Source organism: Pimephales promelas, chromosome 4, assembly GCF_988280905.1.
Source record: "Pimephales promelas chromosome 4, fPimPro1.hap1.1, whole genome shotgun sequence".
Taxonomy (NCBI): domain Eukaryota; kingdom Metazoa; phylum Chordata; class Actinopteri; order Cypriniformes; family Leuciscidae; genus Pimephales; species Pimephales promelas.
The window spans coordinates 4657649-4797897 of NC_142772.1; the positions used below are offsets into that span (position 1 = coordinate 4657649).

The 140249-nt window shown below is 37.3% G+C and overlaps 1 protein-coding gene across 2 annotated transcripts; it reads left to right on the forward strand.

The window, feature by feature from the left end:
- Window positions 1-43413: 43413 nt before the first annotated feature.
- On the forward strand, window positions 43414-112529 carry flrt1a (fibronectin leucine rich transmembrane protein 1a). 2 transcript variants are annotated; one of them, XM_089129866.1, is made up of 2 exons: window positions 43414-43966; window positions 107425-112529. In XM_089129866.1, exon 2 carries the CDS (start codon window positions 107553-107555, stop codon window positions 109626-109628), a length of 2076 nt encoding a protein of 691 aa, XP_088985992.1. In that variant the 5' UTR covers window positions 43414-43966; window positions 107425-107552; the 3' UTR covers window positions 109629-112529. The 2 variants fall into 2 exon arrangements, with proteins under 2 accessions (XP_088985992.1, XP_088985991.1); XM_089129865.1 differs by lacking the exon at window positions 43414-43966 and adding an exon at window positions 87716-88323.
- The last annotated feature ends 27720 nt before the right edge of the window (window positions 112530-140249 follow it).

Below are 140249 nucleotides of genomic sequence, written 5' to 3' on the forward strand. Positions count from 1 at the left end.
CCAAGTGATCTTGGATCTTGGAGCGCGGGAGCTTCTCTCTGCGCAAGCGCTGGAAAATGTCGGAAGTGATCTCTCGCCACTTGTTTACACAGAGCTTTGGTAAGTCTTACCCTTCACTGTGAAGATCTAAACATATTTAGAAATTGCAATGGATGACGATATTTTGATATATCAACAGACAACGTTAATTTTTTTCCGCAACCGCGTGAGAGATCACTTCCGCCGCTTGTACAGACCGAAGATCACTTGGACGTGGCTAAAAGAGGTAAAAACGCACACGGTTTTCTCACACAAACCGCTCGTTTGTGTCTCAGGCCATCAATGTACATTTACGAGTCATTAAATCATAATTTAATTTGGACTTCTCTGTGCATGCTCTTTGGGGTGGTGACCATAGACCTCCATTATATGACAAGAAACAAGAATCAAGAACAGTTTGACCTAAAAATATCAAAATTGAAACTACTGCGGAAACAAAGACGCCTACATCTTGGATGCCCTTGAGGTAAGCTAAAACATACCAAAAATGAATTTCAAAGTGAACTATCCCTTTAAGTGTGTCAAAATTCTAAGAATGTCGTAATTTGACTCTTATTGCTAGAGGTGCTAAGTGTTAAAACTAGGTCTCAGTTAAATTGGTAATGCGTCTCTAAACCTAAATTATTCAATAGTGCTGGAGAGGTATCAAAACCTAGGACTAAGAAGATGGCAGCAGAGAGAAGGAGAACATGAATTGGAGTATATGTATGTTATGTTATGATGACAGGGAGTTAAATAAATGATACAGGCTTGATCGTAAAGGTATTCTGTGTGAAACTGCTGTGGTAAAAAATGTTATAACTTCTCCCACTCTACAAATCAATGCTCTGACTGCAGTAATGAAAAGTAATAATGACATTTCTTGGCATCTGAAAAAATTCAGCAGTGAACCGGTGATGAATTGAGCCCTTCAGTCCATCAGAATGTGAGAGAAATATTTTTTTCCCCAAAAAATACTAAGGAAGAACAAAACGCTAACCTTGGTGAAGGTATTTATCTGACAAAAAATATTTGGCTAAAAAAGGCAAACTAAGATGTCCATGTCTTTCTTTCTTCAGTCGAAAAGAAATTAAGGTTTTTGATTAAAACATTGCAGGATTTTCTCCATATAATGGACTTCATTGGGAACCAAACGGTTCAAGGACCAAATGAGAGTTTCAGAGCAGCTTCAAAGGGCTTTAAACGACACTAGATGATGAATAAGGGTCTTCTCTAGCGAAACGATCGCTCATCATGTCTTATAAGCACAAATGTTCGCCTTGCTCTGTTCTGTGATGAGCGTTCGTGACTCTCCTGTTCAAACTCGTTCATCAAAATGAACAAATCTTTTTTCGAGTCATGACTCGAAGGGTCCTATAAGATCCTTATTCATTGTCTGGTGTCGTTTAAAGCCCTTTGAAGCTGCACTGAAACTCTCATTTGGACCTTGATCCGTTTGGTTCCCATTGAAGTCCATTATATGGAGAAAAATCCTGGACTGTTTTCATCAAAAACCTTAATTTCTTTTCGACTGAAGAAAGTTCAGTCTTTCAGTTCAGTCTTAAACTTTACTAAAAGTTGCTTTTAGCTTCTTTATAAAAGTCTCCTACTAGAAAATTCCTTATTTTTACGAAGAATGTTTTGACGCTTAGGATAAACCTTAGGACTGTTTTTGTGAAGTTTTATACATACGGGACAGTTTTATGTGTAATATGCATTAGATGAAGAGTGAACAGACTATATGAGAGGCCCAGAAATTACACATGGCAGCTTTAATGTGCTTTATTATGTAAATATATTATGTTTTCAATAAGTGTTTGAAAACGTCTAGTCGCATTTGTGTGTCCCACACAACCATACACCAGACAATGATACATCTCTGTCTGCTAGAGATATTTACGAATCATGACCCTCTTACTATACCAGAACAGCGGGAATTTACTTTTGTCAGCATAAGCTGAATTCTACCCCCGCTTTAGCAGCCACACTCCCATTCCTGCTTACTGAGGCAAACATGCTCTCCACATCCCCCGGCCCTGGGGAAAAGAGCCTCCAGCTCATCTCTGTTTTCCACTCTGCTCATCCTTTTCCACTCCCAAGTATTCAGCATCTATCTTGGAAGACAGTGTGAGTGGTGCTTGCCCAGGGTTGCCATAGGAGGGTGTTGCTATGCTCTTGCTAAGGTGTTCTGACTGGTTTCTTGCATGTTGCTATAAATGCTCAGGGTAGCTGCTAGGGCATTGCTAGATGGTCTCGGGAGAGTAGTACTGTAACAATTAAAGGATTAGTTCACTTTTGAAAAAACTTTTGCTGATAATTTACTCACCCCCATGTCATCCAAGATGTCCATGTCTTTCTTTCCTCAGTCGAAAAGAAATTTAGGTTTTTGATGAAAACATTCCAGGATTTTTCTCCATATAATGGACTTCAATGGGAACCGGATGGTTCGAGGTCCAAAAGACAGTGTTAATAACAGTTTCAGATGCAGCTTCAAATGTCTTTAAACGATATCAGACGATGAATAAGGGTCTTATCATGCGAAACGATCGGTTATTTCCAAAATTATTCCAAAAATGTAACTTTTCTAAGGACAAATGCTAGCCTTGCTAAGTTGCTATATTCTCTGAGGGGCGTTTGTAACGTCACGTATTACGTAATTACATTCAAAAGGTCACGGGCGACGTAGCCACGGGCATCCCTCCTTAAAGGGATTTTTTTTTTTTGGAAATAGGCTCATTTTACAACTCCCTCAGAGTTAAACAGTTGAGTTTTACCGGTTTCGAAACAATTCAGCCGATTTTTTGCTATTTAGAAGAATATCAGTAACCAGACCGTTTCTGGTCTTATTGACTTCCATAGTAGGAAAAAATATATATGGAAGTCAATGAGACCAGAAACGGTCTGGTTACTGATATTCTTCTGAATGTCAGAAAATCGGCTGAATGGATTCGAAAACGGTAAAACTCAACTGTTTAACTTTGAGGGAGTTGTAAAATGAGCCTATTTCCAAAAAAAGTGGTGTGTCCCTTTAACAAGCCACTCTATTTGAGGTACTATAGCACAAACGGAGCAGGACGAGTTATATGGCAACGTTTAATTTTCAAGGTTGGGGAGTTTGTTCAAGTCCTTAATTCTAAGTATTAAGTAAGACCAATAACAATAGTAATGCTTGCCTTTGCAAGTACCATTAATACAATAAAGTATCTTTGGGCCTTTTGCTTGGTTGTCTAAAAATCCAAATGCTTGACCGTCTTTTATTTTCTTTCCCCGACTGAATGAATAGATAGCCAGACTCTTTTGTGTGAGAGTGCACTTGCATTTGGGTCTTAGCTCAGAGGCATCAGGGCCGACAAAGGCTGCATTACAATGTACAAAACTCAATATCCCAGTGCATCTTGAGTCAAAGAGGTAATATTTCTGCTTCAAAACATGCTAAGAGCAAGATAAAAAGTATCTATTGTTGCCTGCCTTTATTGTCATATATTCAATAAGCAAAGGTTTGGCAGGGAGAGGGCAAACTCAACCTCAAAGATAACATTGGTCTGAAGACTGCAAAAGACAAATAACCATGACTAAAACCCCCCACCGCCAGGGGGTTGTCGCTAATAGACTCAGTTGTTCATTTCTTCAGCAACACAAGCATGCCAGTACGTTATAATGTTCAGAACAGCCCTCAAAGCGTGTATGTCTCACTGTCATATGGCTGTATTGTTGTCTGGTCATGCAGAGCCAGACTTCTGACCATCGGCATAATGTCTGGTCCACTTCGCTGCACATTATGGCCAAGAATCAATATCGCCATCTCAACAACATAACAACATATCCTAACCAGATACATGGTAGTAGGACATATAGTAAAACGTATCTTTTAAATCATTAATCAGAGATTTTGTCCAAAACGGGTGCAATAGGCATTAATGAGTGACGGGATTCTGTTTTACATGACACCATTTTCAACTAAAGACCAGACCATGATACTGGGTATTAGGTTTCATTCAAGCAAACTGACTTTTTGAGTAAGATTGAATTCACGCCAATTAACACATTTGACGCCAAAACTGAAAAGACATGCAGTGCTTAAAGGTTCTGTGACTGTATAAAGAATTTGAATATTTAATAAGGTAGTTTTTGTTGGTTGTTTGTTTTTTGTAATGACCTAGAACAAGGAGTTTGAAGGCATACGCTCTTTCTAGGCTATTAACCTAGCTTCTATGAATCATAATTAAGCTTTTTTTTGTTTGTTGCGTATACAGCTATTTTCTGTAAAAGAAAGCTTTCAACTTTTGTTTTTTTTCTCTAGAGTAGCTGGCAGTGTTGCTTGCTACATTTGTTGACTTCATTGTCCAACACTGCTTGACACCTTGTAAACACGCCATCGTTTCCCAACAGACCAACACACTCTCATAAGGAACCGTCACTAGCTACTTTTATCCTGCAACATCAAAACATCACTCTGGTGCCAGCCCATACACAAAAGAAATATATTGAAATATGTTGGCATATATTCCAAATACATTGAAATGTATTTGCATTGTTGTTCTACGGAGGCGTATTGCATTCACTTGAAGAAAAAAAAATCTACTCTGTTTTTCTGAATTAACGAGTTAATTTTTCATGAGAAAAAAAAATTTGCTCTGTTTTTCTGAATTAATGAGTTAATTTTTTATGAGAAAAAAAGTTTTTCTCTGTTTTTCTGAATTAATAAGTTAATTTTTCATGGAATTTTTTTTTTGCTCTGTTTTTCTGAATTAACAAGTTAATTCAGAAAAAACAGAGCAAAAACTTTTTTTCTCATGAAACATTAACTCATTAATTCAGAAAAACAGAGAAAAAATTTTTTTCTCATGAAAAATTAACTCATTAATTCAGAAAAACAGAGCAATTTTTTTTCTCATGAAAAATTAACTCATTAATTCAGAAAAACAGAGTAGATTTTTTTTCTTCAAGTGAATGCAATACGCCTCCGTATTGTTCACTATATTCTCAAATATAACAAAAATATATGATGTTAAGTGTGCAAGTTATTTACTGTACGTAATGTAATGTAAAATATATGACAAAATATATGGTCAAAAAATGTTTAGCTTGCTAAAGAAGGGTTGAAAATGTATTTTGATCATAGTAATTCCTCACAACAGCAGGCTACCATATTTCAGTACTGTATTATAACACACAGCTATGATACATGCTGTACTTAAATCGAATTGACTGCAATGTAAAATGACAGATAGTTGCTTTCCTAGGACTATTAGGCCATAACACTACAATTATTAGATTTATTGTTGTTTAGTTGACATCTTTCCGGATGTCATTTAAGTATTGAAAATATGCACAATATTTATGATGCAAGTGACATGCCAACAGTGAAGTACACTTAAACAATAGATAGAATTCAGTCTCTAACACTGCACAGTGCACACACTCTATTAAATAACTGCATTCAATTCTGAAAATATAAGTTAAAACATATGAACACACGCTCCAGTTGCTAAATATTTTGACACAAATATATTCACATATTTAACTAAAATATATTAAAAATAAAATAAAAATATATTTACATAATATTAACTAAAATATATTTATTTAAAATCTTTTTATATATTTATATAAAAATTTGTGCATGGGACAATGAACTCTTTTTAGATGATTCCATTTCTTTACTTTACCCTAGCTAAACTTTTAGGGTTGAAATGAAAATTCTGTCATAATTTATTCAGCCATATGTAAGTTAAAACCGTTTTTATTTCTACCTTCCATTAAAGGTGCCATATGTAATAATTGAGGTAAAAATATCCAAAAAATGAGCTACACGCATCAAAAGAATGAGAAGAAATAAGTGCAATGATGTCAACAAGTTATAGTGCTGCCGAGATATAAACCTAAATTAGCATGCTAAATTACTAGCCCCGGCCCGTCAGGTGTCGTAATACCAGTTTCGGCCATGGGAGGCGGTATGCGGGCGGGCAACGTTACCACCAGCCAAACTGCAATACACGAGTAACCTGATGTCAGTCTTGTGGAAATACAGCCCACTACTACATTTCAGTTCAGGGAAGAGTTCAAAAAATGATTGGTCGACATTATGCATGAGGAATACATTTTGGTACGTTGTAGCATACTGTATCTTTCAACAGTGTTCATGTTCTTTTTCCATTAGCTAGTAGAGATGATCGGTTCACGTGCGCTAGGGATGTCGTGTAACATGTACAAGCGCCAAAACGGTATTTATTGTTTGAATTGCGTAATATAATTGACAGAATCTGTGTCTCACGGTGAATTCATGAGAGTTGGCAGCTCTGAATGGCGCTAGCTTGATCAACATCAGCGAATGCTGTCTGTCAGATTAAATCAAACTAACAATAAAAGTGTAATATGAACAAAACAAATATCGTAAACTTAAAATAATAGCCCAGGCTTTTATTTTCCCATATCGTCGAAATGCACCAGCTTGTTTTTGAGACAGGCGTCTATGAGACGCTCCACGTGAAACTGCGTTCTTGCGACCTTTTACTATCGTGTCAAATGATTTGAATAATATGCGCGAGAAAGAGAGCAAAACAGCGCTCGCTTGTGTTGTTTGAAGACGTGAGAGTGCGCGTGGCCGCAGCACAACTCGCTTTCTGGAGATATACTGCCCCCATCTGGTATGGAATATGAAATATGATTTGATTTTATGTGCCAGATGGCACCTTTAAACACAAAAAGCACTTTTTAAAATGTTCTGAACTGCCTTTTTTCCCCATACAGTGAAACCAGACACTTATTTGAATTGCCAACCTCCAAAAGTGACAAAAGTCAAACACTGAGGACCTATTATGCCAAATTCACATTTATATTGTTTTTTTTTTTCAAGCACTTTCTTTCCCTGCTGTTTACGTTCACAGACATAACCGACTGTGTTTATGTAAACTTTATGTGTTTTTGACATGACCATGTGTGTATTTGACAGTTTAAGAGCAATAAGACGCAAAATAGGACTTAGTTTACTACTCACGAGAAGCGCCGTCTGACAGCCAGCTTTCTGTGCGCGAGCTTCGGATGTGTGCTCACTGAAAACCATAAGAATATTAAACTGATATGGCAAAGAATCATTTCATGATGACAGAGAGTAAGACGTACCGTATTGCGGTGCGTTTCCCGAAAGCATCGTTAGCCAACTATGGTCGCAAGTTCCGTCGTTATCAGCATAGTTCAACGAGTCGGTGTTTCCCAAAACAATCGTTCCAACGAACATTCGCAAACAGCATCGCAAAGTTGTGTGGTTTGAACGACAGCTCTCGACCTGTGGTTAGAGGCATCGTTTCTATATTACATCACATTTGGACGTAATAAATCCTTATCTTGAGCAAAATAAGCAAGCTGACATTCAGTACAACCGGTGCCTTTTATTTAGAATAAATACAAATGGAATTTACGTCTTTTAGTTCGTCAAAAGATTTTAAGATTCTATGTAAGAACGAGCCAAATATTGAGTCTGGTAATAAAGAAAAATAACTGAGAGAAATAGTCCTTAGATTACATGTTTGTATTTTATATTAAAAAATCTAGCGCTAATTGGATCTCAAACAGTTTCATTAAAAGTAGTTATTACTCCACCACGTGCGAAACCAACGTGGTTGAACGATACTTTGCGATTATGGGTTTCGGGAAACAGTCGTGACTAGCTAGTTGCAAACTACGTCGTTGTACGGGAAACGCACCTCTGATTGGGATTCTGCTTAGGGAGCCTGTTGTCTTTGAGGCCCTGTTTACACGAGAACGCTCGCGGGTGAAAACGTAAAAATATTTTATCGGATGTGCCTTTCGTTTACATGGCGACGGCGTTTTTGGGGCTTAAAAACGCAAAGAAGTGAAACCACCCTCCAAAGTGGAAATCTTTAAAACGCTCCACCGCCGCGTTCCCGTGTAAACGGTAAAAACGCAAAGCTCTGCTTGACAGTGAAGGTTGTACGCAGGCGCGCGGGCTTGGTGTTGTTGTAGTATGCACTCTTAGCCGCCTGGAGGACATACTACAGTGAATTTCACAGACTTTTGCGTCACCATATGCACGCGAATTTCACACCCAAAACGCTTGTCTAAACGCAGAATAAAAAGTGATAACGCAACGCCACTTTTGCGTTTTCTCTTCAGAATCGTTTCCGTGTAAACATAGCATGAGTGTTGTTAAAAACAAGCCAACAGAGTTTAGAGAAAGCTTGTTACGACTTTTACTATCTCTAGATGGTCAAGTTTGATCGTTTTCTCAGCGCTCTGCCAGAACCCAACGAGGACCTCCGGCGGGGTCGATCCAATTCATTCATCCAATTACGTGTCGTAATTCATCTTTGACGTCAGTCTGTTTTTCCGATATTTTTTGTTTAAAAAATGTATAAATTCTACTCATTTTTAAATGGTTAACATTTAAGTAATTCATGTGGTTAGTTCTTACTCAATTCTAATTTGATAAATTTAATTAATAATATCGATTGTAATCTGTTGCCACAATTTTATTGATTAGATTTAACATCTTCAGTCATATTCATTTTTCACAGGGTGGACAAACATTCATGAAGAAATCTGAAAAGTGATGCACATTCTCTGTTCAACTTTCTTATTATCATGAAAATATGAAAATTAAAATGACAGGTTATAATAGATTATGACAGAATTTTTAACGACCCTGTCTGTCAAAATGAAGGGAAGTCAACCTCTGCCTGAGACTATAGTCTACATCTTGTAAAAAGGGGCATAATAGTTCCCCTTGTCTCTTTCGCCTGGAAATTTTGCTTTAAAATACGGTGGAAACTAGAGATACCAATATGAGATAGTAAGCAGTGTATAAATCTTTGCTATAACTATACAGTCTGTTTGGTGACCTGCAGCATTTTCAGTGTTTATACAGTTTCCCAATAGTGTGCGATATAATAGAGAGGAATAAAAATGGGGAAAATAGCATAAGTGTGAGACAGACAAAGAGAATACTAAAACTGATAGAGACACATACTGTAGGAGAGATCACTGTAGGGGTCTGCTGTTGTGTTGGGTTGGTTGCGCAAACTACACTCCTCTTAATTAGGCTCTCAGGGGAGTGTGTATGTGCGATATAGCGCCCGGCGGAGGGGGGCTCAACTAATCTCTCCTACTGTTCCTGTTTACTGACTGTCTCTCTGTTTGCCTGGCAAGCGCCTCTGTCTATAGAGGTTAAGCTGCTCTGCATTTCCTCTGCAGTGAATTAGAAGAAACGTCGTTGGGAATTGTGCTGGTATATAGTTTGGCCAAGGGATTGTACCACGTCTCCTCCAGCGTTTCCTGGCCTTGTCACAACTGCATTACGAGCAGTTTTGTGGTGTTGCTATTTTTGGTTCTCAGATCTGTCCGAAAACCTACAATTTATTCTGAAATAATGTTATCAATGTGTCAGGCCAGAGTGATTTTGAGCACATTTCTATTCAGTTTATTGCATTTTCTGGTTTAGCCCACCCCTATCATCTCTCTGATATTCTTATTCTCCCTAGATATGATTGGTTCATTGGTTGAAAGACTATGGGATTTTTTTATTGTTTTTTTTTTTTTTGTGAGGCAATTTCATAATCTGCATGGCTCTCGTCAGTTAGACGTCATATAACTTACGTCTTGGGACGTCTTTTGACCATACGCCAACATCCGCCTTTTTAGGGTACACTTGAACGTCGGTTAGATGACGTTATCAGATAAACCTACCTACCTACCCCTAAACCTACCTCGTCACCTAACTGACGTCAAAGGTAAAGCGTCAGTTGTATGGCGGCCCAGGATCGTCAACTACCCTACCTACCCTAAAATGGCGGATGTTGACGTATGGTCAAAAGACGTCCCAAGACGTCAGTTATATGACGACTTGGGATGAGACTGTGTTACTCTCGTTTACTTCCATTCATTTCCATTGGATAAAATGTGCTTTTTTGAAGGGTACATATCATGCTAAATCAATTTTTTTAGCCCCATTTTGTTGTATATTTGGAGTGCTTACAAGTACAGAAAAGTTGAAATTATTCTATTCAGGCGCTTTGTTCATATCTTTATATTCTGTTTTGGTCATATTTGGCAACCTGTTCAGATTTTTCTGTTCTCTATGACGTATTTTGAACAATTACATCACAGTATTTACAGCGGAACTGACAAATAAGGACATCGACTACCGGCCCAACACTTCAAGCAATCTGATATTTTTTTTATTTCTCGCTTTGATGCGTGTAGGATGCAGAAGTTACGAGATGGCAAGTCAAAATGTTCGGTTGTTGGATGTAGTCACCCGAAGCACTTCAAGGATTCCCACTTCAACGACCTCCGCCAGTATAAAGAAGGGTTTGCCGATCGGCTTCGTCTGAATGAGAGGTAAATTCCTTCTATCTTTGGAGACGACGAACAGAGCATTTCGATAAGCTGTAAATATCGCTAATAAAAATAAAGTACTTTATTTTCTTAAAACACATGGTGGTCATGGTTTAGCAGTACCTTTGTCTGTCTGTTTTTGTTTTGAAGTAACGTTACACGTCTGCAGTATTATTGTTCTTGAGTTTCATCAATGGTCTGCTGTGTTTTCTGATGCTTTTCTAAACGTGTCATAATTTATCAATACAGATTTTTAGTGGTAAGATTGGACCGTAGTCATTTATCTTGTTAGTGTGCTTGTTTTATCAAGAGAAATACTCGACTTTCACTTACAACACAAGACAGTTACATTGCAATTCATCCATATAAAGAGGTTGTTCTGCAGGTTCGTCGTCGTCTTTATCAACTCGCTCGCTCTGGATCGAATATGTAAGGCTTGATGGACAAGTCTTCCGTTGTTGACATTTTGTTAACGTGTGAATAAAAATGTTCTGTGACACTGTATAATCTCTAATCAAACTACAAAAATGGCCGAATGGGGTGGAGCTGAACCCAGCAACGTGGAGAGCGGGCGGGGTATCTCCTTTTTATATAAAGGGGCCGTTCCAAAACCACTTGCTCACAGACGCACATCAGAAAAGGGGCCTGTGGAGCTATAATAATGAGGAATTCAGACCCAATGCAGTTTCGCTTTATATAGACCACAAATGTATGACTTATATGTAAAAAGGAATGATTTAAAAGCATGATATGTACCCTTTAAATTGTATTTTTTATAATTACTATAAGCAAAATATATTTTCTGTGCATATTTATCTTGGACTACTTGCAAAGTGTAGATGATCAAAGTGACTCATTTGCAGCCTTCTGGGGTTTCTTTAGTCTTTCCAGAAGGTTGTTCTCTGACTCGTCCCTTGTCCTCATAAATTCACATACGTCACGCAGGCTTCACCCAGACACACTTGCAGGCAGCGCTCACAGGTCTACGAACCAACCAAGGTTATTATTGGTTTGCATTTTCAATTTCATCTAAATTAGACTCTGATTTGTGTTTTTTATTGTTTATTGCACAGGAGTAACCTTGTGAAAAAGAAGTGCACTTAATTGTAGCCTATTGAATGTGTACTTTTACCTGCAGATCAATTTCATGAAATTAAAGGTCACTTTCACAACTTTCTTAACACACTCAAGTACACGCTTTAAAGCAGGAGTTCACTTTTAAAAAACCTTTTGCTGATAATTTACTCACCCCCATGTCATCCAAGATGTCCATGTCTTTCTTTCTTCAGTCGAAAAGAAATGAAGGTTTTTGATGAAAACATTACAGCATTTTTCTCCATATAATGGACTTCAATGGAAACCAAACAGTTCAAGGTCCAAAAAGACATTTCAGTGTTTCAGTGCAAACTATTCAAAGGGCTTTAAACGATTTCAGACGACGAATAAGGGTCTTATCAAGAGAAACGATTGCTCATTTAAAAAGAAAAACAAAGTTTAAGATTTATAAGCTCAAATGGTTGCCTTCTGTTCTGTGATGCGTGTTTGTGACCCTCCTATTCGAACTCGTTCATCAAAATGAACGAAATTATTGCAAAGAAGTGCACTTATAATTCTGATGTGCAGCAAAAGATTGAGCTTCACAAAATAGAAAGTGGCTGTAAGAAAATAGCTAAAGCATTGAAAAGGTAAAGTTCCAATCAGCTAAAGATGTTCTGAATCTGCCTGGAAGAGGACGTGTGTCTGTATTATCTTAATGCACGGCGAGGAGAGTGGCCAAAGACTCTCCAAGGATCACAGATGGAGAATTGAAGAGATTAGTTGAGTCTTGGGTCAGAAAGCTTAAAAAAAAACAAAAAACCAAACAACCCTTACATCCACATGTTGTTTTGGAGGTTTTCAAGAAAATCCTCCTCGCTCATCCAATAACTAACACACCAGATGGGTTTAGTGCAAACAGGGATGAAAAATACCCCACACACACGGTTAAATATTGCTGGATCTGTAATGTTATGGGCCTATTTTTTGGTCCTGGACATCGTGTTCAGATACGTGGTATTATTGATTCTATAAAATGGCAAAAGATAAAAAATCAAAACCCGACGGCCTCTGCTAAAAATCTTATAATAAGCCGTGGTTGGATCTTCATCAGAACAACGAACCAAAATAAACACAAAAATGTGTCACTTAGCACAAAATGAAGCTTCTGCCATGACCGTCCCAGTCCCTGACCTGAACCCTATAGAAGATGAGTGTTACACTGAAAAGAAGAAGCGCCAACATGGATCTGGGAATCTGCAGGATCTGGAGAGGATCTGTATGGAGGAATGATCTCTGATCTCAGGTCAGAAGTTCTCCAAACTCATCAGGCATTAGGAGAAGACTCAGAGCTGTTATCTTGGCAAAAGGAGGTTTCAAACACAGCCCGTTCTCATCCCAAGGCGTCATCTAACTGACGCTTTTGACCATGCGTCAACATCTAACTGACGTTAAAGGTTGCCATGTGCGTCGGATTTAGACGGATGGTCAAAAATGTCAGTTAGATGGCGCCTTAATACGCTCCGTAATACGCAATACGTCCCCAACGTTTGTTCTACGTGGGTAGAACAAAAATGGCAGAGAGATTAAAAAGGTTTATTCTGTCAGTTCTGTATGATCTCTCTGATGAGGTTTATAGAGATATTAATAGGAAGGCTTCTGCGTGAGGAAAGTTGCTGAGGACGTTGACATGTCAGGTTGATTAAAAATGTGATATGGTGGTCAATATTTCAATGTCTGCCTACAATTTAATTGTACTAACTGCCCTAACAACGTTAGAAAGTCATGAAAATAAAAAAAAATGACACGACAACTTATCGTTATAAAATCACTATTTATTTTATTTTATTTTACCATAGCAACGCTCATCTTCCGCTGGAATAGTCGGATAGGAACCGTCCGAAGCTTTTCGCAGGAGTTCAATTTTTTGAACGCATCAGGATGACCAACGGACATGATTTTCTTCGCAACGCACTCGGTCGGACCCGTTTCGGACCCATTCGCATGCGGTCTGCGAATCTCCATTGGAAATGAATGACTTCCGTTTGTTTCAGAGTCGTATCGGAGAGGATTTCAACTGTAAAGGCGGCGTTAGGATGAGAATGTGTTGAATAAAAGGGGGCCAATAATTGTGTCCAAAGTCTTTTAGAAAAAAATAAAAACATTTTCAATTCTTTTATTTCAATGAAAGGTTAGATTTTTTTTTACTTTTCCAAAAGGACAAACAGTGGAAATGTATTTTTACAGCCATTTTTAATCATATTTACCAGGGGTGCCAATAATTCTGACCAGCACTGGTCATGTATACAGTATATGTGAAGTATACTTTCTTTGGGATATACCTTTTTTCTGAGCCTTTTAGATCAGGCATAGTGTTTTCTTGATCTGAGACTGTTAACAAACCTGACATAACAAAGAAACCTTTATGATGGAGGTGTGATGGCCATATCAGTGTTACTGTAAGTAGGGTGTCCAGGACATAACCCTGGGGGAATATTCCCTGACAGTGACAATTTTTTAAGAAAGATTGGTGCACAAAAGAGAAACATTTAGGTGTAGGTTTAGAAATTTCATGACAAGGTTCACCATTCTGAAAGACCTATTTTCTTTTCAGTAATAAATTCTTCAGATTATCTTTCCTTTCTATTCAGTACTAACCTTTAATACATCCTTGGCACTTACCGTGTGTGTTTTGTTTGGTGTCTGACTGGTCTGTTCTTACAGTATTTGGTGAGAATATCTACTTCTAAAACCCATCCAAACTATTTCATGATTTACAGAGAAAAACCTTGCTCTAAGAATCAGATTTCAAACTAAATGTAAATGTAAACTGCCAGTTCAAAAATTAGTCCGCTTGAAGGTTGGTAGAATATCAAAGTTTTATTGGTCCGATGTAAGGGAGGATTGGCTCATTGCTGGTTTTATGTAAGATTTGAATAGATTATATTTATACGTTTTTGAAAGGCAGTCAGATCAAGTAGAGAAGAAGAGAGAGCACTAAGGTTGCATCTGGCAAACTAGTATTAAGTTGGATGTATGTAAACATATACAGATATAACTTCATGTTTGAGCTGACTTTAAAAAAGTACCATAAAACGACAACGATAGAACGAAAAGGCAAACGACAGGTTGACATTGCACCCAACTATAATTTGGAAAGTTTGCCTTTTCTCCCGGTGTCAGTGTGGGCTTCCTCCGGGTTCTCCGGTTTCCCCCACAGTCCAAAGACATTCGGGTTAGGTGGATTGGATTTACCAAATTGTTGCAGGAGTGTGTTTGTGTGAATGTGTTCCAGTCCCCTGGGTTTTGTCAGGAAGGGTATCTGGCGTAAAACCTCTGCCAAATGAAATGTGTGCACTGTAAAAAAATATTGACGGTTTAACTTAAAAAAGTAAGTAACCTGGTTGCCTTAAAATTTTAAGTTCATTGAACTGGAAAAAGTGAGTTAATACAATCAAGGAGAATGATTTAATCATCAGAAACTCAAAATGATATGTTATCTGAACTAAATAAATTATTTAAGTTGATTTGACAAAAGAAAAAATTTTGTGATTACTACACTGTAAAAAAATATTGTTGGTTTAACTTAAAAAAGTAAGTAACCTGGGTTGCCTTAAAATTTCAAGTTGATTGAACTGGAAAAAGTGAGTTAATACAATGAAGGAGATTAATTTAATCATCAGAAACTCAAAATAATAAGTTATCTCAACTAAAAAAAATTAAAAATAAAGTTGATTTGACAAAAGAAAATATGTTGTGATAACAAATCTTGAAAATATTTTTTTACAGTGTGTGTGTGAAGAGGACACTTCAAATGAGCGGGAATAATCGATTGATGGACGTCAGCACACAAGGAATTCATTTTGGGGACTGAAGAAGGTAAAAAAATATCATATATATATATATAGATAGATAGATAGATAGATAGATAGATAGATAGATAGATAGATAGATAGATAGATAGATAGATAGATAGATAGATAGATAGATAGATAGATAGATAGATAGATAGACTCACCCCCATAAATCTTTAAAAATTGTACTGGCAAACAATATAATATTCATGATATAAAAGGCCACTTAAGTGTACAAAGAGTACGCTTTCATGACTATGTATAAGTAAACTTTTAAAAAGTGCACTCGGTATTAAAGTCAAATTATATAAGTACAATTTAAATCATTATGTTTAAAAACCTTTTGTCTTGCTTTCAGTGTTCACAGCTTTGTCCAGTCGTTCGCTTACACTCATGTGTGCTGAGAGCATTATGGATTATTTAGGGGTCGAATTGATTCACAACATCATGTCGATAGACCACTGAGTCTTCATCAGGCCTGTGTGCTGCCATAGGGCTATATCTATTGTTCTAATGTCTATCAAACATCTAGAAGTGAGTTCTTTGCTTTTTTTTTTTTTAGTGCAAATGACTGATTTCCCCCCAGTGTACAGTAAATTACTATGGCTTACTCTGTTTAATTGCATGCTATTATTGATCCTGTCATGTCTAGGTATGATTTTGAGGTCAGACATGAAATGTTTTGAGATTTCACGACCCTGAGGCCAATCGATCCTCACAGAAACTGTATGTGCTAGTCTGTTTAAAGGGATACTCCACCGTTTTTTCATGTGTCATTCCCTTAACTAAGATGAGTTGATGCATACCTCTCTCGTCTCAGTGCGTGCACTCAATCGCTCTGGTGCGCGAGACACTTTGATCGCACTTAACTAGCCCAGTTCATTCAATATGGCCAAGCAAAGAAGCGACCAAACACATACACGTTTTCCCTATTTACACGAGTAGTGTAACTCGACCAAGAATGGTGACACAAAGTAATAAAACGTTGCACTTTTCTACCACAGCAATACCACAGCTAGTGCTTGGGAGCACTTCGACTCGACACAATAATATCATCACTCGTGAAAATTCCTCTCCCTCTCCAGAGTTATGGTATTACTCCGCCGAGTCCATAGATACAGTGATACACCCTGCTATTTTGCAAGTTCTCCAACTTAGAAATCTTGGAGGGGTCTGAAATTGTCATCGTAGTTGCATGTACACTGTGAGAGACATAATCTAAAAAAAAAAAATCCAGAAATCACAATATGATTTTTTAGCTATTCATTTGTATGATAATAACTATTTGAACCTAGAATTCTGACCCTCAAAGACCTGTTAGTCTGCCTTTAAAATGTCCACCTCCACTCCATTTATTATCCTAAATTAGATGCACCTGTTTTGTTGTTAGCTGCATAAAGACACCTGTCAATCCTATACAATCGGTAAGAATCCAACTACTAACATGGCCAAGACCAAAGAGCTGTCCAAAGACACTAGAGACGAAATTGTACACCTTCACAAGGCTTGAAATTGCCAAGCAGCTTGGTGTAAAAAGGTCCACTGTTGGAGCAGTCATTAGAAAATGGAAGAAGCTAAACATGACTGTCAATCTCCCTCAGACTGGGGCTCCATGCAAGATCTCGCCTCGTGGGGTCTCGATCCTAAGAAAGGTGAGAAATAAGCCCAGAACTACATGGGAGGAGATGGTCAATGACCTGAAAAGAGCTGGGACCACCGTTTCCAAGGTTACTGTTGGTAATACACTTCACACCGGACGCGAATAGCCAACCCGATCTCACGGGAATTCATACGAATTTTACGAGGTGGCTAATTCGTAACAATTCGTACGTCCTCACTCGTACGATTTTGCTAAATCGTACATATTTTACAAATTAGCCAATTCGTATGAATTCTTACGAATGACCTACCCCTGACCCCGCCCCTAAACATAACCATCAAGTGGGTTTAGACAAATCGTAAATACGTACGAGTGAGGTCGTATAAATTAGCCACTTTTGAATCACTCGTACGAATTGGTCGTGAGATGGCGTAGGAATAGCGCGCCAGGCGCGAATGATTTCAATGTTAAGTTAATGCAAAGACGCATTACTCGTGTAAAAATTCCTGCAGCCTGAATGAGGCCTAGAGTGTGGCGCAGTAGACGTGAATATGCCTCATTCACGCATCAAGTCCGTGCGAATGGCGCGAATGGAGCGTCTGGCGCGTTACGCGCAAATGGTTTAGTTAGTGCTATTTGTGCATTCATGCATTTGACGCAAATTCACGTCTGCCGCTCGAGTTGAAAAATCTGAACTTTGGCGTCAATTCGTGCCGCGTTAACCAATCAGGAGCCTGCTGCTTGCTCACATGGTGAAGGATCTGGATGCTTCAATAAATTATATATATATATATATATGCGCAGACCGCCGAGTCGAAGTTTTCCCAAGCACTTGCTGTGGTATTTAACCATACATTATACTGTTGTTATAAAAGCGCAACGTTTTATTTTGTGTCACCATTCTTGGTTGAGTTACAATACTTCTGTAACTCTATTTAAATAGGGAAAATGTGTATGTGTTTGGTCGCTTCTCTGCTTGGATCCTATTGAATGAACTGGGCTAGTTAAGTGTGATTAAAGTGTCTAGCGCACCAGAGAGATTAAGTGCACACACTGAGACGAGATATCAACTCGTCTTAGTAAAGGGAATAACATAGTTTAATATGAAAAAAATGGTGGAGTTTCCCATTAACATTATCCTTTCTTTGGATTTCCATCGAAATCAGTGCAAAAAAAAAAAAAAAAATCTAAAGAAATTATGCCGATTATGTTTGGGTCCAGTAATAGTAATGCTTTCCTTAGCCAGCCAGCACTAATACAATTTTTTTTAAAAAGGGTCCTTGTGTGTAATCCTTTACACTTATGGCAGAACTTTAGCTTGGTCTCATACAAAAGGTCATTTTTCAGCAGCCTTATTTTGATTGAGAAGGCCATATTTCCACCAATTTGGAGCGTGAGGTAGAGCGCAGGAGATCGATAGCTGACGTGCAAGTGAAGAAAAATAAAAGCCGAAGCCTTGGGAGTGTGCAAGCTGTGGGTGTTTTTACAACTCTCGGTCAATAACATAGGTCTGTCTGCTTCCCTCGTCTCCATCTCTCTTTCCTTCTGCCTCTCCATTTTTCATTCCTCTCCTGACTCTCTCCTCGTGGTGGAGGGGAGCTATAAATTTAAGTGGGGAATTACCACTAACTGTTGGAATAAATTAGAGTGCTTTTGCATCTGTAAACACAGTCTGACTGCCTAATTACTCCACACTCCCAGAGAGAGAGAGAGAACCAGAACAACATAGGCTATTATTGGCACCCCTGGTAAATATGATATATTTGTAAAATAAATCTGCATTGTAAATAATTCCTTTAATCATCCACCACCATAAGTGAAACCTACCATAATTCCGATGTGCAGCAAAAGATACGTCTGACCACGATTTTTAGGCTCATCTGGCTGTCAAATGCATAAATGTAATGTGATGGATTATCCATGGTGATTCCTTGCTTTCGGCCCTAGATGCTGGAATAGGTGTATATAAGTCAGTATAAGTATATACGTAAGTCAGTGTAGCACCACATTTAATTCCTGACAAGAATAAAAAGTCTGTGAAGGTACAGTGTCGTCAATGGATTTTACTGTTGTTTAACCCTAAAACCGTATTCTGGACAAATGTGGGCAAAATAGTTTTGATTTAATTTTAAAATTTTTTTCCCTTGATCTGAGCGGTACAAGACTTGGCTACTTTTCTTAAGTTTGCCTCCTGAACACACACATTTTTTTTGACTCAATTCTACAATGTTAAGTAGGTGAAAAAAAATCCTTAATCTTGTGTTTGGGTCAGAAATGGGCACCCATAGAAATTAATGGGAAAAACTGCAATTTAGAGCATTCTAAAATAAGCCAAAATAAGACACCAGGTGAAAGCAAAGTCACTTCATCTTTAGGTTTTAGCTCTATTGGAATGATATTTTAATGTAGTTAAAAAAAAAAAACAACAACATAAAAATAAGCATAATTTACATAGAAAATATGGTACTTTTTGAAGCAAATAAATTCAAAAATACCCCCAAAATAAAAAGAGACACCATAAATGGATAGAGAAAACTTTATCGAAGACAGTGATATAACGTTTATAATAAATAAAAATTAGGATCACACCTGAGTCCTCTGTGCCCACATTTGTCCACAATTACAGGATTAAGGGCTATAAAGTGAATACGCTTTGAGGGCTACCAGCATGCCAATTGTTCAGTTGACAAAACACCTTTCAGTAAACAAAAACGCCACACGGCAGTTTTGAAAATGTTGTGATCAATGCCTCATATTTCTCACAGCCTTGTTTTAATCCACTTGAATTTCAATATGGCGTCCACCTTGACTAAGGCCTATAGGCTCCAGCAATAAGCTGGATAAGCAACATAGATGGATGGATAAATGGATGGATTTATTAACGTATGCATACATCAGTTGTGTACTTAGTATCTAAATGAGCAATTGGAAGAGAGAGGGAAGGACAATGATCATACATTAGGCGTTGAAAAGGTTATGTTTGCATTGACAATAATGGTAATGCAAAAGTAAAATGGGAATCCATTGATTGGTGGGATGGTTCTTAGATAATTCTGTTGATTAAACATAAGGGCGCAAAAGTAAAATGGGAATCCATTGATTAGTGGGTATGTTCTCAGATAGATTTGTTGATTGAGCATTTATGCAAAAAGGACGTTAGTGACAAAGAAGACTTGAGGCGCAGCATCAGTAAGCGACTGTCATGGCCTTTACTCTCTCTCCAACTCCACACGCGCTGCTCATTAGCAAGTGTAAAAAGGCCCAGGGTTAAAGGGATAGTTCACCTGAACATGAAAATGATCCCATAATTTACTCACCCTCAAGCCAACCTAGGTGATATTGTCAACATATCACATTGTGATATGTTGTCCCATTTTGAGCACTGGTAATCTGTATTTGGTAATCTTGAAAACTGTGTATCTGGATCAGGGTGATCCAGTCCAATGTTGCTTTGAAAAACCGGCATAAAAGTAAGACGGATTACCTGATCCTGGATAGGAAAAAAATGGGATTTTCAAATCCGGCTCATTTTGATCCAGATTAAATGTTTTGAACAACTGGCGCTTGAAGATATCAGGACAAAAGTGGTTGAAAGTGGACAAAAGAGACAGATTACAGGTCTACTTGGGATCTTAATACCAGGTGTAAACAGGGCCTATGAATAGACCCAGGAATCGGAGTGAGACCCTGTCCACTGTAAAGAAATTAGGAGCCTCTCCTGGAGGGCCGGGCCCTGACCCAACCCAAATAAACAATATGGGGCCATCTCTTTGTGGGTTGACTATAGACGAATCCGGCGAAACTACCGGAAGTAAGCGGGGCGCCATTACTGAGCTGTTGCTGGGTAGGGTTGCGCCATTGCCTCCTATTGTTTTAGTTGCAACTTGCGTCCACTGGAATAAACAGCCCGCGATTTACGACTGTCACTAACGTTACAACGTTATCCCTTGTATAATGTCGAGTGGGTAAACAGTTTCCGTTATAAATTGTTTTAATGGTGGCAGTAAAATTTCAATTTTGAAGAGAAAACACTGTGAATACCCCGGGTCGACTGCCCCTGTCTGGTGCCGTACGGTTTACAGATTTCCTGGGCGAGTACAAGACGCGGACATTCGCGTATAATAACAATTATTTAATGACATAAGTAAAAAATATATAATAAATATGTGATATAGTGATCAGCAAAATCTCCTCTCTTGCTATTTTTTCTATTAAATTAACATGCTATGGTCATTAAATGGCTTTCCTGAGCTAAATGTAACGTTATGTGACATAATTGTTCTCCCGCTGTTATATTGACCTCTTTCCATGGTTTAAAAACACTAATTGGTCGATATTATGTATACTTTCTAGCTGTAACGTTACCTTACCCTTGCCCGTTGCAATGTGAAAATAAGATAAATAATGGACACAAATGAAAAACATGAATTTGTTTATTTGATTTCATTCATTTATTTATTTATTGTTGCCAAATGGACAGATCTTTTTCTAGTTTCCTCGTTAGCAAACGTTAGCCTAGCTAGCTTGCCAAGCTATTTTCATAAATAACGTTAATCTGTAAGATCGTTTGTACCTTCATCTGTGATTGGAGGCCACTGCAGTCACAGATCAAACCAACAAGTCATTCTGCCTGGCTGTAGCTGTCATCGAGGGTGAGTTCGCGTTATCACCGAGGTTTGTTTACATACCGGTGCATATGTCTATATGCCTGTGTAACAGCTCAGTAATGGCGTCGCCACAAGATGGCAGCCTACACAGAACGCTCGTCGGATTCGTCTATATTGAGATGTATAAGGGATCGGTGTGATGTACAACAGGCGATTGGCTGATGGAACCACAATAACACACAGTCTCAAGCCCTTCACTATAGCGAACCATGCGAATCAATCGGGTAAAGGTCACGTATGGCTCTGCATACAAACCCAACACAGTTACTTCTGTTCTGCTGGCTTATTCGATTTGCACTTGTCTGACTGTGTAACCGTAAAATGTCACAAAATAAACAAAGGAAACAAAAGTATGAAGTTACAGGTTCATGTCTACCAAGCATGCAGGACTTCTGGTGTGAGGAAGAGGCTTTTATACACTGAAAAAAAAAAATGATTTAATTAAAATGAGCTTAAGCAACACAATTGATGCACATAAACTTAATTAGATTGTGTTCAATCTGCTTAAATATATGTAAAATTTAAGTTTACTTAATCTGTTTGTGTTGCATTAACTGAAACTGGGCAGTGCTTGTTAGTTCCCAGCATGCTTTGCATATGTTGAAATATAAATATAAATGTTGAAATTAAGTGTTATTTTATGCGTTTTTGAGAAAAGGGGAAGACTTGATAGTTGATAGTGCGTAGTTGTGTTTAATGTTCAATGACATTGAAATTATTAGAACCATTTAAATTATTTATTGTTATTATTATTATTAATAAATTATTATTATTATATCATTATCACTTTACATGCTAAAAAGTTCTACTGGTAATAAATAGATGGCTATAGTCTAAAAATTGATTAGTGTGACAACAAAATAAACTATATTGCATTGGATGAATGGATATATGAATTAGAATAACTCAGTTGATCTAAAACATTACAAACTAGTTGCGCTGACACTATTAAATAAGTTGAATCTACCTCATAGCTGTCAACCCTCCCGTTTTTTCCGGGTTTCTCACGTATTTTTACTCTTTTCCCGCTGTCTTCCCGTTTTAGTATTTTCCCGTAAAATATCCCGTATTTTTACTCTGATTGTGTGAGACGTACGAGCTCGGACTGACTCGGCTTAAAGTCGTTAACTCTCAGATGCGCTGGCCGGAGTGTGGCGTGTCCGTTTTTATTTCGGCTCCCATGTTTACAGATTAGAGCTTGCACACTCCAGAAAACGCGTGCATGCTAGAAATAGAACTGACGCCTATTTTTTCACGCGACACGCAAGCGTGTTGAAAGCGTTTCCAGGCAAAAAATAAAAAATAAAAAATAGGAAACGATGTTTATATGTCATTTTGTACTCGAATAGCCTACATTTTACATTTTCATGTTTGAAAGTCAAGGTTTTTATATAAATTCAGATATCAATCTAATTTAAACAAATAATAATTATAATAATCGATTTATATTGCCATTAGTTTTGCCTATATATAATTTAATGTCATGTAACATATGAATAAAATATATTTTCTTTTTTTTTTCTTCATTTGTTTCTTATGCTCTTAACAATGATTACACAAAGAAGAAGAAAAAACTTTTGAAAAAAATAGTTCTGGGCCTCAGGAGGATATAAAGATGGGATAGGCTACAATAACAACAGAGTGTGTCTGCTGGGTCCACCACCAGGCTAAATATAGGCTCTTTAAAACTACATAAAATGTGTAAATGTAATTGAAATAAACAGATAGCCCCCTTCCCTATTTTGTGGGTTTTGGAAGATGTGATAACAGTTGAAATTGTTGTCGTAAAGGCAAGAGCAACACACCGCTAATCCAAATGTAGATTTTTTTTTCTTTAAATGACACTAGTTTCTAGGCTAGTTATTAGCTCTTTAGACTTTTAAGGATTAGTGCTTTATTTTTAAAGTTTGTGGGTAAGAATTGTGTAAAAAAAAATCCCTTATTTTGGGGAAGGATTCCGGGAAAACTCCCTTATTTTCAATGTCCAATGTTGACAGCTATGATCTACCTTAATAAATTAAGTTGACCCAACGCAAGTACATTAAAATGGAATAACAGAGTTGCATAATGCTGAAATAAAGCAAGTTAATCATGTGGAATTTATGTTCATTCAAGGAGTTATTTTTTTGACTAAACCTTGTAAATAAGAAATGAAAGAAACCCTCAAGTACTGCAGACCAAGTTTCTCATTGACCTTTTAGAATACACAGGTGAATATTTTGTTTTGACATCACTACGTAACTGACGTATTAAACTCAGGTTTACTTTTTTAGATGTAAATGCTTTAGGATTTGTATAATAAACTGATTTTTTTTATAGTGCATTTGCACGTTCCAGTCTAGCTGTTTTATTAAGCTTACTAACAGCGATAAAATGGAAGTGTTTTATTCTCCAAGTAGAAGTTTGACCCTGAAACACACCACGCCTCATTTCCTGCTGACTCTTCATCTGTGTGTTTGTGCTTGATTAGTCCCTCAATAATTAACAGCAGCTTCTTCGCACATCTACTCTCAGCAATCCTCATGAGAACCCTTCAAAAATATGCACATAAAAAAGAAGGTGGGAGCAATAGATAGAAAACAGGAGGGGGCATCGAAGAGGTGTATAATTGAGGTTTGAGCACTCGTGGCTCCTTGCAAATGGACAGATAATACTTTCCACATTGTTATAAAAATCTCATTATGCTTTTGTGCTAATGGAGTCATACTTCAATAGATGGATGTGTCTAAATTGAAAGAATTTCACTCAAGCTGTTTTATCTTTCCTTTTTTTTATTTAATATTGAAGTCAAGGCTAACTCACGAATATAGTTTTGCTTATATTCACCTGCAATACCTCTATTTTAGTAAGATCATGTGATTCTGTTGATCAAACTTTTCAAAATACGAAAAGATTTAACCTTGGTTAAACTATAAAAGCAAGTGTGAGCCATAGCAAGAAAATATAACAACACGCTGTAGAGTTTTATAGTTAAATAAGCACACACACAGTTGCTTTTCTAGCATGGTAGAGTCTTTACAATGACTTTTGTTCTTTTAAGCTAAGTAAGTTAATGATATTTTCTATTCCCATACCTACAAAACTGAAGCCCTTTTGATGTTTACATGTTCATGAAGTCAATATTTAGTATTTTTATAAAGCCGTTGTCCAATGGGGACTGTTGACTGGTTCTCACAATGTTAGTGATCTCAGGTTTCAGTCAGAAAATGTTGGAATAGCCCGGGTAAATATTGCAGAAAAGAATAAGTAAGTAGAATAAGTTGACATGCTCTTGTGAAGTTACTTAAAGTCATTAGAATGTGTGTTAGTGGAGCATCAAAGTAAAGACTTGGCAGATATTAAGCAGACAGTCTATTAATACTCTAATGACAGCTAGTTGACATGTAGTTGCAGTTACTTAGTCGGCGTTCGGCGTTCGTAGATCGACTGGTAGAGACTATTTTTCAAAGATGGCTTCTTCCTGTATTCTCGAAGTTGACTGTGTGTATAAAATATCTTCTTATTAAACTGTCTGGACACTGACAAAGTTCTCAATGCTTCGGTTTGAATGTAGGGACCCTTATTATGCTGTCGTGTTAGTGTGGGGCTATTTTGAGCCTTGTTAGTGGTAATAACAAGCGATTTTTATTTGTCATTACTCTATGCCCTATATACTAGCATTATACTAGTGTTATGGGCTAAACTGTTTTTAGAGATAAAACTATTTACATTCGGCAATCATGAAAACAAATCTCAGATAACGGTTGACTAGGTAACAATGTGTAATTAGACTTAAGGTTCATTTTGCGCCGGAGTTGCCCTTTAAGTGACGCAGTAATACATTTTCCTTGCTGAACTTATGTTAAAGCTTTCATTTCTAGTTCTTTACAAACCTACCCAACTGCCCCCCTGAGAGACAGCGGCTGCTGGCACTGTTCTGCTGATGTGTTGCCAGCCCTTGTGTTCACTGTCCCCAGCCGGCCCCGGGGCCCTGCTCCTCAAACGCAAGCAAAAATCCCCGCAATAATTGAGACAACATACAGTAAATCCAACAAACGCACATTAGACACAATCTTTACATTGGCTCAGCAAACGAAGACAAATGAATAAATAGGCATGCTGTAGGAAATTGAGACAAAGATTGTGCACAATAGAAAATTCATGGGACCTATTACTTCAACTTAAATGTATGGTTGCAAGTTACAAATTTAAATTGATTGATTCAATCAAAACGTTTTCTGTTGACATAATAATGTTGATCATAGCATCAATTTAATAATGTGTGTAATTTAAAGTCAAATTTCCGTGTTAATAGATTTTTTGAAAAGGTAGTCTCGGACATATGCTTGATAACTTTGAAAAATAGGCAGTGGGTTTCTAGTTCCCAGCATGCTTTGCAGGACTAGATAAGGAGAGTAACACTGCATCCAAAAAAATATTTTCAAGATTTATTATCACAACATTTCTCCTTTTGTCAAATCAACTTAAATAATTTATTTAGTTGAGATAACGTATTATTTTGAGTTTCTGGTGATTAAATCAATCTCCTTCATTGTATTAACTCACTTTTTCCTGTTCAATCAACTTAAAATTTTAAGGCAACCAGGTTACTTACCTTTTTAAGTTAAACCAACAATATTTTTTTACATTTGAATTTACTTCACAACCTTTAAGAGCTTCATGAATGAAATTCAGACATACTACATCCGTGTTGTTAATGTCACATGACCTACCAGCATCAGTTTCAAAGCAATCATTGAATGCGCACTTCAGAATGTCGACGGAAGTTTCCAGGTAAAATTACAATTCATTACATTTTTAAAGTTTCATTTAGCATATGCTGTGCCGACTGATATACGTAAGATAAATTGGTTGCAGGGCCTCAACTCAATTTAGTTGGAACAACTTAATATTTTGGAGTAATCAATCAAAATGTGTGTTTCTGCTATGGAAGTAATGAAAATGTGTAATTTTTTTAACAAAATTGATGCAAACTATTTTTTTATTGTTGTGGTAAACCATTTTTTTCAGTGTTGGATATTGTTTTTGGCCCAGTAGATCATAAGATAGTTATCATGGCCTAAAAAAGGACATCATAAACACTTTCCACTTGGTTTGATTGCTTGACAAGGATGCTATTACAAAGATTCCCAGATTTGAGTGATTACATTATCTATTCCACCAGAAGCTAAAAACAAGACCGCACAAGCATTTCATTTCCGATGGGACCGTCAGGATCCACACACGCACACAACAGGCATGCGTTCCCTGCACAAACTATCAGGGAGATGTCGCTTTCTGACAGCATCCATTACAGAGTGGCCATGTATGGCCACATTAGCCTTGTGTGATGCTGAACCCTGATTATTGTGCTCCGTCTGTGTCCCATCCAAACTGCTCCGAGAGCCCCGCGGGAGTCACCTGTCTAAGCTCAGGCTAAGCCCTCTTCGTTACACATGTGCCTGTCGGGAAGCAAACCAGATCCCAGGAGAGAGGAAGAGTAGGACACAGTGCTTATAGTGTTTCAATGGTTTGTGTACAGTAGTGAGCACAGATATTAAAAGCGTAAAAAACTTGCTCTAAAGAAAATGTGACTGGTTCTTGCCACTCACTGCCATGGTGAGTGCCACTGTTTCCATTTTTGGCGAGCTATCAACACACGAAATCGTGTTTATTCAGCGTGTTTATGAACGCCGTTGAGTTAACGTTACATTACTGTATATATAAATATATGACCTACCCCAACCCCGTCCCTGAACCTACCCGTCACTGGGGTTAATAGTAGTTATGAGTCTTCCCCTACCTAAATATCGCTCCCCAAATGCAGATGAACATTTTGCTTCGTTTCGCTATGACATTTAACGGCGTGTACATACACGCATACATGCGGATAGCTCAAAATGCGTATAGATAACACGCCACTTGACTTGATAGTGGAGTGTAGGTTTACAATGCCATGTAGATACAAGGGTGTTTGCCAGGATTATACTATGCTGTTGCTAAGGTGTTCTGAATGTTTTTTAGTGTATTGCTGTGTGGTTTCTGTGTTCTGGGAGGCCCCGATACTTCAAGCGAAATTGAAGAACTAAAAAAAATGTGTGATGTTATTTCCATCAAGAGGTCCACCAATTTTTGGTCAAGAATTTTAGTTTTTTTGTATTGACAATGCAAGAGTCCAGCACTCTGTAAAGTCTCCTCCTGCACATCCCGAAGACATTCAATGAATTTAAGGTCAGGACTCAAAGGAGTAGATTTATGTGTGAAAATGATTCTTCAGGCTACTCACAGCCCTTCTTACACTGTTTAAGCCTGATGAATTTTGACATTGTCATCGTGGAATATGGCCATGATGTGTCTTCCTACATGGTTGTTCAAAGAGATAGTTCACCCAAAAATGAAAATTGGGTCAGTATTTACTAGGGTTGGGGGAAAAAATCGATACAGCATAGTATCGCGATATTTTCTGTGGCAATACTGTATCGATACACGGGTGCCAAGTGTCGATCTTTTTTTGCAAAGTTTAATTATAAAATGATCTTTTACTTTCCGGTTTTCTTCATTGCTTTCTTTATTTTTCACTGTTTGAGAACATAGGTTGAATCCGATATGACCCCCTAAACCCTCATTTCCTAAGTTAGTCCACTAATACTTGAAGGAGTGAATGAAAACGAGTGAATGAATTCGGACAGCCGTTGAGCGTAAGCTGTAGGCTACACGTTAATGCAGTGCAATATGGGACAGAGACGTGATCTGACACACATCCGATTTTCTCACATATGTTCATTTAAGACTTTATTTAAATCATTTTAGACAGCTCTTATAAGGACATTTGACAAAACGGACATTTTGACAATTTGTGTGTGTAATGATTTGTTCAAGCCCGAAAGAGAACTCGATACTGACGCACGTCTTTTCTGTGGGTTGTGTGTGTGTGTGATACAGGCAGGATTGAATGGATACTGCGTAATTGCGTTAAAAAAATTTGTTCTGTTCTGAGAGTTGTGCGCGTGTGTGTGTGTGTAATACAGGCAGGATTGAACGGATACTGCGTAACTGAATTGAAAAAAAAAGTTTGTTCTTGCATTGTCACGGTGGGCAAGTGATGAAACCGGTGTTGCGACTGAACACGTAACACACTGGATGTGAGAGGTCTCCTATTCAGAGAATAATTACGTCCTGTCCTGTGTCCTGAATGTTCAAGAACAAGTTTTCAAGTTTTTGCACTTAATGTGTAGAAGATAATGTTTACAGAATTAAATGTGACATTTAATTAAAGTGAGTTGAGCAGTCTTATTTTCCTAATTTTTTTGTAATGTCTTTGAATAATATCGAGAACATGAATCGCAATATAATCACAGAATCGAATCGCAATACTTGCTTGTATCGCAATATAGTGAGAATTGCAATAATATTGAATCGTGGCCAAAATATCGCAATACTAGCGAATGGTCACATTTTTGCCAATTCCCACCCCTAGTATTTACTCGCCTTCATGTTGTTCCAACCCCGTAAGACCTTCGTTCATCTTCGGAACACAAATTACGATATTTTTGATGAAATCTGATAGCAGGACCGCTCCTCCGTAATAGTCCATAGGCTTGAGTGATTGAAACTTGCTGGCCTCGAAAAGTTATTAAAGACATCGTTAAAATAGTCCAAGTGACTACAGTGGCTCAATCTTAACTTAATCAAACGACGAGAACACTTTTTGTGCGCAAAAAACAACAAAAATAACGGCTTTATTTCAACTATTCATTTACTTCTCTCTCTGCCTCGAATCAGGTTACTAGTTTAACAGCGTAAGCTTCTGTTATTGTACGTCACATGCGTCACACACATGACCAGCGTCGGGCAATAGTGAGCCTACGTGTGACGTAGCTTTACGCAATCACACTACGTTAACTGACTACAGGCCCATAGAGAAGGAAGTAAATAGTTGAAGTAAAGTCGTTATTTTTGTTTGTTTTTGCACACAAAAAGTGTTCTCGTCACTTGATAAAGTTAAGATTGAGCCACTGTAGTCACTCGGACTATTTTAATGATGTATTTAATAACGTTTCGAGGCCGGCAAGTTTCAATCCCTCAAGAAGCCTATGGACTAGTATGGAGGAGTGATCCAGCTCTCAGATTTCATCAAAAATATCTTAATTTGTGTTCCGAAGATGAACGACGGTCTTACGGGGTTGGAACAACATGAGGTAACATGAGTACAACATACTGACAGAATTTTCATTTTTGGGTGAACTAACCCTTTAATAAAGGAAAAGCTTCACTATAAGAACTGTTGCCAATCATATAACAGGCTAAACATAATGATCCAGTCATAGACTCTTAAGCATTTGCCTATTTAAACCATAACAGCAACTTTTTTGGGGGCTGGGTAGTGTTGATATTAGGCCTATATATGTAAATATAAAAGATAGACATGCATGTAAAAATCCATTCTTTATTTTTGCATGTTCTTTTTATAAACATGCATATATATATATATATATATATATATATATATATATATATTTGACTATTGAATAGATATTAGTAATATATGTACAGATTTTTTTTTTTTTTTTTTGGGGGATATTTATATGTGTTATAAAATTATGTCTTAATATACCCAGAGGATGTCTGAGTGTGATCTCCACTCTTGATATAGGGAAATATATCATGCATTACAATTCTGTGTTGGTAAAGACAGCTAACATCAATACAGCTCAGAAAAAAAGTCTGTCTCCCCAGACTTGTCCTCATTAAAAGTAGCTTGCTGCCGTTAAGCCATAATCAGTTTGTCATTTTTGCACGCAATGAAATAATGGGAATAAAGTGCAGTAGCTAAAAAGGAGAGTGGGGGCGTGGCATCCTTGTGCCGGCTGGGAATTGGGCAGGACAGATTTGGAAAGGTCCAGGAAGGGGATGGTCATTATCAGATGGCAACTCAGTTTCCTCTTTATGCTCATTCAGGTCCGCGGGCATGGTTGATTCTTGACTGAATTCCAGTTCATTGCTTTCCCCAGGTCCTGGAGTTGGGACCTAAAGCATGCCTCTTTGTGAGGGCTTGGCTGATCTCCACTTAAAGGAGAAATCCGGCGAACAATGAACCTTTGGTCTTATAAAACATCAGTACCTAGTCAATCGTTCTCTGAGATTTGTTTTCATGATAATCGAATGTAAAGAGATGTATCTCTAAAAACTGTTTAGCGTATAATGCTAGCAATGGGGGCATTGACTAAGTAAAAAGAAATCGCTAGTTTATACCACTAACAAGGCTCAAAATAGCCCCAACACAGTAACATAATGAGGGTCCCTACATGCAAAACGAAGCATTGAGAACTTTGTAAGTGTACAAACCATTTAATAAGAAGATACTTTATAAAGACAGTCCACTTTGTGTATACAGGCAGGAGCCATCTTAAAAAATAGTCTCGATAAGTCGATCCCCAAACGCCGTTCATACAGTTTAGATCACTCAGCACGGCGTTCGTGGTTTGACTTATCGAGACTATTTTTTAAGATGGCTCCTGTCCGTATACGCGAAGTGAACTGTTCCTTTAAGAGGAAGGTATTACCCGATTTAAAAAGCAGTGGTGATGAGGCCTCCAAAAATTAAAAATCTGACGGTGGATGCAGTTGTAGCCTATTATGGCTATACAAGGCTTAATTTTAGCCTTTAATCTGTCACTTCATCACAAAACACTAAATTACAGTGAGGAAAACATGCCACCACCAACAACATTGGAGAGCTAAAGTCTTTTTCCCATGTACCACCAACTCCTAAAATAAACCAAACACTCAATAAATTATCAAAAACTGCTGGTTTCACATCCAGACATAGTGATATCACATGATCAACAGTAAGTGTACCCATAGGTGATTTTTTTTTAGCGTTTAATTGTAAAAGTATGGGCATTAACAGGTAGATGTTTATTTTACTGTTCGTTTTTACTCTGTAACAGTTTATATGTTTGTTTGTTGGCCCTTCACTTAATATTGGGTTGAGCTCCAGAGATCATGCATGCGAAAAACTTGCAGAAGTACAAATGTCACTACAACACTCCACTCTGCTTTATGGCCAGACTCAAGCCTCTCCACAGTGGAAGACACATGAAAGCACACTTGAAATTTGCAAAGGTCGAACCTAACGGGCTCTCAGACTGTGGGAAACTGCATTCTCAACAGGTCTGATGAATCTCAATCTAGAGGAAACTCTTCTCATCACCTGTGCAATCCCACTCCAAAAGTGAAACATGATGGTGTAAACATCAGATGCAGGTATGGAAGACTGGTCAGGTTGGAGAAAACCTCAATGCAGCTAAACATAATGCAGAGATATCCTTATAATGGTCTGCACTCGGGACCTTAGACTGGACAGAAGATTCACCTTCCAACAGGACAATGACCCTAAGCACATAGCCAAGAGAATGCATAGGGACAAATATCCTTGAGTTGCCCAGTGTGGACTTGAACCCAGACGTGCCTGAAAATGTCCACCGAACTTCCCCATCCCACCTGACAGAGAGGATCTGTGCAGATGAATGACAGAAAATCCCCAAAGCCAGGAGTGCAAATCTCATCACATCAAACCCCAAAAGATTTGAGGATGTAATTGCTGTCAAAGGTGCTTCAAATAAGCACCGAGTTAAGGGTCTGAATGCGTATGTCAATGTCTGATTTTCACATCGTCATTAAAGGGTATGGAGTATAAAGTTATTGGGGAATATATTTTTAAAGCATTAGCATTAGGCGGCAATCTAACAAAATCTGACAAATTGAAAGGGTCTAAATACTTTCTAAATCCGCTGTAGTTCTCATTTGCGATTTTCTTTACGCTAAGTAGATTTGAATGCTCAATGGTGAATTTCGTATGCCCACTCTTTAGTTAGACCACCCATATAATATTTCAGCATTAGCCATTACACTGGTTTCAGTTTTTGCAAGTCAACTTCATTCCCACTCCTCTCTGTGCTTCTGCCCCTCTCCTCCACCCTCCCCTCCACCCTCCCCCATTGCGTCTGCCGTAAATGACGTTAATATAGGGAACCCAGACTGTAATTAGATCACGTAGACTGGGATAAGTATTAAAGACATTAGAGTAAGTGAATGAGTCTGGGACTGGAGGCTATTGTAGATGGGAAGGATATAACAGATCATGCAGACAAACAAATCAAGATTTTACCGTAAACCTGTAAAATGATGTACCAACCATCTACTAAATCAGTCTTTGAAGTGTGTGTATTTAAAGTATAGGCCTATTTGTGTAACACTTCAGAATGGCAATGAATTAAAATGACCCAAAGATGTACATTGTCGTTTCATTCCAAACCCATTTAACTTTCTGTCCTCCGTCGAACACCAACGATTATTTTTTTAAGAATATCCTGCTGGTTTTTGATTAAAATGAACAGGGAATGGGGTCGTCATAGTCCAAAATGCAAACAAAGCACCAAAAGTATAAAAAATTGGTCCATCCTATGTTATTTTCAAAGTCTTCTGAAGCTTTAGACGAGCAACTGAGCAAAAATTGTTAATGACTTAATTGTTTAATGACTTGTCAACAGCAGCCTAACAATTATTAAAGGCATACTCCACTTTTTTTTTTGGAAATAGGCTCATTTTACCACTCCCCAAGAGTTAAGCAGTTGGGTTTTACCGTTTTCGAATGTATTGAGGCGATTTTTTGATATTTACAAGAATATCCAACCCGATCTCACGGGAATTCGTACGAATTTTACGAGGTGGCTAATTCGTAACAATTTGTACGACCTCACTCGTACGAATTTGTACGATTTAGCTAAATCGTACATATTTTACGAATTAGCCAATTCGTATGAATTCGTACGAATGACCTACCCCTGACCCCGCCCCTAAACATAACCGTCACGTGGGTTTAGACAAATCGTACAAATTTGTACGAGTGAGGTCGTATGAATTAGTACGAATTAGCCACTTTTGAATCACTCGTACGAATTCGTACGAATTGGTCGTGAGATAGGGTAGGAATATCAGTAACTAGACAGTTTCTGGTCTCATTGACTTCCATAGTATATTTTTTCGAGCCTGATCTCATTAAAGTTCGTATCTATAGCACGAATGTCATTTCTCATGGCATTTATATGCCAAAAACAGTTTTTGTGTGTATATGGTACGTGTTTTTCGCGTGCATATGATACGCACTTTTTGGCGTATAATACGCACGATCTCCCCACCCCCTCCCGCCTAAACCTACCCCAGGGTTTTTTAGTGCGTAGCATAAGCACACAAAAAACATTTTTGGCGTATAAATGCCATGAGAAATTACATTAGTGGTATAGATACCCATCTTCATGAGACTGTGTTGATTTTTTCCTACTATGGAAGTCAATGAGACCAGAAACTGTCTGTTTACTGATATTCTTCTAAATATCAGAAAATCGGCTGAATGGATTTGAAAACGGTAAAACTCAACTGTTTAATTCTGGGGGAGTGGTAAAATGAGCATATTTCCAAAAAAAAGTGAAGTATCCCTTTAAATGTGATTTTTCTCCATTCACCAATTGCAAACATAACGGGCAGTCTTCATGACTGACAGGCGAATCAGTCAATCTTAGGATTGTGGAAGCAATGCCTCCTCTTGTATGACTTTTCAGACATATTACTAACGTTCATATTAAGGTAAGAAAATGTTACTTCTGAATGTTCAAATTCTTGTGTCCTAACATTTTGAGAAGATCATTAAAGACCAAAAACTTTGCTACTTTAGGAACATTGTGTAACTTTGAGAAAACCTTGCCAGAACGTCTGCGAACGCTCCCTGTTAGATGGCTATGCATTATTCAGTCTCACATTTTGTACCATTGATTATTTTCACATCCAATTTTTTAAGGATATGTTCCTTGCCCACTGGGACAGAACACATCTAACACAGTGTTGTTGATTTCGCTGCAGAGCGCTGGTAATTGCAGTACTCTACGTGTTGTGCTGAAAGGCCTGTGTGGCGGGTAGCAAACAGTGTGTGTGATATTATTTATGCTGGCCTGCTGCTAATATGAAGTGATGTTAGTAAAGCTGCCTGATCTCAGGCCTAACTCTTAAAACTGATGTGTCTGGAAGCAGTAAGTGCTCTAAGGGGCTTCGAGTGTGTGTGTGTGTGTGTCTAGACAGAGAGAGATATATGGAGAGAAGCAGGAATATAGAGAAATGGAAAGGAGAGAGAGGGAATATGTTCAAATCAAATGGGAGTGATGTAGGCTGAGATAGAGAGAGAGAGAGAGAGTCCAAGTATACACACTGTCAGAAGCTCAGATGAAAAACTTGTGGACGGGAGGTCACCATGGCAACGGCAAAGCCCAAAGGCTTGTTACCGAATCCCGGTTAATTATGTGGAGCGAAAGATAGCTTTATCTCTCTCTTGTGGCACCTCTCCTTCTATCCATCTTTCTATCCATCCACCCCTCTTGGAAAAAGAGACACAAAAGGTGAATAGAGAAAACATGAGAGATAAAATAACAATGAAAGTCTGTGAAAGCGCATACACTATGTGTGTGCGTTGTGTAACATGTTTAGACCTAAGGCGAAGAAATCCAATCTGTCCTCCATCAAGAGGAGAAGTGTGTTTATGTGGACAGACTGCTAATACCGCTTCAGAACGAGCTGACATTAATGTAAAAATGCAGGGCCTATAGAGTCGCCACATTTGCAGCCTAGTGTGCACAGCAAACTCTTTATTGTAATTGTTCAACCGAAAATGAATATTCTGATCATTTACCCACCCTCACGCTGTTCCTTCTCCTTTCATCTGTGAAACACAAAAAGATATTCTGTCAGAAGTCTAATGTCTTTTGAAGCCTTATGAGCTTTGAGGAACAGACCATAATTTAAGTCATTATACATACAATTGCTCTCCACTGTGGCTTTAAAATCTCATTCGGTCTTGTGCATATTCATACTTGGTGAGTTGTGTCTGGTTTGATGGCATCCAAGAGCCAAATGGTCATGGTTCTCATGTGTCTCATAACTAACCACAACGCATCAAGTTTAAATATGCAGAAAAAGGAATTTGGGTTCCCAATCGAGAATAAGAATATCAGTAACCAGACAGTTTCTGGTCTCACTGACTTCCATAGTATATATTTTTTCCTACTATGGTAGTCAATGAGACCAAAAACTGTCTGGTTACTGAGGCTACGACCACATTAATCCGGATACATTTGAAAAGGGGGTTTTCGTTTAAAAACGCTCTCCGTCCACACTACATTATCTGTTATCTTTGCAGTACTGTGCTATGAAGAATAGCACATATTAAGTAACATAGCAAAAATGAATAACACATAACAGGCACAATACCGATAAACATGAATATCTATTGGATATACATGGATCACATGACTAAACTTACGTCATCGTTTTGAAATACCTCCGGTTTCACTGTCCACACTACAACGCGAAAACGGCGTTTTCAAATTTATCCACTTTGGAGAGCGTTTTCCAAACGATACGTTTTTGTTGACTTAAAACGGCGTCTCGAGAAAAATATACGTTTTCAAACGAAAACGTATTAGTGTGGACATGGCCTGATATTCTTCTAAATATCAGAAAATCGGCTGAATGGATTCGAAAATGGTAAACCCCAACTGTTTAACTCTGAGGGAGCTGTAAAATGAGCCTATTTCCCAAAAAAAGTGGAGTATCCCTTTAATATCACATTTTAATCATGCTGATTTTTGGAGGAGAAAAACTGAAATGGCACTCTTCGTGTGATATTGATTAACTACAGTACATAAAATGATATAAATATATACATTTTCTGACCCGTATATCTTGAATTTTGTGATCATTCACATGCATTCATAAATACATTTTAGGGTCTTGATGTTTATCAATAATATGAAATATTTAATCTGCAAATGACAAAACAAATGATAATGAATGAACCCAAAAGGTTCCATGTAGAACCCTTTTCTATTCTGAAGGGTTCTCATTATTAGGCTTCTGTATAGAACCTTTTAAGGGTTCCAAATACGTAGCGCTGATAGAACCTTTTAAGGTTGTATATAGAACCTTTTCTTCTAAGAGTGTAAGTTGTTACCTATAGGCGCAATAGCCTTTTGGCCAGCGCAAGGCAACCTGCATTTGAGACTCAGCTCAAGGTTCAGGTTTATTTGTTCATTAATGATGTCATAAGTAACTAGTTGAGTCGTTCATTCCCTACTATGGGGTTTCTGATCTTCCCTCAAATCCACTGAAGCCTTGTGAAATCTGAGAGAATTCTCCCACCAATAGCGCTCAAGCATGCGAAATAGAGGCAGGATCCCCAACTCTTTCTCCTTCAGCTACTAGAAGCCATCTATAGCTCATTTTGAGGTGCGCTCGCTCATCAGGGGACGTTGCCTGGATTGCTGCTCCCCTGCAGTGTTCCGGTGAGTATGATATTTCTCTTTCAGTCGCCTTCGGGACTGTGGTGTTCCCCCCTCAGAAGCAGCGCTGCACGGGTCCGTCTGTCCTCAATCAGCAGTGGACCTCGAGGACTCCGGTGATGAGCTCATGTCGACCCAGCGTCCGCATTTGTCTCATGCTCTCCCCTGTGTGATGGAGCCCAGAGCCGGAAGGGTTCCCATGTTGGGACGGATCCCATACGGCCTCCACTCTCTAAACGAGCGGCGATCTGCATGTAGAAAACACAAATCACTTAATCTCACTCATTTACATTATCAGGGTTTGAAATTAACATCGGGTAACGCTGTCAATTCACTAGCCAATTTGGCGGATTACTTATGTTTACATTGGTGCGGAAGCTTGTGTAAGCCAAATCTGCGCAGATTTAATGCAAATACTCAACTTGAAACATGATAAATCGAGCGTATTGCGCAGAATCTGCCTGGCTTACACACACGTCACTACGCAACAAATAATGGCCGGCTTGTTCATTTGCACTGAAGCAATAGCGAAGATTAAAAAGCATTTGGTTAATGGAAAAGACATTACTATTTTCCATTTTTGATGTTCTTTGTACTGTATTGATCTGTCCACCTAAAATACTTTTTTTTTCTTTTTTTTTTTCTTTTGGTGAAAAGGATCCGAATGAAAAAGGAGGGAGGGAATGGCTGGTTGACAGGATTTAGTTTGAATAATAAATTAATGTATGAATATATATATATATATATATATATATATATATATAGAATTATTCTTGTCTTTTTTTTTTATTATTCTCTTTTTTGGGCTAGTAGAACTTCTGAATGGCCGGTAACTAAACAATTTAGTAGCCAAATTGGTTGGTGAGTGAAAAAGTTCATTTTAACCCCTACACATGATATAAGTTGCCTTCTGTGTAGGAGACAGAGAAGTTAGTCACTCACACATTTACATGATATAATAGCCTATATTATATTAAAATTAATTAATGCAATGCATTTTAAAGTTTACATTTCCCAACATTTTTCATATTCCGTGCGGTCCATTCAATTTGAATCCATTAAATTCTTCACGTTGAGACCTGTTGATAAAATAACTGAAAAGTATTCATTATTTACAGATAGAAAGTTCTTCATTATTTACTAATAAACGAGAGCCATCGAATGTTGTGTGTGGGTTTTCAACACCCCCAAACTCTAATTTCTCTAATGTGAAAAAAAGACCATTGCCATTTTTTGTATGCATAATAAAATTTCTATATTTTTCAGTAACACTTAATTTCGATAGTCCACTTTAGACATTCTGCTAACTGTAAGTAACTTTGCAAGTACATGTCAACTTATTCTAAGGATGTCTAAAGTGTACTAAATAAAGTGTAACCCATTTTTCTTTTAATTGTAAAAAAAAATGTCCCCAAAATTGGCTCTTTAATGTCAAATATGGTAAATGTGTTAAATAGATGTTACACTTTCATCACATTTAATTAACCTCTAGTAGCTCTTTCCCCTAAAGCACTGATTAACATTACCAGCCCGACTTTTCCCTGCATTACAATAAGTATGATATATCTGACAACAATCAGTTGATTTTTTTTTGGATAAAGAACAAGTCTATGTTTTAAGTAGTCATTATGTCATCATTATCTTGCATTAGTCTTTATATGAAAACCCATAGCCCATGAGTGACCATTATTCCCTCGAGCAGGACACTTAACCCTGCAGTTAGCCTGTGGAACTGTCCCTGCGGTTTGCTCTTCACAATCTGCTTTGGGTAAAAGGCATCGATTACAATTTATAATACGGTCTCATTTGTTAATGTTAGTTAATTCATTAGCCAACATGAACTAACAATGAGGAATATAGTTGTGTCACAAATGATGCACTTTATGCACTCATATGTGCTCAACAGTGTAGTGTGTGAACTTTGTATGGTTATTTTGTCATTCAACATAGATATGAGATACAATGCCACCAAAATCCCTTTTTATGCTTTTAAACCTCTGTTTTTATTATTTATTATTGTTTACTTCATCTGAATGGTACGAAACTTGGTACAAGTTTGGTACGAAAACACACACACACACACACACACAGTCATAGTCATGATTCGAAAAGGTTAAAGGCTCCTGAAAAAAAAATAGTCACACTTGTATTTTTCATGGTCAAAGCATTGGAAAAATGTATTTCTAGTGGAAACATTTGGTACTGCGCCCAAACAAAATCTTTGCGCAGATATCAAGATATCAACTCAAATTTTTAACACAACTTGTTTAGATTTATGCCTTCTGTTTTATAGTTTAAGAGTAAAACTTGTTTTGGGAAATATAAATTTCATACTGAAACAACTTAATTAACTAAAAACTTAATAATAAAAAAAAGTTCTATAAGTAACTTGTTTTTAGTTTCACTTTTTTTTTCACTTCAGCAATAATCTGTGCTCCAAAGCATTCAAGATTTATGAGTTTAAATGGGAAACTTCATTATTAGATCTAAGTTCTTACATGTTAAAGTTGTTACATTGTAATAAATGGATCATAATTATTCCAAAAATAGAATTTAGTCCCATAAAATCCCCTAAAAAAACAAACTATTATCGAACTAAAATCTAGTACATTCATTTCAATAAATAAAAATATATATTTTTGACTGCCACAACAAAAAATAACGATTGGATTAACATTAAAAAAATGTGCACATTGGTTGTAGATTTTCTAAACATAATTTATCTGTTCTTGTTGCCCGATTTATGTCAAATGAACATGATTTTTCATGTTTTAATGCATTTTATGTCACGTGACCTCATGTTAATTTAACATGACTTATGTTTAAATGAAAACTTTATCCAGTATATGCAGTGGTGGTCCAATAAATAAAATCATAAGAAAATAATCCTGATAAAAACTACCAGAGGATTAATAAAGTGGTATTCAGTTTTTCAAACTAGTCGTTCACCAAAAATCTGTAATTTAGCACTACATCATTCCAGTAAATGTTATTTTGTATTCCACAGAAGAAAGAACACATGCATGTTTGGAATAATATAAAGGTAAAATCAAATGCATTTAAGTTCAGCAGCATCTTGACAAGGAAACATATGGTAGGGGACCAAGGGACAGGAAAAAATATGCAGCCAGTGACCTTACCTTCACTCTATAATCAATATCATATTATCTGAATGAGGAACAGGGAGAGATAGAGAGCAAAAAAACCTACATTGCATATGTTTTTCTCTAAGGGCTTGTATGACATATTACACCTCATGAAATACATACATTAAATCATTTAAGTGTTTTGGGAATATGTGTACCTGTGTGGAGAACATCACAGATGGACTCGTCTCAAAGGAGCAGTGCTTCCTGTGGAGAAAACAACACGGCCTCCATCTCATAAACTAACAGTACATCTCTGTCAGACACACAAACCTTTATTAATGGAGACACTGTAATAGCCTTTTTAAAGAAGCACCAACCAGAATCTTCAAAAAATGTTTGCTTGGAAACATTGAAGTGCTTGGAAAACTTGTAGCCAAAATATTGCTATTCATTTAAGGTCAATTTCATTTAAGGCTTCATTTAAAGTGACCGAGTCTTTGAAGGGTCGAGGCCGAGTCCGTTGGTTTTCAAATACAGTCGAGTCCGAGTCAAGACCGAGTCTTTGAAGGGTCGAGACCGAGTCCGTTGGTTTTCAAATACAGTCGAGTCCGAGTCAAGACCGAGTCTTTGAAGGGTCGAGTCCGAGTCCAGACCGAGTCCTTTAGTTTTCAAATACAGTCGAGTCCGAGTCAAGACCGAGTCTTTGAAGGGTCGAGTCCGAGTTGAGACCGAGTCCGTTGGTTTTCAAATACAGTCGAGTCCGAGTCAAGACCGAGTCTTTGAAGGGTCGAGTCCGAGTTGAGACCGAGTCCGTTGGTTTTCAAATACAGTCGAGTCCGAGTCAAGACCGAGTCTTTGAAGGGTCGAGACCGAGTCCGTTGGTTTTCAAATACAGTCGAGTCCGAGTCAAGACCGAGTCTTTGAAGGGTCGAGTCCGAGTCCAGACCGAGTCCGTTGGTTTTCAAATACAGTCGAGTCCGAGTCAAGACCGAGTCTTTGAAGGGTCGAGTCCGAGTTGAGACCGAGTCCGTTGGTTTTCAAATACAGTCGAGTCCGAGTCAAGACCGAGTCTTTGAAGGGTCGAGACCGAGTCCGTTGGTTTTCAAATACAGTCGAGTCCGAGTCAAGACCGAGTCTTTGAAGGGTCGAGTCCGAGTCCAGACCGAGTCCTTTGGTTTTCAAATACAGTCGAGTCCGAGTCAAGACCGAGTCTTTGAAGGGTCGAGTCCGAGTCAAGACCGAGTCCGTTGGTTTTTCAAATACAGTCGAGTCCGAGTCAAGACCGAGTCTTTGAAGGGTCGAGTCCGAGTCGAGACCAAGTCCGCTGGTTTTCAAATACAGTCGAGTCTGAGTCAAGACAGAGTCTTTGAAGGGTCGAGTCCGAGTCAAGACCGAGTCTGTTGGTTTTCAAATACAGTCGTGTCCGAGTCAAGACCGAGTCTTTGAAGGGTCGAGTCCAAATCGAGACCGAGTCCGCTGGTTTTCAAATACAGTCGAGTCTGAGTCAAGACCGAGTCTTTGAAGGGTCGAGTCCGAGTCAAGACCGAGTCCGTTGGTTTTCAAATAGAGTCGAGTCTGAGTCAAGACAGAGTCTTTGAAGGGTTGAGTCCGAGTCAAGACCGAGTCTGTTGGTTTTCAAATACAGTCGTGTCCGAGTCAAGACCGAGTCTTTGAAGGGTCGAGTCCAAATCGAGACCGAGTCTGTTGGTTTTCAAAAACAGTTGAGTCTGAGTCAAGACCGAGTCTTTGAAGGGTCGAGTCCGAGTCGAGACCGAGTCCGTTGGTTTTCAAATACAGTCGAGTCCGAGTCAAGACCGAGTCTTTGAAGGGACAAGTCGACGAGTCAGAGAGAACAGAAATCAGTCTCAAGACTTGTCTTGAGTCCGAGACCACACTCAAGTACTACATCATTAGTGTTGCTGTGTGGTTGCTAGGTGGATGTTGGGGTATCTTGAATGCTTAAAAAGGTCACCCACCTCATCCTCAATTGATAATCCACAAATTCACACCATTGGCTGAGCCAGAAGTCGACATGTTAGATAACTGAAACAAAAAGGGAGCTGCAAAATCAACATAAAAATCCTTTATGTCAGAAAAGCCTAAATCTATAAGCCAAGGTGTTCATAATTAGAGTTCTCATTTCCTTCCGCTAAGAAGCAAATATTCTTACTGACAGTAATATTAACAAAGCATAATTTAGATGCAATTAACCTTAGACTGACAAGCCATTTATCATTTTCAAACAGGGTCACCAGTTCATATGCTAGTGCTTTTACAGTCTGATCAAACAGCAACTCTTTCAGCATATTCTTACTTCAAACAGCTATATTATGCAAATATAAAAGGCATACTAGCTGTAGGGTGTGTTCTGTATTCTTATAATATTTATTTTGAAAAATGTTTGTTACATAATATTTTGTTGAGGCTTTGAATGTGCACATTTAACTCTTCATAGCTGGTTCAAACCAACATCATAACATTCGCCTTTTGGGCATAATGCCCATATGTTCACAAGGACGAATGTACCACTAAGAAAATGGGTTCAATCCACTTTATGCATAACCAGGGTCAGATGCACGTGCATGTATCACGTCTGGAGAAACAATACAATAAGGAGAATTTATATATATTTTTAATAATCATTATTATTTCACTCTAATTGTAAAACACTGTAAGACAATTACTATCTAAATTAATAAAATGTAAAATTTTAGGCAGGAATAAAACTAATGTATATAGCATATACTAATATAAGTTAAAAAAAAAAGTAGCTATGGGTAATTTATTTTATAGGCTACTGACTTAAAAAAAACAGTATTACAATAAAAGCAGTACTGAGATCAATAATTGCATGCTGGTGGTAAATTGTGGTGCTTGAAGGGATAATATCTCTAGATTGAAGCTCAGATACTATAACAAAGAAAGCGCTCTCTGAGCACTCGCTCCCCTCCGCTGCTCCGCGTCCGTCAGTATGTGATATCTACACTTCGTAAGCACATAACGCATTATTCTGCTTTGTCTGGGGTGATGAAGAGCCGCTGAAACATCCTGCGCTTGACATCGCTGAGAAATGGCAGTCGAATCAAGCTGACACGAATGAGACAATACAGCAAGCTCTCTAACGATGGGACATCCGAGTCACTTCAGCGAGTCGGTTCGTTCAGAAGATTCATTTAAGTGAATCGATTCTTCCGAGTCATCATTTAAAAGTGGCTCTATTGTGAAGTTTCGTAATTTTTTATTGAGAAATATTTTAGTCAAATATGATATTTGATTAGGGTACCTATTAAAATGTAAAGTTTTTAAACTTTTGTTTTAAACTTTCGCATAAATCTGTGTTTAATAAATCTCACTGTTTAACAAATATGGTTTAAATAGATTTGTTGATCCAACTTTTCACCCACAGCAGCCTACAGTACGCCGTTAGCCAACTTCAATACTAGACACTATGCGAAGCAGTTCGAATGAATAAAGGAATCGACTCAAACGAACGATTCGTTTGGGAATCGGACATCGCTACGCTGTGAACCGAGCGTTGAATTATGCATTCGGACTAACAAGGGAAAGTGATGCTCAGAGAGGAGGACAGGACTCGGAGAAGATGCATTAAAGGGCGATGAAGTTATGTGAAGCGGTCTCTCGTAGAAGCGTTATACGCACGTATGATTAATTTAATATAGTGTTTTATTGCTACGCATGTAGCCTACAACACGGGGTGGATTTTATTGCAAAGGAAAAACGATAGCCGATATCGGATGGTCGGTGAAAGGAAGAGAGAGTGAATAAGACAGGGGTAGCATATGTGATTTTAATGATGACTTACAGTCTACAGGGGACCGTCACTTAATTTTGAATTAACCTACAGCTTGAATAGCGTGGAACTTCGCAATTCTGAGGAAATAATAGAAAGAAAAAAAAAGGTTTTATTCTGGCAAGAGAGAGATGCATGGAGAAACAGGCAAAGGAAGGGCTCTCTGATGAAAAGGTAAGTTGACTTAATATGAAATTTGGCTATTTTATTTGCTGAGTGTGAGCAGTTCAAGCATTGCTTTACCATCACACGAAATCGCGGCTGTGTGAATGAATGTGAATCCGCTGGAATAACAACAGACGCGTTTAGCGCAGTCAGAATTAAGCACAACTGTCACAGCATACAAAGCAACTGCTGACACTTTTTGAGGTAATGTGTCCTTTAGCCGAATACAGCTCGACGAGCACAACACAGGAGTCGTTCACACGTGTTATGTGTTTCTGCGCAATCGTTTAATTGTTGTTCCACATGCGTGTTTTCGGCAGAGGCGTCGCGTTGTGAGTGTTGCTGTTTCAAGGCACATGTCTTTCAGTTAAGTCTTTAAGCGTTCTGTTACATTGTTGCATTCTGCAAGGCCATTAAAACTGGTTTGATAAAATAAATAAAATACAAATAAAGTTCAATAAGAATTCATGTGCGTGTGCTCATTACCTAATGATAAACCCTGTTGCGGTTTCTGGCTTTGGCGCGAATCATTGCCATTCAAAATGTGTAAGTGTTGGCTTTTCGACGGGCAGGTTGAAGTACTGTAGGCAGGCGTTTAAATTTTTTTTCACTAGTGCTGTACATTGTGTGTAATGTCTAAACCTTTCGATTTAATTGTTTAAAACACATATAATCTTCAATGTGCTGTACATTTGTGCACACCAAAAAGAACACATGGCAGATGCCATTCAAATATAGGTGTTGTGTTGTTAGAAATCATACCTGTGACAGCCCTAAAAGAAAAAAAGAGAGGGATTGAATTGGCCCATGTTTTTTGCTAATCGGGAACCTCAGCCTGTCAATCATTTCAATTTTCTGACATTGGGTAGGTTGACATCTCTTTAGAGGGCGGGGTTTCAGAGTGTCCTGAGGCTAGCCAATTTTTGGGGTTTTTGGCTAAAATCACTTTCAACATTGATTGATTGATTGACTGATTGATTTCCATTATTGGGCTCACTGAGGAGTTAGTGTGATCACGGCAGCATGTACTGTAGGACTTGGCTGAACCAAAGAGCATATCATTTGGAAGGCATCTTATTACTGTGTAAAACATCTGATAAATTGCTGAAATGGGAATCTGTTGTGCAACATAACAGATTACTTTTACACGGTGTTTGCACGTGTGTCGGCAGTGTGCGTTCACAAGCACCCTATAATGGTAAAAATCCACTAACTCCTTTTTTTATCCCCATAAATCATAAGCGGTGTCTCCGAATAAGCGTTTGCCGTTTCTATGCAATGTGACGTCATGTTTCGTAGGCCCCGCCCATTATTGCTGGGACTCCACCCATAGACCCCGCCCTGAGTGAGCTATAGTCCGCTGTTTATTTATCAGCAGCGTCACTGAACGCGGATTGACAACTGAACTGGAAGACAATACAATGCTGAATAAAATCATAGTTTTTGTTATTTTTGGACCAAAATGTATTTTCGATGCTTCAAACATTGTAATTAACCCACTGATGTCACATGGACTATTTTGATGATGTCTTTATTTCCTTTCTGGACAAGGACAGTATACCGTACATACATTTTCAATGGAGAGACAGAAAGCTCTCATTCTAAATCTAAACTATCTTAAACTGTGTTCTGAAGATGAACAGAGGTCTTATGGGCTTGGGACGACATGAGGTTGAGTCATTAATGACATAATTTTCATTTTTTGGTGAACTAACCCTTTAAGTAAGAAATGTATTCTTATTAAAGCTACTAATGTTATTCAATCAAGAGCTTTAAGTTACTTTCTGTTTTTTCTTTTGTTGTCTGATTCATTTTTACAGCATATTACGCTGCTTTGACTAATTACACAGATCTAATGGACGCATGGGATTTCTTTACTTGATGTTTAGTGTTCACAAAGACATAATCGACTGTTTATGTGAACTTTGTGTTTTCGACATAACATTGTTATGTCACTTAGGTCACACTTTAGGTCCCTTAGTGCCAATTGGGCATTTCTCACCATGTCCATCCCTTTATGGCCACCATGTCCATCCTCTGATGGCTACTTCCAGCAGGATAATGCACCATATCACAAAGCTGGAATCATTTCAAATTGGTTTCTTGAACATGACAATGAGTTGACTGTACTAAAATGGCCCCCACAGTCACCAGATCTCAACCCAATAGAGCATCTTTGGGATGTGGTGGAACGGGAGCTTCGTGCCCTGGATGTGCATCCCACAAATCTTAATCAACTGCAAGATGCTATCCTATCAATATGGGCCAACATTTCTAAAGAATGCTTTCAGCACCTTGTTGAACCAATGCCACGTAGAATTAAGGCAGTTCTGAAGGCGAAAGGGGGTCAAAAACAGTATTAGTATGCTGTTCCTAATAATCCTTTAGGTGAGTGTATATTTACAACATGATGCAATAAATGGTCTGTGGGGTATTTTGAGCTGAAACTTTACAGACACATTCTGGGGACACCTGAGATTTATATTACATCTTGTAAAAAGATGCATAATAGGTCCCCTTTAAAAAGACACTCACATATAGCCTATACTAAATCATAAGAGTAATTTTAATGTTAATTGGAATGTTTTTGATCAGAAAAAGCTATATAAATGACATTTCCCAGATGAAAGAGCACAATTCAATTAGACTGTTTGACGTTTGACGCCTGACCACATAAGACATGCCTTTGTTTCAATAGGAAAACCTAAGCAATATGCTCTTAAGGCACAGCCGGGTTAAAACGGCTTTAATGTCGTGTTGTTGAATGAATAATCCCCTGGCCTTGAGCTTTATAAAATGTGGAGTGGTTGAATAACCGAGGATTCTGCCTGCATGCTTAACACTCTGGCTCTCCCACAGGGCACTAACAAGACAGTTCACAGACAGATAACAGTCATTGCATTTGATAACTTAGGCTACATCTTGAAATCAGCAAGTTAGCATCTAAAGGAACAGTTAACCCAAATGAAAATTTTGTCAGTATTTAATCACCCTCAAGTTATTCCAAAACATGCATGAACATCAGTGTTGGGAGTAACGCATTACAAAAGTAATACATTACAGTAAGATATTACTTTTTGCTGTAACGCAGTAGTGTAAGGCATTACTAATCAATTTTCAGTAATATTTTACTCGTTACATGTTCAGTGAGGCTTGTATTACAGTTGTATTACAGTGTGTTGTCTGCTTTTACTTCTTAAAGGCAACAGACTATGTGAAAGTTTTAAAGCAGTCTTTTAGTGCCAGTTCAGAGCGGTCGTGTCTATAACATTGTCTTTTCCTCATAAATGCGAACACGAAAACTAAAATAAAATGAATATTTTAAGTTCTATGGAGACTGGAGAGCCAACCCTTCCTCATCCGATTTGCGCAGTGTAATTAACAGAATTACAAAAATCGATTTTGCCTCCTATTTTTTTGTCAGGCATGAAAGTGTGTCTTTTCCCTAATATTAAAAATAAAACATAGACTGATATTTGTCTAATGTCTGGAGTCCTTTAAGGAAGTAGCCTATATACGTTTCAATACATGTATTTTCTGAGAATTTTTATTTCAAGTTTTGACTGCAAATGTCATGTCCATAATGCTGGACTTCCCCAATTTTAAGTAATTTATCCTCAACTAGTTTTGTGGTGTAGGTCTACGTATTTTATAATGTTAACTTCAAATAATACTAATAGCCTAATTTAAAGATAAGGCAGCATTGGATCTGGACGGTAAGGAGAATAACGCTGGAGTTGGAAGAGGTGTGTCGCGATTCTGTAGGTTCGTGGATCTGAGTTGTGTGGCGAATCGCGATTTCGGTTTCATATTGCATAATCGTTACAGCCCAAAAGTTAAGTTCTACTTAGTTATTTTGGTGAAAGTAACTCAAAAGTAATACATGAGTAATGTAACGCATTACAATTCTGAGACAGTAATATTGTAAGGTAATGAATTACTTTTAAATAACAGTAACAAGTAATACCTAATGTATTACAGTTTGGAAGTAACTTGCACAACACTGAAGAACATACTGTAAATGAAGGTGTTTTGAAGAATATTAACACTCCTATTTTCAGTATAATAAAAGTGAATGGAAACAGGGGCTTTTCTTTGTCAAAAAGGAGAATAAAAGTTGTTTAAATGACAAGTCTTCTAAAGCCATACAATAGCTTTCTGTGCAAACACAGAACGTTCCCCTAACGTTCCTGAATGGTCCCATGTGGTTATTTTTTTGGGGGAACCAAACAAGAACGTTATAGGAACGTTCCATGTTGGTTATTTTTAGGTTCCATTTTTATAACGTATAGAATGTTCCGGGTATGTTCCCTTAACCTTAAAGGAAAGTTCTAGGAACGTTCTGGGAACCAAAACTAAACGTTCCCAGAATGTTTCCAGAACCTAAATTTGTTTGGGATCGAATTCGTTATTCACCAGGAAATCATATTTTCTGTCGTAGCTATCAAACCTCATTCACACTTTAACATATTCGAATTCGGTGTACAGATAAAATGATAATGCGACGTCATTTTTAAAGATCGGCCCAATAGCTCAAACTGAAATAAAACTTCAGTATGACTTCACTGGGTTGATCAACGGCACATCATCATCATCATCCGTTGCGCCATTGAAAAGAGTCTTGTCATCACAGATGGAATTGACGTCATTCACTACCGTCGCTTTTTAAAAAACGTAAAAACTCGAAACGAAAAAATATTCCCAAAACTCGCATTGATGGGAATATCCAACGCTATCTCACGACCAATTTGTATGTATTTTCCGAGGTGGCTAAAGGCCTTGTACACACGAACATGGGTATTTTTTATAACCGTGACTTTTTTACGCGGTTCGGCCGTGTGTGCACTTTTTGAATTGTGTGAAACATTTTTGAAAACCCCTGCCAGGGTGAGGATTTTCAGAAACGCCAGTTACAGTGTCATCGTGTAGATAGTAAAACCAGGGGTTTTGCCTTGCGACGTCAGAGTGTAAGCCCTCGCTGCGCGTTATCCACCTACCGGAACCTGTAATAACTTTTTATTAGGCTTCTGATTGGCCAACGTGGCTTTACGGTTAGGGTTATATCGCCGCCTGCTGGTGTGGCATGCTCTTGACAGCGCTTGATAGAGTGTTTTTGTGTTTTCATGTGGACGGGAATGGGGATATTTTTTTTATAATGCAGGAGGAAAAACTCCAGTTATAAAAATACCCGTGTCCATGTGGACAATAGCCTGGGAAAACCCAGACAACTTCCGGTAAATTTCGATTTGCTCTGAAAGTTAGTCTGGCAGAGAGCTCATTATTCGCAGCACCAATCAGAAACGTTGGGGTGGGGTTTACACGATGACGACAGCGCTGGAAATGTGAAGCATATTTTGTAGCCTACATTTCAAAGTTGGATGCCGCCGTCGAACACCACTTGTTCGAATCAGCTATCGCGTCTGTTTTAAGCGATTTGAACGTTTCCTTTTTGTTAAAAACCGAGCAAAGAACAACACTCGGAGATGTTTCTCCGCCGGCCGCCGCTCTGCATACGTCATCTCCTTCATCGCTCTGATTGGTTTTAGGTCAATCCGCGACGTCCGTTGGTAACGCCCCTCTGGAAATGATTTGTCCATGACGTTTTGCCAGACCATAACTCAGTTTCAACTGAGAATAGTCTGGTTTTAACCAGGCTATGTGGACAAGGCCTAATTCGTACAAATTGATACAAGTTCGTGGGATTTGTCTAAACCCCATTGACGGGTAGGTTTAGGGGCGAGGTCATTCAAACCAATTCATACGAATTAGCCACCTCATAAAATATGAATACGTACGAATTGCTGTGAGATCGGGTTGGAATCTGTCCGCTTACTTGGCAGGCGCAAATGCATGTATATGATTCATATCAGATTTATTTCCACAGATATATGAAGCATTTGTGGCCCATAGCATAAGATTACTTGTCACCATTTTAACAAATTCGGTATCGCGCAAACTTTCTAACTTTAATCTGCCAGCAAGCGCCTGCTCTCAGACCTTGAAACAATCAAATGCTACTGCTTGCTTCTACTTACCAATGTAGATTGAATGCATGATTGATTGATTTAGCTGCCCTTCAGTTGAAATCTTCTTGAAGACTAGATGCAGAGCTCCAAGGATATCGATCAGCGCTTAGATCATTTTCGTTTCCATTCAAACCAGGGGTCATTAAGTCTTGGTGGATATCGAAGCCCCATCGCCACGCTGCAGAAATAACTCGGATATATTTTAGTCATAAACATTTCATGCTTTTCCAAACATTGAAAAGGCTTCATGTATTGCATTTTAGTCATGGTAACATCCATCATTTTAAAGATGATCCAGCTTTTGGCACTTGGAGCAATTTGTTCAGAATTCAGATTGTTTTTCATTGTGAAGAGCTTCTCTGCTTCCCTCCGTGATTACCTCGAGGGAATGGATCATGTTTTCAGCTCTTCCAGATCCAAGGGACCTACCTAGCTGTAAACAAATTCTCTCTCAGTCTTCCCGACTGTCAGGGTGGATGTGGATGGGTATGTGCATCATTTATGGCCTCTCTAAGGTCTGAGAAGTTCCCTTCACTGCAAATGATTTCAGACATTTGAAGGCCCCGTTGTGAATATATGGTTGGAGAATATGAGCTGGTTAAAAGGTCAATGCTGTATTTTCGTGCATTGGTCCTTTATTATTATTATTTTCTTTGTCTAAAGAAATTTTTAAAATATTCAGTACACAGTGCAGTGCTGTGTAAACTGGATGCACAGTATTTTGGTGACCATACTGGCCAATATCAGCATCTGCCTCATTAGGCAAATACACTAGGGGGAAATTATTAGGCTATATATTTGGTCTTTTCAGTACAAATATTTAAACATTATTGGTCTTTTCAGTAAAAATATTTGAACATCATTGGTCTTTTCAGTACAAATATTTAAATATTATTGAATCAAAAAAAAAAATTCTGAAAAAAGGAGATCAGTGAGTTTATGCTTTAAACAAGAAAAAAATAACTCAATTATTGTTTTAAGCATAAACAGTTTATAATATAATAGTTTGAACCTATTTTATGGACATTAAAGTCACCATGAAATCAAAACTGAGAATTTATGTAATATTGTAGTATTTATTTAAAATTATATATTTAACTGTGCAGATCATTTCTTTAAAGTCATGTGTCCTCATAATCGTTATTCAAAGTAACGTCCCCTCTCTCTTATTGTAGTGACTTCTCTTCTCTGATGACGAGGGCGGGGCAACCTGTCACTCATGAGATTGACCAATAGTAAACCATAATGAATCATCCAATCAATTCCATCCAATTTTCTAAGCCTGAACACTTGATTTGCATGATTTGAGTTATGTGCAAAAATTGAATACTTTTTGTTCCTTACATTTGAACAGGCTTGGGCAAAATTCTGCATTTCAGAATTGGCCTGCATTCAATTCATGAATTGGAATTTGAATTGAATTGACTCCGCCCCACAGGAAGTTGAATTTGAATTGGAATGACAGGAAGTGGAATTAAATTCATGGCAATTCAAAGAAATTCCACTTATTCCATTTTTATTCCATAAATTCCATTTATTTTTTTGGATTACTTTATCAATGTAAACCAATTTGATTAGTAACTAATTGAATTACACATTTTACACCTCAGTAATACAACTAAATACAATTACATTCATTTTGTGATTTAATAATAAAATTTAATTACACTTACCTGAAACTAGTCAATCTTAAACCCTGCATACATTTTGTTCTAAAATATGTACAGTATATATAAAAACAAATGTCCACCTAATTTTTTTTTCCTTTTTCCTAAATATAAAGCAATTTTACTTATTAATGTAATTTTGGGAAATGGTGACATGTTCCATCACGTTCCACAAAATGCTCAATAAGTCACAATAAGTGAAACTTAATTATTTGTTCTGTAACTAAAGCTTTTAACATTCATAGTTGGGGGGAAACATTTGCTGTTAAAGGGATACTCCACCCAAAAATTAAAATCTGTCATCATTTACTCACCCTCAAGTTGTTGCATACCTGTATGAGTTTCTTTCTTCTGCTGAACACAAACGAAGATATTTTGAAATACGATTGGCACCATAGACTTCCATAGTATTTTTTTTCTACTATGGAAGTCAATGGTGCCAAACAACTGTTTGGTTCCAATCGTTCTTCAAAATATCTTCCTTTGTGTTCAGCAGAAGAAAGAAACTCATACAGGTTTGCAACAACTCGAGGGTGAGTAAATGATAACAGATTTTTCATTTTTGGGTGGAGGATCCCTTTAATGTAATCTGTAGAAGTAGTTCAAACTAATAGAATTTATAGAATGTGTAATGCAATATCTGGCATATACTGTAAAGCTTCATTTTTAAATGTCACTTAAAATGTGTATATGAATGTATATGAATTCTGCTTCCTTTAATTCAAATTCGAATTGTAATTCTAGATCCTGTTTTTCCAACGCTATCTCACGATCAATTCGTACGATTGATTAAAAAGTGGCTAATTCACGACCACACTCGTACAAATTCGTACAATTTGTCTAAACCCACGTGTAGGGGTGGGGTCAGGGGTAGGCCATTCGTACGAATTCATACGAATTTGCCAACTCATAAAATATGTACAGTACGATTTAGCAAAAGTCGGAGTGGGGTCGTACGAATTGCTACGAATTAGCCACCTCGTAAAATTCGTACGAATTGCCGTGAGATCGGGTTGGTTTTTCACATCAAGTTTCAAGTTCAAGTGGTATTCAAGAATTGAATTGGAATTCAGGAGTCATTCTCAATTCAATTCTGAATTGTGCACAAGCCTAGTAAACAATACAAATAATCAGCAATCAACTCAAATTCTGGTCTGTTTTGTTAATTAAAGAAGGAAACACCTTTAACACAAATAGACAGGAAATCCATATTTAGGACAAAGGACAAACAAGGACAAAGATGCAATCATTTGTGAATAGGCACCTCTTGTTATATTTGGCTGTAGATTCACTTCTCATGGTGAATATCTCTCCATCTCTCCATCTGTGATTGTTTTCCTCTTGTTGTGATGTTTCTTTGATCTCTCCGTTGTTCTCGCCTTGCTCGCGCAGACGCCCCCCCCCCCTCCTCTCTGTCTGTTGTAAATAGCCATGTTGCTTGTGTCATCAGAGAAAAGGATTGAAAAGGGAAAAGGACAGAGTAGAAACCAAGAAACCATAACATGGTGAGGTTGGGTTACAGATGAGAGATATGGGTGTGTGTCTTTCTCGTTCACAGGGTGACAGCTGACTAGCAGTGGGGTACAGTGGCATTGCCAAAGGAAGTCAGTCTTACAGTTTCAGTCTCACAGCAGAGATTTACATCCAGAATTCTGCATGTGTACAACACATGCGTATGACCATAATACATTCACAACCAGCAATATGAATGCTAGATTGTTTTAACCCAGATTTGGGTTAACATGGACAAACCCAACCTTAAAAATGTCATTTCAAAATTGAAACCAACAGTTGGGGTTGTTCACAATTTGAGCAAAACATTGTTTGAGACAAACCCATTGTTTGAGGTTTTTTTGTAAAATTATTATCACATTTTTAAACCCAACTGTTGGGTTGTCCATATTTGACCCAAATACTCTAAACATTTTTTAAGTGTACTTTTCTTAATATATATATATATATATATATATATATATATATATATAAAACATTTGGGTGTCAGATGTGCACTGTAAAAGGATTTTTGAAATATATATATATATATATATATATATAAACACTTGAAAAATGCTGGGTTGTTTTAACCCAAGTTTGGGTCAAATATGGACAAACCCAAACGTTGGGTTAAAAATGTAATTAAAAATGTAACCCAATGGCTGGGTTTGCCCATATTTGAAAATATTTTGATATATTTTTACAGTGTATATTGGAGTATGTTTTAAAAGAAGAAAAAAAAAACTAATTCAGTCTTTCTATTTTAACATTTCACATTTAATGTGTTACTTGGCGTTTCTTTCATGTGGCACATGTAATCCATAAAACTATACAATTGTAGCATTAATATGCTTACCTCAATGCAAAACTAGGTATACATATTTAATAACACTAGCTTGTATAATTAATAAAACAACAGAATCAATAATTCATGTTTTTTAACCATGTACAGTATGTCATACGAATTTATCCTGCATACATAATGCATAAAAAGCTCAATTCTAACATTACAAATATGCTTTCTCTTTCTTTTCGCCTTCACATTCAATGCATGTATAATGCATAAAACGGCACTGTTATAAATAGGCTTTGTATCATGCATTATACACATTTAATAAAATAGCATTTTAGTAACACGATGCTTATGCTTTCCATTGCAAATTCTACACATTACAAATTCTATGCATGTTATATGTACTACACCCATGGTATTTTGTCGCACTGTTGAGCACTGTAGGACACGCAGGTGAATTCACACACATACTTTACCCCTGTACCTTAACAAATGGAGCATATTGCTTCACATCAGCAGTGGGTAAAACGTTAGCATATTGTGTGACCAGATTATAAAAGTGGATTTAGTAGAAAACTGTGAAACGGTACAGCTGCTAGCTCAAGGCGCACACTCTCTTACATACAAATCAAGAGCGCGGCCGCCGGTAACCATGGAAACAGGATTAGGCCCACCCTGCTGAAACAAAAACCCACCTAAAAAACATTTTAAATATGGGAGGGAATGACTTTCCTTCTCGTTCTCTGCTACGGCTTCCTGTTTGATTAATGCGACACCTCACGCCGGAATAGTTCATGTGTTTGGATCAATGGATTCCGCCCCAGATTCACACTACACTACACAAGCCACGTCCTCCGAGTCTTTCCACTCTCTTCACCTTCAGTGTGTTGGAGTCTGTCCAGACTATTTATCTGTGACTGTCTGCGGGAGGTGAAACCGTTGTACAGGAAATCCATTTGCCTTGTGCGTCCTAAACAAACAAGACAAAGTTGACCTTTCTTTTTCTGATTTATTGAATATTTAGATTTAATGAATAGCATGTTACCTCAGAATTAATTTATGTGTATAGTAGTATTTTCTACGGAGGCGTATTGCATTCACTTGAAGAAAAAAAATCTACTCTGTTTTTCTGAATTAACGAGTTAATTTTTCATGAGAAAAAAAAATTGCTCTGTTTTTCTGAATTAATGAGTTAATTTTTCATGAGAAAAAAAGGTTTTTGCTCTGTTTTTCTGAATTAATGAGTTAAATTTTCATGGAAATTTTTTTTGCTGCGTTTTTCTGAATTAATGAGTTAATTTTTCATGAGAAAAAAATATTTTGCTCTGTTTTTCTGAATTAATGAGTTAATTTTTCATGAGAAAAAAAAATATTTTGCTCTGTGTTTCTGAATTAACGAGTTAATTTTTCATGGATTTTTTTTTTTTTTTTTTGCTCTGTTTTTCTGAATTAACGAGTTCATTTTTCATGGAATTATGAAAATGAAAATCATGGAACACAGCAAAAACTTTTTTTCTCATGAAAAATCAACTCATTAATTCAGAAAAACAGAGCAAAAACTTTTTTTTTCATGAAAAATTAACTCATTAATTCATAAAAACAGCAATTTTTTTTCTCATGAAAAAATAATTAATTAATTCAGAAAAACAGAGCAAATTTTTATTTCTCATGAAAAATTAACTCGTTAATTCAGAAAAACAGAGTAGATTTTTTTTTCTTCAAGTGAATGCAATACGCCTCCGTAATTTTCAGTATTTTTTGTAGTTTGGGAAGGAACTGCTCAATTGTGTCTATGCGTTTGTAAAATACAGCTATGCCTCCTTGTTCATCATAACCACAGTGGGATGCTTTGGTGGAGGAGAGCAGAGGCTACAGTACATCTGCTTTATGCATCCCGAACTCTTTCTAATTTCACTTGTTGTATAAATCACTTGGCATTGTGCTGACACCTACATTATTACTATAGCAACCAATGTAGATATAAACTGAAAATAAACTGCACTGCTTTAACAACTGATTTGTTGGTTTATGTTGCTTTCAAGTCCATGTTTAGATCACAGTTCTGCCATCAAATTTTGATCTGTACAAAAGTTGTGACAGATGAGCGTGAGGGAGACACAAGGCGAAACATACATAATGAATGGAGGAGAATGCTAACGCCAGTGCGTGACAGAGTCTCATTAGATAAATATCAGAACTGCTGCTATATTTAGCAATAAACACTAATTAATGATAAGCAATCTTGATTTGGTTTGCCTAGGCTGCGCTTGTGGCAATGACAAGACTACTCAAATTTCACAAAAACACTCTCAGAAGAACAAGTGTAGATCTTCATAGTGAATGAGGAACTATTTTTTTCCGCTAAATTAACTACAAATACCCTCATCTAGACAATTACAAAGAGTTAATTCTTCATTGTTTGGTTGTGTTTACAGTATATGGGAAGGCAGACTTTTTTCTGGACTGCCATTTAACAGAATCTGGCTGTGATCATACAGAAAGTATTTGAAATTGTAATTTCTATTGAAACTGTATTTAGTTTCAATGTAATTGTATCTATCTATGTATCTGTGTATCCATCTACCTATCTATCTATCTATCTATCTATCTATCTATCTATCTATCTATCTATCTATCTATCTATCTATCTATCTATCTATCTATCTATCTATCTATCTATCTATCTATCTATCTATCTATCTATCTATCTATATTTCTAACTAATCTATCTATCTATCTATCTATCTATCTATCTATCTATCTATCTATCTATCTATCTATCTATCTATCTATCTATCTATCTATCTATCTATCTATCTATCTATCTATCTATCTATCTATCTATATTTCTAACTAATCTATCTTCCTTTCTTTCTAGATAATCTATCTTTCTTTCTTTCTAACTATACAATCTTTCTTTCTAATTAATCTTTTTCTTTCTTTCTAACTGATCTATCTTTCTTTCTTTCTAACTATACTATCTGTCTTTCTTTCTAACTAATCTATCTTTCCTTCTTTCTTTCTAACTATCCTTTCTTTATTTCTAACTAATCCTTTCTTTCTTTTTTCGTCCTTTTTCTTACTAATCCTTTCTTTCTTTCTTTCTTTCTTTCTTTCTTTCTATCTATCTATCTATCTATCTATCTATCTATCTATCTATCTATCTATCTATCTATCTATCTATCTATCTATCTATCTATCTATCTATCTATCTATCTATCTATCTATCTATCTATCTATCTATCTATCCCCTGTCTTTCTCTACCTTTCTTTTTTGTACTCCTTTACTTCTCTACCTCTGTCTCTTTCTCTACCCCTTTATTTCTTTACCTCTGTATCTACTTCTCTACCTCTCTAAATAAACTTCTAGTTTTCTACAATTTTTTGGATCTTTTTTTGCATTTCCGCTTATAAAATGCATTTGAATTAAGCTTTTTTTTGCTTGTTTGCTCTGTTTTGCTGTTGTTTCTGCATTTCAGCTTGTTTTTGCACTAATTGCATTTGTTTGTGCATTTAACTTAAGCTTTTGAAGCATTCACACGCATATTCCGCAGGAAATGCAATTTTTCTAGTTGTAATTGAAACTGTATTTAGGCAAGGCAAGGCACTTTTATTTATATTAAAACAGCCTCTGCTGACCAAAGTGCTGTACAATCAATTAAAAAAAATATAAAATACAGAAATACACCAACCAACACAAACACAACATAAGCCCATCATAAAATTACATTCGACCAAACGCCAAATAGAATAAATAAGTCTTTATAAGTGGGGCCTTAGATGACCGGCAAATCATTCCACAGACGTGGAACAGCGACAGACAAGCCACTATCCCCTTTTAATTTCAGTCTAGATCGTGGCATAGTAATTCATCGAGTTGTTTGAGGACCTTAAAGGTCTAGAACATTTCCTGTGGAGAAGATCCATAATGTATTGAAGCGCCTGACCATTTAACCACTTAAACACGTATAATTATACCTTGAACTTTACACGGTATTCGACCGGCAACAAGCAAGAACAGGCGAAATATGTTCCCTCGTTTCGAGAAGCCTGGCGGCAGCGTTTTGTACCATTTGTAGGCGGGATAAGGAAGACTTAGCCACCCCAAGGTACAGCGAGTTACAATAATCCAGCCTAGATGTAATAAAGGCATGGATCACTATCTCTAAATCTTTTACTGTTAAAAATGCTTTTAATTTCGCAATAGATCTCAAATGATAAAAGCTACTCTTCACCACTGTTTGTCAAATTTAAGGCCGTTATCAAAAATCACCCCCAAATTTCTAGTATGAGCACGAGAGTTCCCTCTTAAAAAACCCAGTCGTTTTTCCAATCTATATGTTAGCTGGTGAGCCAAAAACTACAATTTCGGTTTTGGAATCATTCAGTGTTAAAAAATTAGCTGCCAGCCAGCCTCTTACCTCCTTAAGACAGTTCAACAAAGACTTTATGTCATAATTGTCCTTATTTTTTAAAGATACACCTGTGTATCATCTGCATAAAAGTGATTTGGAAAATTGTGCTTTTGAAAAATCGAACCTAAAGGGAGCAAACACGAAACGAAAACAACAGCGGGCCCAAAATAGAGCCCTGAGGTACACCACAAGTTAATGTTAACCATAAGTTTAGTTAACTCTCACCACAAGTTTAGTTAACTCTTTTTCTGCCATTGACAAGATTTTCCATCATATACAGTACAAAATTGTTTATTTGTACACCGTAACAGGACATCCCAGGTTTCTTTAAGAAGAAATCATGCGAGAGACAGATTTCATGCAGAGAATGTTCACCGACACACACACATACTCAATGTTTGTGTTGAGAATAAAGCATGTTAAATGACTAATTAATGCTTAGGTGATGTTTTTTATTTACTAGAACAAAACTGTGTGGACCAATCCATATAAAATACAAAATTATTTTCAGGCGCTTGTTTAGTGCCACATTTAATACCATTTATATTAGGAAACTGGATGTTGCAAAGATTTTTTTTTTTTAATTGTGCTTAAAGGAGTAGTTCACTTTAAAAAAAAATTGTCATCCAAGATGTCCATGTCTTTCTTTCTTCAGTCGAAAAGAAATTAAAGTTTTTGATGAAAACATTCTAGGATTTTTCTCTGTGTAATGGACTTCAATGGGAACCAAACATTTTCAAGGTCCAAAAGACAATTTCAGCGCAGCTTCAAAGCGCTTTAAACGACACCAGACGATGAATAAGGGTCTTATAGCGAAACGATCGCTCATTTAAAAAATAAATCAAAAAGTTTTATAAGCACAAATGCTCACCTTGCTCTGTTCTGTGATGCGCGTTCGTGACTCTCCTCTTCGAACTCGTTCATCAAAAGGAACGAATCTTTTTTCAAGTAATTTGGTCCATTCAACAAACAAAATGAATGAAATGACTCGAAAAAAGATTTGTTCATTTGTTCGACCTTGAACCGTTTGGCACCCATTGAAGTCCATTATGTGTTTTAGATCATCGTTCTAACTTCGATCCAGACTATCTTTGACAAAAAAAATCTGATTATCTCAGCTTTTTGTTCGAAATGTTGTTTTTTGATGAAACTTACACATTCAAGTTTTGATAAAAAAAGAATGAATGAAGCTTCAATACATTTTCTTTCTTAATTTGTTTAATATATTCAGTGTTTACATATTCACTCAACAAAATATTCTGGAGCCATGATTTTTTTTTCTGAATATTATCAAAAATGCTGGCTTCAGCTGGCAACTTAAAAATAAAATACTGGGAAAAGAGTGGCTTATTAACTGCCTGTACGGAAATCGAGCCCCATTTTTGTTCTCGCCATCAAAATAACAAGTCTACTTCATCCATCAAATGGTATTTAACCGACAGCAGCTTGTAAAGAGACACACATCTAAGAATAATAGCTTTTTTCCAAAAGTATGCATTGTCTTCTCAAAGGAAATAGTTTTTTTTGCTGAATTTAAAATGTTGTTTTATCATACTTTGTCTTTTTTTTTTTTTTGTATGTAGATATATTCTAATATTATGTGTTTATTTTGTGATTGGGCAAACACTAGTTGACCATCTGTTTCATGAGGTATAAATTAGTCAGTGCGTAAGTCATGTTTGCAATCAGTCACGGCTTTATGGATATTGTGCATTAAGAGCTACTCTGTCACATTTCTTAATTTGATAACATGCACATGCTGGGCAAAAATTGGATTACATTAACATTCATAATAACAGAAGGAAGGAGGGAGAAAGGGTGACATTAGAAACAAACTAGTGCACAGATGCACAATTTGTGACCGGCTTTGACACCTAATGCATGTCATGATTTGATTCTTCTGGCCGAGGGCTCGGTGAATATCAACGTAAATGCGTAAGCTACATATCAAATGTAAAAACGATTAAAGTCAACATGAAACCTCTTTAATTTTGTAGTCGGAGGATTTAATTATCCACTGGAAATTCATTGGATGGTGAAAAGTGTGTAAGGTGGTTGTAAAGCTGGAAAATAAAGCCTAATGTTTGCCATGATACTGTATATTAATTTTGGAGAGAGCTATGTTTGGGGTTCGCTACATTTATATATTGATTTCTAGAGTCTAAAAACGTAATAGAATGAAGTTAATGATAAAAAACTATATGAAACAAACAGAATAATATTATAAATATCATACTATTTAGGGCAGATCGTATGTGAATTGGGACGCAAGCTTTTCTTGTTTTGTGTCTATGCATCGACACTCACACACACGGATTGTTGTTCAGCCAATACGGGATTATATTCCCCTTAGTAATGTGACATGATGGAACATGCAAGGGTAATAGCACTAGATTATAAATTGTGGATGACACCAAGTTGGATGTAGGTGTCTTTGTTTCCACAGTAGTTTCAATTTTGATATTTTTAGGTCAAGCCGTTCTTGTCTGTCAATCATATAATGGAGGTCTATGGTCACCACCTCAAAGAGCATGCACAGAGAAGTTCGTTTTCTCACACAAACCGCTCGTTTCGTGTCTTAGGCCATCAACGTGTACTTACATTTACGAGTCATTAAATCATGTTTAATTTGGACTTCTCTTTGAGGTGGTGACCATAGACCTCCATTATATGACTGACAGACAAGAACGGTTTGACCTAAAAATATCAAAATTGAAAACAAAGACACCTACATCTTGGATGCCCTTGAGGTAAGATAAAACATACCAAAAATTAATTTCAAAGTGAACTATCCCTTTAAAGACGACCTGGATGTCAAATTTCTTTTTCTATTCACAGTGTGGAAGTACACGGAATAATCTGCTTTTGTGTGGAAACGCATTATAAATTAACAATTTTCAACTTGTTAGCCATTAAATATTCATTTCAAGGTATATTTGGAGTCTGCTACCAAAATAGCCATTTTATAAGAGAAAGGAAAAACAGGTTTGTAACAAGTATCTGAATAAAATGAGTACAATGATGTCAGAGCCATTATATGATTGGCTTACGAGCAGTGTTGTGCAAGTTACTTCCAAACTGTAATACATTAGGTATTACTTGTTACTGTTATTTAAAAGTAATTCATTACCTTACAATATTACTGTTCCAGAATTGTAATGCGTTACATTACTCATGTATTACTTTTGAGTTACTTTCACCAAAATAACTAAGTAGAACTTAACTTTTGGGCTGTAACGATATGCAATATGAAACCGAAATCGCGATTCGTCACACGACTCAGATCAACGAACCTACAGAATCGCGACACACCTCTTCCAACTCCAGCGTTATCATCCTTACCGTCCAGATCCAATGCTGCCTTATCTTTAAATTAGGCTATTAGTATTTGAAGTTAACATTATAAAATACGTAGACCTACACCACAAAACTAGCTGAGGATAAATTATTTAAAATTGGGGAAGTCCAGCATTATGGACATGACATTTGCAGTCAAAACTTGAAATAAAAATTCTCAGAAAATACATGTATTGAAACGTATATAGGCTACTTCCTTAAAGGACTCCAAACATTAGACAAATATCAGTCTATGTTTTATTTTTAATATTAGGGAAAAGACACACATTCATGCGTGACAAAAAAATAGGAGGCAAAATATATTTTTTGTAATTCTGTTAATTACACTGCGCAAATCGGATGAGGAAGGGTTGGCTCTCCAGTCTCCATAGAACTTAAAATATTCATTTTATTTTAGTTTTCGTGTTCGCATTTATGAGGAAAAAACAATGTTACAGACGCGACCGCTCTGAACTGGCACTAAAAGACTGCTTTAAAACTTTCACATAGTCTGTTGCCTTTAAGAAGTAAAAGCAGACAATACACTGAAATACAACTGTAATACAAGCCTCACTGAACATGTAACGAGTAAAATATTACTGAAAATTGATTAGTAATGCCTTACACTACTGCGTTACAGCAAAAAGTAATATGTTACTGTAATGTATTACTTTTGTAATGCGTTACTCCCAACACTGCTTACGAGCAGCCGGTTTGACTGTTACTTAAGCAATATTGACGCCAAGGTTGCCATCTTGAATAAGAAAAAGTGTGTTGTATCACTGAGGACATATGCACTGCACAGTACACACAGTATCCAACTGCACATTTTGATGAATAATCTCCATTTGGCTTAATAAAATATAATCATTTTTAGAATTGGAGACACTGAATTGTCCGTAGAGCTGTGAATGTGTGTATGTGTGTTTGCGCTGTGATGGATTGGCTATCCATTTACAGTGTTTTCCTGTCTCCAGCTCAGATAGGCTCTGGCAACCCACGAACCTACTAGATAGGATAAGTGGTCGGGAAAATGAATGGGTGGATTGATGGATGGACTGTACTGTTGACAGAAAAGTACAAAACATGTACACATTGTATATCGTTAGTGGCCTTTGTTTATTAAATTCATCAAAAAATGATGAGGGTATATGGAAATACCAAACTTTTTTTTTTTTTTTTTTGCAATTTTACTTGCTTTAACCATCTCTTTGAAAATTTAAAATTCAATTTAGCTGAGTGTCAAAGAGAAAAGGGTCTTTATAAGATGGATGCTGGCCAGTTTCTCCTGCACTTTTCTGAGAGAACGACCAAACTGTATTAGCAGTGAATAGACCCAATCAGAGCATTATCTTTATGTTGCTGCAAGACGTTCAAATCTCGGTAGTACTGCATAGTATACAAATAAATTATATCGAATAAAGAATTTATTCTTCCATACCATCAGTCATCTGGAAATCGCCAGTCTGCATTAGGTCAGAGTGGGTATCATAACATAATATGGTCTATATACTGTACATTGGTGATTTTGTTAAAAACATGAATAAGTTGTGGTTGTTGTTGTGGATGGTTTCGCATTATTTTAGTGCATTGTGAAAAATAAGTGTGCTTAATTGCATTGAATGGGCTATATATATTTTTATAAAACTGTAGTTAGTAATATTAATGGAAAAAGGTCATAGAGAGTTTACTTTCATACTGTACATGTATTTTTTAAGACACTTCAGTACACTGTGATGTCAAAATAAAAATGTTAACTTAAAGTACATTTTAAATTATTATGTTTTAATAGTCTTTTGTCATGCTTTAAAGTAGCATACACTTATTTTGATGTGTTGACTAATATACTAACTTTCATAGGTAAATGTACTAAATTTCAACCGCATCATTTCAAATGTCAAAATTCTAATGTATTCAAAATACACTCATTTTTCAACAGTGCATTAAAGTATATTTTAGTTTAAAGTAAATGCTTGTCAGTACACTTTAACCATATTCCAAAGACAATATATGAAGAGTTCAGATGCAAAAGCCTCTAAGTGCCATTTGAAATTTTCTGCTAAAATGATCATTTTTATCAAGCTTGTATATTTAAGTTCAGTAATTTCACTTAAATGGCAATGAAGATTACCTATTAATTGTCTTAAAGTGAAATTACTGAACTTAAATATACAAGCTTGATAAAAATGACCATTCTAGAAGAAAATTTCAAATGGCATTTAGAGGCTTTTGCATCTGAACTCTTCAGATGTAGTTTTAAAATTTCATATTAAGATGTACTTAAGTCTTAAGTAAAATAGAAAAACACTAAAGTTCAAGTAAAAGAAAAGTAAACTAATACATTTTCATTTTATTGTAAATAACATGCCTGAAAACAGGAGTATCTAAAAAAAACATTACATTTCTTTTGCACTTAAGTATAAACACATAAGTATAATCCATAAAACACATTCAATTTAACATTAGTCACGCAATGCTGATGTCATTAACATGAACAATTTGAGAAAGTAGGCTATAATTTGCACGGTTGCTGTAAATCGCGTTGATTAAATCTAATGAAGCTCATCATGTCGAATGCTTTTTAGTCGATCAGAACAAAAGTGGATGTTACTTACTGTACTTGTTCAGAAGACATTTTCCAGTGAAAATTCTTATGTTGGTCGAACTTTCAAAAAGTGAATCTGTGATTCAAAACACTGTGTTCATTCGCGCTGTTTCATGCCGATTTACAACCCACGTAAAGTTGATAATTCCACGAATAACTGCAATTGCACATTTCGAACAGAGATGGCGATAAAGATGAAAAGTTGCGGACTACAGCTTTAATTCAATTAGTACTCTTTTTAAAAGTATGCTAAAGTGTACTTCTTTTTTCACTAGTTAGGGCTCAGGCCTGGCTACAGAACAAAATGGATGATTCTGGAATTATAGCTCGATTTGTTCAAATCCTTAACCCTAATGCCTGGTTCAGATTACATGATTTTAACCCGATTTTGGCACGATTCGTTTGACGTAGGGTGTCGTGGGGATTCGTAAACGACAACGGGCGTCCGGACGCAAGATTCGATCGTATCATCTCGTATAGTGTGTCATAGTGGGCGACAACCTACGTCACGTCTGTGATGCTTCACGACATCACGACAAAAAGTCGTCCACGACGGTTCCGTCACTCGTATGAGGTTGACCAATAGGAGCACAGAAGCTTTTCCGTACTCAACTTTCAAAAATGGCGAAACGAACGAGAGATGATGGTGCTAACGTTAAAACGAAAAGTAAAAATATCGAAGAAAACGATATTTTACCTCAAGTTCGAGCAATCCAGGAACGTGTCCATTGTCGAGTTTTCTTTCTTTTTTTACTTTTTTCTGAACACAGGACAGCACTCACCGCTTCATTCATTGTTTGTTTACGTTTGTTTGTGGACGTCACTCGCTACTAGTTTCGCCTTCTCGATGACATCACGTGCACCGATAAAGACGGCATGCGATGACTGGTCAGGAAGCAACGTGAATCGTTCTGAATCGTTCCCTATCCCCTACAGTATATAGTGCACCATGCACCATTCGAAAATAGTAAGTTTGTGAACAAGTGACCAATTTCAGTCGCAGCTTCAGATTCTAGAAGCATTTGATTGGACAGAGAATCTGATGAGAAGCTGAAGTGTAGATTGATGTCATCAAAATCATTGATCCATAATGGCGGAAGTGAGAGACTGCAAGTTTTGAACACTTATATCTTCTAAATGCAGATTTTGTTATTATTTTGCAGCACAGCTTATAGATAACATATTTATACTAAAAGCCAAAAAATGACATCCATTTTGATTTCATGGGGACTTTAAAGCATGATCCTCTCAGCAAGTATTCACACCAATCTCGATTTTCTTCTTATCCCACATTGCCAAAACACAACAGGATGCTTTCTATGATCCTGCGAGGGAACAAATGAACACTTGCCAAAAATGAATTGCGAGTGAAAATTGGCTTTGGTGAGTAAATAAAATGTTGGCTGATAACAGTGTTAGGAAATGCAAAACAATACGATAGTGAAATCACAAGGTGAGAATGATATTCCATGGAAAACACACATAATTGAGAGTTTTGTATAATGATACTGTATATCTATAACTTGCAAGTGAAATGGTTAAACAGTCATAGCATATATATATATATATATATTATTCAAATATAAAACTTTAAGTTAACAGATATATGCTCTAACACAAAAACAGTAACCATGGTGGTGGCAACCACAACTGCCAGTAGTTTACCGTTTATAACATTAAACTCTATTTTGAATTATTTACTTACTTGCAACTTACTTTTTAAAGGATAGTTCACTTTCAAATTCATTTTTGGTATGTTTTTTTGAGCTTACCTCAGTCATATAATGGAGGTCTATGGTCACCACCTCAAAGAGCATGCACAGAGAAGTCCAAATTAAACATGATTTAATGACTCATAAATGTAAGTACACATTGATGGCCTAAGACACGAAACGAGCAGTTTGTGTGAGAAAACGAACAGTATTTACATCGTTTTTACCTCTTGTTACCACAGCCACATCCAAGTGATCTGAGGGCGCAAACACTTTGTGGCTGTGGTTACAAGAGGTAAAAACAATATACTGTTCTTCTTCTCACACAAACCGCTCGTTTTCATGTCTTAGGCCATCAATGTGTACTTAAATTTATGAGTCATGCGCTTTGAGGTGGTGACCATAGACCTCCATTATATGACAGACAGACAAGAACGGTTTGACCTAAAAATATCAAAATTGAAACTTCTGCGGAAACAAAGACACCTACATCTTGGATGCCCTTGAGGTAAGATAAAACATACCAAAAATTAATTTCAAAGTGAACTATCCCTTTAAGTACTATTTACTGTTTCTTTTAATGTTCCCTATAAGTGTTATTTGCTTTGAGATAAACAGAACAAAACAGGCTTAAACCAAAAACCACGATTTTCGATCAGACCAAAATACAAATGAACTTTAAATAAATGACATGGTCATGAACCCATGAAAGCGTCATCATCTGTGAACTCAGACGTGTGTAAGTACCGATCTTTGATACTGCAAGTTTACACGATTGGTTCGATGTGAAGGTGATAAGTGACCTAACAAGTGAGTCTTCCCAGCAGAACTTACGCTAAAGCTTTCATTTCTTGTGCTGTATTTCCTGGAAGACTTAGAACCTGGTGGATTGATGTGGATTCGTTCTGTGTTTAGGGTCAATGTCAGACAGGAATCTTTAGGAGTTCATGGTTTGCTTCATTGCATTGTTAAGATTGATTAGGGTGTGGTTTACTCTGCGTCTACTCGGAAGTACTGTAGTAAAAAATACAATCGAGCTAATGGAGTTTTGCTTCGCTGTCAGAGATAGAAAAGACTGGTAACCACCACAAACAAATTATGTTCATTCATTATATTCATTCTTGAACCTCAGCGTTCTTCCACAAATACAATATACACTTTAAACATACCAAAAATATACACATTCAGAACATACTTTCTGTTGTAGTTCAATGAAATATATATTAATATACGTATATGTACCAAAGGACTGTTGTTTTTGTTTAGTATATATTTAAGGCCATTTTATGATGGGAATAAGAACTAGAACTGAAAATCTTCCATTTCCATCCCCAGTGGAGTAGAAAATAAAAGGAGACAAGGAGAGTGTGAAACCTATTGAAAGAAGTGTGACAGACTTGCTAACATGATCTGAAAGGTAGAGAAGAATAGAGAAAAGAAAGATTAAATAGACTGCAAATGTCAGGATTTCACTGAAAAAAAAAAGATTTTTTAGTAAAATCTATAGTAAATTGCTATCATTTTAATTATTACAACTAATCAAGAAACGACAAATTAAATGTGAAGTAAACATTTGAAGTAGGGCTGTGCAAAAATTAATTGCGATTAATCGCATCCAAAATAAAAGTCTGTGTTTACATAATATATTTGCGTGTGCTGTATATAATTATTTTGTATATATAAATACACACACATGTATGTATATATTTAAGAAAATGTGTTATTCGTATATAAAATATTTATATTTATAGATTATGTATTTATATATACATATACAACATTTAAGCACAAATAATTCTTAAATATATACATGCATGCATAGGTATTTATATATACAAAATAATTATATACAGCACACACAAATATATTATGTAAACACAGACTTTTATTTTGGATGCGATTAATCGCAAATTAATTTTTGCACAGCGCTAATTTTAAGTAAAAAGACTAATAGTGTTTTCGTAGTCCAATAATCCTTGGACTAAGAAAAGAAAAAAAAAATAGATACAGTTTACTGGTGTGCTTCTTACTGTAGCTTACCCAGGAATACTGTCTTGGTCAACCATGGACCAGCACTAACCATATCCAGTCGCTTTACGATGCATTTTGGTCGATTGGATCACAAGTGGACGACTCTAAATAAAGGTGTAAACGCTCAAGTGTTCGAACGGCCACAAAAGACCGTCTACTCTCCGCCTACTGACCTAATGTACTGTAATGCTTAAAGGGATACTCCACTTTTTTTGGAAATAGGCTCATTTTACCACTCCCCCAGAGTTAAACAGTCGAGTTTTACCGTTTTCAAATCCATTCAGCCGATTTTCTGATATTCAGAAGAATATCAGTAAGCAAACAGTTTCTGGTCTCATTGACTACCATTGTATATATTTCTTCCTACTATGGAAGTCAATGAGACCAGAAACTGTCCGGTTACTGATATTCTTTTAAATATCAGAAAATCGGCTGAATGGATTCGAAAAACGGTAAAACTCAACTGTTTAACTCTCGGGAAATTGTAAAATGAGCCTATTTTCAAAAAACAAAACAAAATGGAGTATCCCTTTAAACAAGCACACTAGCCAGTCGGGATTTAAAGTTTGTCGACTGAAGACCCAAGGTTTTGCGGCTGTCAGAGCAGAAAAGAAAGCTGATGCTCTCCGTATGTCTCACTGCACGCTCATATGTAAATTGGATCATTAGATCCTTTATGAGACATTAAACTCATACATAGTCCCACTCCTCGAAGAAATCAGGACTGAAGTTGTTGAAGGTGGACAAAAGAGACTAATTGAAACATTAGTAAACAGGTGTGTGTGTGTGTGTGTGAGAAGCAGGAGAGCTGGGTGAATCAACACCTTTGGTGAGATTTGCATATCATGCATATAGAGATGCATTGGACCAGTCGGATATATGAAAGATCTCATCAGCATGGAGATAATTAAATCACATTTGCACATCACATTTACACACAAGATCCACATGTACATGAATACCTCGGATGCATGTGTTAAAATATACAGTGTTATATATGAGCTCTGTAATCCGCAAATACAGTACAAGTTATTTATTTGCACATATAAATTACAGAGCGTGCGTTCGTACTCAAGTCATTTTGCATTAGTTGGTAATATTGACAAATTGGTAATCTGGGAAATAGCTCACATTTATTTGTGCATTTAATGAGAGATTTTAGTATTTGTTTATCCTTTAGTAACTTAATAGATTATTGTCGATTAGACAACATTAAAACATGATTTGTTTTAAAGATAAGCCATTTTAAAGATATTAATATTATATACATTTTTTTTTTTTGAAAATCATGGTTATTATTTGCAACTACATGTCAACTAACTCTCAGTAAACCCCAACGCTCAAAATAATTATTTGGTTTGAGTAGGAAAAACTTAAATGAAACTAATGGTGCGTTCTAACTAATGACGCGAATAGCACGTCAGGCGCGAGTGATTTCAACGTTAAGTCAATGCAAAGACGCATTATGCGGTGCGAATGAGGCATATAGCGTGGTGCGGTAGACTCGAATACACCTCATTCGCGCAAAGTTCGTGCGAATGGCACGAATTGAGCGTCTGGCGCGTTAAGTGCGATTGTTTTAGTTAGTGCTATTTGTGCATTTACACGTTTGACACGAATTTGCGTCTGCCTCCCGAGTTGAAAAATCTGAACTTTGGCGTCAATTCCCACCGTGTTAACCAATCAGGAGCCTATTGCTTGCTCACGTGGTGAAGGATCTGGATGCTTCCAGTGTTGTAGTACTCGAGACTCGGACTCGTCTCGGACTCGGTCTCGAGACCATATTTTAATGGTCTTGGTCTTGTCATGGACTCGTGTCCATTTTGAGTCGGAATTGACTCGTACTCGAACATTTTTTTTTTAGGACTCGGAATTATTCCCGAGTCCACTCGAGTTCAATTAAAAATATTTTTCATGATTATTAATGTATGTTAATAAAATGTTTCTTTAAATTGATTGACACACCCAGTGATTGGTGATTTTCTAGTGCGCAACTGCGCATGACCAATTGTAATAAAATTACTTTTAACACCACCTACTATGTGGCCTTTTTACCCTAAACTGATCATATTTTTTAAACTCTAAGTAAATTCAGTAAAAAAAAATAAAAAAAAGGATTTCTCTAAGTAAATAAAAGTAAATTAGGTAATCAACCCTCATGGTCTCGGTCTCGACTCGGACTCGACCGTCTCTGGTCTCGGATTCGACTCGGACTCGACTCTCTATGGACTCGATCTTGACTCGGACTCGACTCTCTCTGGTCTCGGTGTCGACTCGGACTCGAGTGAGGTGGTCTCGACTACAACACTGGATGCTTCAATAAATTATTTTGTAATATGACTAAATGCCTGGTTTGGTTCTAAATAATGCACAACAAAGCAAATATTTTATCAGTAAAAACTTTATTTCAATATACGAGACATGCTCATTTTGTATTAAATGTAGGGCTGTCAAATGATTAATCGCGATTAATCGCATCCAAAATAAAAGTTTGTGTTTACATAATATATGTGGGTGCACTGTGTATAATTATTTTGTATATATATATAAAAACACACACATGCATGTATATTTAAGAAAACATATTATTTATAAAGTATTTATATTTATATATACATTATACATAAATCGATATACAGTATATACATGGAAATATTTCTTAAATATATATGAGCATGTGTGTGTATTTATATATATAAAATAATTATACACAGTGCACCCACATATATTATGTAAACACAAACTTTTATTTTGGATGCGATTAATCGCGATTAATCATTTGACAGCCCTAATTAAATGTTATTTATTGCATATCTAGATTATATGAAATATTATTACAATGTAAAGACAACCAACAACATACATTGGACGTGAGAGAAAATTAGTTCAGTCAACTTAATTTTGTATTAATTAATTTTGTATACAACTTAAAGAGTATTTTGCACTTTCTTTTTTTAAAAGTTCAATACACATTTTTGAATATATATTGAATAACTTACATTTAAGAGCAAATTTTACTTTTTATTCTTCTGCCACTGAAAATAGTCCCACTAGAGCCAATCCTTGGGCTTGGAGTGCCACCAAGAAACACACGGACTGGAAGCCTATAGTAAACACGGAAAGTCTGGAATAAACACTGAATTACAGAGAACTGACAGGATTTAAGTGTTTTAATTAATCCTCTCAAGAGCCATCCCGGCTTTTTATTTTGGTGTAAGAGAACACACAACAACAAAACCCTCCCGTTTTAAAAGATCTCGCTCTGATGACTGCAGTTTCAAAGTTCTCTCTCCTCTCCGCTTCTTATCATTTCCACACATATTCCTGTCATGAGTGCCACATGCATGTTCTCTTTCATGTCTGCATTCCCTACCCAGCACTGTTTATGAACGATTATAAACCAAAATTAGGTCAATTCAACCTAGTTTCCTTACAGTCTTAACCCATCGTTTGGGTTAAAAAAGAAACCCAGCTTTGTTTATACTGTTGTGTATTGGGTTTTAAAGAGGCCATATCATGTAGGGATGGATGTATTGAAACAAAGTATCGACATATCGATACTGAAGTCGAGTATCGAAAGTATCGATACATACTCAAATAAAAATATCGATGCTACAGTTATTGTACGCAAGAAGTTTAATGCGTACAATATCCATTTAATTGGATGTATAACCTGTTTAGTAAATAATTGTGTAGTATAACCATTTTCCTGCTTATCTGAACACACGCAAATGCTGCAAGTCAGAAGCAATCAATCACAGAGAGCGTTCACACTCTGCATTCAAACAGGGCTGCGTTTCCCAAAAGTATCTCAAGAAAACGTTGCTTTTGGGAAATGCAGCCCAGAACAATGTTTAACAGAAGCCAGAAAATGTTTGAGTTATTTCACAATAAACTAAGCCTACATAGTTTGTGCAAATAAATCATTTTTTGAATGTTAAAAGTTCATAGTTCTATTCTGTAACTAATTTCAATATAAATCATTTGCCGTCAGAATAAAAAGGTTGCATTTTATGGGTGCAACAGCCGGTCACTGGCAGTGCCTGATGAAAATGAACATTAAAATCATCATAGTTCAACTAGGCCTATAATATTTTGTAGATTTCCATGGTTACCACTACAATTGTAACCACGTGTAAATAAAAATATAATCAAATAAATTCCAATTAAGGCATTTAAAATGCCTTTAAAATATAATGCTAAGCCGGTATCATTACCCATTTTAATCTCAGTAATTCAACAATTTAAGAAATTTTCAAATTTAAAAGTTCAGTTTAGAAGTATCGCTATCGATATCGGCGATACTGGCCTTGAAAGTATCGGTATCGTATCGAAAACAAAATAAGTGGTATCGGGCATCCCTAATAAAACCAATGTACAGTGTCTACCTAAGTTGGCCGAGTGTATTTCTGAACTGATGTGAGTGGAGGCGGGGCTCATTAGCATATTCATAGATCCATGCATACTAAACGAAGCAAGGGTGTAGAGTTACATTCAAACTTTTTTTTTTAGGAAAAAATAAGAAAATTTCAAATATGTAATTTTGCTGATCAAAGATGAGTTTTAAAAGATAAAATTGTTGACAGTTTTGTGAACTCAAAAGAAAAAGTTCTAAGTACTAGTTAATTTAATTGAACTATTTTGTTTAAATTGAAGTTTGCTCTACTTAAAACAATTAATTATTTTGAGCATAAGGCCGTGTGTTCACCAAAGCGTTTTTAGCCAGCTGAAGACGCCATGCTGTGGGCGCTTGAGAGCGTTTTTTCAGCGCAGCGTTTTTTCCGTTGAGACGTTTCTTTGCTATGATACAGAATATCCGCAACACAGTTTACTTGAAACTGATTTCGCAGATAATTTGTTTCATACTAAAAATATGTTTTTCATCCATTTTGTTCGATTTTAGGTCTGCTGGTTGATGTCGTTGTACAGAAAGAATGTTGTGACAGTTGGTCGGTGTGGTATTAGTCCCGCCCCTCCTCCACTCTGATTGGATGGGTGGGTAAAAAGTGACAGTGATGAGCGCTGCGTTTTATCCAAAGTTGAACATTTTTCAACTTTGTTGAACATTTTTCAACAAAACGCTTTGGTGGACACACGGCCTAAGGACTCAACGTTATTTTGCTTATGCCTTGGGGAGGAATTATTTAAATGACGAATATTGTGATGATGTACATTCCTGGAAGAAAACGGAAGACTACAATGGAGGCGTTTCAGAGAGTTCAGAAACACTGACACTGAGAATCACTCCCACTGGAGGAAATATGTACTTACTGTATATCTTTGCAGAGCTTTTCATGCTTAAACAGCAATATTGCATCCTAAAGAAATAGAAAAAAAAAAGAAAAAAAAAAAGCATTATAGATATTTTATACTTCAAAATCATCATCATCACGGTTAAAAAAAAATTGTTGGTTTAACTTAAAAAAATGAAGTAACCTGGCTGCCTTAAAATTTTAAGTTCATTTAAACGGAAAATTTGAGTTAATACAATGAAGGAGAATGATATAATCATTAGAAACTCATTTAATCATCAGAAACTCAAAATATTATGCTATCTGATTCTGAACTGTATACATTTTTTAATTGATTTGACAAAAGAAAAAATGTTTTGATTACAAATGACCATTGTATTTTGGGGAAAACATCTGAGGCAGTAAGAGCATCTCATTACATTCATCAACTGCTCTGTTTTTTTTTTCTGTCATTTGTCCAAAATGTTATTAAAGACAAAGTGCTTCATTCCCGACAGAGGCGGGAGGAGTTATGGGGTTTGACTAACAGTTTGAGGATCCAATGGAATGTCAAGGTTTAGGCACAAGCTGTTTAAATACTTTTCAGTGGTAAAATATTTGCAAAACCAACACAAAGATGTAAAGGATGACTAATAGTGATGATTTATGAAAAAATTCAAATGACAGAATATGGAGAAACAAGGTTTCCAGCCAACAGTGACGATATATAGATATTATATAGAGGGGGGGGAAACTGATTATGAAAATGGTACTTGCGGTGTTACAGTGCTGCTGCTGCTGCAATGCAGCATAAATGCATTACTTTTCATACAAATCATATAAATCCTGGCAGTTTTGTGCATTTACATTTGGCTGATGATGTCACAAACCCCCAGCATAGTCCTGAACGGTTACCAGGGCATTGCTATGCGGTTGCTAGGGTGTACTTATTTTTTTGCTTGGGTGATCTGAGTGGCTGCTAACTAGCCTAAGGAAAAGGAGTCTCTTTGATATTCTGATCCGATGATATAACTGATTTAATCTAATCCTGTTTTCTTGGCCAAGTGAGTAAAGGGTTTGTTTCCGAACCCTGAATTTGAAAAATTGTAATAATGACTCTGCCTAGCAAGCACCACTATTAAAGGATGACTCCACCTCTGGAAAGATGAATGTGTATTTAAAATGGGTCAGAAATGTGAAATTATTTTTGAATTTGGAGCTTTCTAGACCAAGAAAAGCCAGAAAATTTATTTTTGGAGATGTGCATGAAAGACAACAACTCCCAGAATGCACTTGCTTTGCTCCCCTAGGAGGCCACGCCCACGCCACGTTCATTCTGTGAGTGAGATCGCCCTCTATGGGCGGGTTGATAACATGCGGGACAGCCCCTACTACCGACTGTAGTCTTTAGCCTCTGGACAAAAAATCCTCAGATGATGCAAAATGGCGATTTTTGCATGATTTTTTCCAGAAAAAAAAATACATAAATCTCTCGTCTCAGGGGAATATAAAACATGGAAATTCAAAAATACTACAGGTTTCCTACTAATACAAAGCTTAATGCTAAATCCTGAAGTATCCCTTTAAATGAATCAGTTTATTATTAAGCCCAGCTTCTACTCCACTCCAAAACCAACCCCACCTGCAGTCAGTTAATATTCACGCTGCGAGTCTGAGCGCTGAACTAATGCTAGCTGCCTTTCTGTGCTAATCTGAGGACAGTTGCACAGCAACTATTCGGTTGTACTCGCCGAGTGGCGCGGTGCTAAGGGAAGCAAGGCTTGATTAGGTCGGCTCTTCTAGATCTGTCATTACAGAACACACTCACACAGTCATTGATGAGAGAAGTGAGAGCTCTACACTAGCGGAAGCTGTCAGTCTGAGAGTGTCTACACTTTTTAAGGAGCAGTCACAGATTAAAAAGGCCCTTACGAAAAAGTAAGTTCATTTTATGTAGTATACTTAAGTAATGTTCAAGTATATTTTTAAGTATACATGTAGTAATAAGTATACTAATGTCACTATGTACTAGTAGTAAACTTGTAAGTGTACTATTTTAATACCGCTTGGGACTAAATTGGCCCACTTTTAGTACATAAAAGTATATGTTTAAGTGTACTATAAGTGTAACAGCAAGTGCACAACTAGTTCATAATTATGTATCTCATGTGTACTGCAAGTGAATTTATGGGTATACTAGTAGTTTACTTTTTTACTTATACAAGTATACTTTGAATACTCAATTATACTTTTAAGTATTTCTGGATCAAAAGATTGAGTACAAGAACAGGACAAATATACTTGCTTTTCTCTCAGTATAAGTCAAGTACACTTAAGTGTAATTTGAATTATATTTCTGAGAAGTACATATAGTATACTTCTGAGAAGTACAGGAAAAATAAACTGAAAGTATACTTTCTTATTTTTTAGTTTAAAAGAAATATACTAATGAGACACTTGAATAAACTTCTTTTTCGTAAGGGGGGTTATAAGCGCTCTCAGTGCATACACACACACACACACCTCCATCTGCTTCATTGATTGGATCTGTCATGCTATTAGACTTCTGCTTAGATTGAGTTTCTCACGCTTCTTCAGTTATTGATCAGGCTATGTGTGTTAGTGTATAGGGTATACATAGATATCTTAAATATGTTATGCAGTGAATGCAGTTTATATTGTCAATGGTGTTTTTTGTCTGTGGCAGTGGGTACACAAGGGAATGAAACCATACATTTAATGTCATATATCATGAGGTGAAGCAGTAGTTTAATTTCACACAGTTAGATTACTATCATATGTATTATGTATTCAATTATTTCCACAATTGTAGTCTTTTAATAAGGCAATGCACTGTAGTGTTGAACAAGCATGCAATACACTAGGCTGTTCTCACGTAAATCCACCTCTATAGCGCACATTGTGTATTATCGTGCAATTTATATGCAAAAATTTGTTTTTACGTGTATATGATACGCAGTTTTTGCAGGCATTTGATACACAGTTCATTTGTGTGTAATACACACACACCCCACACCAACCAACCCATGCGTATATATGCACGTAAAAAACTCATTTTCGCGTATAAATTGCACGATAAACATACTGCGTGCTATAGAGATGCCATAGAAAATACATTTTAAAATAAAATTCTAAAATTCTGATAAATATCTCATTTGCTGTTTGATGAAAGTTAATTAAATGTTTCAAATCACACGAGGCAAATAAACTAACCCTGTAAAATAAATATGTTTTTATTTATTACATTAACATTTTAAACTAAAGCTGTATTTGTGATTATTGTATGACATTTCCCCTTAGACTATTCCCTACAAAATGCAGTGCTTACATAAATATAGATTTCTTAACAGATCAATTCAGTCTCGTTTCACTATGAGATTGATTTTATGGCTTCAAATACAGAGAGGACGGAAAAAAAAAAAATCTGTCCTAAGGGAAAAATGCAGAACATAATACACTAATGTATTAATGTTGTTCTCATATAGTTTAATGTACACTCTAAAAAATTCTGGGCTGTTTTAACCCAATTTTGGGTAAAATATGGTCAAACCCAGCCATTGGATTACATTTTTAAATTACATTTTTAACCCAATGGCTGGGTTTGTCCATATTTTACCCAAAATTGGGTTAAAACAACCCAGCATGTATTTATATATCAAAATATTTTTGTAATATTTCAGTTTGCTTGTTTACATTTCCCGTTTGTTTATATCATAAATAACTCAAATGTATATTTAAATCTTTGTATATAATAGTTTCTGTAAACAGGCGTATAATATTCTGTGTGTTTTATTTATTTTACAAGATATAGATACATACTGTATGATTTAATCCATACCATACTTTTTATAAAACATTGTATTGTTACAGCAACAATTTTAGTTTCATTGATATACTATTTGTTTTTGTTTAATAATTTAAAAATAGTTTTATATTTTCATTTGAATTTTAGATAAAGTTTTATTATTTTGTGTTTTTTAATTTTTTTTTATCTCTACACAGTTTTAAATACGTTTTTTTAAAGTCATTTTAGTAATTAAAACAAATGAAAATTAGCAATTTTGCCTAAAAATAAAATAAGTTTAAGCATTTTATTTGATTTAAATGTTAAGTTTTATTTTGAATGTTTTCATAAATTGAACTTAATTATTTATATTTTTGTGATTTAAGCATATAATTTGTCCTTTTTGCATTTTAAGATGAATATGATCTGGCGTACCACGTACAGTATGAGGGTTTAGCACACAATGAAAGAAAAATAGGATGATTCAATAAATTCAGAATAAATCTGAAAAAAAAAAAAAAATTAGCCATAGAACTATATTCTATTTTTGTGGCCTTAACTGATTATTTTTGTCAGCTTCCAGACTAATTCAGAGCAACTCAACTGTAACTTCAGCGGCCTCAAACATGTTCACTCATTCTCTTCCGCTTTCATCTCTTTTCCACTGATGCACTGACCTTGCTCGCCTCCCACCTTGACAGCAGATGTGTGTGTGTGTGTGTGTGAGGGGGCAAATCTCACACTTTAAATTGTGTATGTGTGTGTGTTGAGATGGATCACTGAAGTGTCCAGCACTTAAATTGCCTGTTTATTTCTAGCCACCTCATCATTTCCACTGGGAAGTGATAGCTGGCAGTGTGTGTGCGCAGTGGAGTGAGAGTGTGTGGGGGTCTTTTTTTTTTCTAAAGCTGGATGTTAGAGGGGGTTTGATTAAGCTGAGTGTTTTTTTAACAGTGTGTGTTGGAAAGATCCAACATGAAAATGATGGAAAGCATTGAAACATGATGAAAATATGTGTGTGTGTGTGTGTGTGGTCCAGATATTTCATATGTTGTAGAGACCAAATGTCCCCACAAGGATAATAAAACCTCAAATCTTTGACGATGTGTGGACAAAAATTTTGTCGCCATGAGGATGACAGCTTTTAAACACTGTTTTTTTTTTAACCCAATTTTGGGCTAAAATATGGACAAACCCAGCCATTGGGTTAAAAATGCAATTTAAAAATGTAACCCATATACAAGAGAGCATATACAATCACTTAGTACAGCCGAAGATGGTTTTAAGTCTACACGTTTTAATGGCTTATATCTAGGGTTGGGTATCGTTTGAATTTGAACGATTCCGATTCCGATTCCGATTCCTTGTTTCGATTCCGGTTCCTAACGATTCTCGATTCCGATTCTTTTAAGAGGCAGGGTCAAAAAAGTTTAGCTAACCTTGCTAACCAACGGCCTTTCTGAAGGAAATAATCCTCTCTGAAGGAAATACTCCTTCTGTAAAAATACTCCTTTTGTCACAAATTTAGCATTTTGCCGAGATTTCGTTATTTTTAGAAAAGTGAAGCCACACTTTGGATCGTCGACGTAAGGTACTCATGTTTGACTCGCGCGGTTATGGCAACACTTCCGGTAGACGCTTCTTCGTTGGTGTTGTTCAGCGGTTTCTTCTTCCGCTCGGTGGACTGTGAATATCGAAACTAGGAATCGAAATTTTAACTTTTGAACGATTCCGGGAAAAACGGAAAGTTAGTCCCGGTTCCAATCGATACTCGATTCTCGATACCCAACCCTAATTATATCCCAATTTTACTTCTGGGACTGTGATGCTCTACTGAATAGGTGATTTTTGTTGAATGAATAAATGATCTACAGTAAGTTGAATGTGTATTGTATCCAAGCAATTGAGAAAAGGGTTAGAGTTTTGAAAAATGTGCATTTTGATCATTGGTTGTGAGTTTTGTGTCAAGAGTTGTGATCAAATGACATCAAGGTTACAGTATCACAGCACTGCCATGCTCAAATAATTTGATGAGAAATATTTCAGTTCATATTGAGATCTCTGCAAATCCGAGCACAGTCTGAGCCTCAGAGCTACAGTGTTTACATGTTTCATGGGAATCAACCTACGAATGGCTTAATTCGAGCTTCATCTGCATATCAAAATGGGATCGGAGAAAGAACGAATTACACACATCAAAAAAATTACACACTCCACCTTTAAAAAGCATCTCATGTCTTTTTTTCTTTCCAATCAAACTACCACCCATCATTTTCTTCTTTTTCATTCAGAAATAATGGGATCATGAAAACCCCTTGTATTCTTTTACACTTTCCCTTTTTGACTTTCTTTTCATATTGCCTTTGACCTTTTTTTTTTCCTTTCCGTTTTCTATCCCCTAAATGAGTCACAGCGAAACTCGTCTCCTCCGTCATCTCTAAAGAAGAGAGACAGACAGAACTCAGAAATAAGGCTCAAAATGTGACACCATTACTAACAAAGGGAATAAAGAGAAATGGATTCACAGACGATGAATGCAAGCGTGTCTGTTTCTGCCTTTTATTGGGTCTGATATGGTCATTTGGCACGTGTCGCTGTGGAGGTGTTTATTTAACAGAAGTGTGTCTCATCTCCGCGCTGTTCTCCTCAGATCTCGCTCTGAATGACTATTATGCCTCAGTGCATTAAGAGTCTGGTCACGTCACCCTGTGTGTGTTTATGTGTGTGGCATCCAATCATTTCAGGTTACCGCACTTTCTGTTACTCCCACGGCTAATTAATATCACTGCATCCCTGATATAGCAGCACGGCACTCGTTTACCTGTGTGTGTGTGTGTACATGTGTGCGTCTGACGGGTGAATCTCATAAAGAAATGCCTTTTTCTTGGAATTTGTATTGACACGGAAATTAGAACGAGTTGTATATTGCATAAAACAAATGAAGATTGTTTAATTATCATACAGGCATCATCATAAATTAAATTTAGCGCACATTTAATGTGCAAGAGGGATTTGTGACGTCAGCTAAAGTCATTTCAGAGACAGAGCACCTTACAAACGACATTTAGAAAGAAGTCAGAGACAAATTTCTATTTACTTAGAGCAACAGGCATTCATGAATTATTCACGATAAGACCAGGAAAGCATAGGGTACATTTTGATTTCATGTTGATTGTAAATGTGCTTTATTGTCATCATGAATAATATATGAAACATATTGAATTGAATTGAATGCCTTTATTGTCATTGTACTTTACAATACAACGAAATTAGGAGCGCTCTCCACTGGGTGTGTACAATAAATACAATAAATAATCCTTACAGTACATTAAAAAAGAAATAAGAATATTATATATAAATAAAATAGAATAAAAACAGTCTAAAAATTAATTAAAACAGTTATCATAGTGCAAAGAGTAGTAGTAGTGACTGGGTTTATCCAGCTATTTGTTTATAGGAACTATTGCATTTGGAAAGAAGCTATTTTTAAATCTGGTGGTACTGGACTGTATATATGTGAATGTTCCTAAAATATGCTTCATTTTCATTGTGCAAAATTAGCTGATAAATATTTGTAATATATTTAAAGCTCCGGTCCGTAACTTTTTGGGGTTAAAAGTGACCCAAAATAATTTTTGGAGCAAATACATAACCAGCCAGTGTTCAACGCTATCTGCTTGCCGTAGCCCGATTCAAAACTGTAAGCTTGTAATAATGTTTTTAATTCCAGTGGTACTGGTGGATGTCTTTGCGTCATTACGTCACATCTGTACACATTACATTTATTCATTTAGCTGACACTTTTATCCAAAGCGACTTACAATTGCTATATATGTCAGAGGTCGCACGCCTCTGGAGCAACCAGGGGTTAAGTGTCTTGCTCAGGGACACATTGGGGTCTCACAGTGGATTCGAACCCGGGTCTCTCACACTAAAGGCATGTGTCTTATCCACTGCGCCATCACCACTAGGGTTGGGTATCGAGAATCGAGTATCGATTGGAACCGAGACTAACTTTTCGTTTTTCCCGGAATCGTTCAAAAGTTAAAATTTCGATTCCTAGTTTCGATATTCACAGTCCGCCGAGCGGAAGAAGAAACCGCTGAACAACACCAACGAAGAAGCGTCTACCGGAAGTGTTGGCATAACCGCGCGAGTCGAACATGAGTAGCTTACGTCGGCGGTCCAAAGTGTGGCTTCACTTTTCTAAAAATGACAAAATCTCGGCAAAATGCAAAATTTGTGACAAAAGGAGTATTTGTGACAGAAGGAGTATTTCCTTCAGAAAGGAGTATTTCCTTCAGAAAGACCGTTGGTTAGGAAGGTTAGCTAAACTTTTTTGACCCTGCCTCTTAAAAGAATCGGAATCGAGAATCGTTAGGAACCGGAATCGAAACAAGAAATCGGAATTGGAATCAGAATCGTTCAAATTCAAACGATACCCAACCCTATTCACCACCCACTTCGACACCTAAAGAAGGGTCTCGGCTAGTCGGCTATATTGAGTCATTACGTCACATCTGTATTAGAGGTATAACAATACACAAAATTGACGGTTCGATTTTCCCACGGTTTTGACGTCTTGGTTCGGGTCGGTTTAGAAAGCTAAAATTGCTTTTTTTTTTTAAAACAGTGGTTTAATGAAAAAAATGTCTTTGTCTTTAAATGAATTCAATTACAATTAAACGTTTCACAGGGTTAAAAAAAAAATCTGCTAATGCTGTAAACTAAATAGGGAGCCGCGCATTACTATAACATTAAAGGTTGTAGCCTATACTTACTTTTAACCTAAATTCAGATGCTAGTTAATTTTTAGACATAATAATCAACACACAACACATTGCATGAAAACATGTTAACTGAACATAAGGCCGTTTTTATAACTGCAATTGCGGATTTTGAACAGAGATGGCGACATAGAGGGAAAACTATGGACTGCAGCAAATTTAAAATATTTATTTATGATTATTCTCTTTATAATGGAGCAATGTCAAATTTAATAAACGCATTAACTGTGTTAACCTAACAGCCCAAAGCAAATTAAATTTTTAATTTCTTTCTTTTGATTATCGGGCTGAAAAGTGACCTTTCTTGAATCCTCTTTGGAGTTTATGTTTATGCAATTAATGTGCTTTTTTAAAGCATTTCAGTCCTTCGACCCGGGCAGCTTTTAAACAATGAGCAGAGAAAATGATTCAGAGATGTGAGCCAGATTGGCTACATATTAGGAGAAGACAAAGAGAGATTGTTTTAATAATAAGGGAGTTTAATAAACGCTGAATACGTGCCTCTCTTCAGATTTTACTGCTCATTAGAAGCCCTGTTTTCAGAACAGCTCTGCATTCACACATCAAGAGCCATATCTACTGTACACATAAAGCTGGAGGTTTATTACCGCTCTACTGCTCTCACATTTTTTGTTTTATGGTTTCAACACGCACGCACACACTGTGAAACAGGTTCTCTCGGGTTTCTGCGCTGTTTCTTGTCAGTATATGAGTTCTGTGTCCAATTAATTCAAACGTTCCTCCATCTTACTGTAATTCCAGCCTCCAATGTATTCAGAGTTCACATCTCCCACTCAGTCTTCATCGTTTCTGTTCATTTTCTCATCCCTCTCTAAATGATAATTGAGAATTGACGCACTGGAGCGCGTGCGTGTGTGTGTGTGTGTGTCGTTCAGGTATTCCCCAAATTATGGGGATCAAATGTTCTCACAAGGATATTAATAATAACCAGCAATCTTTCCATAGACATAATGATTTAGTTATACTGTACAATCTGTATATTCTATTCCAAAGTTTTACACTTTCAAAAAACATAAATTAGTATGATTTGTAAGCTATTTTCCTCATGGGGACCAACACACACACACACACACAGAGAGAGAGAGAGAAAGGATTGAGAGAGAAAAAAAATGAAGACTAGAATCCTTAACTTTTTTGCCTTGTGGCATTATTTTCATGACATTTAAACCCATTCCCTGAATTCTCATTACTATATAATGCTGTAATGTAATATTCAAGAAAAAATATATATCATGGTAGTAATTACTGTGCATGCCTTCAATATGCTAATTTTAATTTAAAATATAATTGTGTCTCAGGCTGTATGAATTTTTATTACTGTACTACAGTAATAAAACCTAATGAGAATCATCAATGAGAACAAACAAGCTTAAAAGAAAAAAAAATCCTAATTAAAATTCTGGTTGGATTAAATGTCAGGAAAATAACATCGCAGAGCATCACATTATCAATGGTCTTAATATATATATATATATATATTTTTTTTTTTCATTTTCACTTCATATAGTGTGAAATAATATCCAGATGTGAAATGCAAATTGTTGAGATCACAGGCAGAGCTCTGTGTAAATTAAAATGTTTCTATCTCCTCTGCTCTCAATACAACAGAACTAAAAATACTATCTCACGAACAATTTGTACGAATTCGTACGAGTGGCTAATTCGTACACTGTAAAAAATATTTTCAAGATTTGTTATCACAACATACTTTCTTTTGTCAAATCAACTTTATAATAATTAATTAATTGAGATAAATTATTATTTTGAGTTTCTGATGGTTAAATTAATCTACTTCATTGTATTAACTCACTTTTTCCAGTTCAATCAATTTAAAATTTTAAGGCAACCCAGGTTACTTACTTTTTTAAGTTAAGCCAACAATATTTTTTTACAGTGTAGTAATCACAACATTTTTTCTTTTGTCAAATGAACTTAAATAATTTATTTAGTTCAGATAACATATAATTTTGAGTTTCTGATGGTTAAATTAATCTCCTTCATTGTATTAACTCACTTTTTCCAGTTCAATCAACTTCAAATTTTAAGACAACCAAGTTAAAGCATCAATATTTTTTTTACAGTGTACGAAGTCGTATGACGAGGGGTAGGCCATTCGTACGAATTCATAAGAATTTGGTAACTCGTAAAATATGTACGAATTAGCAAAAATCGTACGAATTTGCATCAGTGAGGTCATATGAATTCTTACGAATTAGCCACCTCGTAAAATTCGTCCGAATTGATCAGGCTAGAACTGAAGTTTCATTTCCAGTTGACATATACACCAGATTAACTATCTAACTGTCATATACACCATGGGTCAGTTTCTGACAGATAAAAGTGTTATAAGTTATTTATTAGATAAATATGGCTTATTTGCTAAAAAGATACTTGCAACTTCAATGCAGATCACAGATTTTAGTTAACCACAATGTTCTGTTGAAGGGCACACTTTCCCAATGGAAAGAAAAAATAATGAGATGATGAAATAATGAGATGATTATTATCTTAATTATCTTAATCTACTAGACAGCAGTGAGATTAAATGCATTTGCTAAACGCCTTTGCTTAAGTCTCCTGAAAAAGAGAGAGAGAAAACTTCTAGTAATCTCACGTCTCTTGAGTTTCTGAAGAGTTCTCAGCAATGACAATGTCACAAACTGCTCTGATTGGCCAAGACACCAAGAGTATTCAGCCTGAACTCCAAATATTACCCCATGACTAAAATATCTGCTCGTTCATTTGAAAGCTCTATACTTTTACTTTTTGCTGCATGTCTTTAGTCATGTTTTTTTTTTTTTCCAAGAACACTTTTGGAATTTTACGATGTATATCGTATATGCCCATACTGTACATTAGACGTCACCTTGGGGTTCTAAGCATGCGTCAAAACCGCCGCCATCTTGGAACAGGGGTCTTGTAGGAAGTAGCTAGATACAGTAACGCTGCCTCTCTGCCTTTACTTCGAATTAATTGATGGCGGCGGACTCTTGTGCCGCGAATGATGTTCACAAATGAAACTAGGAAGAATGTTTTTTAAATTTACTTTTATTTATTTTTTTTTTAACATTTTTTTTCTGGAATCAACGATAAATACATGTCTGACCATTGGAACGAACCAAAAAAAAAAAAAAAGAGAAAATCACATTCATGATGATTTATGGTGATTTTATTTCCGTTAGACCCTTGTCTACTACATTGACGTTGATGCTCCCCTGTTCCAAGATGGCGGCTCTATTGACGCATTCATTCTAATGAACTACCGTAGCCAAAGCAACATCAAATGTATATATCTATGGGTTATGGCAACATTTGACTTTTCTTTGGTTTGTCTTTGTTTCTGATTTTATTTCTGTTTATAAATTTTAAGAAGAACACAATGGAACGAATTTAAATGAACTATTTAGTTGTATTGAAATGAAATATCTGAGAACTCCATTAGGTAAAAGAGCAACCTATTTCCCCTGGGCCTTTTTACTCTTTTGGAAGACGTTGGAAGACTGAAACACTCTGAATATTGGCGTTTCTTCTTTTGTACGGTTTAAGATGGCTTTTCTTACCCTTTGGATTTTAGAGGTCAGAGGATTCAATTTTACTAGATTAAATTTAGCATTTTTATAGCTATTCAGCAGTCTGGCATCTGGCCGAATGGATACGTTTTATTGGCAGATTTTGAACTCTATTGAAAGCGACTGTCAGTATTAAGAATGACTGACAGACTTTGAAATCTTCTGTCGCTAAATGGCCCAGAGACACATCCACTAGCAATCTCTCTTTACATTATAACTGATCACTTGCCAATATTCAAGTCTTAAAGTCTGGCATTAAATTAATATCTGTATGCTGTTTAATTATTCGTTCTACATTGCATATGTCTGTGTCATGAATTGTATTATTTTTGTTCTTGGGTGTATATAGACAAGTAACTCTAAAACAGGCAGTTATTTATTGTACATTCACACTGTCTGTTCAGATGATATATCAGCCTGCGCACAAACACATATACAGGAGCTTCCAATGCCTTGTGTCTACTGCATACATACAGTACACTTAAGAAGAATTCACAAATAATTATAAATAAGACACTGAATGAAATATGACATTTTGAAGTAGCAACTTTGATTTTTTTTTTTTACATTGTTGGCATGCAGCATCCTATGTAAACTAAAATGAAAATGTGTGATTTGAAACTTAATATGCAGCAATCCTAGTCCAAATGGCCAATTCACAATTTATTCCAGTATATTTTGACATTAGCATGTTGCTTAGCTAAAAAAATTAATAAAAACACAGAATGCATAGCACTCTTACATATTTGGGAAAATAGTCGATTGAATTACTGAAATTCTTTGAGAGAAATACATTTAAGGTATGGAAGACAGTAGAACTGTAGAGAATTTGGGAAATAGAACTAACACTAGGATCAGCAACATCTGGTTTCATATGATTTTCATATGAAAAGCGCTATATAAATACACTTGATTTCTAAGGGTGTGTTCACACTTGATGGGTTCAGTTTGATTAAAACAAACTCTGGTGCGATTTCTCTGTTAGTTCAGTTTATATGATAAAATGTGAACACTGCCATCTGAACCCTGGTGCACACCAAACAAGTGGACCGAGACTCCTAAAAAAGGGAAATTTAGCCCGGAACACAGCATTAAGGCCCAGCGTTTATACTCGCCAGCGTTTTCCAACGCGTTTTTTGTGTTCACACCCAAGCGATATTTTCGCTGACGATGAGCCGAGTGAACGTGCAAATTCATTCCCTGACATTAGATGGCGCCAATTTGCTCGGCAATACCACTTCATATCAGTTTTCTTTTATCAAGATGTTTGTAGTCGCTGTCGCGTTTGTCATATAATTCTTTATGTTCCAACACCAACGAGACCAGCAGCTCTACATTCATCTTGCCTCGCATCTTCCTCGACTTATTTCTTCCTGACAGTGTAAACGGCGACGCTACTCTGCGTATATCTTCTTCGCCGTTGCATAAATGTGCTCGGCAAGACCGTTTTGTGTTTGAGCGCCCCCAAGTTGTGTTTTACTGTAACTTCAGAAGCTCCAAACACGTGAGCAAAAGCGTCAATCTCATTGGTTGGATGGTTTTTGACGCGCGTCGTCAAACTAAAAAAAACGAACCCGAGGCGTTTTTTTTAAAAATTACGCTTTTACGCGCCGATGTGCACACTCACATTGGCGTCCATTGTTTAGTCACGAGTCGTTAAACCTCGGCGAAAAACGCGTGCGAAATTCGTCCTGGTGTGAACAGGCATTTATACGCAAAATATACGTAATTTTTTTTTTTTTTTTTGTATCTTCAGGTTTGGTGTTTAAAATGACAGAGTGAAACACTTAGCGAACCGGGACTAAATGTATCATTTTCTTTTTTGGCTCTGACCAAAAGAACCAAGATAACCGAACTACAAGCGTATACACACCCTAAATTACGATTATGGTGGAGATGTTTCATATTGGTTAGGCTGGTTAGAGCCGGCAGAGCAGATTAATGACCTAAACAAGGTTTTACTGTTCTGTGTTTCCCAAAAGCATTGTAAGCTAAGTTGATCACAGAGAACATTGGTGGTAATGGTCTTCACACAATCAACGATGCTTTTGGGAAAACGCTGCCCTGGTTTCTTGGAATCCATTCACTCCCAATCCATCTTTAACAAATGACCCATTTCTTTTCATACAAAACATCAACAGAACTGGACTGTCAGTGTGATGTATCTTTAAAGCTGCCATCACTGAAAATTATAAGCTTATATCTGATTTTCTGATTTTATTAGCTCATATTGAATTTTCCCTTTTTGCTTTGTCTACAAAACAACCTCCCTTTGGACTAAACAAAAAAACAATGAATGTGGTGTTTCCTTGACTGGAAGGGACTCCACTTCAGTTAGCGAGGACATCTGAGGACTCTTCATTCCTAAAGCCAATGACAGTGAACAATGGCACATCATTACAAATAACGTTTTTTGGCTTTTAATTCTGAGTGAGGAAGAGAAGTCAGATATTTTATGAGCCTGCGTGACGTGAAAGAGGATTTGAAGTACTGGCTCGCAACCCAACTGGTTAGTTGGAATCCATGAGGAACGTGGGTGAGATATCTAATAGTTTTTCCATTTTGAGGGCCATTTTATTGACAAAAGGTCAGCCTATTATTGCTGATTTCAATGATTCAACTGATTGGATAGTCCTTACGAATCTCCTGGACCGGGAATCTCCTCTGGAATAACGCCGCTCAGGACGTACACCGTTGCATCTCACTGATTCTCAGACATCAACTCAATGAGAAGAAGCATTCTCGCAGTCTGGCAAACAACAGACAGTCAAACAGCAGGACAGAGATCCAGTGAGTCGATGTGGAGTCCATTAGCTTTCACTGCCAGATCTCCCTCAGAGCTGAAGCAGCACCTATTCAGCCTCAGTGTCAGAAGTAAGAGCTCTCTCTATGTTATCTCCTTCTATCCCATTCTCTCCAGCTAGCTTATCCTGATCCTGCTATTGACAGATCTGATGTCCAAGTCAAACTTAAAGGAGTACGTAAGCTTTGTTGTCCTGTTTTCAGGCTACTTCTGTGCCACCAGAATTTTCAATTGATTTGGAGAGTATGTGGTTGAGGTCCATGTTAAATAAGCAGTTATTGACAAATTATTTAGTGTAAACTTACCGGATTTCAAAACCTAGCATTTTTAGGCATCATAGACAAAGATATCTTGTTTTAACCAGATTGTAAAGCATCATTGCATGAGTTCTCCAAGATAATTCTCCAATTAAATGGCAGAAAAATCAGAAGATATACTTATATACTTGTGTTGAATACGGGTGGCATGGAGGCTGGATTTATGAATTTTTAACACTGAACTGTATTGATAAATTACTATTTTATTCCCATTAAATTCTGTGCAAGAACAGAAAATGAATGTTAAATATGAGATGTTGGTTCAACCCAGGCTCATTGGAAAACATGTCTATGATGACATTTATACAGAATGTTGCTTCTTGCCATTTTCACAACACTTTTAAAGTTCAAAGTGGTGCAAAAAGCATGTTCGGTTAGAACCGAAACGGATCCATTGAAACTAAACGTAAATGTTAAAGGGACACTCCACCCATTTGCATTAAGCTTTCCATTGTTAGAAACCCAATCATACTATTGAATGGTCGTGCAACACTCTCTCATTTTCCCCTGAGACGAGAGAAATCTGCTATTTACCTTTTTCACTTTCTCCTAGAATGACGCAAAAATCGTCATTTTACGTCATTGTAAGAGGAAGTGTATGGGTGGGGGGGTTACTGTAAAGACTACAAGCACTAGTTCCCACCCTTTCAAACCTGCCCATAGGGGGTTGGACCTAATGCGTTAACAGACCAATCACAGATCAGTGCTAGTGCGTTTGATTTCACCGGCAGAAACTTTTTGAAAATATGGACGAAGGTACTGAATACGCAGAAGGATGCATTATGGAGGATTGCGATTACATAGTGTCAGCCATCTTTTTTTGGAAGCTAAGCTAGCAGGCTCTTGTTCTGTGGAGAAAGCCGAGTAGTAACTTTAGGGGTTACCGTCCTCTTTTTCCCGGACATGTCCGGCCGTCGATGTCCGGGATTCAGCTTTTGCTCTCCGCAGTCGCCATGCATTGTTTCAATCTAACTGAATTCATTCCGATTGGCGAATCTGAATGCAGTGTTTACATGAACGCTAAAAAAAGTAATCGGTTGAAGTGCGTTTTAACATTGCTAAGAAATGTCCCGCTCCTCCGTGAGAGATACGACACCGGTGCGTCTCACAGGTGATCACGGTAATAACACCACCGGCCTCTCGCCGTTCTCCCGCGGCCCTTAGCCTCGCCCACTCGCCACAGATGGCGACTGTAGAACGCAAAAGCCGAATCCTGGACATTTTGGGCGATCTCGAAATACATTTTCGGGCAGACTCATCACGGAGACTCACTAGTACCCTAGACTTTTTGTTTAACTACTGCGCTATGTTACCGGTAGGCGTGGCCTCCTAGGGCAGTGAAGCAAGTGCATTCTGGGAGTTGTTGTCTTTCATCCACTTAAGCCAAAAATACATTTTCTGTATTTTCTCAGTCTAGAAATCACCAAATTCAAAAATAATTTCACATTTCTTCTACATAAATGACCCATTTTAAATACACATTCATCTTTCCAGAGGCTGAATGACCCTTTAATGCTCTACCGCATTTGCGTACCAAATAACGTACCTCAAACTCTAAACCCTACCCTAAACCTATAACCAATACTGTTAACAAAAGAAACATTTGCTCTTTGAGCTACTTTATCATGACTTAAGTTATACAAAGCTGATTATGTGATACTAACATCAAAATGTACTTATAAGGTGTTTTGAGGTCATAGTAACCATATAGAAAAGTAGCTTTATTAATCAGTAACCTACTCCTGTTGACCATTTATAATTTGTGTGAAAAGAAATAAAAGTTGCAAGATTTTACTGCCGCCAGCATTCATTTCAGCTGGGAACTTGAGTGAAATTTAGGTACATTTAAAAAAAAAAAAATTAATGCGTTTAATGCATCATCTGTTTTTTCACCTCCTGAGGCTTTGATTATGAGCATATATATGCCTCTAATACTAGATGCTGTACTGAATTGCATTAAAATCCTAAGTGTTATACCATGCATGTTATACCAACTTATGATACTGACATTATATACAGGAGAAAGGATCAATTTGCACACAGTAAATGTTTTAATCAGTAAATGAAGTAAAATAATTACTAAATAAAACATTTAGGAGAAGTATTTCCCATTCCAACAGTAGAGCAGATAGAGTGATGACAAAGACAGAGGAACACCATCTGGAGTTACTTCTCATAAATAATAAACAACCGAGACTTTTATTACTATAGCTTTATAGGATGATTGAAGTTTAAATTTATCATAAGATACAGATTGTATTTGTAAATATATTTATATGTTATGTGCAATTAATCATGATTAACCACAGAAGTCATTTGCGATTAATTATTTACAAAAAAAGGGATTCACATGCAGCCCTATTTTTTACTTTAATAAATTGCTACTATATCTTGTGTGTATATCATTATGATTTGGGCTCACATTAGTTTGCATTGTGTTTGTATTTCACTAGAACATATAGCGAGCCTCATAACAGACAATAGATAAGAGCGCATGTCTCAGAGCTTCATGCGCTTGAAAGAACATTGCCACTGTCGCTTTTCACAACCGAGAACAAATTATAGTGCTGGATTGCCTCTTATTATAATGCACAGCCTGCTCAACAAATGTGATGTTTCCTCTGTTTTAGACATTTCCTTGCTGTGAGCTATTTCATAAAGTGGGGGAGGGGAACATACAGTATATATTTAAAATATTGCTGTAGGTTGATAAAAAAAAGATCCAATTAATTACACGATACACTGATTAATTAATTATATTAATCACAAATTAAATGAAAATTTCAATATTTGCTGAGAAAACCACCCAGATGAAGAATGAATTTGAATTTAAAGGTTCACCGAGTCATTTTTTTATATGTTTAGCTGGTTGTTTGTTCCAATCCAGCATCTCCAAACTTGGCATGAAATGGATGTAGTGATAGTCTTTTCTTGTCGTCTGTTTGAGGGAAACAGCTTTACAAACAAGAAAAAGATGTAGATTTGTTTTTCTTCATCAGGAAATGATTGGATGGTGGTGGTTTGCTATTGGTGGATCTCATGTGAGTGACAGTTTGCCCCGCCCCCATGCCAGCAAACACATCATCAGAGAAGAGATGTACAAAATAAATAAAGAAACAGAATATAAATAGAAACGAGATTTCCTTAGATTTCCACGACGCATGCGCGAGAACTGCGATCTCTGGCCTACAAGGAAGAAAAGAAATAGTCGAATAAACTCGTTATTTTTGTTTGTTTTTTCGCACAAAAAGTATTCGCGTCGCTTGATAAACATATAGTTGAGCCACGGTAGTCACTTGGGATATTTAAACATTTTCTTCATTGACTTTCTGGGCCGTCAAGAGCCAGTCCCTTAGGAGCCAATGTGGTAGTTATACAGCTCTCAAATTTAATCAAAAATATCTTCATTTGTGTTCCGAAGACGAACGAAGGTCTTACGGGGTTGGTACAGCATGGGGGTGAGTAATTAATGACTTAATTTTCATTTTTGGGTGAACTAACCCTTTAAGTAAAGTAACGAAGTATTTGTACTTTGTTACATTCCACCACTCAACGTGGGGTTAAAAATCTAATTAAAAAATGTACCCCAATGGCTGGGTTTGTCCATATTTGACCCAGATTTGGGTTGAAACAACCCAGCAGCATTTTTTAGAGTGTAGGTAAGTACTGTAGGTACATGTAAGGGCACGTACGGTAAAACAAAGTGCAACCGTTGGAATCCAACCGTTCCAACTGCTCAGCCCACCAGAATTAGATCAGACTGAGGGATGTGGCAGAGGTCACTGACGGTATTAGACATCCGTGGGACAGAAAGCAGATTATCACTGCATTTTTTTTATGTGTTTATTTATTTATTTATTGTATTTGCATGCAAGGCTATCAGAGGATTGTGTCAGCTAAAGGAATGATTTGGGATTAAAGAGTTAGAGGAAGTCAGGTTTGTGGTTTGCAGGAACTGACAAATGAAAAGAGAATCAAATGAAGATGAATTGAGAGGAAGATTATAAAACGGTTCGGCTCAAATGCAAGCGTCGGTGGAAAAGAGAAGCTGAAATTTTGAAAAGAACAGTGAAAAATGGTGCCATGATGAAACAGAAGGGCATGAAAGCGGCGCAGAGAAATTGCGACTCAATCGTCTGCCTCGCTTCTCATGCAGGGCACGTTCGGAAAAGGAGAGAGAGATGACGGGGTGAGAGAGGGAGGGCGATGTGGCGAGGGGATTGAGATTGTTCGGCCTGGATTTAAACACACTGCCATTTTACAAAGAATGATGAATTGAATACAAATGCAGTTCTCCTGCTGGATAAAATACACACCTTACTAACTCAACCAGACAAACGCGCAGATTGAAAGGCGACATTGTTGTGAAATTGTCATCCCTAAATCTGCAGTTGAGAGACAACAACAACAGACTGCAAATGCAAATGTCACGCATAAAACCAGCTCTAAAGCGTTTGGCGCGGAAGCTAATGATGTGATGACACACCTGGCCAAGAAACAGTCTAAATTTATAATTGCTTTTGGTCTTTATAATGGAGACAGCATGCATTCATATAGTATACAATTAATGGCTTTAGAGCTAAATACCCTCAAATGATACTTTACCATACTTGTTGGAGCAACCAATGGTTTCAGTTTGCAAAGCACTGACAGAAGTTATAAAATTAAGTTTGGCATTTTTTTACAAATGGAAAAGAGCAAATTTAAAACATTATTGCTGGAACACTTATACAATTGACAAGTTTTCCAGAGACGACACTGTCCAGCAAACATTATTGCGTTTAAAAGACGTCTAATTGCCGTCCAGACTCAGCCCTGACATCTAGGCTAATATAAGGCAAAATTTTGGCTCAGTGAATATACTGTATAATAGACGTCTAACAATAGCCCAAGGAAAGACACACAGGATCACTGTTGACTTTTAATATCGCAAGTTATTTTGGCAAAAAACAACATGTTACCAAATTCAAGGTTATTTTAGCTAGAACTGGGTTACTGATAGCTGGACTGTATCGGGTCTATACTAGTTAACCTAGACGGTGAAAGCAGGGAGCATTTATTATTTTTTTCATATCAACACTAACATTTCCTTCTCATGGTTATTATATGGTGTCAACATTTGATTTAAGGTTTATTCATTCAACTTGATTTCAGTGCATTATGTATTGATTCAGGCCGTTGTAGTGTCTATAGAAACCAAAGACGTGTTCAAATGCTTTGGAACGATGATTAATAGTAATTGGTTTTAATTGAGGTCTCTGACTTTTCAGTCGAATTCAGTCTCTGCGGTTAGTCATGTTCCAAGTGCTTTAAAGAGAAACTGCAGATATAATAACTATAATAATAATATTATCGTTATAAATTCTATTTCCAGCACATGTAAGAAAATTCTTTATTCAATTTCCTTCCACCAAAATCTTCAGTTCATTTTCATGGAATTTTCTGAAAAGCTCGTCTAAATGAGAAACATAGAGAGTGTAGATTAGCAAAGGGTCACTGTGGTTGTTATTGTCAGTTGTCGTTTTTATGTTTAGGCTGTGGGATTAAGATCTGATTTCAGATTTGTGTTTGCTGACATTAAATGTTGGTTAGACACTCTTTTCCTGTAAAAGTGGACAGTATATTACCAGCCAGAATAAGATGCTATAGTTGTGAAAGTCATTTTATGTCCAACCAAAGCAGAAAATATAAGTATACATTTTAAATCGAGCACATATTTGAGGATCTTTTTGCTCAATAAACAAGTTTTTTGATATAATATACTTTCAGTAAAGGTAATTTGCACACAATGAAAAAATGTATTTATTTGTCATAGCTCAGGAGATTTATTGGAGTTCTTAGTTAACTTTTATTAACTTTTGTATTAAGGGAGGACATGTGCTGTGTGGTTTATAGTTTTTGACGCGGCTCGTCAAACTAAAAAAAAGTTGTGTGCATCGGTGTGCACACTCACATTGGCGCCCATTTTTTAGTCACGAGGCGTTAAACGTCGGCCGAATATCGTGTGCGAAATTCGTCCCGTTGTGAACAGGCCTTTAGACCGTTGGCTGAACATCAGATGCATATGACATACAAAATTGGAAACACTCCAGGAGTTTCGACGTCATCGTCTTAATGGATGAATTCTACAGGATTTCCTGGAGACATGTGTGTTGCGTTCCTTAACAGTCCACCTGGAAACAAATCTGTTTGGACAACCAAAACCCCTCGCATGAAAGAAGAAAACCATCGTGTTTAAAACTGACACAAATACCCATTTTCCACCAAAGCATTTTGAAAGCCGGATCGGAGCCGGTGCCTACTCGTGAACCAGTTCTTTGTGTTTCGACAACCAAAGAACCCGTTCTCAATCAGGAAAATTGGTTCCAAAGCGGCACCAACTCTTTGCTGGACTGGTTATTACGTTGGGCTTAGACGTATGGCGACGTACACAATGACGTAACGAGTAGGGCTGGGTAATAAATATCGATTTCTCGATATTAATCGATTCTCATTTTTACGAACCGATATCGATTCTTAAATCTCAAGAATCGATTAGTCATCCTGTTTCATTTGAATGAATGGGACATTGTATCGCGGCTGCGCGCATCCAAAAAATCGCAATAATCTTTGTCCTTTGTTACTATTGATATGAAACAAAGTCTTAATTTTCAAATTACGTCCATTTTCTTTAGAAATTCAACAACATAAATAAGGTTTTGGTGCTGTGGCGTGAGATCGCTCAAGAGAAACAGCAGCGCTGATCTCTCTTCTGGGTTAATAATACCAGTCACAGCGCAAAATAAACATGAATGAGCTTGAAAGTGTGTTAAAATATAGAGTACAACTTATCTAAATCCGTATCATGTCACATTGATTCGCTCAATCAGCGTTTCAACCGTGGAAAGACGTCAGTTAAACAGCTTGTAATCAATGTCAAGGATCGTCATATTTACCTCAGAAAACCCACATAAACTCGTTAGTCAGCTAGAAAAAATAACTCTAGAGAGGAGCATTTTGCTAAATATATACACCATATTACATATGCATTATAATCTTAATGTTCTTCAATATTTAATGCATATTTGAATAAATCTGGCAAGTTTTTATGACAGCCACCATTTAAATGTTTATATTTCATATAATCTTCTTATTATAAAAATAAATAAAAGTGTAATATACGTTTTTGTATAGCTACAAAACAGTTCATTATAACCTTCATATTAGGCTAATGAAGCATAGTAGGCTACAACTAGACTCCCATAGTTTACAGCTACAGTTTACAAAATAATCGATATTGAATCTAATCGTAATCGAAATCGAATCGAATTGCAAGCTTGTGAATCGAAATCGAATCGAATTGTGAAATTTGTCTTAATACCCAGCCCTAGTAACGAGTCGTTCGCTGGGCTCTCTTGTCAGTGGAAAAACAAACAAGTCTGAGAAGTTTCGCAAGATGAACCAACTTTGAACCAGCACCAGTTCCAAACCAGTTCTTTTTTGGTGGGAACGCGGCAATAGAGTGCTTATCGGGATCAACTAAATGCTGGATTTGAAGTATGTGTAGATCACCACCTAGACTCAAAGACCTTAAAATGTATCCAAGAGTTACACACTGGCCTATTATTGTGAAAATAACAATGGAAGCTGCTATTGAGTCCGTCCCTACTGCTTTCAGTCTGAACGTCTTGTCTACTCGAGACTAGTCAGTCAGTAATACTCTGGAGTGCGCTTCCAAAAAGCATTGTTCGCCAGCTGTGGTCGCAATTTCCGTTGAATTGTGTTGACGACAGAACCTGCAACCCTTGTTGCGTTTATGAAACACACCCATGTTACACTGTAAAAAATGATTTTTTGGTTAAGTAAATACTAGTGAAAAAACCCAATGTAATTTACTTGAAAAAGTTAGTTCAGGCAAGAATTTAAAAAACGAAGTAAATTCCATATCAGTACTTATTTCAAGCGAGTATAAATGAAAGTGTAATATCAACTCAATAAAATTAAGTAAAAATTACTCAACTTTTCTGATACTGGGGTTCCCATCATGCACTGGACCTTGAATAATTAACGAGGTTCATTTTTCACTGGTTTACAGCTGTATTTACACTGTTTTATCATTGATTTTTGTTTTCAGTATTAGTAAATTGCTATTTTGTGACATTTCGAGTAAATTTTTTGCTTAAAACGACACATTCAAACACAAAAACGATCCATCAAATGTTACCACCATTGTGTATTGTCTACCAAGTATTGAGGTGTTTGCATTCACATAAGGCTTAAAGTCTGACATGATGTATATATAAATTACTTCGATGATCTAAGTAAAGAACATACTATAAATGACTAATCAAATTCAAGATAATTGTTTTAGTGAAGTGTAATACAAAGGCAAAGGAAATCGGTATTAATCAACCTTTTACAAGCCGAGTTAAAATTGCATATTTTTTGTAAAGTTTACTTAATTCCACATTCCAAGTAAATTTAACTTAAAGATTTCTAATTAAAGCTACTGATAAATATGTTTAGTTTTTTTACTTGGCAAATCTTTGTAAATTTACTAGCATTTTTTGGGTGAGATCGTTTAGCAAGGTTTTTTCAAGTAAATCCTACTCCAAATTTTTTACAGTGTACTGTCTCCTTCTGAAAAGCACAATGTGCTCTGATTGGTCACTGGACCAGTATGTTGTGATTGGTCAACCACGTGTTTGGGAAATGTCACGTCCCTTATCATAACCTTAAGTTTCGACCCACTACTAAGTCAACTCAATCACCCCCCCCTTTCCATATGCATTAGCCAGGAATTATTTAAATTAGAAACATTTTAATGTGTCTAATACCCAGACGATTTGTACCATTTATGTCGTGGTCAGCTTGTGCTGTCGGTCCGTGTTCTGCTTCATTTGGGCGACCTCATTGGCTCTGACTATAATCCAGCAATGCTGATGTATTATATTTTCAATAATCTTATATAACATAAACACACTGTATGGATTACATATCTTCCAATGCAATGCCCTTGACAAGGCCTTCCAGTTTTAGTGTGATGGATGAACCTCCAAAGCAATATCAGCCGAGAGAGGTTTTCGTATATATTTGATCAGACTGCACAAAGACAAAATCATAATAAAAACTGGATGCATTAAACATGTAGCATATCGTAGTGAGGTTGTTTGATAAAATGTGACGAGTAAGATAGCAAATGTTATCATATACAGTACAGCATATTATTTCACATACTGAAATACATATTTTCCATAGGCCTAATCTATTTTGAACATAGTCTTGGTAATAAAACTGCTGTAATTTTTTACTTTACAGTAAAAAAATCCCAGTTTTAAGTTAAGCTGGTATTATTTAGCTCTTAGAATGATTTTAAATCTGTTATGCAATGTTAAAACTTACAAAGTGAAAATGATAACTATATTGTAAAACTGTATTCACACAGTGATTTGAAGCAAAACAACCAAAAGTCATTCTTTCAAGTAGATATGACTTAACATGCATGTGTGTCCCTTATTATTCAATAAACAACTTTTTACACTTTAAAAATGCTGGGTTGTTTTTAACCCAACTTTGGGTCAAAACAACCCAGATATTTTTAGAGTGTAAAAAGGTTAAATACCTTCTATCCAAATCAACGTTCATGCTATGAAAGCTATAATAAAGCATTAAAATTAAAGAGAAGGCTGGCATTTAACAACACATTTTTTAAATAACATATTCGAAACTGCTGCCAACAAGCTAGAAGCTTTTGTTGCATATGACACTAAAGATATGCATGTTATGAATGCAAAGTCTTACATGTTAATAGCTCCAGTTGTAATATTGTTTTAGTCACTTTTAATACGCACTACACAGTGAATAAATATAAGTATATTATCAATTTTTCAAGTTACACTTCTCTTTAATAAAACATAAAAAGCTTGCTCAGATGACAATTTTATTGCTCGGATGTTGCTCTGTTTTATTGCTCAGGACTTAATAAAAATCAACAATTACTTACAGTACATAGAGAACAGAGCTCTTCAGTGTTACACAAATACAAATTAAAAGAAGAAAAAATGCACATTTTGAAGCAGAAATTTTTTTTTTTTTCATTTGATCAAGTTACTTTATAAAGTGAAGCATACCCTTTAAAAAATAAAAGAACACGACAGCACAATATGTATTTCTTATTCAGTTATTCACATTTGAAAATTCTTTTCCTCACATGGTTGTTTGGCCTTTTTGTTCAGTCCCCTGCCATTTCGTTGTGGAGGCGAACACAGCTTCAGCGCTAATGCTTCCAGGATTTATTTTTAATCAGAGATTCTGTTGGGACAGACATAGAGCCAAATTAATTCGATGGCAACAGGTTTTGATGGTGGAACGGCTCCTTTACCATCCAACAGGGATCTGGAATATGTACTTATTTAACGTCACTCTCAAAGAGAGGCAGGAAGGGGAGAGATAGAGATCTGAAGGTTTGATAGTCAGTAAAATGTGGCTGTGCTGACAGCAGACTGCTGACACAAGGAGAATATGAAAACCATTTTTTCTCCCCCTTCCTCAGGTCTGTTAGGATTGTGTGGCTTGTGCACATTGTGTCAGAGAAAATAAGGAGGTTGGAACTACAATGTCTTTTTTTAAAGGTGAAGTCTGTCATTTTTGTTTGTGTTAAAATACTTTCCCACTTTACGGCATTTTCACGTATTATCCACACTCGTGTTGTTCCGAACACGAAAGTTGTTTTCTGTCGAGAATGGTTAAAGAATGTACATGCTTCTTTAAAGGTAGGGAGTGGGGTTTGCAAAACGGCCAGCAGATTTTGAAAATACACAACTCAAAAGGTCCAACGCTGGCACTGACTCCACCCATTCGAAAGAACATGGACGCGCAACTTGCACTTACTCTTTCTCGGGTGACTTGCACTTACTGTGACTGGGTCACGAGCTTTGAGGATGCGCACGAGGGGGAATGGGGGAGGGGGGTATGTTACGACCGTTTGATTGACGCACTTACTGTCTTGGAAATGATTGGCTGGAGTTTTTCGAGTCCTACCAGTTCCACAGAAGATTAAATTACATATTTGTCAACATACATGATGTTACGACGCTATCTCATGACCAATTCGTACGAATTCTTACAGGTGATTAAAAGGTGTCTAATTCATACGAATTCGTACGACCTCACTCGTACGAATTCGAATGATTTGTCTAAACCCACGTGATGGGTAGGTTTAGGAGCGGAGTCAGGGGTAGGTCATTCATACGAATTTGGCAACACGTAAAATATGTACGATTTAGTAAAATTCAAATTGATCAAAAATACAAATTTGTACGAATTGCCGTGAGATCAGGTTGGACGCTAATACAACAATGAAACTAAAAGCTACCGAGCAATTTACAGATGGCAGAGCACTGCACTACATAAAACAAAAAGGAAAATTGACTAGACCAACATGTTCGAAAATTCTAAATCCATGATATAAATATGTTTCAGTTCAAAATAAACAAGAATCGGCACACTGCCACTTCTGCTCCCAATGATTTATTATAATGAAGAGCGTTTCGACACATAGGGGTCTTCAAGCTTGCCTGACGAAGACCCCTATAGGCCGTGTGTCCACCAAAGCGTTTTTTCCACACGCCTGGCGTATGTTTTCAATTGTTATCAATGGGAGCGTCGCGTTTTTTTAAACGCCATGAGTGTAACGAGGCGCTGAGCGTTTTTTTTTTTTTTTTTCACGCTGAAGCGCCGAGCACCCAGCGTTTTTAGTGGTCGCCTTTTATTCAACTTTGGATAAAACGCAGCGCTCATCACTGTCACTTCTTACCCAGCCGTCCAATCAGAGTGGAGGAGGGGCGGGACTAAACCACACCGGCCAAATGTCACAACAGTCTTTCTGTACAACGACATAAACTAGCAGGGCTAACCGAACAAAATGGATGAAAATGTAATTTTTAGTATGAAACAAATTATCTGCGAAATCAGTTTCAAGTAAACTGTGCTGCGGATATTCTGTATCATAGCAAAGAAACGTCTCAACGAAAAAAAAACGCTGCGCTGCCAAAACGCTCTCAAGCGCCAAAAGCACGGCGTCTTCAGCAGAGCGTCTGGCGTTTTCAGCTGGATAAAAATGCTTCGGTGGACACATGGCCTTTGGGTCAGTATGAGCAGAAACCAAGGATAACGCGGATATTATGTCATTGATAGGCGACAATTGACATGGGACGGGCACTTTATATTGTGAATTTCTCTGAATTTAGAAATATGATAAAATATTGAATATTAGCATATTTTATTTGCCACTAGAGAAATCAGCATTGGGTGTCTGATCTGAAAAGGTTGAAATGTGTTTTACTTCACAACTTGAACAGGCCGTTGTAAATATATATTGATGTATTGAGAATAGGTGTATGGATAGATTTGACGGCACTCAGTAAATTGATGGATGGATGGATTGGGTAAATCTTTTATCCACAGTGGGACCTGTATAAAGAGACATGTGTTTCCCAAAACATCAATCCAAGAGCTCAGTGACTTAACAGTGTCTCTCACCCCTGTCCCTCTATCTCCCTCGCAGCTTTCATTCAAACTTTAATCGCTCTGTTTCCTCAGTAACTTGTAAACGTCGATCAAAATCCCCTCTCTCCTGCATCTGACATTTTCAGTTCCAAAAATATTTACAGCAACGCATTGCCTGACAGATAATCTGTAATGCGTGTAACAACTTTCCACAGGGGACGTTGCAGTCGACACGTGATGCAATAAATTTGCGTTTTAACAGTGTTTGCAGTCCATTTGTCAAAAAGCCAAAATGCAAACTTCCAAGATTTATTGAAACATAAAGATGCGGCTAAAAAATAGACATGATCTGTCATGAACCACAACCATTTGCGTCGTCTTCAGTATTCATAGTGGTCCAGATTTTACGTGGCATGTATAAAGGTAATAGGAGTTTGAAGTGACCTGTTGACAACGTTTTCAGTTTAAAGCAAATAAAAGATAAACTTACCTTTATTTTTCTTATCTTCAATAATCATTACAATCAGCAGGTTTAATTGCTCAATACTCTGAGAATGCTTGAGAAAAATATACATATTTCTTTTTACACATGTCTATACCAGGTACGTTGTCAATCTATATGGCCTAAATTGATAAAACAGGGACCTGCTGCTTCTTGACTATAATTTGAGAAGGATATCTACTGTATTTAAATATTTGTATTTAAAATCTATAAGCTTTTTAATCTCCTTTCAGCAAAATATTAAGAGATACAAAACAATTCATGAAAATGCAAACAAATATAAAGCCTTTTTTTTTAGGCAACAGAGACCTAAAAAAGTGACATTTACAATTTTTGTATAAACTCACTGTTCATTTTTTATGTGACATTACAGTATTTATTATAAATGATTTATCCGTGCACAAATAACTTTTTTCCCGAAGGACAAAATCAAGTCCTGCCTTTTTCTTGTTCAAGAATATGTTTAACTCAGATATATGTCACAATAGAAGAAAAGACTATCACATCTTCCCATTAGCACTGACAGTCTTTAGAGCTAGGTTTCTGAAAACAATAGGCTATACATAACCACAGAACAAACAAGCATTAATATACAAACGGACATGTGACTCCAAACCTTATAATTATAGTATGGCTCTTGTGACAACTAGCCTCAAGAATATAATCAGATTAGTGTATTGTTCTTTTCTAACAAAATACAGCTTTACTACAAGCTACCAAGTGCCAGAAGGGATGAGCCAAAATAATTCGATTTCACTGTGAGTTTGGTAGATGAAGCACTGAAGCGATGCACATGCAGTCATTCAGATGTTCCTCTGGTCCGTCCCAGAGTCCCTGGATGTAAATTAATATAGTCTTGTCCTGCCCTCCCACTGGAAGGAATATTGGAAAGGAGAGAGAGCAAGACACCCCGAGGCGACAGTCTGTCTGGACAGCCCCATTTTTGCAATTCCCCTTGTGACCATGCCACACTCCTTACTCGCCTCCACACGTCCACCTAAACATCTCATACACACACTGAGGATGACATGCACATATACATATGCCATATACAGATACAAACATCCACACACAGGCTTACAGTGAGTGCACATACAGTACATACAATGACACCAGCAGCGTGGATGGACCAATTACAGTCAATCTGGTTTGTAAGCGGTGGTGGGTACAGTGGTGTCCAGGTCTGACACATAAAACGTGCCTCTGCCTAGAACAAAAATATACTTATACATATAATTCACTGCAGTTTCCAGCTGAAATGAAGACTAGTGGCAGTAAAACACCACCAACGTTTATTACTTTACACATAAATTATGATTATAGGTGGGTGGATTAAGACTAATTTTCATACGGTTTACAATGGCTGACAAATATAGTATTGCTGGTCACCAGCATGGGCAGTGTTTGTTAAGACCTTTAAACACTTTACCATTAAAGGAGTAGTTCACTTTTAAAAAGACTTTTGCTGATAATTTACTCACCCCCATGTCATCCAAGATGTCCACGTCTTTCTTTCTTCAGTTGAAAAGAAATGAAGGTTTTGGATGAAAACATTCCAGGATTCTCTCCATATAATGGACTTCAATGGGAACCAAATGGTTCAAGGTCCAAATGAGAGTTTCAGTGCAGCTTTAAAGGGCTTTAAACGACACCAGACGATGAATAAGGGTCTTATCTAGGACCCTTCGAGTCATGACTCGAAAAAAGATTTGTTCATTTTGATGAACGAGTTCGAACAGGAGAGTCACGAACGCTCATCACGGAACAGAGCAAGGCGAGCATTTGAGCTTATAAAACTTAAACTTTTTTTTTTAAATGAGCGATCGTTTCGCTGGATAAGACCCTTATTCATCGTCTGGTGTCGTTTAAAGCCCTTTGAACAGTTTGTACTGAAACTGTCTTTTGGACCTTGAACCGTTTGGTTCCCATTGAAGTCCATTATATGGAGAAAAATCCTGGAATGTTTTCATCAAAAACCTTCATTTCTTTTCGACTGAAGAAAGAAAGACATGGACATCTTGGTGACATGGGGGTGAGTAAATTATCAGCAAAAGCTTTTTTTTTTTTTTTTTTAAAGTGAACTACTCCTCTAATAATACATTTTTCACGGTCACATCACATAACCAGCTCCGTATTTTTGGATATTCTAAAATAACAAGGTATTGTTCAAGGTATTGCTCTGTAGCTTACCTGGTACACTTGTGGGTACGAGTGCTGTGAAACACGAGTCGCATTAAAAGAGCTCAATGACTTGTTGAGGCAATGTCAGGGTTTTGATTGAAAGGATGAGGCGAGGACTCAGATGTAGGAAACAAAGGGCTTTTATTTGTAATAAAAACTACGCCGTAGGGGAAAACGCCGGCAGCAGGACTGAGCTGGCAAGGATTAGCAGCACTTACTAAAAATAAGCATACTTAAAGTTCATTTGATTAAGTACTTTTGTCAAGTTCAAGTCATTTTTATCAATATTTAATAAATATTGGGGTGGCAGTGGCTTAGTGGTTCATGTAGGTTGTTTACAAACCAGAAGGTTGGTGGTTCAATCCCTGGTTCCACCTGGCCAAGTGTCGAGGTGTCCGTGAGCAAGACACCTAACCCCAGATGCTCCCGACCAGCTGGATGGTGCCCTGCATGACTGACACTGCCGTCTGTGTATGAATGGGTGAATGTGAGGCAAATGTAAGGCGCTTTGGTGGCCATTGGGTCTGTGGAAGTGCTATATAAACGCAGTCCATTTAATATTTTATGTAGTAAGTATAGCCTACTAATAGCAATGTACTAAAAGTATACTTGTAAGATTACTGTTTTAATATTATTTTGGACTAAATTGACCCACTTTTTAGTGTATAAAGGTATACTTTTAAGTATACTTTGTGAAACAGTACACAAAATGTTTATTACTTGAAGTTTTTTGTTTGTACTGCAACTATACTAAAAGTGAACTTATAAGTATACTGACAAATACTTAGTTTACTTTGTAAAAAGTACACTTTGAAGTTTACTCTCAGTAAACTATAGTTTAGTAGTTTTATTCTTTAAGTATACTTGAAAGTTTTCCCAACATCATACTTATAGTTTACTATTTATATATTATTTTTGCACTTTAAGTATACTAAGTTCCTATTTAGGTAGAAATATGGTCTCATCACTAATGTTGCATTTTTGTTGTAGAATAAAACACGAAAATATCTATAGCTTAATCTCAAACCTTATTTTAGGCATTTAACTAAAATAACTTTTTTTCTTCTCGTTTTTTTTTTAACCCATTGATTTAGATGATGGAACCAGAAGTGTTAATAGGCTAACTAACTTTTGGGTTTTGCCCTACAAAAATACATCAACCTTGCAGCACTCTACACTATGTGGGCGGTAGCTATGTTAGGTTCAAACGTGAAAGAGCATTAACCTTTTAGCACCACATTGCATTTCCAAACTGCTACGTACTACAACCGACGCAAGATTCGTGTTTTGGAGAAAATAAAATGAGCATTTATTGCTACTCACTGGAAATTTCACTTTAAAAGTGTCGTGAAATGTGCAAGAAGCAACCAAATATAATTTTGCAAAAATTTCACCACACACACTTTGGCCTAGGCTTATGCAAGGTTTATTGGAAAAACATGAATACTCTACAACCGGGGCTGAATTTATGAATTAATTATTTATCTGATGTAGGCCTATACGTATATCACCTGAAATTTAAAGTAACATCCATCAACTTTTAGCAAAATAGGAAATTATTGTTTTAAAAATACAATGTTTACATTTTCCCAAGAAAATGTGAGTATAGATGCACATACAAAACACCACCAAACCGCAATGATTAAAAATTACGTTCCCCAACTAAAGCCCCCAGGTGGAATCCTACAAAAATACACATGTGAAGATTGTGGTTTGCTGCTAGGTGAGGTTGAACGTAAAAGATTGTAAACCTTGTAAGCTAAAATTCCTGCTTAATCCAGACAGTCAAAACACATGTTTACTAAGCTCTGCATATTAGTCTCTCTCTTGATCCTTCATCTCTGTACGGTGTCCAGTGACCCAAATGCCCAATATTGGTCAGAAGTCTCATTTGACTACGCTATCTCACAACCAATTCGTACGAATTCGACGAATGATTAAAAAGTGTCTAATTCGTATGATCTCACTCGCACGAATTCCTACGATTTGTCTAAAACCACGTGATGGGTAGGTTTAGGGGTGGGGTAAGGGATAGGTCATTCGTACGAATTCATACGAATTGGCCAATTCGTAAAATATGTACGATTTAGCAAAATCGTACTAATTCCATTAGCCCCTTTTTAATCATTCGTCGAATTCGTACGATTTGGTCGTGGGATCGGGTTGCAATTGACCAGATTTTTGGTTCAAAACACATATTTGGGTGCAAACAGACATGCACTGCTTTTTCACTAAATCTTAGCACAATTTTTAGCCTATTGTACAGTATGTGTACCGTTTTGCCAGTAAGTCTTCTGTTAGGTCATTGGTTACACTTATGCTTATCCATTTCCACACACAAAAAATGTCCTGCCACCTTGAGTTTTTTTCTTCTCCTTCCTACTTAAAATCCTACTTGTCCAAGGTTGCTTGTCTATTTTTCACAAAATTTGGTATGCATATCTAGAGATACTCCCGATAAAAAAGTCATCTAAAGATGTTAAAGATATTGGGGATGTTGCCCATTATGAATTGGTCATTTTTTTGGTAAACGCAATGCCAAACCTTACAAAAGGAGGTACACATGATGATTATCTCTAAATGATAAACCATTTTATTTCAATGTGATTGATAGAGGAAGGTTGTAATACATCCTTTTATATCCAGTCTCAGAGTTTGGTTGAATAGCCATATATTGGTTGAATAGATAGTTTGTGCCCTGAGTTTAATATAATTAGTTTGCAAAGAAATATGTGATCTGCAAAATGCTTATAGATTAAAGAGCACCTTTACCTTTTAATATAACCTAGTGAATACTTTTTCAGCAGCCAGACATGACTGAATAAACACCAATTAAAACAGACACAATATTTAAAAAGATATCTCACAAATCCGATGATTTCCGTGGCTATATATTTATTTATTTATTTATTGTATTTTTTTTATGTGTTAATTAGTTTTCACAAGTTTAATGCTGTTAGCCTAATAGGGATTTATTCATTAAAAATCCTCTTTGATGACAAATGGATGGGTAATCTGATTATAGTGTAAATTTTATAATTGGATGGTCATATATTTAAGAAGAACATTGAACATGAACATTGTCAAATAAATAGCCTCCCTATTATTTTTGCAGTGTAGTTGTCAAAATAGTATCTTAACTGAATGTTTGTACGATATGAGCTTGAAGCTTATAACTTGTTAAGATGTTGTTTTAAAGTAGATTCCCAAAACTGTTTGAGTTTAAAACTGAACAAATCCACAAATCCCAATATAGTACAACACAACGTGATATAAAAACCCATGGTACACTGCTGGAAGTAGCTTGTTACTGGAAAAGATAGATTATTTTGAAAACTTGCTAAACTAAATGTAGTTAAGTTTGTTGCATTGCAACTTTTATTTACAACTCTTCTTCACTTTTTATTGAAGAGGAAGCCATGTCAGTCTTTCTCACTTAAAAACATTTTAATCCTTGATGAGTAGGGCATCAGTAAATGAGGCCAGCAGTTCAAACATCAATTGAACTGCAACTAAAATGACTTAAGTCTTCAGCATGAATAAGCAATTAGACACGATTCAATTAACATGTGCTGCCATGTTAGCCTTTCTCTGACTTTTATCAGAACATTATAAAAATCTGTTCAAGGTATTAACTTGCTAACTCGAGTGTGTTTTTCTAACTCTGTCTCTTTAATCTTTTCCAGGGTGAAAGAAAACACGCTCCAAGTCTAAAGTCCAAATGGACTTCTGAATCATCTTCTGTAAAGAACCATTATATTGGTTGAATTGTGCTACAAAAGGCAAGCGGAGGCGAGGCGAGCTTGCTGGTTGCATGATGGCTCCTGAAGGTATAGGGGAGCTTCGAGACTTACTCTTCTTTCTGCTGCTGTGCTTCACACTATTGGCTGACCTATTGGAGATGTCTGCAGCTTCCTCACTGGGATTGGATGGTGAAGGTGACATAGTGTGCCCTTCTGTGTGTCGCTGCGACGAGGACTTTATTTACTGCAACGACCGCGGATTGAGCGCAATCCCACCTCTGCCACCATCTGCAACTGTCCTTTATCTTCAGAACAATCACATTGACAATGCAGGGCTTCCTAAGTCCTTGGAGTATCACACTACCGTGCGTGTTATATATCTCTACGATAACGAGCTCGATGACTTTCCATTGAATTTGCCACCTTCATTAAGAGAGCTCCACCTCCAGGACAACAACATTAGAGTGTTGCAAAGGGCTGCACTTGCTAGACTTCCGCTCCTTGAAAAGTTGCATTTGGACGACAACTCGGTCTCGACAGTGAGTATCGAGGACCAGGCCTTTGCGGACAACCCTAGATTACGTCTCCTTTTCCTTTCCAGAAACCACCTCTCCAGCATCCCATCTGGTCTTCCGGCCTCACTTGAAGAACTCCGTTTAGACGACAACCGAATCTCTACTATTCCCACTCATGCCTTCCGAGGTTTGTCCTCTTTACGCCGCCTGGTCTTGGACGGTAATCTTTTAGCTAATCAACGTATAGCTGATGATACCTTCTCACGTCTGGCAAACTTAACAGAACTCTCCCTGGTCCGCAATTCGCTTCAAACACCCCCACTTAACTTGCCCAGTGCCCATCTGCAGAGACTCTCCCTTCAGGACAATAACCTCATACACATGCCTCGGGGCTCTCTTGATGGAATGCGCAGACTACAACGGCTAGATCTTTCCGGAAACAATCTGACTACCCTTCCCAGAGGATTGTTCAGGGACTTGGACAACCTGGGGCAGCTGCTTGTGCGAGGAAACCCATGGCACTGTGGGTGCAACTTGCGCTGGCTGCATGACTGGCTGGAGGCAAAGGGGAACACAATTACCGTGAGAGGCTTCATCTGCCAGACACCAGAGCGAGTCCGAGACATGGCGCTTAGAGACCTCACGAATCAGATGGATGAATGTGAGTTGGCTGCTGCAGGTGGTGGGGGAGTAGGTACAGGTGTTGGCGTTGGTGGTAACAGGGCGGCGGGAGTCATTTCGACCACTCTTTCTCCCCCTCAAGGGTCCCTGTTCACTCTCAGGTCCAAGCGACCAGGACTGGGTCTTCCAGAAACAGGGTTGGACTACACATTAAGCAGCAGTGGTGTGGGCAAGAACCTAGCCCTGAATGTGAAACCCCTGTCCCACGACAGCATCCGTGTTACTTGGAGTGTGGCGCAAACATCTTCTTCCTTTCGATTAAGCTGGCTTCGCCTGGGAACTAGCTCTGCCATGGGGTCCATCACAGAAACTTTGGTTAGGGGTGACCGGCGGGAGTACCTTCTCACTTCCCTGCAGCCTGCTTCCAGCTACATCATTTGCATGGTGCCTCTAGTGTCTAACAGTGGAAGCAGAAGTAGTTTGCCTGGGGGGGACACAGAATCAAATGAGGTTTCGGTTTGTGCCAGAACAGAAACGTCTGATCCCGGCCTGCCTGATGAGGAACAAGGTGAAGAAGATAGCTCTGATCAAATGACTTCCCTGCCACTTGCAGGAATCATTGGAGGTGCCACGGCGATAGTTTCCCTCGCTCTCATCATCGCCATTTTCTGCTGGTACGGGCACCGTGCAGGGCGCCTCAAATCACGAGACCATTACAGTCATAGTGGCTCTCGCAAGAGCAAACACTATGATGACTACATTGAGTCAGGCACAAAGAAAGACAACACCATCTTAGAGATCAGAGGTCCTGGATTTCAGATGACACCAATGGCAACAAGGCAGACCCTTCAACCCAAACCAGTGCGAGAGGATTACATTATACACACAATCTTCCCTTCGAACGGCACAGGTCCATACAAGCCATCCCAAAACATGACCAACTCTGGCTATGGTACCAACCGTGGCTATAGAGAAGGAGGCATTCCAGATATAGATTACTCTTACACATGATAGCTTTGATTTAGAAACCATCATTAGGAGTCATGTATTGCATAGATACACAGTTTTTAATCAACATGGGCTCGGCTGAATCCCTTTGTGCCTTCTGGTCTCCATTACAATGTAGCCTGCTGTTCATGAGACTATAAAACTTTTAATTGGCCCAGATGCTTATAGGGAAGCATTATAAATGTGGTGCCAGGAGGCAATGATGCCATTTCAGGTGGCGATACCAAATGCTATTTTCACCTCCCGGTGTAATGATCAGTATCCCTGACATTGCTGTTTTATCTCTGGCTGGTGCACTGAGGTGGATTCAAGGGCAGCCCACACTGCATTCAGCTTACAGACTGTTTATAAAGCTAAATGCATATAAAGGCAGCCTTCTCATCGGTTGCTAAATAACCAACCTGCTATTCGTTTTAATAGTTTTCTCCTGAGATAAATGTTCCTGAGTCGAGGATTTGAGTCCTGCATAAAGCAAGATAACCTCTTTGTTCAGAGGAACTGGAAATGTGTTGTGGCAAGCGATCCCTCTGGAAAATGCATGGGCTCACATGCATATTTGTTTTTGGAGATATGAGCTGCAGAACACAACTACTATTCCTAATAAAGAAGGAGTGTTTGGACCAGGCAACGACACGACCCTGAAAAACTACAGCGAGTTTTGAAATGCCTCAAAAACTAAATTTGAAATCTTAAACACCTGAAAGCTGCCTGATGCTATGATAATGTCCAACGAGACTGTTTTACCTTCAGACTGGTATAAAGTTGAAAGGATGAATATGTGTCTTGAGGACTTTCAATTTTTAAGATTGCAACTGAACCCTGGTGTGTTGATAGATACAAACAACGCAAGTTAGAAATTGGACATTGTCATGACTCTGTTCCCTAGTTTGATTTTTGTGTTGTTTGTTCTTTTCAAATTTCTTTCACATTGTTTAAGTTACATAGCCCTGCTGATATTTTCAATGTAATATTCAAAGGATTTCCTCTATAACTGAGGTCAGTCTGTTATCACTTATCCATTATTAAATCCCCCAAACAACCAATCAGAGCTAAAGCAGCCAGACTTTATTAAAAATAAGAATATCTCTGTAAAAACTTCACAGTAACGCATAACTTGCTTGTTTTCAATAGATTGTCCCTTATAATGTTTTGCACAGAGAGGAAACCAATGTTCTGTTAAGGTGGACCAAGATTTATAGGTTGCTTAGCCACATTCTTAGCACAAAATTGCATTCTTTAAATCGTTTATTTACATCTCCAAATGTCACTGAAGAAAAGTATGGCCTTCTTGCTAACCACTTGCTACGAGTCTTAGGAAGAAGAGAAAGGGTGTTAGACGGAAACCAGGAATTTGAACCATAACACTGTGGACCATCACTGTGGGAGATAGAGAGTGAATCAGAATGTTGTATAATTTTGTAAGGTGGATGCATTTTGCTGAAAATTATTTTTGACTTAATTCCTTGTGTAGAAATGATCTGTTTGTCAATGTCTTCAACCCATTCATTTAAGCCAACAGCAGGAGAGAATCCCACCCATCAGTCAATTTACGCAATGGTAGACGGTGAGAAAATGTGTGTATGTGTGCGTTGTATGAAAGACTTTCCCAGACTCTCTGGACATTTCTGTTCTGCTCCTCTGTATTTGTATTTATGTATTTGAGGACTTACACTGCCTTGTATTTTATGTACTATTTGGCAATGTGATACTTGTCAAAAATAGGAAAGGAGAGAAAGAGAGAGAGAGAGAGAGAACGAAGTAGACTTTTCTAAACTAAAAAAGACCAAGAGATTATACAGATAAAACATGGATTTGATATTAAAGCAGGCCCCCAACCGAATTTAAGGCTGTGGTGTTGAACTGTGCATGAAATGTTGTGTCATCTTCTTGCTGTCTGCTGTTGTGCTGCGTTTGGTCTTTCTCCTTTCCCTCTGCACAAAGGACTGCTAACTTCTGTTTCAGAGATGGAAATGAATCAAGACTTCATGGCATTTCAGTACAAGTTGCCTTTTTATTAATAGGCAAGTTGAGAGAAAACTACCCACTATTGCCATTGCTTCAATAACATAGCCCGTTTTTTTGTATTTTTATTTCATTTATTTATTTTTTATCGTTTGTTTGCTTTATGTAGTTTATCAAGTTCGCTCAAAAAATGGCAATTGTCTCTTTATTTTCCAAATTCAACATTAAAAATGACAAGACTTTTGGAAGACACAAATTCGGAAAAATATTTTATCAGAATCGTGAAGCAAAATGAACTAATCATCAAGTCAAAAGGACAAAAAGACACCATAAAAGCACAAAAAAGTGGTCTGTATGACTCAGAAGACTATATTCTCATTAATCATAATAGTTCTCATACTGTATATGAAATGAATGATTCCAGATGCCATGAGTTTGTGTGTCTTGTAACCTATCAAAACTAGCTAAATTTAACTGAATGAGGGTTAGTAAATGCTCGGCTGAACTGTCTGCATTCATCTTAGGTATAATTTGCAACTGCTTTCAAGAGAATATTCACTGCATCTCAAGAGCAATTGAAACATGTTAAATAAACTGTTATTTTATTTCCCATGATTACTGTAATGCAGATTCATGCAGCCCCCACAGAGGCGCTGCGATTTGAAACTCTACAGGTGTAAATGAGTTCTTGCATTCAAGTTCCACCTATAGATCATATTTTCTCTCAGCTTGCAGATGAAATGTTCAGGCGCTCATTCCCTGTCTTCAGTTTCCCCTCCCTTCTTGAGAAACCTCTTTGATCTGCCGCCATTGTTTTCATTTGAATCTGCAGCATGTGCGAAGAAGGATTACAGAGTCAGTGTGTGTGTCCTAGCGTGTGTGATGATGATGTTCTTTAGGGGTTCAAAAATATGGAGGCGTACATTAAAAGTATTTTCTGTTGCAATTTTTCCTGTCTGTTTTATTCAAACCATCTGCAAATTCGGCATCTCCTGCCGACTCTGACCAGCAGTTGTTCCACCTGCACCCCATTAACGCAGATGTCTCTTTGCACACTATATACACACATGCGTACACAAACACACACACTCCTTCTGTTGTCACCCCTGAGACAGGAGCTCAGCCTGCACTGATTCTGTAAAATAACAGCAATACTTCCCCCTCACACAACCCGTTCTCACTCCCAAGGCATCAAATACTGCTGCTCGGGTTATTCATGTCACTACACGGATGATAAAGGTGTCCCCTCGTGTCTTTATAGCAACGTGGCCATCAACCCCATTGCTTTCAGCACGAAATCTTGTGCTGGTCCGAGCACGAGTTCGGTCCCCAATGAAATGCTTCGTTATTTATATTTAATGGCGTTTTTCCACTACACAGTACCAGCTCGACTCTTTGTTTGGTTTTCCACTGTGTAAAAGTTGTACCTGTACCTGCTTTCGGGTACTTTTTTTTTTCTATCACCACCGGCGAGGTTCTGAGCGAGCTGAGGTGGTACTAATGCCTGGTTCAGATTACATGATTTTTTTTTGTCTGTTACGCAACATGACATCATGACTTTTGCGTAACGCCACTTTCGAGTCAAGTGGCGTGTTATCTCTACCAGTGATGCGCGGGTTGATCCGAAATGAGCGGGTGCCTGCGGTCACCCACGGTCACCCGCGGTTACGGGTCATCCAAAAATGTTTTTAATGATATTCGGGTCGCGGTTGGTCGGGTCGTTTGAAAAAAGATGCCAATTAAACATTTGTATTAATATAGTACTAGACACAATTTTTGATGAAATATACAGCCCTACACATTATTGGCTGAATAACTGGCACGAAGATAACACACAAGCTCAGTCTAAACAGTTCTCGGTTCTATAGCCTACTGGTGATTCGAGAACCGCTGTCCCTGTGCGTTCGGTAGTATCAGCTGCTCGTGCTCATCACTTCTCTGAACAGTGGCACCAACATGTCTCGGTTCAGTGAACTGTTGGAGTTACTGGAGTAAAATATAATTGAGGATATTGATTTATTTCGATTCAGAGGCGACTGTCAGGCTTGTCTGAAAGTGAGTAACTTTAGTAACTTGTGGATCAGCAGCACTGACGCAAGACGCGAACTGTTTCGAACGATTCAGTTCGATTTAGTGTACTGGTTCGACCGGTTCACTAAAAAGAACCGGTTCAAAAGAACGATTCGTTCACGAACCGGCCATGTCTACGATCACTACAGTCTGCAGATGGATGGAGGCGGCAAGAGAAAAGGTGAAGACTGGGGAGTGGAAGCTCCGCAAATACACAAATAGAAAGAGTAAAAGTGCGGGAGACATTTGCTGAAATAATGAAAGATGATGACCAAAGTGCTGGTTTTGCCTTTGTTATGTGTAGGCCTACGTCTTCTTGCGACGCTGTGTGGTTACACGTCTATGGCCCAATAACGCTCCGATGAGCATTTACTACTTTAAAAAAATGCGGTCAGGAAGCGGGTCGGGTACAATATTTTTTTACTTTTTTTGCGGTCCGAGTTGCGGGCGGGTAGTTGAAAACGTCGGTCGGTTGCGGGTTGTTTATACATTGACCTGCGCATCACTGATCTCTACGCATTTTGAGCTATCCGCGTGTATGCGTGTATGTCTACGCCATTAACGTCCGAGTGATTCCGTGTGTCTGTACACGCCGTCAAATGTCCGCCCGAAACGAAGCAAAATGTAGATCTACATCTGGGGAGCGATCTTTTTTTTTCCCTAGGATGGTAAAGCCTAGTTCACACTACGTGATTTTAAGCCCGATTTAAGCCCGATTTGCAAATCGTTGAGTCGCCGACAAGTCAGGGTGTTATCGCGTGCAAATCGCGGGCGATTAGCGGACGATTAACGCTCGCCAATCAGTTAGTGTGAAAGAGCCAACAACGCATCAAAGACAGCTCGCAGACAGCTCGCAGACAGGTCACAGAGCTCAGAAAAATATCTAGCATGCTAGATATCTCGAGCAGTCGCGCGACTCAATCTCAGTGATGTCATGAGTACAGCCAATCATAGCAACGCATGGGTTGAGGACACCAGGTAAATCTTCCTTTTTCTTTTTGCATTTTTTTTTTCTCAGAGCAGATCGTCGAGCAAACAGTGTGCAGCACTAGTTTCTGTCTGACGTCCATATTCGCGTGTTGTGTTCTTCTCTGCAGTTTCGCGTCATTTCTGGTTCGTTTTATTGCGTGGTTTTTCGTTACAAAACATGGTTTCTAGACCAGATAGAATCGTGTTGTTGTCAACTCGTTATTTGTTTGATTATTTTCAGGATTTAGACCGTATTATAGTACTGAAACAGCTCTCATTGAGTCACAAATGATATGCTCTTATCATCCGATCGTGGTTGTATCTCTATGTAGTGCGTTGTTAACTCGTGTAGTGAGTTACCTCCTGTTGTGGATCAATCACGTTGTGTTGTGTGGTGTGAACAGCTAAACAACTTGAACACTCATGATTTCACTGAGAGCAAGTCATGTAGTGTGAACTGCACAGTTCAGCCCGACATTTTAAAATGATGTAGTGTGAACTAGGCTTAAGGGAACAGTCATAAATGCCATTAACCCCAGTGACGGTTCGGTTTAGGGACGGGGTTGAGGTAAGTCATATATTTATATATACCGTAACAACATTAAGTCAACGACGTTCATAAACACACTGAAAAGCGATTATGCGTCTTGATAGCACGCCAAAAATGGAAATACGAATTGGCGTGTCATACACACGCTACTTCATGAGATCAATCTGTGTTACGATAGTCACTGTTTCAGATTACGAAAATTTGACTCCTAAAATCTTGTCGTGGACAAGACACATGTCAGACTATACGTTGCTTCCTGACCAGTCATCGCATGCCGTCTTTAACGGCGCACGTGATGTCATCGGATGTCATCCAGAAGGCGAAACTAGTAGCGAGTGACTTCTGGAAACGAACGTAAACAAACATTGGATGAAGCGGTGAGTCATGAAAAAAGAAAGAAAACCCGACAGTGGACCCGTTCCTGGATTGCTCGTTATTGCCTTTTCAGCGTGAGAAATTCAAGGTGTGGCGTGTGAACTGGTTGAATTGCGTGTGTCTCACGGCCATTGTCAGAGACTTGAGAACCCTGCTCGAAGAGGATAGTATGGGCTGTCAATCCTCCAAAGAGAACTTGAGGTAAAATATTGTTTTCTTATATATTTTTACTTTTAGTTTTAACGTTAGCATTGTCTCTCTTTCGTTTCACCATTTTTGAAAGTTGTGTACGGAAAAGCTTCTGTCCTCCTATTGGTCAACCTCATACGAGTGACGGAACCGTTGTGGACGACCGTTAAAAAATTAAACATGCTTGTCTTTTTGTCGTGAAGCATCGCAGATGTGACGTAGGTCGTCGGCCACTATGACACACTATACGAGATGATACGATCGAATCTTGCGTCCCGACGCCCGTTGTCATTTACGAATCCCCACGACACCCTACGTCAAACGGATCGTGCCACAATCGGGTTAAAATCGTGTAATCTTAACCAGGCATAAAATGTGACGTGAAAACAATAACGACTGGTGATTGGTTAGAGAGAATCGTCACCATTCAATGCGAAAGATGGAGTATCCAGAATAACCCCGCCATTTTTAAATAGTTTTGCCAGAGATAGTTACTAAACTTACTACTATTATTAAGGCAACTGGTCAAACGAGGAGGTCCAGACTTTCCTTTTTTTGGTAGCCGAAGAGAGGATCCAGCGAGAGCTTGATGGGGCAACGAGGAATGGAAGGCGTCGCTATGACGACCGGGTGCTATTTGTGGCGTCACTGTCTGCAATGGAAAACGGAGCGAAAAGCGAGCCGAGTCGAGTCGAGCTGGTACTGGTAATGGAAAAGCGCCAATAGAATTATTCTGCACGACTGCCGAAAGGGAATTAGTTTGCAATAAATTGCGATTTGAACTTTGGGTCTTTCATGACCCACATCTATATCTAACACGGATTGATCTCTAACTGCAGCAAAAATATAAAATGCTGATATTTTAATGACAATTGCAAAATAATCAAATAAAGCATATTTACCCTTTACCTTTTGGAACATGAAAGTTATTATTTATTTATTTTTTTTTACCATCATCACTGCCATCGTTAGAGCTCATTGTATTTCGCATCTGGCTCAAGTTCACTATCTCAACATTCTCAAAACTATTGTTCATCTTCAAATGAATACTTTGATTGCTGACAGCTTCTTCACCAGATCACACACTAATATTTGATCCCATAAAACTTGCCCTGCAGGAAATCGCTAACCAATTTCAAGTTTTCCTGATGATACTTGTGTATTCTCTTGTTTTCTTTTGTCATCATTGTGTATCAGACATCGCCACTTTGAGGTATAAAATAACACTTACTGAGTCATCAGAAATTCAACTATTGTTGGTTTAGAAAAACTATCCTTAATACTATTATGGCTCGTTTCCACTGAGTGGTACGATACGGTACAGTTCGGTTCGGTACGCAATTATTTGCGTTTCCACTGTCAAAAGTTGTGAATGGTACCAAAAAGCCGAACCGTACCGTACCACTTTTTGGGTACCCTTCCGTTGGGGGTACCTAGCACAGTGAAAGGGTACTAAAAGGTGGAGCTAGACTCACTGCAGAACGCTGATTGGTGGAAAGAGTATCTTCACTCGCGTGTGCTACAAGGGCATTAGAAAATGACGTCGATCGCTTCTTTCCAGCATACCACGCCTATCAAGTAAGGGTACTGTTGGCGGTGGAAACGCAAGCCTGATCATGGTGTACCCGACCCGAACCGTACCGTACTGTACTGTACCGTACCGTACCCCTCAGTGGAAACGAGCCATTAGTTATCTCGTGTTGCTAGCGACCTTATGTAACGGAGGCCAGCTAGTAGTTGCTATGTCTGTCTAGCAACAGACACTAGAGGCGGCAGTCTTTAGCCTCCTTGTTAGAGCGCCTGACTCTCATGCCAGAGACCCGGGTTCGAGGCCCGCTCGGAGTTGGACCCGGGTGGAGGGCTTACATTGGTGCCGTGACCCGGATGAGAGTGAGGTTTAGGGGCGTGAGTGTAATGGAGGCCAGCTAGTAGTTGCTGTGCAAGTAAACCTCACTCCTCTGATCTCAATAGGTGCTCTAGCGACAGACGCTGGACGTTGCAGTCTTTAGCCTCCTTGTTAGAGCGCCTGACTCTCATGCCGGAGACCCGGGTTCGAGGCCCTCGGAGTGGGTCGAGTTGGACCCGGGTGGAGGGGTTACATTTATACACTTCTGACAAAAGATTAATTAGAAAACAGACATTCTTTTATACTTTTTCTTCTTGTTATATTGTTCATAATGACCCATTTTGGCCTATTCCCCTATTTCTAACCCTATTCTAAAGAGTCCATTTCTGCTGAATGCATGGCAAAAAATATATATATATATATATATATATATATTGCCAACATTCTTGCAGCTAGCAGTTTAACATAAGTGAGTATACAGTATACATTATATAAATAAGTGAAAAGCGAGTGAGAACACACAAACACAGATTTACCGAAGCAAAGGTCATAAATAACGGTTCACTCCTGTGATTTAGTACGATTACGTTTATATCAGGAGTGAACCGTACTGCAGTTCACATGAACCGTACCCCACACTACATTTTTATGTGGACTTGTGTACAGCTGATGTGCAACCGAGTTCAAAAAACAACATTCACATCACTCAAAGGAGGCAAACTCTGACGTCAAATGAAAGTGTTAGTATGAAAGCACCCTAATGATGTTCTGGATTTCAAAAGGAAGCTGTATTAGAATTAACTATTTTTGCGCATTTAAAGCCAGATTTGCTAACAGCTTCCAACAGTACAAACCCTCTTTTAGCTTAAAAAAAAAAAAAAACTACTGTAAGGATTTACACGCAGCAATGAAAGGTCACAGTTATTTTCGGAGTACATTTACTTAAGTACAGTTAAGTACAATTTTGAGGGATGTGTACTTTACTTGAGTATCATTTTTGGGGAGTACTCATGACTTTACTCAAGTACATTTGAGAGGGAAATATTATACTCTGTACTCCACTACATTTCTATACATAATTGTGAGTACTCGATACTACTTTGTACTTCTGAAAAAAGAAATATCTCAGAAAACAACTCAGATTTGTTGTTTCCCTCTCAAACGTGATTGGATTGTGCGAGCGCCTCTGATTGGGACAGACTATCAGCGATTACCTTCAGCTTTCCGTCAAAGTCACCTCCATGGTCAGATTTAGATAAGAGACGAAACCATGGACGAAACAATGGATGGAGATGCAGCAGGTCCATCCTGTGAATGTTTCGAATTCCTTTGACATTTTCCAAGGAATTAACTATAACATTTTTCATAACTCCATGTAGGATGTTTCTGTACATAAATGTAAGCACTGTTGCGGTAGTAATGCAATATTTAGAAAATGTACTCTTGATACTCAAGTACTTTTAAAAAGAAGTACTTATATAGACATCTGCCCAGCTAACAATTTTAGGTTCTAGGAACGTTTTCATAACGTTCCCATTAAGTTATAAAAACGTTATTTCTGAATGTTCTAGGAACTTTCAGAACGTCCAGTTTTTAGACGTTGTATTAACGTTATTTCTTGGTTATAAGAACGTTTTTGAAAACGTTATTAGAACGTTCAAAATGTCCAGTTTTTTAGACATTGTTTTAACGTTATTTCTTGGTTATAAGAACGTTTTTGAAAATGTTATTAGAGCGTTCAAAACGTACAGTTTTCTAGACGTTGTATTAAACGTTATTTCTTGGTTATAAGAACGTTTTTAAAAACGTTATTAGAACGTTCAAAATGTCCAGTTTTTTAGACATTGTATTAACGTTATTTCTTGTTTATCAGAACGTTTTTGAAAACGTTATTAGAACGTTCAAAACGTCCAGTTTTTTTAGACGTTGTATTAACGCTATTTCTTGGTTCTAAGAACGTTTTTGAAAATGTTATTAGAACGTTCAATTTTCCTGTTATATAAACATTGTATTAACGTTATTTCTTGGTTATAAGAACGTTTTTAAAACGTTCCAATAACAACGTGAGGATAACGTTTTAATGCTAACGTCTTTAGAACGTTTATCAATGTAATATAACGTTGGCACAACGTTATAATAACATTACAGCAAGAACGTTAGCCAATGTTCTGAGAACGTTCCCTGTTAGCTGGGTGACTGTAGTACTTGTACTTTAGCAAGGGGTATCTGTACTTTTACTCAAGTAATAAAGCTGTCCGCCTCTGCTGTTGACCTTACACATTTGTAGGAGTTTCCCTGTCAGACCACTACATTTATGAGTGTTAGCTCCATCATGTACCGCCCCAAAAAAATACATCTCGCGCCTAACACTGAATTAGCAAATTCTCAGTATATCACCCACCTAACTCCCATCTGCGGTTTTATTAGAAAAATAATAACGGCCGCTCGCTAATTTCCCCTATTTAGTCAATCTGGCTCAATTTAGTCAATTTAGCTGCTCCTGTATCTGAAGAATTCAGACTCAGATATTTTGGGGTGTTGTTTTCAATTTGAATTTGGCAGTAGTTGATGCCTTGACAGTGAGAGCCTGTCACTCGACGATATCATCTGAAGGCTTCCTCTCGTTCTCTGTCTGTCATATGTCCCTGGTGCACTCTCGTCTCATCTCATCTATGGCCTTCCATGCTGTCATAACCGAGACATCTGGGATGGTGTAATATGACTCTCTTTTTTGCTGTCTAAGTGATGTAAGCAAGCAGTTAATGACCCCTGGTTTATAGAGTTCAGTGTGCAAGAATATGAAAACATTCCCCATACTAGGCTTTAATGGATTTCAAAATTGATTTCATTGCCTCATGCAGTCAATTTTATGTTGATGTGTGAAAATTATAGCAGAACCCCGCTCTGTTGTAGAGCAGGGTACACTAGAGGCTTCAGATGCTAATGACATGGCACTTCGACTACTGGTACTGAATGATTATTAAACTGAAAAAAGTTAAGCATAACCCTAATATTTGTTGGATTTAAAGGGGAACTGGCTTTTTAAATTGTATTATATTGTTGTCTGAGGTCAACTTATGACGTTCGCTTGGTTTTTACATTCAAAAACATCAAAATGAATAAGTAATAGGCTATTTTATACCCTAGTTTTGAGCCTAGCTCAAAAAAGCTCGGTTTTTTATGGGCGTCTCGCACTGAAGACTTGGAAATATACGCCCACTGCTGTGAGTGGCCGACAAATGCGATCTCCAGAGGACGCAGCCTTCGAAATGACACACAACAGCACATATATGCGTCAAAGTAGCCAGAGCAACTTTTCTCTATTTACGGATATGACTAGACATATTGCGCACAGACTGATCTCATGAAATGGCGTATGTATGACACGCCAATTCGTATTTCCATTTTTGGCGTTCTATCAACACGCATAATCGCTTTTCAGCGTGTTTATCAACGCCGTTAACGTTACATTACTGTATATATAAATATATGACCTACCCCAACCCTGTCCCTAAACGTATACCCTTCACTGGGGTTAATAACATTTATGAGTCTTCTCCTACCATCCTAGGAAAAAAAATATCGCTCCCAGATGTAGATCTACATTTTGCTTTGTTCCGCCAGACGTTTAACGGCGTGAACATACACGCGGAATTACTCGTACATTTAACGGCGTAGACATAGACGCAAAAGATGGCGGTTCGTTTTGCCGTGGACATACACGCGGATAGTTCAAAATGCGCAAAAATTGACTTGATGCCATGTTGTTGCGCGTGTACGCAGTTCCCCACGGAAACCATCCTGCTAGGTCTAAAATATAAACACTTGTAATAGGCTTACCATAGTGAATCATTGTAAAACAAAAGCACATTTTGGAAGATGTATTGACTCATTATTCGCCAGTGGGGGATATTAATTCACAATAAAATTAATTTCTTAATCTATCAGTATCAGTTGGGATGTTTAACCCTTTTGGTAACACTTTATTTGAAAGAGTGTGCATAAGATTGACATGTCACTGTCATAAACATGAAGGAGTAAATTATGACACTTTTAATGCGAAGTTGACATTGTTTAAAATTTCTTTGTTATGACAACTTGACATTAACACTTAAAAAGTACCATGTTATACTTATTTTTTTTATTTTATTTTACTAACATTAAAAGCGTGAGTAAATGGTTCTAGTTTTTTATTTGTTGTCCATATTATCTACAACAAAAAATAAACAGCAAAGATATGTTTTCTTTGGGATACATGGTAAATACCGTACTGAATAAAGTGCTTTACTGAAAACGTAAAGTGCAGTTTACTATGTAACAGTGTTATTGTGTCCCACTGTTTGTTTTTTTAGATTTTTTTATGAAAATACAGTACATTTACAGTATATATATATACTATATTTACTATAAATTTACTATAAATATAATAATATTTATATATTATTATTTATATATATAGTGAAACTTACAAAAACTAAACCCTTTATGATTATTAAAGTTACCGGATACACAGTGCACACAAATACATCATAATTTTTCATTCAATCATTATCATTTTGTTATATTTAGTAAAATGTTCCTTATTTTTCAGACTAAGGGAACTGTTTCTCATGCATATTTCATTCAATGAACTGCTGTTGGATAATGTAAATGATGCTATCATTACTTAACACACAATACCTGAAACCCCAAGTGAATCACATTGTTATGTTTTAGTTGTAGTTTTAGTGTTTTTAAAAGTTGAAGGTATGAGGTCACTGACTAGTTATTTATAGTTTATTTGCCATCTCACCAAGCGAGAGAAAAACAGTTTAATGAATGTAAGGTGCAGCTTTTGAAAATATGACTCTCTCTTCCTCTGTCAAACTGTGTAAACTCAGACAAAAAACAACACTATTTTGTATAAATTATGTTGTTGTTTTTTTTCTATGTGATTAAAGGCAAATATAGCTACTGAAACTGCCTCTGGAACACAATGTAAATGCATTACCTTTTATGTTTTATTTGTTATATGTGCATTAGATGTCAGCACAAATTAGTGTTAGTTGTTCCCAAACTTTAAAAGAATAATTGGTCATACTATTTTTAATTAGTTGCCTTTAACTACTATGTACTTACATCAACAAATAAGTACAACATACATGTATCCATGTTTTGCTGAGGTGGGATGGGGTCAGGGACAGTTGGTATGGATAGGTTTGAGGGTTAAGAGGTAGGGGAAAGTAGCCTAGAAATCTAGATGCACCCTAGCGGCAGCAAAAATTATTTCGCAGTGGTATAGCAACTCTCTGGAAAAAACAAACTCTGGTCAGGCCAATCAGATCGTGTATAGAGTCGGCGGGCGGGCTTAAGAGTTGCGACGGTTCACTGCTACTTGAAAACGAAGAAGCTGCTGCTGGCGAACAGCTGTCTTCGATTCGAGTTTGGCCGCTACTCTGGATGATTTGAACTTAAAGGAGTAGTTCACTTTAAAAAAAAAAACTTTTGCTGAAAATTTACTCACCCCCATGTAATCCAAGATATCCATGTCTTTCTTTCTTTAGTCGAAAAGAAATTAAGGTTTTTAATGAAAACATTGCAGGATTTTTCTCCATATAATGGACTTCAATGGGAACCAAATGGTTCAAGGTCCAAAAGACACTTTCAGTGCAAATGTTCAAAGGGCTTAAAATGACTCCAGACGACGAATAAGGGTTTTACCAAGCGAAACGATCGCTTATTTAATAAATAAATAACAAAGTTTAAGTTTTATAAGCTCAAATGCATGCCTTGCTCTTTACTGTGTGATTCCCCTGTTCGAACTCGTTCATAAAAATGAACGAATCTTTTTCAATCTTCAGTCAATTCGTTCGTTTCGTTTGTCGAATGAACCAAACGACTCGGAAAAAGATTAGTTAATTTTGATGAACGAGTTCGAACAGGAGAGTCACAAACAGGCGGGAACCTGTGAACGGTAAATGTAAATTTAATCTCCAAATAAACATAAATAACAAAACAGTAAAGCGGCAGCAGTTGTTATGCTCACAGACAACTGCTGCATGAGCTAAAATAAAGCACCAACGTAAAGTCCAGCCACGCTTTCGTCTTGCTCTGTCGACACTTCGCCTTTTATTCTTCTGGAGCTCCTCTGTGGGTCTCGAGACCAGTGTGGCACGCATGTGTTGCTCATAAACACTCGCACCACCACCAGCCTCGCTCCGTTCCCACGGCTTTTGGCCCCGGCCTTCTTGTCCCAGGCAGCATGCCATGTGAAGACCATAAATATTTTATGTTATTTTCAGTGGTGATTCAAACTTTAAAATAGAAAACAAAAGCAATTGTTTTGGATAAAAAAATGCTTTTAATTGTTTTTGGGTTAATTTATGAAATTTTTATTGGATGGTAGACATCATATAACTGCAAGCATGTAGACATGTACACTCACCAAAAGGTGATTCAAGCTGATAGAAGAGGAACTTTGACTGAAATAACCACTCGTTACAACCGAGGTATGCAGCAAAGCATTTGTGAAGCCACAACACACACAACCTTGAGGCGGATGGGCTACAACAGCAGAAGACCCCACCGGGTACCACTCATCTCCACTACAAATAGGAAAAAGAGGCGACAGTTTGCAAGAGCTCACCAAAATTGGACAGTTGAAGACTGGAAAAATGTTGCCTTGTCTGATGAGTCTCGATTTCTGTTGAGACATTCAGAGTCAGAATTTGGCGTAAACAGTATGAGAACATGGATCAATCATGCCTTGTTACCACTGTGCAGGCTGGTGGTGGTGGTTTAATGGTGTGGGGGATGTTTTCTTGGTACACTTTAGGCCCCTTAGTGCCAATTGGCCATCGTTTAAATGCCACGGCCTACCTGAGCATTATTTCCAGCAGGATAATGCACCATGTCACAAAGCTTGAATCATTTCAAATTGGTTTCATGAACATGACAATGAGTTGACTGTACTAAAATGGCCCCCACAGTCACCAGATCTCAACCCAATAGAGCATCTTTGGGATGTGGTGGAACTGGATGTTCATCCCACAAATCTCCATCAACTGCAAGATGCTATCCTATCAATATGGGCCAACATTTCTAAAGAATGCTTTCAGCACCTTGTTGAATCAATGCCACAGCAGTTCTGAAGGCGAAATAAGGTCGAACACAGTATTAGTATGCGGTTCCTAATCCTTCATGTGAGTGTATACACTGGTTGTGTAGTGTAATGTGAAAACTCTAACATGCATTCTCTCACACACACTTAGCTATCCTTGAATAATTATTTTCTGTATTTTTTTGTTATTTTGTTGACTGCCAATTTTACAAATCCCCAAACAGTAAAAAGGCAAAGCGATGCTGTGGATGCATGTGAAGCCTGGTTGAGAAGTGTGCATCAGTCCAGAGGAGAAGAGCTATGATTCTGCCCATCCCGGCACCTGGACCCGGCACCTCCTCTCTGAACAGAAGGAGAGGAAATAAGAGAGAGGTGAGAGAAGTGCTGAAATTATTATCCTGAATCAACATCCCCCTCATCCGTGGGGAAAGAATCTGCTGAAAATGACTCTTTTTAGTCGACATATGTGGCTCTGAACGGCCTTCCTCAACTTACCAGAAATGGCTTTGTTTGTCATTTCCCCAACAGACAGACAGTCCTAAGGTAATAGTACACCAGTCTCTCTCTCTCTCTCCCTCTATACTCTCTCTCCCTCTCTCGTTCTCATTTATCTTTCTCCGACCTGCAACAGCATAGCAATATCAACATTTCTCTATTTTTCATTTTTCCCAGGCACTGACATGAAATAAGCAAAATTGTTCACCCTCTACCAAAAAAGCACTGTGCTAATGCTTGTTCAATCAAATTAGAGGACCAGAGCTAACTGTTGGGTTGTTATAACACATCACACATTTAATTTGTGATTCTTGATAAGAATTTTCACAAAACATTTTAACTCTTTTCTCCCCAAAATGTATTAAAAAAGCCAGCCAGCGCCCACATTTTCTATCATAGTCTCAAAACTTTTATGGCCCCCAGAAAATGTGGTTGTTTGAATACGTAAACAGGAAATATATCAAACCCCCTCAGAACTTTTTCTTCACTTGTTTTTTGTATCCAGAGATGCTGTAGTTATTTAATAAGATCCCAATAACAGTGAAAACACAGATTGCTGGAAAAAGCGTTGTATCTTAAATGATGGAAATCTTGTTAATGGATGAGAAAAAAGCTGTAACACAGTCTCATCCCAAGAAGTCATATAACTGACGTCTTGGGACGTCTTTTGACCATCAACATCCGCCTTTTTTCGTCGGTTACATGACTATCCCGGGCCGTCATAAAACTGACGCTTAACCTTTAACGTCGGTTAGGTGACGGAAAAACAACACACCAAATGAGTAGTATGTCCAAATACATTGTATTTAGAAAAAATAACACCTACTCTTACAATAAGGAGACCTACTATTCCACCAAGATTCTGAATTGGCATTTGATGGACACTTTACTATCATATGAGGCCACATGAGAGGATTTGTGAATGGCAGTGAAGCGACCCAACTGACGATGGTGGCGTGACAGTAACAACGTGGAGGATGTAGCACACCCACATTTACTTCCCATATTTATACTATAAACACACAATTCAAAGTCAATTCAAATTCAAAAGTGCCTATTCAGACATTATGTGATTTTGGATGCGCCGGTTGTGTCATAAATGAGTCTCGTAAAGAGATTGTTATTAGCAATTTGTAGCCGATGAAATATTTCCGAGCTGAGGATAACTAGGAAAAATGTATATCTATTAAAATTCCCTAATATTTTCTGGTTTTCTATTGGAAATACCAAGCATAAGATGAAACTACCCTATCTCACGACCAATTCGTACGAATTCGTACGAGTGATTAAAAAGTGGCTAATTCGCATTCGTACGATTTGTCTAACCTCTTAACTGTCACCCCCCCCCCCCCCTTTTTTTTTGAATAGACATGAAAATGCACATTTGGAACTTAAATGGTTGTAATTCAAGAATGCTTTGGAATATAGACATATGATTGGTCTTGTTTTAGAGAAGACATTTGGCAGATTTTTGTAGAAGTGAAATAAATTAAGAAAGTGAAAAAGTTATACAAGTTTGAGTTTATGGAAATGTACAATGTAAAAATATTAATTATTTATATTTTACATAAAATATACATTTTCAAAACCTGGGCAACTCTAAAACTGCAGAAAAATCAAAGCCAGAAATCTGAACAAGTTGTGTTTCAAATTTTAGGTTGATATCTCAAAAAAATGAGCTTTCAGTGAGATTTTGTTTGAGCGCAGTACCAAACTTTTTCACTAGGGCACAATCAGACTCCATTACTGCCCATATACAGTAAGGGCGCCTGCATTTCCATTCGTGTTTTGAGTGATATGAACCATTATTTCCACAATTTTCATACAATTTATGAAGTAGAGATCCTATTCAGAAGTAGTATGGGTGAAGTCTGATATGAAGTCAACCTCCAAGAAACACATAGCCTACAAAGAACCTTCATGTAAGTCATAGCTCACTCCCACATCACAAATGGTGAATTTATTATTTTTTTTCTTGATATTTCAGACATTATGTGGTTTTGGATGCGCCGGTTGTGTCATAAATGAGTCTCGTAAAGAGATTGCATTCACAATTAGCAATTTGTAGCCGATGAAATATTTCAGAGCTGAGGATAACTAGGAAAAATGTATATCTATTAAAATTCCCTAATATTTTCTGGTTTTCTATTGGAAATACCAAGCATAAGATGAAACTACCCTATCTCATGACCAATTCGTACGAGTGATTTAAAAGTTCGCATTCGTACGATTTGTCTAAACCCATGTGATGGTTACTGTAGGTTTAGGGGCGGGGTCAGGGGTAGGTCATTCGTACGAATTCATACGAATTGGCCGATTCGTAAAACGATTTAGCAAAATCGTATTAATTCGTACGACTGAGGTCGTATGAATTGTTACGAATTAGCCACCTTATAAAATTCGTACGAATTCCTGTGAGGTCGGAATAAAGTGATAACAAATCTAGGTTTAGTGACCCAGAGCAGATCACCAAATGTCCCTCATATTGAAGCATTCAAAGACATACTGTGCTGCTCGTCGCATACTTGACGACAAGAGCATAGAGACACGCACTTCTTTCCACTCAGCTGCTAGGTAAATGATGACTGTGAAAGGCATGTTGGGCCGTGCAGGCTTGGGTAACAGGGTGAAGTGACAGAGGGCCGGAGGCTGTGCAGTCAAACATGACAGATGGCCTCTCTGGAGAACCCATACTGCACCAGAGGACACGATCCTACCGTCCATCCTTTTCACTCGCTCCCTCTCCTCATTCATACTCCTTACTACCCCTGCCATTCTAGAGCCTATACATATTACTTACAGTTTTTTTCAATGATTCAGTGCAGTTTTCACAAGCAAGGGGAAAATTTTTAAGTCTCTTTCTTTCAAATATTTATTTCAGCATGTTTTCAATTGTTGGTACAATACACAAAATAAAAAACAAAATAATATAAATATATATAAATATTCCATTCACAGTGACTGCCTTGCATAATGCTATTACTATCAAAGTTTTCATTTGCATCTGAGTTTAATAAAAATCGTAATGGTTATTATTAGTACATATTGATTTCTATAGACATAGATTCTAGAACTGGCGTGCAATTTCTTAAATTGATAACTTAATGTAATGAACTCTTGTTACAGTATAAAAAAATCTCATATAATAACCACAATGTTCAAAGTGTGTGTGTTTGAGAGAGGGAGATCATTTGCAATTTATTAACACACATTAGTACAAGATTTAGTAGGCTACAAGATGAAACAGTCTTTGACTGTGTACCTATCAGATTGATCAGAGGTATAATGGCATCAAATACAGTATTTTATATTACAGTATATGCCACGTAATACTGTAAACAGAAACCACATTACTGTAGAGTCAAATAATAGTCATATGGTAGAGTGAAAACTGTATTGGCAGCAAACTGTTCTCTAGTACAAAACTCTGTGGCCATGTCATCCTTTCATCACACCCTTTGACAACTTTTCTCTATTTATGGAAATGACGAGAAGTGGGAGCGTGATGTTTGTACGCATTTCCCCACGAAAACCGTCCCATCAGGTCTAAATTTTAAACACCTAATATAACCGGCTTACAACAGTGAATCAAGGTTATAAGACAAAAGCATATTTTGGAAGAAGGAATGATGATGTATTTAAAGCTGCGGTCCGTAGCTTTTTTGGGGTTAAAAATGATCCATATTTGATCCATAAAAATACATATTTGAGAAAATATATAAGCGACATATTATAAGCGATTTTTAGATTTAATCAGCGTTATTTACTGCAATGTCAGAATCAGAACAAAAGTGGATGTTACTTACTTGTTCAGATGAAATTTTCAGATGAAAATTATTATGTTGGTCATACTTCCAAAAATGAATAAATTGTGATTCTGAATGTCAGTATCGACACCGGCACATTGATTGACAGCTGCACACTCTCCTCAATGTGGTCTGTGCCGTGTCGAAGTACAACTCACGTAAAGTTGATAATTCCGCGAATGACTGCAATTGCAGATTTCGAACAGAGATGGCGACAAAGAGGTAAAAATACGGACTGCAGCTTTAAATGTGGTTCATTTTGAACAACAACAACAAAATACTGTCAGGTGTAGCTAAACTCAAACAAACCCAAAAAGAATCAAGAATAATAAAAAGGGAGAATGCGCAGGAGAATCAGAGCAGCAACACAATGAGATGAACAAGACCAAACAAAAAATGGGGGAAACTAAGGGCTTAAACACAAGAGAGAGCTACTAGGTGTGGGACAGGTATGGGATAGATTAGAAATCATGGAAACTAATGAGCAGGAACATACTGTATGTAAAAAAAACTTAATCAAACCACATTGAAACTAACCAGAACTAAAGTATAACACCCTCATCTATTGAAATATATCTCTAACTACACATTTGTAATGAATAGGGTTGGGTATCGTTTGAATTTGAACGATTCTGATTCCGATTCCGATTCCTTGTTTCGATTCCGGTTCCTAACGATTCCGATTCTTTTAAGAGGCAGGGTCAAAAAAGTTTAGCTAACCTTGCTAACCAACGGTCTTTCTGAAGGAAATAATCCTTTCTGAAGGAAATACTCCTGTCACAAATACTCATTTTGTCCCAAATTTTGCATTTTGCCGAGATTTCGTTATTTTTAGAAAAGTGAAGCCACACTTTGGATCGCCGACTTAAGGTACTCAAGTTCGACTCGCGCGGTTATGCCAACACTTCCAGTAGACGCTTCTTCATTGGTGGTGTTCAGCGGTTTCTTCTTCCGCTCGGCGGACTGTGAATATCGAAACTAGGAATCGAAATTTTAACTTTTGAACGATTCCGGGAAAAACAAAAAGTTAGTCTCGGTTCCAATCGATACTCGATTCTCGATACCCAACCCTAGTAATGAAGTTGCAATTTAGTACATTTAAAATATAACTATAAATTAAATATCAAATATTTTTACATGTGCTTTAGTCCTATATATATATATATATATATAAAAAGAAGAGACTATTTTTAAAAAGCTTATGTACTGGTTCACCGTTATTTCAAAAAGGTATATGTTCTTGCTAAATTGCTCCCAAATGTGAGATTGTTGTATCATAATAGTAGAATAAGTACCCCTTAGTTCAATAATACTTACAGTATTAATATATATTTTTAAATTTTTCTTGGTTGTTACCCCTTTATTCCCCAAACTTAAAACATTGTTCCCTTATACATATATTGTAAGTACATTATAGGTACACTATAATTGCCGAAGGTTACGCTGTAAAATTACGGGCTGTAATCTAAAGTGTTACCAAACTTTTAATTTGACATCATTACAAAGCTTTCAAGTGTGTTAAGAAACATTATTTACACTTTTTGCACTCAAATGTGTTTATTTCACTAATACATTATCTTAAAGTAGAGGTTTTTTTATATTCTTTTAAGATTTTAAGTATTTACACTACAAGGGCACATTCAATACAATTAAGCACACTTGTTTTTCACAAGGATGCTCGTTTCCACATACTTAGTATGATTATATAGCCTAACAGCTTATGTGTCTGGGAAGTGCATGTGCATGCGGAGGCTCTTAGTGTGAAAGCAAAATGCATGTCTACTGATGCAGATATGCTACATTGCTGCTTACACATGCGAAACAGGGCCCACATGCCAGCTGCAGGAAGCCCGTCATTTCAATTCAAGCATACAGTAGGAGATGAACATGCATGGCTGGAAGCCCAAGGGCGTTACCAAGATGGTCATCGAGTGAAAAAAAAAAAGACTTTGGTAAAGAATTCCACAGAGGTTGAATGGACTGGAAAGAATGTAAAAGGAAAGACAGGTTTTGTTATTATATCCTCCCCTTCTGTCTCTGTCACTGTCTGTCTCTCTCCCTCTTTTATTGATTATCCCAGAAAAAGGGACAGGTCACTGGCTACACATTTGACTTTTTCCCCCGTCTTCTCGTCCATTGACCTCTATTCGTCTTTGTCTCGCCATGCTCTCTCCGTTTCCTGATCTTCCACCCGTCAAATCACTCAGCACCTCTTTTCTGACTTTTTGTCCTTCATTTGACTCTTATAAATCAATCAATCCCATTTTCCTTTTTATCCTACAACAGTAAGCGTGGCTGAATCGCCTAAGGCCACGTGCAAGGTTGAAAAAACTGAAATGGAGCATCAGAGAGAGTGAGAGAGCAGGACACAGCATTTACTTACCTCGCAAATCATATTAAAGAGGGGATTGAATTATAATGTATTATTTCATTTGATTAGTGCATTTCAAAGCAGCTAATTAGGCGTGGAAAAATAGAATTAGCAAGGACGAACGTTCGACAGTATGTGTGTATTATGCGATCACAACTTTCTTATGAGGTCAGCAGCATTTTGAGATGACGATAAAAAGGAACAGTGATAAAACCTAAAGTAAAGACTAGTACATAAAAAGCAGCCTGAGAATAATGGTTTTGGTAGTTGAGTTTAATCTTTGTGAAAGCAATGGGAAATTATTCCATCTGGTCCACACAAACTTCTGTTTTGCTGACTGTGTCGAGTTTTGACTTCAGTTCCCATCAGAAAAAAAAAAAACTGTAATCATCAAGACACATATTTTGTATGATATTTTGACAATCAGTCAAAAGCCAACAATGCAGGATACTTCAAATCACTCATGTTGCTGAATTAAGTTTGTTACCATAAATCGCAGATGTCATCATGTTAGAAGAAAATTGGAATTACATTAACTTACTTTGGTAATTCAAAGGGTGACTTACAGTAATTTGACAGCCTCAGTATCACATGGCGTAATGTGCAAAATGCCTGCATTCAATACAATGTCTGGGTTTCCAAATTATGATTTTTATACTGTACAAACTGTTTATTATCACTCTCAGAAAAAAAGCAGTCACTGGGGCTGTACCTTTTCAAAAGGTAAACTTTTGTCCATTTTAGGTGCTAATATGTACATTTCAGGTGCTAATATGTACATTTCAGGTGCTAATATGTACATTTTAGGTGCTAATATGTGCATTTTAAGTGTTGATATATACATTTTAGATGCTAATATGTACATTTTAAGTGTTGATATGTAGATTTCAGATACTAATATGTACATTTTATGTGCTAATATGTACATTTTATGTGCTAATATGTACATTTTAAGTGTTGATATGTACATTTCAGATACTAATATGTGCATTTCAGGTGCTAATATGTACATTTTAGATGCTAATATGTACATTTTAGGTGCTAATATGTACATTTCAGGTGCTAATATGTACATTTAGGTGCTAATATGTACATTTTAGATGCTAATATGACATTTAGGGTGCTAATATGTACATTTTAGGTGCTAATATGTACATTTTACGTGCTAATATGTACATTTTAGGTGCTAATATGACATTTCAGGTGCTAATATGTACATTTTACGTGCTATTATGTATATTTTAAGTGTTGATATGTACATTTCAGATGCTAATATGTACATTTAGGTGCTAATATGTACATTTTAGGTGCTAATATGTACATTTCAGGTGATAAAATGTATATTTTAGGTGCTAATATGTACATTTCAGGTGCTAATATGTAAATTTAGGTGCTAATATGTACATTTTAGGTGCTAATATGTACATTTCAAGTGCTAATATGTATATTTTAGGTGCTATTATGTACATTTTAAGTGTTGATATGTACATTTCAGATACTAATATGTACATTTTAGGTGCTAATATGTACATTTAGGTGCTAATATGTACATTTAGGTGCTAATATGTACATTTTAGGTAATATGTACATTTCAGGTGCTAATATGTATATTTTAGGTGCTAATATGTACATTTTAGGTACTAATATGTACATTTTAGGTGCTAATATGTACCATTAAGGTACCAATATGCACCCTTTAGATACAAAAGTGTACCTTTTGAAAAGGTACAGCCCCAGTGAAGCATTTGTACCTTTTTTTCTAAGAGAGTGCTTACCCATCACAGATTTTTGAGAAGTCTCACTTGACTTGGGAAGGACAAAGAGTCAGAAAAGAGGCGTTGAATGATTGGACGGGTGGAAGACCGCTCTTTAAATAACAAAAAAATAAAATATTGCGGCATTGACTTTAGACCAGGTCAGTTGGTCAATGGCGCAGTACATTTAATTTGCTTAAAAATAGCAACGTGCCAACAATTAACACCCGTTTTTCAGACCAGCAAGCCTATGGCCGCACAAATGGGCGCAAATGCATTTGCTATTTAAACAACGTAGCACAGGACGTGAAAATGATAACTGCATCGGGCTGAAACTAGCAAAAAGACATAATTGTTTCAACATTAAAAATATGATGAAATGTTAGAGAAAAAAAGTAACAAACAGTAGCTAGTAGCCTTCCTGCAAATTTCGATTTGCTCTTAAAGTTAGTCTGGCAAATAGCTCATTCAAGCCCATATCCAACCTGTCGAAATCGAGGCACCAATCAGAAATATTGGGGCGGGGTTTACACGATGGTGACAGGCTCAGCACCGGGATTTTGAAGCAGATTTTCTAGCTACATTACAAAGATGGATGTCGCCGTCGAACATCAATCATTCCAATCAGCTATCGCGTCTGTTTTAAGCGATTTGAACGTTTCCTTTTTGTTCAAAATTGAGCAAAGAACAACACTCAGAGATGTTTCTCCGCCGGCCGCCGCTCTGCATACGTCATCTCCTTCATCGCTCTGATTGGTTTTAGGTCTATCCGCGACATCCGTTGGTGATGCCCCACTGGAAATGATTTGTTTATGACCCTTTGCCAGACCATAACTCACTTACAACTGAGAAGTTGTATCATAGTATAGTATAGTATATATCAAGAACATCACAGCCTGAGAGTGTTTTCCATATGTTGGCACAAGGATAATGCTAATCACAACAATCCAGGTTTACAGAACAACAGCATGAATGATTTCGCCTTCAATTGAAACATGTTCCCGATGCGATTCGGCTCTTGGTAGTTGGTGCACCGTAAGCACAAGGAAATCCAATCTAATCTCTCATCTTGAAAACACACTAATACAAGACACAAAGACGCACACACACGTTCCATGCCACACACAGACATGCTTTTATCAACAAACACACAATCTTTGCTCTGCTCTAAAGCCTATTGGTTTTCTTGTGATTTAGTATTGACCCTTTCTTCCTTGAGTAGCACACACACACACACACTCACACACACATTCTCCCCTTTGATTTAGTGTTGATCTCCTTTTCGTTGGCACACACGAGCCATTAATTACACGAACCAGTGCCTTAATCCTACGAGTATTCCCACACGGACACAGCTGTCTGGACATTGCTGCAGATGGAGTAAATCAATCAAATATCACTCCAATAGTCTCTCTCTCTCTCTCTCTCTGATGCTGAAGATGTCCTTTTTAACGTATCCCATCTTTTCTCCTTACTCTGTTACAACCCCTGGCTCAAGGGGAAGCAACAAAACGAGGGACACAAAAATGAAAATAGTCTTATTAATGGAGCATCTGAACCACCAGTTCTCATCCCAAGGCGTCATATACTGACGCTTTTGACAATAGACGAATCCGGCGAAACTACCGGAAGTAAGCGGGCGCCCTTACTGAGCTGTTGCTGGGTAGCATTGCGCCATTGCCTCCTATTGTTTTAGTTGCAACTTGCGTCCACTGGAATAAACAGCCCGCGATTTACGACTGTCACTAACGTTATCCCTTGTATAATATCGAGTGGGTAAACAGTTTCCGTTATAAATTGTTTCAATGGTGGCAGTAAAATTTCAATTTTGAAGAGAAAACACTGTGAATACCCCGGGTCGACTGCCCCTGTCTGGAGCCGTACGGTTTACAAAGATTTCCTAGGCGAGTACAAGACGCGGACATTCGCGTATAATAACAATTATTTAATGACATAAGTAAAAAATATATAATAAATATGTGATATAGTGATCAGCAAAATCTCCTCTCTTGCTATTTTTTCTATTAAATTAACATGCTATGGTCATTAAATGGCTTTCCTGAGCTAAATGTAACGTTATGTGACATAATTGTTCTCCCGCTGTTATATTGACCTCTTTCCATGGTTTAAAAACACTAATTGGTCGATATTATGTATACTTTCTAGCTGTAATGTTACCTTACCCTTGCCTGTTGCAATGTGAAAATGAGATAAATAATGGACACAAATGAAAAACATGAATTTGTTTATTTGATTTCATTTATTTATTTATTGTTGCCAAATGGACAGATCTTTTATAGTTTCCTCGTTAGCAAACGTTAGCCTAGCTAGCTTGCCAAGATATTTTCATAAATAATCTATAAGATCATTTGTACCTTCATCTGTGACTGGAGGCCAAGGTCTAACATCATCAACCCAACAAGTCATTCTGCCTGGCTGTAGCTGTCATCGAGGGTGCGTTCGCGTTATCACCGAGGTTTGTTTACATACCGGTGCATATGTCTATGCCGGTGTAACAGCTCAGTAATGGCGTCACCACAAGATGGCAGCCTACACAGAACGCTCGTCGGATTCGTCTATACGTATACATCAAACGCACATGGCATCCTTTAGTGTCAATATGAGACGCAGATATATATGGGCCAGAAGGCGCCTCCTAGTGGTCTAACCCTAACCCTACCCCAGACCTAAACCTACCCATAACCGAAGCATGTTATATGGACGCTAAACGCCATGTGCGTTGGATCTCATCCTTTAGTGTCACATAAAACGCTATATGACAAAACGGCGCTATACTACGCACAAGGCACCTTTATCGTTAATATAACACGCAAACCCAAGACGTCATAAATCCTTTAGCGTAAATATGACACGCAGACCCTACCCCACACCTAAACTTAGCCCTCACAGCGCATGTTATATTAACGATAACGGGTGCCATGTGCGCAGTATAGCGCCGTTTTGTCATATAGCGTTCTATATGACGCTAAAGGATGAGAATGCGTTGGTTGGATGTATACGCATTGTCAAAAGCGTCACTATATGACCCCCTAGGATGAGAATGCATTGCAACCACAGGGACAGGTGTAAACAATGGATTGCAGATTGAAGTAGTTTGTGGGCGGAGCAAAAAATAACAAAATTCCCGAAACCAAGCCACAGGGGTCATTACACTTGGACACCTGCATCAATTCTACACCAGGGGCTCGTTCAAAGGATCAAGCTCAAATCGGTGCGTAACCTTTTGCTATGATTTCCGGATTGAACGACATGTTTCTTGGAAACGGTGTGTAAACGGTTCTCTTTTATCCTGGACGGCAAGGGCAGTGACTGTAACATCGAGCGTATAGAGTGCCGAAGTGATGACGTCACTTTGCAGGACAACTCGGAAGCTAGCGGCGCACGGGTTCCCTCGATCGAAAAGCTATGCATTTTCTCCATAGACTTTTGGAAAATCGCAAAAAATAAGATCTGTGTTCAACAAAGAGTTTTGTCTAGCGAGATAATCTTTACAAGTTAATCCAAAATGTATACATTTTGAAGCCTATATAAAGTTTTTTTTGAAACACAAGCAGACACAATAAAGTAAAAAAAAAAACACAAGCAGGTTATAACTGTGTGTTCTACGTCATAGATCAAAACGTGAAAATATTTCGAGGCTTTGTTCACCACAGACCTTATTTCAGGCGATTTAGCAAAAACCCATTCAAAAATCCCATAGGCTTTAGAGTGAGGGAACCGGTAGTGCTAAAATGCTAACTCACTTCCGCGTTTCGGCCTACAGAGTGACGTCGTAACTTCGGCACTCTATTGTGCAGTATTAAACACGCATCCGATTTCATCATTCAGGCCCCGTCCACACTACTGCGTTTTCGTTTAAAAACGGAGACCTTTTGCTACGTTTGCACCTCCCGTCCAGACTAAAACGGAAAAAACGAAGACCTAAAACGGAGAACTTTAGAAACGCTGCAGCTGCGTTTTGCGTTTTGAATCTCCGGAGGGCGTTTTAGTGTGGACGAGACAAAACGGAGGAGTTTACAAACGATGACGCAGAGGCTCACGCTCGGCTCTATGATTGGGTGTCATCAGTCATGACGTATCCTTCCCTGATTCGCCAACCACTGTTTACAACGGCGCGCATGCCCAGTGTTGGTGAATGGTCACGTGATCCGCGTTTTCAGTCGTTTTAATGTGGACGGAGATCAATTCTAATACGCAGACAAAACGCTGGTGTGGACGGAGATCGTATTCGTTTTAATTCTCCGTTTTTAAACGAAAACGCAGTAGTGTGGACGGGGCCTCAGGCTCCGAAAATTCTTCAAAAAGAACACAAAGAATGGCCTTCTCAGCTGCCATAGTTGCAACTATCATCAGAACAGGGTGTTCAACGCACCACCGTTTCCTTTAAATACGCTTTGCTTAGTTTTAATTAAACTAAAACTTTAATTTAAATTAAAATGAGAAGAGAAAATAGAAAATAAAAACTGATTCAAAATATTAAATAAAACTATAATAGTATCTCAATACAAAATTCTATTTTATATTAGGTACCCCCCAGCAAATAGAGAACGTTCCCCTAATGTTCCTGTATGGTTCCCATTTGGTTATTTTTTGGGAACCAAACAAGAACGTTCTAGGAATCTTCCCTGAGGGTTATTTTTAGGTTCTATTTTTATAACCTAAAGGGAACGTTCCCATACAGTTTCCAGAATGTTCCCCTAACCTTAAAGGAGTTTTTCACTTCCAGAATTTTCTCCATATAATGGACTTCACTGGTAACCAAACGGTTCAAGGTCCAAAAGACAGTTTCAGTGCAAACTGCAAACTGTTCAAAGAGCTTTAAACGATTCCAGACGATGAATATGGGTCTTATCAAGCGAAATAATCGCTCATTTAAAAAAAAAAAAGTTTACGTTTTATAAGCTCAAATGGTCGCCTTGCTCTGTTCTGTAATGCACGTTCGTGACTCTCCTGTTCGAACTCGTTCATCAAAATGAATAAATCTTTTTTCATGTCATTTGGTTCATTCAACGAACGAATTGAACTGAAATTACACAATGACACCTTAAAATAAAATGTAACCGTAAATTGTTAGAGAAAGTTGTACTATGTAATTACATTTGTAATTAAATATGTCATTACATTCTAAATGCAAGAATGGCACAAAAACATGTGCACAATGACTGCATTGAATCAAAATTATTAATCTAAAAGTTATAGTAGTTGAAGTGTGCCCAGTTCTTTTGCCTTTTTACCAACCTTTTGAAAGGAAAAAAGGTACAAATGATTAATGAAACCTGAAAAAAAGTACAGAAATCGAGTCTGTTTCCACCCACTATTTGTTTTTAGTTTTCAAACAACTCAATATAAATATTCATAATACTGCTAATTGTGATCCAGTATAATATGAGGATGTAAACATAACCTGATTTATGAGTTTGCAGTCTTGCATGAAGGCTGTCTGTATGCGATAAAGCTGCTCACTTTTGAAATAGAGCCAATATTTTTTTTTCTGCATGATTATGTGATTGCGCACTGCTCTCTTTAGCATGCTACCGGTCTTTCCTCCTCATATACACGTTTATCTCACGCTCGTCTATCTCTCCACAGACGTCCTCAGCGTGCTGCACTTCCTTTCCTTTTGGCAGGGCCTCCCTCATTTCTCTCTTCATGCTGTCGTTTTTCTGCAGGCAATCTAGCTGTGCACTGGGCTGTGAAAGACTCACACACACGCGCACGCACACACACTCACTTGAACATAAATGCACATTAATACACACTCAAGACAAACATACAGACGTATACAGCCTCTCAACACCTTTCAGTGCAGCTATTTGGCACATGTGAAATGTTTTACAGGTAAGTGTCTATCAACTGAGACTGATGATTTTTCTTGCAAGCCATAAACACACACACACACACACACACACACACACACACACACACACACACACACACACACACACACACACACACACACACGGGGAGAGAGAGAATTTGAGAGAGGCATTATTTTTATACTGTACAAACTGTATGTTCGATCCCTTAACCCAACCCGATCTCACGGGAATTCGTACGAATTTTACGAGGTGGCTAATTCGTAACAATTCATACGACCTCAGTCGTACAAATTAGTACGATTTTTGCTAAATCGTACATATTTTACGAATTGGCCAAATCGTATGAATTCGTACGAATGACCTACCCCTGACCCCGCCCCTAAACATAACCGTCACGTGGGTTTAGACAAATCGTATGAATTCGCACGAGTGAGGTCGTACGAATTAGTACGAATTAGCCACTTTTTAATCACTCGTACGAATTCGTACGAATTGGTCGTGAGATAGGGTAGCTTAACCCTATACTTCTAAACACATCACAGAAAACATTCAGCATTTTTACATAAAAAAAAGATAATTTATTATAGTATTTTGGGTTTTCAACATTAATTTTTAAAATGGCAAAAGGTGAATAAAAATGATGACAATGTTGCTTGTTGGTTTAAGTCAAATATTCTCTTTATACCTTCTTTAAAGGAGTGGTTAACTTAAAAAAAAGATCTTTTGCTGATAATTTACTCACCCCCATGTCATCCAAGATATCCATGTCTTTCTTTCTTCAGTCGAAAAGAAATTAAGATTTTTGATGAAAACATTCCAGGATTTTCTCGATATAATGGACTTCAATGGGAACCAAACGGTTCAAGGTCCAAAAGACAGTTTCAGTGCAAACTGTTCAAAGGGCTTTAAACGATTCCAGACGATAAATAAGGGTCTTATCAAGCGAAATGATCGCTCATTTACAAAATAAATAACAAAGTTTAAGTTTTATAAGCTCAAATGCTCGCCTTGCTCTGTTCTGTGATGTGTGTTCGTGACTCTCCTGTTCGAACTCATTTATCGAAATGAACGAATCTTTTTTCGTGTGAAAAACGAAATGAACGAATTGACTCGGAAAAAAAGATTCGTTCATTTAGTCACGAACGCGCATCAAACTGAAACTGTCTTTTGGACCTTGAACCGTTTGGTGCCCAGTAAAGTCCATTATTATGGAGAAAAATCCTTAATTTCTTTTCGACTGATGAAAGAAAGACATGGACATCTTGGATGACATGGGGGTGAGTAAATTATCAGCAAAA

What these genes read in the sequence shown, in the direction of transcription:
- flrt1a (XM_089129866.1), top strand. Translation starts at nt 107,553, where the DNA reads ATGATGGCTCCTGAAGGTATAGGGGAGCTTCGAGACTTACTCTTCTTT.